At 43.2% G+C, this 123,277-nt stretch overlaps 2 protein-coding genes and 1 pseudogene across 4 annotated transcripts; 2 read left to right on the top strand and 1 right to left on the bottom strand.

Moving 5' to 3' along the window:
- The first annotated feature begins 8,995 nt into the window (after positions 1 to 8,995).
- LOC116754460 lies at positions 8,996 to 10,365 on the top strand (annotated as a pseudogene).
- Positions 10,366 to 63,587: 53,222 nt separating this feature from the next.
- Positions 63,588 to 107,590, top strand: TSPAN2 (tetraspanin 2). Of its 3 annotated transcripts, none has more exons than XM_032628355.1 (8): positions 63,588 to 66,277; positions 82,299 to 82,401; positions 90,756 to 90,853; positions 92,363 to 92,437; positions 93,734 to 93,832; positions 95,313 to 95,384; positions 97,662 to 97,745; positions 106,058 to 106,802. In XM_032628355.1, the coding sequence occupies exons 2-8, from the start codon at positions 82,353 to 82,355 to the stop codon at positions 106,121 to 106,123; spliced, it is 543 nt and encodes a 180-aa protein (XP_032484246.1). In that variant the 5' UTR covers positions 63,588 to 66,277; positions 82,299 to 82,352; the 3' UTR covers positions 106,124 to 106,802. The 3 variants fall into 3 exon arrangements, with proteins under 3 accessions (XP_032484246.1, XP_032484226.1, XP_032484236.1); XM_032628335.1 differs by lacking the exon at positions 63,588 to 66,277 and adding an exon at positions 66,457 to 66,598 and having other exon boundaries at positions 106,058 to 107,590; XM_032628345.1 differs by lacking the exons at positions 63,588 to 66,277; positions 92,363 to 92,437 and adding an exon at positions 66,457 to 66,598 and having other exon boundaries at positions 106,058 to 107,590.
- Positions 107,591 to 117,268: 9,678 nt separating this feature from the next.
- Positions 117,269 to 122,416, bottom strand: TSHB (thyroid stimulating hormone subunit beta). The gene is made up of 3 exons (XM_032649813.1): positions 122,372 to 122,416; positions 118,052 to 118,214; positions 117,269 to 117,602 (listed from the first exon to the last, which is right to left on the bottom strand). The coding sequence occupies exons 2-3, from the start codon at positions 118,211 to 118,213 to the stop codon at positions 117,348 to 117,350; spliced, it is 417 nt and encodes a 138-aa protein (XP_032505704.1). The 5' UTR covers position 118,214; positions 122,372 to 122,416; the 3' UTR covers positions 117,269 to 117,347.
- Positions 122,417 to 123,277: the final 861 nt, after the last annotated feature.

Genomic DNA, 123,277 nt, shown 5'->3' with positions numbered 1-123,277 from the left:
TTTTAACATCTTACACTTGTATGGCACATTTGTCACAATTAATGAACCAATATTGGTTAATTATTATTAACAAAAGTCTGTACTTTACTGAGATTTCCTTAGTTTTTAACCTAATGTCTTCTCTGTTCCAGGATCCCATCTAGGATACCACAATGCGTTTAGTCATCATGTCTCCTTAGGTTCCTTGTGACTGTGATAGGTGATAGCATTCATTTTTGGGTTTTTTTTGCGGTACGCGGGCCTCTCACTGTTGTGGGCTCTCCCGTTGCAGAGCACAGGCTCCAGATGCGCATGCTCAGCGGCCATGGCTCACAGGCCCAGCCGCTCCGCAGCATGTGGGATCCTCCCGGACCGGGGCACGAACCCATGTCCCCTGCATCAGCAGGCGGACTCTGAACCACTGCACCACCAGGGAAGCTCATAGCATTCATTTTTAAGGCAACTTTATTTTTTTTTCTTAGACTGTCTCTCCCAACAGGCTTAGTGGAATGGTCATTTCTCTGCCCCTAGATGAAATCTTGAGCTGGTCCCAAAACTTCTTCAGTCTCTCTCAGATAATATGTCCTATTCAAATACAAAATTATTATGTCCAGTATAGTGTAATAATTGGTCAAAGTTGGGGGGTGCAGGAGTCAGTAGAGGAATAAACAGAGAAGTGAACAGAAGAGCTTGAGGACCCAGGAAAGTAGAGTATCATGGAAGCCAAGAAGGAGAGAATCCTAAGAAAGAAGGGATTCTAAGAGAATCCTAAGAAAGAGAGGCCCTGGGAGAGGAGAAGAAGAGGACTTGGCAATCAGTTCACTTGCAACCCTCAAGAAGACAGTTGTATAGAGTGGCAAGCGTGGAAGCCACAGTGGCACAGGTTAAAGAGTGATACCAATTTAGACTCCTCTCTTGAGAAGCTGAGTGGTAAATATAAGGAGGAAAAAAGGTTGACACCTTAAATGGGTAGCAGCAAGTTTGAGAAAAAGCTTTGGGGTTGGGATATACGGTAGTCAGCTTCTAAAATGTTGTCAATGTCCACCCTCCTGACATCCACACCCTTGTTTAATCCCCTCGCCTTGTGTATGAGCTGGACTGGTGATTTACTTCTGACAGACAGAAGACTGGAAAAGTGATGGGATGTCATATCTGAGATCAGGTAATGAGAGACTGTGATTTTGTCTTACTTGCACTCCTTTTTTCTCTGGCTCTTCTCAGTTTGCTCACTCTGATGAAGCAAGCTTCTATGTTATGAGCTGCCCTACAGAGAGGCCCACATGGCAAAGAACTGAGGGCAGCATCCAGCCAACAGCCAGCAAGGAACTAAGGCCCTAAAACCAACAGCCCCTGAGGAACTGAGTGCTCTGAACAATTACACGAATGCACCTGGAAGCAGGTCCTCCTTTGACTGAGCCTTGATGTGGGCAGGAGCTCCCGGCGACACTTTGCAACCTTTGTGAGACCCTGAAGCAGAGGACTCAGCTAAGCCATGTCCTGGCGCCTGACCTACAGAACACAGTGAAATAAGAAATGTTGTTTTAAGCCACCAAATTTTGGGATAATTTGTTACACGACAATAGGTAGCTAACACAGGATGCTTATTTTTTAATAAGGGAGGCCTACACATGATTCTAGTTTCAAATTTTATTACCTGAAGACAAGATGAAGATTCTAGGCACCAGACCCAAAGGTATTTATTTAGGTACTGGGGATACAGCACTAACTGGACAGCACTCTTTGGAAAAGATGGGGAAGGAAAGGTTGCATTCAGTGAAAAGGAAATACCGAGAGATGCGATTCAGAGATATGGGTCTTGATGTCCCAGAGCAGGCTGATGGGCCAGAATCCATGAACCAGGGGGAAGTGGGCCTTGAAGTTCTGACTCCTTTCTCCAAAATAGTCAGGAGGAACAAAAATATGGGGAAAGATACAAAGAAATTTTGAGATAAAAAGAAGAAAAAGCCTAAATCATCTCTGAAGGAACGATATGGAGCCATCTATGAAGGCTGAGGAAGTGGAACTATTGTTCAAGGTTTAAAGAGAAGAAGGGATCTGGAAGAAACTGACTCCTTGAGGAAGCTCTGGTGAGTCAGTAAGAATTTTTAAAATAAGAGTAAAAAGACTGAGAGGGCCAGAGAATGACTAGCGAACACAATTTGGAGGAAAATGAAGGCATACACACTCCTCAGCCTCCCCGCACCGTGAGCCAACGGGAATGGGAAAACAGAAGCCCCTGTGAGAGCAAGTTGCAGGGGCAGTATCCAGGGGAAAGGCAAGCTTCTGTTGTGATAAGGAAGCAGGAAGAAGGCTTTAGGGAAAGGTGGAGGAGGAGTTTATTCCGATAGAACAAGGGATCTACTGGGCTCAGTGGAAGACTCCCATAGAGGGGGAGCAGAGCGGTCCTGGGTGGGAGGGGCTGACCTGGGTAGGAAGAGAGGAGGGCAGGCCTGCCACTGGGGGAAGGAGGCAGTGCCCGAGGAGGCCAAAGGTTGAGGATGGGCCAGAAATTCCTGAAAGTAATGGGAGGACAAGCAGATACCAGTTAAGTGGATTGGCCAGCCCCCCAAATCTAGGTTAAATATTGATCCATCATCAACATCAACATCTACTGCTCCTCTAAGAGCAGGTCCAAGATGAGGACCAACAGCACGAGCCTCCTAGAGTGATGCCTCTGAAAGCCGGCCTACAGTGAGGTTCGGGCCTCAGGAAAACGGGGGACATGGCCATATTAAAAATGATTACAGTCCTATGTTTAAACTTAAAAACTGTTCCATCCATTTCATACAGGAATTTGTCTGTGTCTAACTTGGTATAGAGGGAAGATCCCTGGGCTGAGAGCTAGGAGACTTGGGTCCTTGTCCCAGATCCACCCCAACAAGCTATGTGACCTTAAAAAACCATTAACCTTCCTGACACCATTTATAAAGTGAGGGGGCTGAGCCAGATGTTCCCTCAAGTCCCTTCCAGCTCCAACATTCTAAGAGCCTGAAAGCATGCAACCCTAAACCAGGTCTAGGGATCATGTGGTTTAGCTCTTGGAAATTTAGCTTCAAAAAAAGAAAGAAAGAATTCCAGCCCTTATCTGTAACCTCCTGCAGACTTCTTATCCATTGATAGAATTCCCTGTGGGAAATGTTTTGAAATAGTAGACATTCCATGAAATGAAATTCTGGGGATTAATCTGAAATAAAGGCTGAAAATTTTCAGAGTGATTTTTTCCCAAATGTATGAGAAATCTTTATTCAATTGGATGTGGGGCAGATTCTTTTCTGAAGCATCCTGATTGCATTCTCAAGGCAGGGTTTGGTAGAAAAAAGCAGTTAGGCCAGATATCTTGCCACTTACTCATAAAGTTAAGGAAGATACACTGACAGCAATGGGTGAATCATGTATAGGTCATCTCATGTCTAAGATTTTCAGCTATCTCCAAGTATTGCCACATGCACAGCCACATATACCTCACTACCAGAACCATGAGACAGATTGTGAAAGAAATTCAGTCCCATCAGTGAAGTGAAAGTAGGACTTTCTCCTGACCTCCAGTGTCCCTGAGGAATAGTCTCTCTCACCACCACTTCTCTCGTGGGAACTCCTAAGGTCATTTAGTCCCATCTTACGTTTTGGAAACTCAGGATAACCTAATGGAAATGTCCCAACTCATATCCCCAAACTTCACATGAAAGAGAGGGGATGAAAAATATGCCTGGGAACTTCTTTTGATTTCCAAATGCAGGAATTTTGATTACCGTGTCCAGGCACTTAGAGACTCTGTTTACTCTTTCACAATATATTACCAGTAAAAACAAAAACACCTTTTACAATGTGCATTGTATATTTTAAATACTTTATACTTTTTTTGCCAATCACTCAAAAAATATATATTGAGCATTGTGCTAAGTGCTAGGAGGAAACTCAACATCTAAGTTGTGAATTAACTACAATGAAACAAAATAAATTCTATAATAATAGTGGTACTTTAAAAGGAGGATATAATTGATTCTGCCTCAGGGTAGGGAAGTTGAGGAAGGTAAATGATGAGTAAGAGCTAGCCAGGTGATGCATGAGATTTGAAAGATATTTGAGACAAAAGGAATAGGGGGAAAAAAAGAAATGTGAGACTACATGTGGAGTATCTGGAGACCTACTACTAGCCTAATTGGCTAAGTATAGGATTCAAAGCTAGAGAACAGAAGGATGGAGAGGTGATGAAGTAGTTTTGGACCAGCTTTTGAAAGCCTGTGAAGGAACAGCATTCTGAGGACTTTGGCCTTCATTCTTTAGGCAACAAGGAGACAAAGATGATCATAATCATGGCCATGATCAAATCTGTACTTTAGAAAGATAATGCTGATAGCAGTGAAAAGAATGGATCAGGAGGGAGAGAGAAGTCAAGATCTTTTGTAATAGCTAGGAGAGGAATGATGAAAGTAAAACATATCACATGTTACTGTCATTCTTTGTTTATGTCCCCTTCCCACCCCAGACACACAGAGACGTTCCTTGTGGACAAGCACTATGTCTTGTTCACTTTTGTATCCCAGCACAGAGAAGACTGGCTGACACAGTGCAAGCATGCAAAAAAATGCCCTTCATAGGTGAATGAATGAATGCGGACTTAAAGTAGGGCAGCATCAGTGGGGATGTAGAGAAAAGGGCATATTCAAAAAATTGATCTGGGCTAGAGTCTAAAGAATTTTGTCTGAAGAAAATGGAAAAATCCAAAGTTCCCATATTGAGTGACTAATAAGGTCTCTAAGGTCTTTAAAAATATAAGAGGCCGGGCAGGTTGAGAGAGAAGGGTAATAAGTTGAGTTAGGAATATGCTGAGTTGGAGGTAACCCAAAGTCCAGTAGACAACTGGACATATGCATCAGGACCTCAGAAGAGTTAATTGGCTGACTTTTACTCATAGTCTTTCATAGAGGCAGGTGAACCAAACTATTCAAAATCTACTTTTTTGAACTGTAAACTTCATTTCCAAAAAAAAAGTAACCAAGAAAGTGAAAACTGTCTTCAAAGATCCCTGACTCATCACTCCTGAAACAAAAGCAAAGATAAGACAATTGTATTGGTCAATTATGTCTCAATAATGCTGGGGGAAAAAAACATTAAGTAATTAATTTTTTTTTTTTTTTTTTTTTCGGTACGCGGGCCTCTCACTGCCACGGCCTCTCCCGTTGTGGAGCACAGGCTCCGGATGCGCAGGCTCAGCGGCCATGGCTCACGGGCCCAGCCGCTCCGCGGCACGCGGTATCTTCCCGGACTGGGGCATGAACCCATATCCCCTGCATCGGCAGGCGGACTCTCAACCACTGGGCCACCAGGAAAGCCCTAAGTAATTAATTTTTTTAAAAATCAAAGACAAGAGGAGCCAGGGATAATCCTTCACTCTTGGATCTCTGAAGATATCACTGTCAAGTTCTCATATCTTCAGAATCACAATGGAAAGGTTCCCATGAGCAGCATTAGCTGTCCAAGAGTTAGTTTGATGACTTATTACAAAGCGTTAAAACAATTAATATGTTGACAGAAAACCCTAACATTCTTCCCCTTGCTTTCTTACATGCTGCCACTGAGAATTCTCAGGTAGGAGCTGCTTTCTTAGAGCCATGGAACATGATGGGGATCTGAGGCCATATGGTACCTGGAAAGTTCACTGGATAAAGAGTTAGAAGAACTGGTTTTAGTCCCTTCTGTGCCACCAATTGGCCATGTGACCTTGGGCAAGTCCCTTAACCCTTCTGAATCATAGCTTCCTCATCTGTAAAATGAGGTCAGTTTAGGTTTTCTCCGTGTGTGTTTATTTTCTTAAACACTTAGCACTGACCTAGACCTAGATCCCTTCATATGTTAATCATTAGCTCCTTTCTCAATGGACTTTAAGGAGAGCACTAATTAAAGCCTAAATCACCTAGGACAGACTGTTAGAATCGGACTTTGAGGAGGTTGCTGGCGAGGTATCAAAGGAAAATCTTGTTGGAAACTTGAAGAAAGGCGATCCTTGCATTGTTGTGGTAGAAAGTTTATCAACACTCTCTCCCGCAGTATTGTAAAAGGTAGAAAAGGTACCTAATGTACTGGGTAACTTAGCTAAGAAGTTTTCCAGCCAGAGTGTTGAAGGTGCTACCTGGTTTCCTGTTACTGTTTATATTAAAATGTTAGAGGAGAGAGATAAGCTAAAGGAAGTACTGTTAAATCAAAAGAAGACAACATTTGCTGGTTTTGAAGATTCTGAGGCTCCCTAGATGGCAAACAATACTAAAAATAAGAAATTGCTCCCAAGAAAAGACCATATCCAGGACACTCTCAGGAAACAATGTTATAAAGGTAAAGCCAATGGGGTAACTGTAAAATCCTTTGTTAAGACCTCAGAAAGTTAAACAGTAGTTCCTAATTAATGCTCAGAGTACATTCAGTCAGACAAAAAGCCCTCCAAAGGGTTTATTTTTAGTTTTGAAAGTGACTTTTCTTTTTTTTTTTAAGTTTTGCCTCACAGAACATATAAATAAAATAATCGAGGTCCTAAGAAGCTTAAGGGCATTGTCCCTCAGCCATTTCAGCAGAAGCCCATGTAGACAGGATTTATCTCAGACTTTTAGGTGTGGGTTTGTCTAATGGAGCAAACCCCAGTGAGATTCACAGAAGGACCACAGAGGTTTTGAGAGACCAGAAATACTGCCAGCTTGACCTGAGAGTGACAGGGACAGTATAAAATGAAAAGAGGCCTCTGAACCCACAAACTTCTACAAGCAGGAAATTGTCTGAGAAAGCAACTCAGCTGCAAACACGATACCTTTCATGAATGAGAAAGGATGACTTGAAAGATGGACTAAGAACCTAGAGAACAGAGCCAAGAACTATGGAAAGTCGCTTCCGGCAAGAGTAGGACTGAGCCCTAATCAAGGAACTTACAACATTTATCTGGCTGGATTTCAGAATTGCTATGAACCAGTGACTCCTTTGTGCTTCAGTTTCCCCCTGAAGCACAAAGGGGGAAATGTCTATATTGGTTATCCTCTGGTGTGCCACCATTGCATGTTGGATGGGTAGGAGACAGACAACCTGTTTCCTTAGTTCACAGGTCTACAGACTGAGAGGAACTATATTCATGGAGCTATATCTAAGGGACTACACTTAAGAACCTGGATCTGCTTTAGAAGATGATACTGTGAAATTGGGTCTGATGCTGTAATGGCATGAAACTCTCATGGACCTAGGAAGGGGAGGAGTGTATTTTGTATGTGTAGGGCCTATGAATTATTGAGGGTAAGAAGTAAGACTGTGGTAGCCAGACTCCAAGATGGTCCTGAATGATTTGCACTTCCTGGTGTTCACATCCTGTGGCTTCCACGCTGGACAAAAGTTTGTGTAATCAACAGCATATGGCAGAAGGGACAGTAAATGACCTCTGAGATTAGGTTATACTGCACCTTCTGTATTGGGTACTCTCTCTCTTACTCTCTCTCAGATTATTCACTCTGGGGAAATCCAGCTACCGTGTCATGAAAAACCTTATAGAGAGGCCTTTGTGGTGAGGAACAAAAGCCTCCTGCGAACAGTCACATGAGTGGCCTTGGAAGAAGATCATCCAGCCTCATTTGAACCTCTGGATGACTGCAGCCTTGACCAGTGGTTGACCACAACTCAAAAGAGACTCTGAGCCAGCATTACCCAGCTAAGTCATTCCTGGATTCTTGACCTCAGAAACACTAAGATTATAAAATGCTTGTTCTTTTAAGCTGCTAAGTTTTGGGGTAGTTTGTTACACAATAATAGATAACTTAATAAATAAGATCAATATATAAAAATATGTTGTATAGGGCTTCCCTGGTGGCACAGTGGTTAAGAATCCGCCTGCCAATCCAGGGGACACGGGTTCAATCCCTGGTCCTGGAAGATCCCACATGCCACAGAGCAACTAAGCCCCTGCGCCACAACTACTGAGCCTGCGCTCTAGAGCCTGCAAGCCACAACTACTGAAGCCCACGCACCTAGAGCCCATGTACCTAGAGCCCATGTGCTCTGCAACACAAGAACCTACCGCAATGAGAAGCAAGCGCACTGCAACTAAGAGTAACCCCTGCTTGATGCAACTAGAGAAAAGCCCATGCACAGCAACAAAGATCCAACACAGCCAAAAATAAAATAAATAAACTTATTTTTTTAATGTTGTATATATAATATATTATAGGAAAAATGGAAAATTAAATTTTAAAATATGATTTACAATGGCATTAAAAACCATAATATACTCCAGGATAAATTTGAAGACATATGTGGAAGAGTTCCACATGAAATATGATTATACACTGCTGAAAGAAAGTAACAAAGATCTAAATAAGTGCAGAGATATACCATGTTCATGGTTGGGAAGACTCAGTATTTTTAAGTTGTCAATTTTTCTCAAGTTGATCTATATATCCAACACAATCTCAATCAAAACACTTGAAGACTTTTTTGTAGAAACTGATAAGCTGATTCTAAAATTTATATGGAAACATAAATACTGTAGCCAAAACATTCTTTAAAAAGAACAAACTTGAAGAACTTACTCTAATTCATTTCAAGATTTATTATAAAGCTACTGTAATCAAAACAATGTGGTAGTGACATAAAGACAGACAACCAGATCAATGGAATAGAGTCCAAAAATAGGCCCATACAATATGATCAATTAATATTTTACCAAGGTGCCAAAGCAAATGAATGGGAAAAGGAAAAAAAAATTTTTTAAGTGATGCTGGAAAAACTGCCTATCCATGTCTCAACCCATACATAAAAATTATTTATAGAGGGATCATATGCCTAAGTGTAAAGCTAAAAGTATGAAGCTTTTGGAGGACAACATAGGAGAAGAATCTTTGGGTAGATAACAGCTTCTTAGTGCCCCGAAAGCAGTAACCATAAAAGACAAAAATTGGTAAATGAATTTCAGCAAAATTTAAAACTTTTGCTTATCAAAAGACCTTATTAAGAAAATGAGAGATGCGTTCGGTAGATTACTCCTTTCTGCTCGTGGACGCCGCCGAGTAAGCATCGTTGACGTCTGCCCCCCACTCTCCACTGCCGTTATGTCTAAGTCAGAGTCACTCAAAGAGCCCGAACAGCTGCAGAAGCTCTTCATCGGAGGTTTGAGCTTTGAAACAACCGATGAGAGTCTGAGGAGCCATTTTGAGCAGTGGGGAACGCTCACAGATTGTGTGGTAATGAGGGATCCAAACACCAAACGCTCCAGAGGCTTCGGGTTTGTCACATATGCCACTGTGGAGGAGGTGGATGCGGCCATGAATGCAAGGCCACACAAGGTGGATGGAAGAGTTGTGGAACCAAAGAGGGCGGTCTCAAGAGAAGATTCTCAAAGACCTGGTGCCCACTTAACTGTGAAAAAGATTTTTGTTGGTGGCATTAAAGAAGACACTGAAGAACATCATCTAAGAGATTACTTTGAACAGTATGGGAAAATTGAAGTGATTGAAATCATGACTGACCGAGGCAGTGGCAAAAAGAGAGGCTTTGCTTTTGTAACCTTTGATGACCGTGACTCTGTAGACAAGATTGTCATTCAGAAATACCACACTGTGAATGGCCACAACTGTGAAGTAAGGAAAGCCCTATCTAAGCAAGAGATGGCTAGTGCTTCATCCAGCCAAAGAGGTCGAAGTGGTTCTGGAAACTTTGGTGGTGGTCGTGGAGGTGGTTTTGGTGGGAATGACAACTTTGGTCGTGGAGGAAACTTCAGCAGTCGAGGTGGCTTTGGTGGCAGCCGTGGTGGTGGTGGATATGGTGGCAGTGGGGATGGCTATAATGGATTTGGTAATGATGGAAGCAGTTTTGGAGGTGGTGGAAGCTACAATGATTTTGGCAGTTACAACAATCAGTCTTCAAATTTTGGACCCATGAAAGGAGGAAACTTTGGAGGCAGAAGTTCTGGCCCCTATGGTGGTGGAGGCCAATACTTTGCCAAACCCCGAAACCAAGGTGGCTATGGTGGTTCCAGCAGCAGCAGTAGCTATGGCAGTGGCAGAAGGTTTTGATTACTGCCAGGAAACAAAGCTTAGCAGGAGAGGAGAGCCAGAGAAGTGACAGGGAAGCTACAGGTTACAACAGATTTGTGAACTCAGCCAAGCACAGTGGTGGCAGGGCCTAGCTGCTACAAAGAAGACATGTTTTAGACAATACTCATGTGTATGGGCAAAAAAACTCGAGGACTGTATTTGTGACTAATTGTATAACAGGTTATTTTAGTTTCTGTTCTGTGGAAAGTGTAAAGCATTCCAACAAAGGGTTTTAATGTAGATTTTTTTTTTTTTTTGCACCCATGCTGTTGATTGCTAAATGTAATAGTCTGATCGTGACGCTGAATAAATGTGTCTTTTTTTTAAATGTGCTGTGTAAAGTTAGTCTACTCTGAAGCCATTTTGGTAAACCACCCCAACAGTGTGAAGTTAGTATTCCTTCAAGGTGATGCCAGGTTCCATTCAAAATTTATTTACAACCTGCTTTGGTGGAGAAGCTACTGTCTTCTGAAACCTTGGTGTAGTTGAACTGACAGTTACTGCGTTGTGACCTTGGAGTTCACCGTGAAAAAGGGTCACCCAAGCCAAGTCATGGAGTTTTTTGATTATTAATATATGATTGTTGGCACATCCTATGCAATATATCTAAATTGGATTATGGTACCAGATATAGACGGGAATGAAGCTTGTGTATCATCCATTATCATGTGTAATAAATAAACAATTTAATACCCTCTTAAAAAAAAAAAGAAAATGAAAAGTAAGACACAGCCTGCAAGAAAATTTCATACTTACATTTGACAAAGGACTTATACCAAGAATATATAAGAATGTATTTTAAACACACTTGCAATTCAAAAATAAAAATGAAATCCACTTTTCTTTAAATTGGCAAGAAATTTGAACAGATACTTGACAAATGGTGTTATATATAAATGGACAACAGATACATGAAAGGATGCTCAACATCACTAATCAAGAGAGAAATAAAATTCAAACCATAATAAGATACCAATACACCCACTGGAATGACTAAAATTTAAAAGAATGTCAATACCAAATATTGGTGAGGATATATAGCAAGTAGAACTTCAGACATTACTGATGGGACATTCATTTTGGACCTAAGTCTGGTAGTTTCTCATAAAGGTAAACATGCACCTCCCCTATGACTCAGCCATTCAACTTCTAGGTACTTCCCCAAGAGAAATGAAAACATACATTCACACAAAGCCTTATATAAGAATGTTTAGAGTGGGATTTCCCTGGTGGTCCAGTTGGTAAAACTCCATACTCCCAATGCAGGGGGCCCAGGTTTGATCCCTGCAGGGAACCAGATCCCACATGCATGCCGCAACTAAGAGTGCGCATGTCACAACTAAGGAGTCCACATGCTGCAACTAAAAAAAGATCCTGCGTGCCGCAACTAAGACCCAGCGCAGCCTAAATAATTAATTAATTTAAAAAAATGTTCAGAGCAGCTTTATTCATATTAACCAAAAACTAGAACTAGCCCAAATTTTCATCAACAGGAAAATGGAAAATCAAATTGTGGTATGTTCATTCAACTGAATATCATTTAGCAATATAAAAGAGAGCTATTGGTACACACAATATATGTGAATCTCAAGATATGCTGAGTTAGAGAATCCAGACACAACAGAGTACATATTGTGTTATTTCATTTATATGACATTTTGAACAGGGAAAAGTAATCCATGGTGAAAGAAATCAGCACAATAGAGCAGTGGTTACCTCCAGTCAGGGAGGGGGTAGGAGTTGACTCAGAGAAAAGGGATCCTTCATGGGTAATAGAAATATTCTATACCTTGGTTGTATGGGTGTATACAATTGTCAGAATCCATCTAACTGTACACTTTAAATCTATGCATTTTAGGGTTTATAAATTAAACCTCAGTCAAAAATCTACAAACAATAAATGCTGGAGAGGGTGTGGAGAAAAGGGAACCCTCTTGCACTCTTGGCGGGAATGTAAATTGATACAGCCACTATGGAGAACAGTATGGAGTTTCCTTAAAAAACTAAAAATAGAACTACCGTATGAACCAGCAATCCCACTACTGGGCATATACCCTGAGAAAACCATAATTCAAAAGTACACATGCACCCCCGTGTTCACTGCAGCACTATTTACAATAGCCAGGACATGGAAACAACCTAAATGGCCAGTGACACATGAATGGATAAAGAAGATGTGGTACATATAAACAATGGAATATTACTCAGCCATAAAAAGGAACGAAATTGGGTCGTCTGTAGAGATGGGGATGGACCTAGAGTCTGTCATACAGAGTGAAGTAAGCCAGAAAGAGAAAAACAAATATCGTATATTAACGCATATATGTGGAATCTAGAAAAATGGTACAGATGAACCTATCTGTAGGGCAGGAATAGAGACGTAGACGTAGAGAACAGACATGTGGACACAGTGGGGAAGGGGAGGGTGGGACAAACAGGGAGATTAGGCCTGACATAAATACACTACCATGTGTAAGATAGCTAGCTAGTGGGAAGGGAGCTCAGCTCGGTGCTCTGTGATGACCTAGATGGGTGTGGGGGGGGGGGGGGGAGAAGGGGGGAAGGAGATCCAAGAAGGGGGGGATATAGGTATACATATAGCTGATTCACTTCATTGTACAGCAGAAAGTAACACAACACTGTAAAGCAATTTAACTCCAATAAAAAAATTAAAAGAAAAAAAAGGGGCTTCCCTGGTGGTGCAGTGGTTGAGAGTCCGCCCGCCGATGCAGGGGACACGGGTTCGTGCCCTGGTCCGGGAAGATCTCACGTGCAGTGGAGCGGCTGGGCCCGTGAGCCATGGCCGCTGAGCCTGCGCGTTCGGAGCCTGTGCTCCGCAACGGGAGAGGCCACAGCAGTGAGAGGCCCACATACAGCAAAAAAAAAAAGAAAAAAGAAAAAAAAGAAAATTAATTAATTAATTAAACCTCAATTTAAAAGGGGGATATCATTTATAAAACCATTAAAAATATCAGATACCTAGAAATTATTCTAATAAAAAATGTGTAAATCTTTCACAGAGGAAAAAAATACGAATTATCAAGATAAATTGAAGAAAACTTGGCTTGGTTCATGGCTTGGAAGACCCAATATTGTAAAGTTATCAATTCTCTGTAACTTAATCTGTAAATTCAACACAGTTCCAATAAAAATTCCAGTAGAGTTGTTCTGGGGTTTTTTTTTGGTGGAACTTCACAAGCTAATTCTAAAATATGTAGGAAAACACAAAGGCCAAGGATAGCCAAGACACTCTTGACAAAGACAAAGAGGGAGAAGCTTTTCCAGATATCAAACTTATTCTAAAACCACAAAAATTAAGAGAGTGGTTTTTGTGCGAGGATAGACATACCATTGAACAAAAGAGCAATTTCAGAAATCCATATATGTCACTTGATATGTGATATTTGTGACAAAAGTGGCACTACAGAGAAGTGGAAAAAGTATGATATTTTTAATAAAAGGTATTAAGTTCACTGGATAGCCATATGGAAAAAAAGTCTTATCTGAACTCTTTATCTCACACCATACACAAAAATCAGTTGCAAGAAGAATGCAGCTTTAAATGTTAAAAGGCAAAATAAAGATTCTAGACATATATGAATATTTTCATGACTGTGAAGAGGGTATATTTCTTAATTAGGAGGTAAATATGCATCAAAACATAAAGAAAAAGATTGATAAAATGGAATACATTAAGAACTTCTGTTCACCAAAAGACACAATTAAGAGAACAATGTCTACATAGGTAAGTCACAAAATAGAGTAAGGTATTGGCAATTTATGCAACTGACAAAGGGTTTGCATTTAGAAAATATAAAGGATTCCCATAAATCAAAAAGAAAAAAAATACAACCCAATAGATGTATGTTAAACGGATTCGAACAGGCCCTTTACAAAGGATAATATCCAAATGGCCAGTAAGTAGAAGTTGTTTAATCTCATTAGTCATTAAAAAAAAAAAAAGAAAGAAAGAAAGAAAGCAAACTAAAACCATAGTGAGATGAGTAGCTCTACATTTCTACAGCCTGGCCAAAATTTTTAAAACTGAAAATAATTACCACTGGTAAGGATTTAGAGCAATGGAATTTCTCATCCACTAGTGGCGATTGCATCAATTGGCACAGTCGCTCTGAAAAATAGCTTGATGTTAAGTATTAAAGAGAGTCATGTCCTGGGAATTCCCTGGCTGTCCAGTGGTTAGAACTCCGTGCTTTCACTGCCAAGGGCCTGGGTTCAATACCTGATCCGGGAACTAAGATCCCGCAAGCTGCGGAGTGCAGCCATAAACAGCAATAACAAAAAAGATACGCATATCCTGTAACCCAGGCATACACATACCCAACAGAAATGCATGCACATGGGCACCAAGAGACATGGTCATGAATGTCCATAGTAACTTTCTTTTTAAGAATCAAAACTGAGGACAACTCAAAATGTCCATCGACTGTAAAAATGTATAACTAAATTATGGTGTATGTATACAATGTAATACTATACAGCAATGAAATTTATAAACTCCAGGTACACTTAACAATATGAATGAGCCACAGAAACCAGACACAAAAGAAAAATTACTGTGTAGTTCTAGTTAGATAACCTCTAAAAACAACCAAAACTAAACTATAGCATTAGAAGTCAAATAATGATGATTAGCTTTGAGGGAGCGTCTAGTGTGGAGACAGAGGAATGGGCATGAAGGAGGTGCTGACAGTGTTCTCTTTCTTGATCTGGGTGGGTGTTACACAGTTATGTGCTTTGTTATAATTTATTAAGCACATTTATTTTATATATATATATATATTTCTGTATGTGGGTTTTATTTCTTAACCAAAAACAGATAAAAATAAACAAAATAATTAAAGTGCCTGTCATGTAAGTAAGCACTTAGAAAATAGTCTTCACTATTAAATAGTATTCACTAAGCACCCTTCTCACCCCTGAGCACATAAAACAGACTTTCTTCTCCCAAAAGGCTCTCCAAGGAAAATTACAAGCTGTCACAGGCAACTATTGACCTTCCGCTCCCTCTCCCTTTGGGACCAAGGTTATAGATAATAGGAAGGGACCCAGAAGCAGAGTCCTTCATTGCTCCACCAGACCGAGACTAAGAGAGGACTCACAATTATCCTCACATGGCCCTACTTTCTGCTCCACAACTTTGTAAACTGCTGCAACCAATTTGGAGGATAACTTAGCACTGCTAGTAGAGTGGGAGGTGCACATTCCCTGTGACCCACCAATTCCACTTGTAGATATATATCTCAGAGGCACTCCTGCACAGTACACAGGTACAAAGATGTTTAATGCAGCACTATTTGTGATAGCACAAAGAGAAAGAAGGGAAAAACCTGGAACAACCTCAGAATCCATCAACATAGGCATGGTAAACACATTATGAAGCAGTCACACGACAAGCAGTTATTACAATGAATGAACTAGATCCAACTTATTAATATGGATAAATCTCAAAAATATGCAGCTGAGTAAAAAAAAGCAGTTGTAGAAGATATGTACAGTAGGATGCCATTTACGTACACACAAGACCAGGCATGTTGTTTCCAGATGTGTGACAAAATTATGGAGAAGTGACACACTTCAGGAAAGTGGTTACTTATGAGAAGGGAAGGTGATGGGACTTGGGGGAGATGGCTATAGCCAAATCTCTAATATTTTATTTTTTTAAATAAGCATCTGAAACAAATATGATAAAATAGTAACAATTACTTAAATCTGGTAGTGGGTATATCGAGTATCTATTACATGATTGTGCTTTCTTGTATTTGAAATATTATCCAACTGAAAAAAAAAAAGAATGTGAACTACTTCTCTTAAAACATTCTCCAGAGCCTCCCTGGTGGTGCAGTGGTTAAGAATATCCGCCTGCCAATGCAGGGGACACGGGTTTGAGCCCTGGTCCAGAAAGATCCCACATGCTGCGGAGCGACTAAACCCATGAGCCACAACTACTGAAGCCCACGCGCCTAGAGCCCGTGCTCCGCAACAAGAGAAGCCCGCGCACCACAGCCAAGAGTAGCCCCTGCTTGCCGCAACCAGGGAAAGCCCGCACGCAGCAACGAAGACCCAATGCAGGCAAAAATAGATTAATTAATTAATTTTAAAATAATAATAAAATTTTTTTTAATTAAAAAAAATTTTTTTTAATTCTCCAGGCTCCTGCCTCCCTCACAAAGGATAATTTGTCTAATTCTGCCAGATTTTCCTCCTTCTTCAAGACGCAAATGGAAATTTATGCTAAACAAAGGTTGGCAGTAGGGTCACCCATTCTTCTCCAGGCCGTTCCTGACCTTTGTAGACATCCACCCTCCACCCTGCCCCATGCCCCGAGAAGCTCACCTGTAAGGACAACAGGTCCTTACTGCTTCCAGATTCTGGCTTCTGATTGGGTTTGGCAAATGGGAGGCAGAAGCAGAGATGGCCCAACAGGAAGAAAGAAAGGACCAGGTATTTAAATAAATGGCTTCCTCCCTGTTGGCCTACAGGTTGGAAGTGGATGCATTTCTCTGCTGAAGGCCACATCTCCAAGTGTGGGCCTCTACCAGCTTCCCCTGTGGCTCCTTCTGGGCGCTGCAGCAATCCCTCCTTCCCCTGCTTCTTAAGGCCTGGGGTGGGTAATGGCTCCTTGCTGTCACCAGCCCCAGGTGCTTCAATGTCCAGTCTGGTTTTCCTTCATTCTGCCCGTAACTTTATAAATGAATGGTACCCTCATTAGGCTCTCCTTGATTTCCCCACCTGAACATGCCATCTATTTCTCACTGGTACCCTGACCTCATGGAGCAGAGGGAAAGTACTGGGAGAGCCTAAGTGATCCGTGAAAGCTGCAGAGATAAAGCTCATACCTGACAAAGCCTTGAAAGAGGAGCAAAGGCTTGTCAGTTAGTAACAGGGTTATGATCAGGTGAGGGGGAGACGAGAGGGCCAAGACTGAGGGGACAGCTTCTACAAATGCTTTTGCATTAGGCTGACCATATGCAATTGCCAATATTAGACCATTTCTTTGACATACAAAAAAATAAAAGGCAATTTCCTGTGGTTCAACCTAATAATAGGATTCAGACTATGATGACCTTAAATGGGAAGGAGGACTACAGGAGCAGGAAGAATCAAAAATAAGCCTGTCCCTACAGTGTGGATGTCAGGAAGGGAGGAGATAACATTAATCTGGAGAGGAGGAAAATCAGCTTTGCAGAGAGGGATAAAATGTGTTTTTCATGTTTTATTTCTATTCAAACAGAACCACAGATCTCTCTCTGTTCTCCTTATACCTGGATCTGCAATCTAGTTCTTACAAAAAAGGTAAATGCAGACAGGTTATCTTGAGCCATAGCTCTTAGAGCTAGACAGATGCTTAACATTTTATTGATTCATTTCAAAGATTAAAAAAATAATGAGGCACAGGGGTTAGAGTCTTGCCCGCTGCCACACAACTCTGTGATCCTCCAGTTGGATGTCTTGATAATGGAAGACTTCTAGAAGGAATGCATTTCGGAGGCCTCCAGTGATACAATTCTACAGAGAGAAGGTGAAGGTCATTACAGGTAAGAGTCACAGGCTGATAGAGGTGAAGGAATAAAAAGCTGCATGGACAGAGAGGATGCTGAGAGCAAATGAGCTTGGCTGGCAAAGCAAAGAATGCATTTGGTGAATGACTTCCTTTTATTAACCTTATCCTCGGACCCAAATTCATCTTTTCCTAGACTTGTTAAGCTGACCAAAGTTATGACAATAAGCCTTGATGACAATAAGCCTTCCCAGATTTGGGAAGAATTAAAATATATATGATATATTTTTCCTGAGATCATTCCCAGGCCCACAGTGCTGCTCGTCAAAACTAATATTTTGGCATTTATTTTTATTTTTTTAAATTGGAGTAAAATTGCTTTACAATGCTGTGTTACTTTCTGCTGTACAATGAAGTGAATCAGCTGTATGTATGCCTATATCCCCTCCCTCTTGGACCTCCCTCCCCCACTTCTCCCCCCAACCCCATCTAGGTCATCACAGAGCACTGAGCTGAGCTCCCTGTACTTCACAGCAGGTTCCCACTAGCTATCCATTTTACACATGGTCATGTATTTATGTCAAACCTAATCTCCCTATTTGTCCCACCCTCCCCTTCCCCCGCTGTGTCCACATGTCCATTCTCTACATCTACATCTCTATTCCTGCCCTTCAGATAGGTTCATCTGTACCATTTTTCTAGATTCTATGTATATGCGTTAATATACAATATTTGTTTTTCTCTTTCTGGCTTACTTCACTCTGTATGACAGACTCTAGGTCCATCCACATCTCTACAAATGACCCAATTTCATTCCTTTTTATGGCTGAGTAATATTCCATTGATTAGGCCATGTGCTCCACATTAGCCAAGTGAAAAAAACAGAACAAAACTAAGTAATATTTAAAGTTGGAGTTGTTTTGATCTCATAATTTCTCTCCTGACATTTTAACATTTGAGTTAATATATACTCTGGAACCAGATTTTCAGAAGCCTGTGTTCAGTGACATCAACCTCCCTGCATCCCATACAGTTTAATGACCTTAAGTATCTGAGGTGCCAGGATTTACCTGTGGTCCAGCATGTGGTAGTGCCTGGGTCTTTTGAAACACAGCTCAGATCATTATAAACAAGGACTATAGTGGGACTCTGAGCTAAGAAAATAAAGAGTAAGGTGAACTCTCACAGGAGCAGGGGGTGGTGACTAAGTCCTGCAGCAGGTGGAGAACTTGCAGCCACACCCACCCTGGTGGACAGCCACACCCAATCATCTGCATCATCCCCCACCACGAAGAAGGGTGACGCGGATGAAAGTCCTCCAGGAGCACATCACTCACATGCCTCTGTCTGTTGGCTCAACGTAAATTGGCAGGCCTGTTGTGGTGTTTACAGGACCCATGCTAACAAATAGGTTACTGAGTTACTTATTTCAGAACTAAATCATCAGTCATCACCCCAAACCTAAGCCCTTGGGCAGAACTGGAAAATGACCAGAAGTCAACAAAAAAATCAAAGAATTGTCCCCTAAAAGGGAACTTGATGATGACAGTTTTTAATTATCACCCTGAAAATGAGAAAACACAGGTCCAGAGTTAGTCAATGCCCACGGCCTTGTAACTAGTAAGTACAGGTTTGCACTTGATTGCAAGTCTATCATGGACCAGCAATGGCTCCTGGATCTTCCTTCAGTACATAGTCTACTATCTCATGCTGCCTGGAAAGTTCTCCTCCATCCCCTTCTTCTATACAAATCTCTCCTCTCCTTTGTTCAATTGTTTCTGATTAACGACTTTGTATTCTTCTTCTTTAAAGAGATTACATGCATCTTAAAAGTATTTCAGATTGGTATAATTCAGGACATATTTATCGAGGTCTGTAAGTGACAGGCCTTGTGCACTTATTAAGCACTCGGTCAATATTTATCAAGCTGGACTATATATGGGAGGCACCTCTAGCATCAGCACATTAGGGAAGAGAGAATATGGGTGCATGGTGATGGGAAATATGGCCATGCTGGTACACTAGTCATGAAGTAATTTGGTCTGAAAAGAGGAGTGTGGTGGTGATAGGAATGAAAATCATAGGAAAAAATGTGGAATGCATTTCAGAGTAAAATTGGATGTCAGGAAGAGAAAAAAGAGAGGAATAATAAGAAAATTATATTTTATACTCTTCAAATGTGAGGTACCAATTGGACACATTTGGAGAAGTCCAACAAGCAGGGTGAAATGTGAAGCTGGGACTCAGGCAGGAGCCGAGGTTAGAGTCTATAGAGAGGGGATGGTTTAAGCTGTGGAGCCAGAGCTTGCCTTGCTGGAAGTCAGCACAGCTCTCTGTTAAAATTCTACCACTGCTTTGGAATATTTAACCTAGACCAAGGACTGGCAAAGATATTAAAAATAGAAAAAGTGACTAGGACAAGACCAGCAGTCCACACTGGCTACCCCCAAGGGCAAGGCCAGCCCTTGCCCTATTTGCTCAGACAGCATTCTTCCCATGCATCATTCCAAATGCCCAACCTCCTTCAGGAAGCCCTCCTGTTTTGATAAGATGAGAAACACTAGCTTACCTGTCTCGGTTCCTAGATTTGGGCATATCGGTCATCCCCAGGTTTCTCCTAGTGGCATACGTCGGCACTTAATAATTATCTTCTGATGATACTGATGCTTGCTCCATCACCCATCTGAACATCTCCCCTCCATTAGTTGCCCATTTTCCCACTGTCACCTCCCTCCTCAGACCCAACTCCCAACACCCTTCCTTCCTCCCCAGCTCCTTGAAGCTCTCTCATCTACCCATACCCCTGACAAATTCCAGCAAAAACTGAGTTTTATAAAACAAAACTTAAAAAACTGATTTATGCTTCAAAGGAGAAATTTTCTTAAAATAGACTTTGGCTTTTTAAATATTCCCCATGTTAGTACTACTCCCTAAGTGTGGTGAAGATCTCTATTTGATACACCTCTAACTCAGTCTCATTTTAAATATTTGTAAAATTTCCACTAGAACATGCAACAGTGACTAGGGGCAACGATGATTAAAATAGCAGCAAGGAAACTGGATAAAAACAGCAGACCACTAAGGCCACCCAAGTGGGGAAGCCAAACCACAGAGGATCAGGAAACTCCGGGGACAGAGCCCTCTGGGAAAACCTTTGGTTTCCTCTTTTCCAGAACGAAAATATAGTCATATGGTTGTTTATCTTATCATGAAAGGGGTGCCCAGCCCCAATAGTAGAAGGGCAGGGGCTTTGTATGCCCTACCCCAGCGGCACTGCAGTGTACCACAAACAGCTACTGGTATGTTGGGACGCATCATCCATGGTCTTCTAGGTTATCCAAACCTGCGATAACTTCACCAATAACATGCCATTACTGGTACCAGAATAGTGAGGTCCTTAAGAGGATGAACTTGAAATCTGAAATTCTCACGGCCTATGACTTCAGCAGGTCTCCTCGTGTGTGCTTAGCATTTCCTGTTTGATCCATCATACCTTCTGTATAACAGACTGAAATGAGCAATTCAAGCGAGATCAACCATTCCTCGGCTTGGAACTCACAGGAAGATAAGGAGAATTCCCTGCAGAACATATCCCACTATCACAGCTAACCACAGCATCTGGTCTCCTAAGGCAGCCCCTCCAGTAAGAGCCCAGGCCAGACCCCACCACGCCCCATAATGGGATCGTTGCTGACAAATGTTTCTCACCTGAACCCAATCAGTTTACAGGGCATTACACACAGCTACGAATGTATTCCATATGTGCTCCATCTCTGACATTCTGAGGCCCCAGCCCCAAATCAAAATCTTATTACTACTATTACTACTATTGTTGTTGTTATTTAACATCTGTTCTTTTTTACAGTGCAAAGTACACTGTTATCATTTCATTAGTATCTTATCATCTGGAGCCCAGTCCCTGTTCACTGCAGAGACTAGAAATAGAGGTGAGTTGGAGAAATATTTTGCCATTCTTGTAGCTTGATATTATTCCCCCACCCAACCCATCCACCCATCCTTGCCATCCGAATGGAGGGATTGGCCAAAGATCCATGTGAGATTCTGTCAAAAGAGCTGAGCTCGTGCATGACAACAATAGTTACTTAGTGCAGCAAAAGCAGAGAGAGCTCTGATCCTTCTAAAGAGTGTGGGAATCTGTGATACTCACACCTTCAGGCCCCAGTGAGGAATGATTATGAGAAGACGCACAGAAAGCTCTCGTTCTCTCTTGTGGAGAATGTCTGCAAGTTGGGGAAAATGATGGTCCGTGAGTCTGCGCCTGCTGGAAGGACAAGGATAATCACCTAGCTGATTTCTGAAGGGCAGTGGCCCATTTACAGCATTATCCCTGTTTCTAAAATTCTAAGCAAATACACCTCCCCCACTCCCACCTCTGCTCTAGCACACTCAGGTCAAGTTCACAGGCCCACCAGTGACCTGAGCATTTCCAATCATTTTGATGGTGACCTAAGCAAAAAGGACGTGGAAGGTGAGTTGTCTGCCTGTAAAATGGTAGGCAACGTCTTTCAGGGCTCAAAGGAGCAGATCCATACTTGGCGGTGAGCCCTCCCCTGCACACACCCATGTCCACCACACATCTTCAGTATGGCTCAGAATCAATACTTCTGTGAAGGCTGGTGCTCTGGAAGCATGCCTGGGGGGTGCACTGCTTAAATCAAATATTAGCAGCTTTCCTAAAGCACTAAAAAAATGTGAACATATAGCCTTTTCTCAATTTGTAGGCATTTCTTCCATAAATTTCTGTTCCGCCCTTAGTGCCTGTTACCACTTGCCTTTTAGCCAGAGAGAGCAAAAGACACAATAAATGAATGAGTAGAAACCATTAATGAGAAAACGCAGAAGCAAACACTCACACATCCTTCAACAGTTTGCTTTCTCCTGGCCTGGGCTGCTTATGTTTGTGGTTTAATATGATCATTTGTTTGCTGGGGAAATTGTTCCTTTCTCATTTGAGGGAATTCAACAGATCATATTTTATGGCATTCCGAGAAAAGCCTCATGACTCTTAGGCCCCAGCCCCCAACCCCGGTAGGCTCCATGACAAGGCACTGCGGAAGGGGATTTTGAGTCAGCTCTGGTTCCCACCCCTGGGCAATTTCTTTAACTCACCTGACTTCTCCAAGCTTCAGTTTCCACATGAGTAAAAGAGAAATAACAGTAAGCACTTCATGGGGGAACATGCTGAGGACTAAACGTGATCGTGTATGTATCCTGCCTGGCGTGAGGGAGGCACTCGGTTCACTTAGTGATTGTTATTCCCAGGACTAATCGAGCAAACATTTTAAATATACCTAGCTCAATTCCTCACACTTGCAAGATGATCCACAAATGCCCTTCCTTTCACTTTCCTTCCAATCACTCTCCAAATATCCCAGAGGGCTGTTACTCCATAACAGACCTCTGAGCTGCAGGAAGACACATGTGCCCTTGCTTCACACCACTTGGCCTCAAGGCTGTGTGTAAGCTCCTGCCCAGAGCCACCAGCTGACAATAGCCACCAACAGCCCCCAGAAAGCCCCAGGGATCTGAGGCTCAGGCGAAAATAAAGCCAGAGAGAGAGAGAAGGTATCTGTATACCTACAACCAAAGGGGGTCTCTCCTGTCCAGGCCAAGCCCTGCGGTTCCCCTAAAGTAAAGAGGCCAGAGCTCTCTAGATACAGTCCACCCTGGCCCCAGGGTCACCCTCTCACAGCTTTGCCTGCACCAGGCCCAGGAGTTTTAATCAAATGCAAAAAAAATGTAAATAGTTCTCCTTAAACAAAGAACAAGTCTTCTCCATACGGAAAGAACTAATCCCTTGTAGATACACAGCCTGTGCTTCATCACAAGGTGTTAATCAGTTGGCAGAAGAATGCTGATGGGAAAGGCTCTTCTTGAAAAGAGAAGGAAAGCTGGCCAAGCCCCAGCCCCCTCCCCAAAGTGCCTCCATTTTTGGCTCCCTTAAGGTGAATCTAATTGTTTAAACAAGATTAAACAAGCATGGAATTTGAGAGGGAGAAGGAAGAAAAAAATTTTTTTAGAAGGGCAAGAGAATTTTTCTTCCCAAAAGACACAAAACAAGTCTAAACCATAAGAACAGCTTTAGCTCTTAGCAGCTAAAAAATAAACAAATAAATCTTCCAGGCTGAAAGTGTCCAGGGGAAATTAATTGCCTGGGTTCAATGTAATGCAGAGGAATTACAAAGGAAAAATGAACCCAGAGTCACCACCTTCACTTTGCTTTAGGAAAAAGAAACACATAGAAAACTTTCCAGCCCTAATGCATTTCTGCTTAGAACACTAGCACCAGCCACTATAACATAAGAAAACCATGTGCTCTGTTAGACCCCTGAGAGTCTCACAATAGATCCACATAGAAGGATTCAGGGTCAGACTCCTGATTCATACATTCATCAATTTAGTCATCCAACAAATATTCTGTGGACATCTCATTGCCAGGTACCATGCTAGGCACTGAAGCTACAACCAGGAGCCAGACAGAAATGGTGCCTTCCTTCAAGAAGCTTGAAGACTCGCGGGGCAGGAGGCTTGTAAACCTGCCATATTAGGTGCTGTGCAAACAGAGAGGAAACATGATTGGTTCTGCCCAAAGGCGTTGAGGTAACAGACTCTGTCAGATGAAAGGTGACATTTGCCGGGACCTAAAGAAGGAGTAGGAGTTCTTTAGGAAGAAGAGAATCAGGATTTTTTTTTTTTTTTAAAACATCTTTATTGGAGTATAATTGCTTCACAATGGTGTGTTAGTTTCTGCTTTATAACAAAGTGAATCAGCTATACATATACATACGTTCCCATATCTCCTCCCTCTTGCATCTCCCTCCCACCCTCCCTATCCCCCCCCCCCCCCCCCCGCCAGGTGGTCACAAAGCTTGAGGACACTGGGAGGGGGAAGGGTAAGCTGGGACAAAGTGAGAGAGTGGCATGGACATATATACACTACCAAATGTAAAATAGATAGCTAGTGGGAAGCAGAAGCTTTTTTTTAATTTTTAATTTATTTATTTGGCCGCTTTGGGTCTTCATTGCTGCATGCAGGCTTTCTCTAGCTGTGGCGAGTGGGGGCTACCCTTCATTGCGGTGCATGGGCTTCTCATTGCGGTGGCTTCTCTTGTTGCAGAGCATGGGCTCTAGGCATGCGGGCTTCAGTAGTTGTGGCTCACAGGCTCAGTAGTTGTGGCTCGTGGGCTCTAGAGCGGAGGCTCAGTAGTTGTGGTGCATGGGCTTAGTTGCTCCTGCGGCATGTGGGATCCTCCCAGACCGGGGATCGAACCCGTGTCCCCTGCATTGGCAGGTGATTCTTAACCACTGCACCACCAGGGAAGTCCCCGAAGCAGGAGCTTTTCAAGTGAGGCAGAGAGGTGTCCCTGGGCATTCTATGTGCTGGGGACCTAGCTGGGAAGGAAAGACAGCTGTGTCTTGACTGCCAAAGCTTTATTTACCATCCTCCAGAGCTCCAGGTCTGCCCTGTGGGTATTGGAGCTTCTCAGAAGGCAGAATGACATCATGAAGAGAACACTGGATTAAGAGTCAAGAAACCAAGGAATCTGCCATTTCCTAGCTCTGTGATCTTGGGCAAGGGACTGCCCTGCTCAGGGTCTCACTTTCGTCCTCTGTCAAATGAGAGAACCGAGCTGAATGACTTTTTTATTCCATGAGAGGCAAGTGAAACAATTTGAGGACAGAAGTGTGGTTTCAAAGCAGACTATGAGGATGTCTGCTGGGGGAGGCCCCACATCCTTGGGCTTTTTGATTAACTGCATCTGGCCATGTACATCGTATACACGTATTCACATGCGTGCACACTCTATCACACCCCTCCGAGCCATCCTCCACTTGCTACCAAAAGGTGACAGGACTGAAATGCTTCTGGGATCCACAGTCCCTGTAGGATAAAGCTAAAAGTCCTCAGCATGGAAGAGAAAGACCTTCATAACTCTGCAGTCTCATATCACAAACTTTATAACTAGGTGTTCAGGCCCTGGCCATGCCGCTGTCTCCCTGGCCCCAACTCCCCTACTACATCGTGTAACCTCACATGTCTGCTCCTTGGCCCGTGGGGCTTTGTCTGCCTGGAATGCCCTTTCCCTCCCCTTGCTCACTTGGCGAACCCCTATTCACCCTTTAAAACTTGCTCTAGAATGACCTTCTTTAGCGAAGCTTGTCCTCATCTCCCATCGCCCCTTCTCGTGCATACTTCTCTCCATGCCTGGGATACCAGATGTAGCCACTGACTTATGCGACTCTCCCCCACAGAAGGTAAATTTCTCGAGAACAAGGACTGTGTCTCAGTGACTCTCGTACCCCAGATCCTAGGACTGTACATGGACACAGACTATCTGCAGCACATGTTTGTGAAGCTGACCACTTGCATTTTATTAAGTCTTCTGATTGTGACCCCTCAATAGTGTTTTGGGAACCAGGGTCTCGTAGAGCTAAATTAGCTGCCAGAAAAGAACTGTCCAGCATAGACTGGAGGACTGTCATCTCCTTGTAAACTCCCAACTTTCCATGAACTCCACACCAGACTGTGGGAGGACAGGTACAAAGATGGGCTTCTCAAACTTGCCCAGCAATGTCATTTTCATTAAGTTGTAGACTCAGAATTGAAAGGAATCCTAGAAGCCACTGCAAACTTCAACCAGGGCAGAGCATCTCAACACGGCAACCCAGACCATTGCTCATCCAAATTCAGTGGGACTCATCACAGCATGAGGGAGCCTATCCTATTCTTGACTGGTTGTTAGAAAATGCTTCCTCATTTTACCCAGATAATCCCAGCGTTCCCTGTGCTCTTGTCTCTATAATGTCTCATTCTAATTCAACAGTCTAACAACCAAGAATAGGTGAAGATGCAATTCAAAAGTGTCCTGGAATTTCTCAAATATTATTAAAAGTCAATCAAATAATAAACTACAGACAACTTCTCACAATCCTCTTTCTCCATATTTCTCTTTTGACCTTCTACTCAGTTGCAGAGATCCCCAAAACTTTCCCTCTTTTAACCATTTCCAACCAAGCCTGCAAGCAGACAGCAGTCTCTTTCCACAGGGCTCCACCACCACTTGCTCTCTGATTGTACAACTACTGTGGATAATCTCAGCCTTTCTAGCTTCTTAAATTTTCTGTTATTTTCTCCCTTACCTCACTCCCCAGATTCTGCACTACAAAAGAAGGCCCAGGAGCTTCCTTGGTATTGAAAAACGAGTTTTTATTCTTTTATTATACCTTGGTGGAAACAGAAGCACCCACATGACACGAAGCCATCACACTTCCCCTACCTCTTTTCTTCTCCAGTCTACACAGTCCCCATTTCTTCATCTGACCCTCAAATGGCCCAGTTCCCAGAGCTTCACCATTTTTATATTATTCTTGGATAATTCCCATTCTCTTTAAAAAGATGTGTGCATAACTGAACACAATAATTCAAGCGTGGTTTCACAACACAAAGCACTGTAAAACTTTCTATGAGGAAGAAACTTTACTAATGAAGCTGAAGAATGCATTACTTTTACAACATTTTCTACAAAATGCAAGTACAGCCCAGTTCAAAACCGGACACACTTCCAGAGGTGGCCACTACACTCCGTAGGTGAGGTGTGATGTAAGTGGCATGTGGATGGATGTGTGCCTTCGCACGTCAAGCCGGGGCTGAGCACTCACGGGCAAGCCCCTGAACGGTGTGATTTGAGGGGCTCTGAGGGCATCCCCACCCCTCCCACCAAATATGTCCCACCACCAGCACACGTTACTCAAAGGCATTAAAAGGAGTTGTTAAGACGCAGCTGTGTCACCAGGAAGATGATACCCTCAGAACTTGTTATTTATCAGTGTCTTAGCTTGAGTTTAGATTTTACTGGCTACCGCTAAAGGAAGTACGGAAAGGCGTGGATTTGCCCCAGTGTAAGGTGGTGTACGTCCAGGGGGAGCACGAGGTGAGGCAGGCGTAATGAGAAGAAATAAAGGACACGTGTAAAGGGAATGACAGGAGCCTCGTAAGGGGACAGCACAGCCCACAGGGAGCACTCAGTGGCTAGGCTTGTAGCTCGCAATGAGAAGTCGCCCGAGGAGGAGCCCTACTTGGCTCGGCCTCCAGCGAAGCACACGGCGAGGGTGCCCTCTAGCGGCAGGAACAAGCGCTCACCGCCCCTCACGTCTGCGTAGAACCGCACGGATTTCAATGTTCCGTTAGGCTCCACACTAGTTCATTAAACAAATATTGGTTGGATTCCCATTATGTGCCGAACACCACGACAGACACTAGGGAGACGTGTGGCTAAGACATGATCGCTCTCTCAAGAGGGTTTCAGCCTGGTTGAGGAAGTCCCACCAGTCGTGGTAGATGTGTGCGTCAAGGATAGTGGGCGTGCAGAGGCAGGAGTGGTGGGTCAGAAAGGTCTTCCCAAGAGAGGTGACCCTCCAGCCGAGATGTTTGCCGGACAGATAAGTGGGAGACAGGCCTTCCAGACAGAATAGCACAGACTTGAAGTGTTCTTGCCCCAGCTGGGAGAGAGGGGGAAGATGGGGTCATGGCCAGAGAGCTAGCTGGGGGGGAGTAAATTGGGTCAGATCATGGAGAGTTAGGCCTCCATCCTGAAGGTGAAAGAAGCCACAGAGGCACAAATCTGTTTTACAGATTTAAAAGGATTTCTCTGGCAAAGGGAACAGGAGTTGAACTGCATACAAAAATCCTGAGGGTCTAAATTGAGGATCCAGATGGCAAGGAGGAAGAGATGTGAAGGCAACAGGGTCTCCAGGCCCGGGTTACAGATTGGGTGTGGAGGCTAAAGGAAACAGAGGAATCTAGACTAATTCCTAGCCTCAGGCTTGGGAGGCTAACTTGATAGTGATGTCATTCATCAAACCAGAAATTAAGAGAAGGAGCTGATGAGGAAGAAAGATAGTGAGCTCAATTCTGAGCACGTAGGATTGGATGTGCCTGAGGGACAACTAAGAGGAAATTTCTGGGAGGTGACTGTTAGCTGACTATTTAGTCTGGAGCTCTGGGAGCTAATGTGGGGTTATGAGCAATGTCTGGCATTAGAAGAGAAAATGTCTTTTAAGGTGAGTACTCAGTATGAAGAGAGAAAAAAGCTGAGGGCAGGCCCTTAGGGAAAGCTGATTTTTAAGGGGCAGGCAGAAGAACAGCTGCCCCCTCACAGAGACTAAGAGGAAAGACTGAGGTGGAAGGAGAACCAGAAACGAACTGAAGCCATGGAAGAGAGCTTCAAGAAGGGTGTGGTCAACCTCCTCCAATGAGTACCAAGACTACAAGCCTTGCAGTAAGTTGAAGAGTATGTGGAGCTGAGAAAAGGAGTATGGGTCTTACAGACACTCGGCTTCATGGCCTCTTCGATGTGGATTCTGAAAATACCAGTCTTTCCTTTCTTTCTACCACTCAGCATCCAGGACTACCCAGGTAAAAAATTTCTTGGGGAATGCAAACCCTTGGTTTGATAACATCCATCACAGGACTGTGATATGAATTCAATAAAATCATTTATGGAGAGCACCTAGAAATTGCCCAGCACACAGTAGACACTCAAAGCTAGCTCCCTCCTGTACTGTGATAACATAACTAGGAAAGTAAATCCAACAGGATACAGACCTACGTTAGGTCAGCTGGTGTCTAGGCTGACTGCATCATGGCTCCCACCACTGAACGGGGTAACCGAGAGTGGGCTCAGGTCAAGTGGACATAATCTCCACCAAGTGGGCATTGTAGTGCCTCATGTGTTCAGCAAGGGGGTCAGAAATTGGATCCTGAGATTTAGATCCATTCTGACCTCAATGACCCATCACAACAGTGGTATGAGGTAGCTATTACCATTATTCCCTGTTGACAGATGAGGACACTGGGCTTATAAAGAGTATGTAATTCTCCCAGTGCCACACATGCTTTCTTAGGAAACAGTGTCTGTTTTTAAACCAAGTCATCTCCTATGTCCCATCTGAAGACTTAGGAGGACCAGAGAGGAACAGGTACACCCACACCCATTAACTGCACTGGACAACCTGAGCCAAAGCCCAATTTTTTCTCAGCTCTGCAGCTAGTTCGTTATCTCGTGTTTACGAAGCTCGTCTCACTGCTCAAGGCCTCAGTTTCTGCATTTGGAAATGGGATGAAATAGTCCTGCGCCTCCCCCCTCCCTCTAAGGAGTGGCCGTGCTGAGATCATGTCTGACTGTTGGCTTGGGCAGAGGGAAGCCCAGTCCTTCTCCTCACTTCAAGGGGACGTGCACATTCAAAAGTCCAGACCAACGGCGTAGCGCCTGCCTGATCACATCACTCATGCCTGAGGCCTAGGACAAATGGGAACTTGGGGGTTTCGACAACGGTTCTCCAAAATGAGCAGCAAGTAAATAAAAGCTCAATTCCAATGATAAACCTTCAAAAGGAAAGGTGCCAGATCAACTGGCCAAGGCTCAACTAAACTCCAGTGAGGTCTGCGCGTCACTGTGTGAATTTCAGGACCTGAGTTCTTTACTCTGCCGTCATCCCTAACCTTATCCTTTCCTCTGATTTTAATCTGGTCCCAAGTCCAAGTTCTGAACCCAAACAAAGAAGGTGGGGCATCTTTATTGGATATAGTGTAAAGAAATCTCTTTATGGGGTTCCTCTAACATCTCACACCGATGGCTTATCAATTTCATATATTCTTCAACTCTCCCACCAAGTCCTCCTTTCCTTTCACCCACTCTCACTGTCCCTTGCCCTCCTCCTACCCTAGCATCTACACACACACACACACAAACACACATATGCACACACACACATATATGTGCACATACATGCATACACACCTCTAGACATTCCAGGCTGTGGAAAGGAGTGAGCCATTCGCAGGCCACCTCAGCACCTCAGCCTGCAGAAGTGACACTCACGTGCCTGGAATGCTCCCTGGCCACCTCTTCACTGAGCCCATCCCTTCCTCTAGTCTACCTGCTCCTGAGAACCCACTTCCTCCCGAAGGTTTTCTTACATTAATCACGTAAGAGCGGTTCCCCTGCTCCACCCTGCCTCAATCTGTATCTTAAAGCTGTTCCCACAAGCTACTTTCTTACCTCAATTATTCACTCACTGCTTTTTCTAACCTCCAAAGTACTCTTAACCTTTATGTGTAATTGACGTTTATTCTCTACTGGCAAGTTATGTAACTTCCTGATGCCTTCCCATGGTCATGTGTGTGTCCGTGCTTATCTGTCAACATCGCAGGGAGGGTGAGTTCTCTGTGCAGCACCAGATAGGCATAATAAGGAATTTGTGAAGATGAAAACAGTGATGATCACATTCGACAATTATTCATTGAGCTCCTCCTATTTGCTCATCAGTGTGCTAATTTTCTTGGGATTGGGGTTGGGGTATGAGAAAACCATGAAAAACTATAAAGCACAGGCCTTACAAGAAGAAAATAATATCAGTTCCTCACTTAGCACCATAATTCAGAGTTTAAAAGCTTTCTCAAACATTGGCATTTGATCCCTGTCCCTTTAACATAGCCTGCTGTGATATCATTGTTCCCACTTTACAGTTCAGAGATGTTCATGCCTTGCCAAAGGTCACACAGCACAGAGTGCCAGAACAGGGAATCCTGACCCTGGATCCAGGGTTCAGGGAAGCAGAGGAAACAATAAACCCCCAAACACAAACCTCTAAGGGCAATAGACAAAACTGTAGGTGATGAGTACCAAAAGGATATGTATAGATGACACACATTGAAGGTATCTGAAGAATTAACATGAGGGAAAGTTGGCCACAGTGGAGGGTCTGGGGGCGGACAAGATAAGCACCGCCTAGAAGTGGCCTCTAGGGACAGCACTGAGTTGCTTCCCATCAGGCCACATGTCCTCCGCTCTGGAACAGAATCACGCTGCCCACGTCGGACGCAGAGAACAGCATTAGCATTCTCCAATAAATCATTTTCTGGGCACAAGTATTAGGAAATAGTTTGACTTTAAATGACATCTACATCCTGAAGGAAACTAAAATTGGCAGCTTCTATTGCCATGACCCATTAGTTCTTCCAACTGGACTCCCCAGGACGGGACGCTTGGCTTCCCTTGCTGATCCAGCCCACGTCCCACCGCTTGGCACTCCCCACAGCCCGGCCGCTCCACACTCACAGAACTTCCATATCGAAACTGAGCCTGCAAGTCCATTTAAATTAAGATACACGTGTGTGCACACATGAGTATGTGTGTATGTGCACCCATGGCCATTCCACCGATCCTCATTCTCCAGGGGTCTAAGATGTTATTTAGGCTAATGTATCTTTCGTTTGCATGAGCCTAAGACTAACCAATGTTTCCTCTGGTCGTGGGGATCTCTGGACAGAGCCATGGACACAGGGACCCAGGGAAGCCAGGCAGCCTGGCATCGGGGGTGGGCGCAGCACCTGGAGGTTGGTTCTGGACCTGCAGCAGCCCTGGGGCGCTCAACAGCAGAGTCTGTACATCTCCCATCTAACTTTCCACCATTAACATGGCTTCACTTCCTTCTGTGCCTTCCTCTCGCCTCTCGCTGAGCAGCTCTCTGATTCCCGAAGCTGAGCTTTTCCCCACCTCACGGCTCCTGCTGTCAGAGCACCTGCTTCTCTCGAATGCAGGCTCGCATTCGGCCGGCCTGGCCGCCCTCCCCTCGCATGTCGTGGATCTGCAGCTTCAGCTCCCGTGGCTATTTCATTCTCTCAGTGTTTTCTGGTTCAGAACAGTTAGAGGGGCATCTCACTTGGTCTGGCTCACCATTTCAAACAACCAAGTCACTGGCAGGCCCATGGGTTAGTCGCACTTAGGGTAGATGCCCTGTCCGATCAGGAGCCAGGCTGGCGCACAACGGAAAGCTGTGAGTCGCCCACACTCACCTCGCCTTTCCCCCAAACAGGTGACCGGAAGCCAGGCCCTTTGTATCTCACACCCCGGACTCCCAGCCTCTCAGCCAAATCCCTGCTTCCCACACTGAGCCAGGATTTAAACCCTGGTTTTGCCAACAATGTTTTTCTTTATAAATCTTTATTCTCTGGTGCTTCTGTTTGTCTATTTCCATTGTTTAGTTGACTCATCAACGGACTGCAAAATCCTCAAGGCCAGGGAGGACCTCACCTTTCCTGTGAATGACGAAACACTGAGTATAACATGCCACTCGTGCCAGAGGTGTGAATGAACCATCACATTAATTAATTTAGGGAGAAAAAAAGACTGACCTGCTGAGCACCACTGTCTAAAGCAGTTAGCCTGCAGACCCCTGGACAAAGCGCCATGTTCCTCTGCGCAGTTCTGGCTTCAAGGCCCACAGCTCTGCTTCCCCAGGGCCTTCAGGCTGCAGGCAACTAACCCTCAGCTACCCCAGACACCCAGGCCCAGAGGGTCTGAGGAAAAGTCTTCCCTGTCTTTTAGATTATGCTGCTTAGAGCCCACATGGAAAATGAGCCATTTATTTGATTACTGGAACTCAAGCCAAGCCCAGAAAAAAGGGGGTCAGGAGCACATTAAAAAAAAGAATGTCTCGGAAGGGGTTGGAGGGTGGCAAAGAGAAGGCAATCCTAAGAAGTTCTTCAGTTCAATCCACAGCGGGGCCTGTGTTCTAGGCCTGGTCCTGTTGCTACCCTAGCTGTGTGTCCCTAGGCAGTCTAATTGACTGTGACCTTCACCTCGTTAGTCCTTCCTTCCTCCCAGGGTTACTGTGAAAGTCAAATGTAATCATAAATATAAGACAGGTGTCATTATATCATCACCATCACAAGGCACATAATTGTACCCAGTATGGCTCGGAGTCCCTCGGGGTTCTGCCATCCAGGACAGACACACTCACCCAGACATACATGCCGGAAACACAGACAGTGGGGAGAAATCAAAACAAGATGCAAACACTCACGTGTGTATATAATCACGTATCAAATGAAGCTAAGTGGTTGTTTATTTTTAAATGCAGGATTGTTTACAGTGTGGAGCCCATGCCCTAAGCACACGATTGACTTGAAATGAAGAGAAGAGAATAATAGTGAACTGCCATCCCAGTTCCACGTTGTTTCATTTCTTCCTCACAGCAGGCTTGATATTACTACCTCCTTTTCTGCAGAGAAGGAAACCAAGTATGTATGCGAACTGGGACTTGAACTCCAAAGCTGATACTCGTTCACTCCAAATGGCTTCCCCCTTGAACCTCGGGTTAGGAAGCTTAGAGATGACCCAGGCCAATCACCCTTCAGAGCAGTCATGAAAACCACAGCTGGTTTCTCTGATGGTGGGCAGCTCGCTGGGTCCCGGACCTGGGACCATCAGAAAGGTGGCTGACCACTAGTGCTGCGGAGGGCCAATATTCGCTTCTAGAGAATCTTCCTTGACAGCTTCACAGAAAGGGACATACATCAGTGCCCAGAGACACCTTAACAAGCTAACTGATTTTCACAATTGTCATTCAAATGCCAGGCAACATGCTCTGTTTTATGAATGTAAAGAAGAGAGCATCAGTGACTTCAATGCTTCAACAAAAGGTACACGGCAAAGGACTAGTGAGCCAGCACTGCAGGACCCAATAGTCTCGTGAAAAGCCAAAGGAAGGCTGTTGACTTGGGAATCAGTTTCCATGTCAGGGCCTTGGCAGGATGGAACCACCCACACTCATGGACTGGACTTCTGGACCTTCAAAGATCCTAGAGCCCAAGCCCTTGCTCTTCTCCCCATGAAATCAGGGGTCCTGGGGTCAGAATGGGCGCTTCGTGGCGAGGAAGGCATAAAGTGCGAGTCCAAGAGGATGGTGGAAAAGCCAGACAGAGAAGTTGGTAAGGCGCAGCGGGTAGCACTTCATGCCAGGCCGAAGGACTCTCAATCCAGATGTGGCCCTGTGTCTGTATGTTCCTGCTGCTTATAATCAGCAAATCCATTCTTATGGAGTTGGCTTATTTTTGCTTGGTGGACCAGCACCTCATGCTTTTCAAACATGTGGAAAATAGGGAGGAGATATGGGGATATATGTATATGTATATGGGGATATATGTATATATATAGCTGTACACATCACTTTGTTATAAAGCAGAAACTAACACACCATTGTAAAGCAATTTTACTCCAATAAAGATGTTAAAAAAAAAACAAACATGTGGAAAATAATGAAAACGGCTTTACTAACTGCGGTGACTTTGCATCACAGCTTCCCCTGAGAAGACAGGAAACAAGTGGGGGCCCATTCAGGACCAAGCTGCAGGACAGTCATCCCCTCCAAGAACCTGGCAGGCCCGCTCAGGCCCCCAGCCTGCTCCTCTCCAGTGACCCAGGGAGAGGAACTTTCCATCAAAGCAAGGCCTGACTCAACCTCTCCCAAGCAAACCAGACACCAGCCACCGAACTGCCAGCATACTGAGAGGCTTCCAGGAAAGGCGCATAAAACCTTTACTGTAAATTCAATAAACTGGATTTCCAACATGGCGGCTGGGCTTAGGAAGCCTGGAGCCACACTGCCACCTTCCACCCCCTCTGCCATCTCCACACACACAGAAGTAAGCGTTCCAGCCCAGACAGAAATGCAGCCCCACCCTCAGCCCCATGCCGGTCCTCCCATTCCCAGGGAGCTTCGACATGCTCTCCCCACACCACCAGCACCACTGGACCAGCTCAGGCCAGGATGCAGAGGAGCCTTGTCCACAGAACCTCCAGACGAACGATGCTTAGCCAACCACAGGGTGTGAAAAACAAGCCCTCCAAGGCCCTTGAGCACCCCAGGGGCTTCAGGGACTCAGCTCCTTGACACTTGTCGGAGCCCATCACCTGCCTTTCTGTGCCCCATACCATTAGTCCCACCAAGGACACCCAGCTACTAAGACCACAAAAAGGAAATATACACACACCACAACATTCAATCTAGATCCAGAAGACATTTGACTCAGGGTGATGGAGTCACAGCATTTCTCCCTTTCTTGGTCAAAAACCTCAGCCCCTCACCCTGATCCTTGGCTGAATGCCTCACACTCCGCCCCCAGCACTGAGACACATGAATTTCTCCCACACCTTTCACTTTCTTACCCAAGCCCCAGCCTCATTCTGTAGTCCCAGGGCTGAGTCATTCAGGGCATCAAACACGCATCTGTGTGCAAACTGGCCTGTGCTCTGTGCCAAGATACAGAGGCAAAAGCAGGCCTTGAGCTTTCAGTCTGCACTTGGCCCACTGCTCCAGGGCAAGGTGGGTATCAGGGAAGGTCACGGCAGAGTCTGTGCTAGGAAACGTGGCTGAGTGGACCAGGATGAAGACCTTTGGCAGGGCCTAGGAAGTTTGTGTTTCATCAGAAAGTACAGCAAGCACCTCAAAACCCTGGAATGGGAAAGGACTTAGAGGTTACCCAACTCCACACTTGCATTGTGCAGGTGAGGAAACTGAGGCACAAGGAGGTGAAGTGCCTTGCCCAAGTTCACACATTCATTCTTTCACACAATCAGTAAGCCAACTACGGATCAGGTGCAATGCCACAGAAGGCCAGCCTCCTGACTACAGAGCACTCACTTCCCAGCACTTCCTGCTTCTGAAATAACAACGGCAGGGGCCCACAGAGCATCTAGGGCACGAGGTTGTAAGGCACGTCATGGTCTAGCGTGAGGACACTGGATTCACAGAAGACTGAGGTCTATGTGGCCCTAGGAAGATGGCCTCCCTTAACTTTATCTCTTCTTTGATGCAATACGTCCAGTAATATCCGTATCTATTCCCCACTTCCTCATCTGCTGCAGTGTCAAATGAGATCATATGTAAAGCTGTGAATCCCTATAAAAGGGAGGAAGTGAGGAAGAGATAACAAGAGTTAGGTTAGCACTGGGAGGCTTGGGCAACCCCAGCGTCCATGAGGAAACTGATGCGAGTTCCAGGTCCCCACTGAGCACCTGGGTGATTCTCCACAGACAGGTATCCTGCCTGGCCCACCCGCTGAACCACTGCTGTCTGAGGCAGTTTCTCAGGAAGCCGAGACTTGCCAGCATGATCCACAACCGACTCCTTCCTAGAGCGGGCAGAAAGTGAAAGGCATACTGTGCATTTCTCCTCCGGGTGATACGGTTTCACATTCCTTCCTGCCTCTTCGCATGAGGACCTCGGAATCTTCTCTGCAAGGCTGTCTAGAACACTTCCCGCCCCGGCTCAGACACACGGGCTATGGATATTTTCCACATTTTTTTTAAACTGTTTTTTTGGGAAACTATTTTCCTCCAGCCCTGGACCAAGGACAAACCAATCAGAGCTTGCAGTTGTGAGTCCAGAGTGCAGCCAGACATTTGCGGGGCACCAGCACTGCCTGTACTTTTCCATGAATGGAGGGAGGGGGCCGCAGCAGGGTCGGCTTCCCTGGGAACGCTGCCTGGTGGCCTGGCATCCTGGAGATTTTCCCAGTTGGCTTTGGGGAAGTTACTCCAACCTGATCCAGTCCAGCTGTGGCTGACGCCCTGATGGGTGTGAGCATTCATACTTTCATCCCTGATTTTTTGTTTGTTTATTTATTTATTTCTGGCTGCATTGGGTCTCTGTTGCTGCGTGCGGGCTTTCTCTAGCTGCGGCAAGCGGGGACTACTCTTCGTTACGGTGCACGGGCTTCTTATTGCAGTGGCTTCTCTTTGTTGCGGAGCATGGGCTCTAGGCACGCAGGCTTCAGTAGTTGTGGCATGAGGGCTCAGTAGTTGTGGCTCGCGCAGCCCTGATTTTTAAACAGGAGGCGGCCCTGATTCCCCCAAACCAGCTTCCTCTCCCTGCTGGATCTTCATGGTAGTTCTTCAGCCTGGGTTATTATCTGCACATCTTAAATACCCCAGGCTTTAGGGCTGGCTGGCCCCACCAGTAACCTGTGCTCATACCTCAGGCCAGCCCCAACCTAGCATGAGATGGAGAGTGAACTTCTGCCGCCAACAAGACAGACTGATGATAGAGGGTTTGGAGGGGACATAGGCTGTATGAAGAAGTGGTTAAACACATGGAATTCGGGGTCTGACATACCCAAGTTCAACTGGCTCTGCCACTTTCTAGATGTTGTTACTCCTTTGGGTTTCAGTTTCCTCACCAGTGAAAGAGCTAATACGACTTGCCTCAGAGAACAGGAGGAGATAGGATCAATAAATTTAAGCAATATATATAAAAAGTACTTATCACTGGGCCTGATACAGAATTGGTGATATACTGCAACTGTGAACAAGAGGGGCAGGCTGAAGCATACGACATACCCACCCTCTCACTCCAGAATTATGATCTAGTGAAAGCAGAGGGGAAGATGAGGATGAGGGAGGCACACAGAACAGCACAGAAGGACAATCTCTCCACTTTAGGAGCTGCACAGGAGAGCTGGGGTTTTGTGGCCAAGGCCTGGGGAAGAAGAGGTGTAGTCTCTAGTCTGGCTCTTAGAGAACTCAAAGAAACTGGAGTTTTCAGTGAGCTCACATGTGGTTCAAAAGCAGCCTTCCAATTTGACAACCTAAACCCATGCCCCAGACACGATCCATCTTGCTGCTGGGCTAATCCCCCTGGAACACAATGGGCTTCTTTCTTTCCATCCCCTTACCCCACTCCTCAGGTTCTCCTACCACTCCCGCCAATGCCCATTTCTTCCTGCAAAACCTTGGAACAAAACTATCACTTGACACACTATTTTTCTTAAGTGCTGGCTGGCAGAACAATATGTGTAGGGAAATCATTCCAGTTATGCTAAAATATAAATATTTATCAATGATTAGAAAACTATATGCCAAGGTTACTATATTCCAAGGTTAAGTGTGATTACCTATTGTCTACAAGGGGTGGAATTAGAGGTGATTTTTATTTTCGACTTCATGCTTTTCTGTATTTTCCAAATGAACAATTTTAGGTTTTATAATCATAAAATATGGGACTTTCCTGGTGGCGCAGTGGTTAAGAATCTGTCTGCCAATGCAGGGGACACGGGTTGGAGCCCTGGGCTAGGAAGATCCCACATGCTGTGTAGCAACTAAGCCCGTCGCCAGAACTACTGAGCCTGCACTCTACAGTCCGTGAGCCACAACTACTGAGCCTGCGTGCTGCAACTACTGAAGCCCATGTGCCTAGAGCCTGTGCTCCACAACAAGAGAAGCCACTACAATGAGAAGCCAGCACACCACAACGAAGAGTAGCCCCCACTCACTGCAACTAGAGAAAGCCCACGCAGCAACGAAGACCCAATGCAGCCAAAACTAAAAATAATAAATTTATTTTTTAAAACTCATAAAATATAATTTTTTAAGAAAACAAAGTTCATCACTTGCTTTTTTACATGTACATTAAATCATGCACTCTCCTGCTTAAATCTTTTTGATAGTTTCTCATGCACACAGAATAAAATTCAAACTCCTTTCCCATAGGCTACAAGGCTAGACATGACCCAGACCCTCCACATGCCTCCAGCCCCATCTCCTACCTGTTCTTATCCTCACCCACCAGCTCCAGCCTCGATGGCCTCCTCCTCGGTGAGAATCGCAGCTTCACCACTTACTAGCTGTGTAATCTTAGGCAGCTTACTTAACCTCTCTAATGCCCTAGTTTCCAATTCTGAAAGAAAAAAAATAAAGACAATAATAGTATCGGTATCTATCGGTATCTAATAGTATCTGTACTTTATTTTGTGTTATTGTCAAATAATGTTCCATTGTATGCATATATCTCATTTTATTTATCCATTCATCAGTTCATGGACATTTGGGCTGTTCCCATTTGGGGAACATTTATATTTAATGTAGCTACTAATAAGGTAGAATTTACACTTACCATTTTGCTATTTGTTTTCTATATGTCTTATGGGTTTTGTTCCTCTATTACTGCATCACTGCCTTCTTTTACGTCAAACAGATATCTTCTAGTGTACCATTTTAATTCCCTTGTTGTTTCCTTTCATTTTTTTAGTTATTTTCTTAGTGGTTGCCTTAGTGGTGGAATATTATAATTAACATCTTAACTAAAACATTCTCATTTAGATTAATACCAACTTAATTTCAATAGTATAAAACTTTGCTCTAATATGGTTTTATTCACTCCCTGCCTCCTTTGTGCTATTACTGTCATATAAATTGTATCTTTATACATTGTAAACCCATGAACACAATTTTATAATTATTGATTTATGCATTTTCTTTTAAATCAGATAAGAACAGAGTTACAAACAAAAATATATTTATACTGCCTTTTATATTTACTTATGTAGTTACCTTTACGATGTTATTTCTTTATGTGGATTCAAGTTACTGTTGAGTGTCCTTTCATTTCAGCCTGAAGGACTCCCTTTAGTATTTTTTGTAGGGAAGTTCTAGTAATTTCTTTTATTAATTTTTTGTTTCTCTTGGAATGCCATAATTTCTCCCTTTTTGAAGGAGGGTCTTGCTCAATATAAAATTCTTGGTTAACACTATGACTCTTTCAGTACTTTGATATGTTGTTTCACTGCCTTCTGGCCTCCAGTTTCTGACATGATGCCAGCTGTTAATCTTATTGAGGAATACTTGTATATGATAAGTTGTTTCCCTCTTATTTTAATATTCTCTCTTTGTCTTTGACTTTCAACAGTTTGACTATGACGTGTGTAGATATCTTTGAATTTATCCTACTTGGAGCTTGTTGAGTTTCTTGGATGGAGCCCTCTATGTACATCTCATTCCTCAGATATTTCTTTCAAGGTTTGGGTCAGTCTCTTGCCCTAAGTGGTATCACTGCCTCAAGTAGCATGTTAAACAACTGCAGCTGATTGCTTTTAACAAATACTCAAAGGACAGAGCTTTCCTCACTAAGTCTACTCTGAGTCAGGCAAATCAAGGTAAGTGCTATGAATGGGACTTTTCCAGGAAGCTGCCAGACTGGTCAAGGGATGACAATTCTCTATTCATTCTTGGAGATGGGGCTTCTTGGGGCACTACAAACCCATTCTGCCCCCTTCAGTGATTGCTAGGCTACTGGTTTTCACAGGTTCCATAGTTCCAAGGTTGTTGGATTTCAAGTCTACCACAGAGCTGAGGAGAGTGGATGGGAAAAGAGCAAGTTAAAATATCACAAAGCTTGCTGTTTTTGCTAAGATGGCTTCTTAAAATAAACAATCATCTAATTGTTACAAGTCTTTTTTTAATTTCCAGAATTCTGAAAAACTGATTCTGGCATTTCTTTTCCAGTGTTCTAGCTGCTTTTACAGAGAAACTGATTTTCAGAGGTCCTTATTCCACCATTCCAAAATGCCTCCTCCCTTATAATGATTTGAAGGGCATGTCTTGCAGATTCTCTGTTAAGAAACAGAGCTTCGTAATATCTCAAAGGCATTGTTTCAAAGCAGCCTCCTTGGGAGCCCAACGTAGAGAAGACCTTATCTCAAACATCACTGTGGACATGGCTTTTGATTAATGGAGTGGATTATAAACTGATACATAAAAGGTCACAAAGTTTTCAAAGGATTATACCAGTTTCAATTGAGAAAGACAGACAATACAAAATGAAGAGGGCTTTGAACCCCCAAACTTCTATAAGCAGGAGGTAGGCTCAGAAAATCACTCAGCTGTAAACATGAGCTGTTTTACATGTAAAAAGAAGAATGACCCAGAAGGTAAGGTCAAAATCCCAAGATCCCAGAGCGGAGAGCCAAGAGTTACGTACAATAATTCCCAGAGAGCAGAATTGAGCCCTAATTATGAAACGAACTTGCAATATGCACTCAAATAGATTTCAGAATTACTAGGGACCAGTGACTGCTATATGCCTCCTATTTTCCTCTTTATGAACCAAAGAGTCTAGAACATATGCCTAACCTACCATTCTATGTTGCCTATGTGGGGAGTGGAAAACATCTCTTTGGTCCACAGTTCTTCAGATTGAGAAGAATATACTCAAGTTGATCCTTAAGGACCTCATCAGAGTAGCCTCATTCACATTTGAACCTGATTTAAATGATAAGATCATGGACTTCAAGCTGATGCTATAATGGGATAAGCCTTGGAAGTCTCAGGGGAGGGGATGAGTGTATTTTGTGTATGAGAGCGATTTGAATTGTTGTGGCCAGAGGGTAGACTGTGGCAAGTTGTATTTTTCAAAGATAATCACAACAGTGTCTCCCATCCCACATGCTTTTCTTACAATGCTGTCCTGATATTCTTCCCATTGAGTGGTGGTGTCACGTCCCTTCCCCTTGAGCCTAGGTGGACCTTTGTGTCTGCCTCTATCAATACAGTGAGACAGAAGTAACACTGTCATTTTAAAGGTTAAATCATAAAAAGTTCATGCACTGCTGCCTTGCTCTTTAGGGGCACACACTCTAGGAACCCAGCCACCAGGCTATGAGAAAGTCCAAACTATCCCACACGGAAAGGCCATGTGTAGGTTTTCTGTCCAACAGCCCAGTTCAGATCCTAGCCAACAGCCAGTATCAACCACAAACTACGTGACTCCTGACATCTCCAGATAATTCTAGATCCCAGCTGTTGAATCACCGCAATCTTCAAGTCTTTCCATCTGAGTCCCCAGATGTTGTGGAGGAGAGACAAGCCATTCCTTCTATGACCTATCCAAATTTCTGACCAACAGAAACCATGAAAGATAACAAAATGATTCTCATTGTTTTAAGCCACTAAACAATGATTTGTTTTACAGCAGTATGTAACTGGAACTTATACCTTGACAGTATGGTTTAAAACCCCATGTGTGGACATTTGAATTATTTCATTTTTTTTGCAATTGTAAGCATTGCTGCTATGAACATTTTTTGTACATTCCCCCAGCACACATCTAAAAGAGTGTCTTTTGGGTATATACTTAGGAGTAGAATTGCTGTTCAAATTTACAAGATAATGCCAAACCATTTTTTCAAAGAGGTTGTACTAAGTTACATTCCACTGACAAGGTATAAGAAATCCTGTTATCTCTCACCTCAGGGCTCTTACACTGGCTAACCCCTCTGCCAGAAATGCTCTTCCCCCAGGCACTGCACAATTCACTCCCTCACTCCCTTCAAATCTTTCTCAAATGCCACTTTCTCAATGAGGTATACCCTGACTTACTCCATTTAAATTTAAATTAACCTCACCAGCCCCACCATCATGCTCAATTATCCTCACCTCTTTCTACATCTCCCTTTCTAGCACACTATATAACTAGCTAATTATTATATTTATTGCTTATTGCCCATCTCCTCCCAGAAGAATGTAAGCCACCACAAGAACTGGCATTTTTGTCTTTTTGTTCACTGCTATGTCCTGAGCACCTAAAAGAGTAACTAGTTAGTGCAAAGTAGGGTTGGATTAATTTTTATTGAATAAATGAATGAATGTCTACATCTTTTCCAATGCCCTGTATTAACAGACTTTGTAATTTTTGCCAATCAGTCAGATAAATGTTAACTCATTGTTGTCTTAATTTTTCCTTGATAACTAATGAGACTCAATACCTCTCCACATGTTTCTTAGCCATATAAATTTCCTTTTCTGTAAAACCCCTGTTCATGTCATCTATCCCTCTCCTATTGAGTTGTTCATTCTCCTTTTATTGAATTGCAAGAATTCTGCATGTATAATCTCTTCTCCCAGTGTACAACTTGTCTTTAACATGTTTCATGTTTCATAAACATAAATTCTTTATTTTAATATAATCAACGTTACGGTAAATTCTTTTTATGTCTTGTTTAAGAATAAACTATTCTCATGCCAGAACATCAATGCTGGGGGGAGGGGGAGCAGTCCTTTCTAAAACTTGCTTTTTAAATAAAAACTTACGTTATTGACCACAGAGAGCCCTTGCATGAAATTTAAGGTATTAAAAAGGACCTCCAGGGACTTCCCTGGTGGCACAGTGGTTAAGACTCTGCCTGCCAATGCAGGGGACACGGGTTCGAGCCCTGGTCCGGGAAGATCCCACAGCCGCGGAGCAACTGGGCCCGTGCGCCACAACTGCTGAGCCTGTGCCACAGCTGCTGAAGCCTGTGTGCCTAGAGCCCGTGCTCCACAACAAGACAAGCCACCGCAATGAGAAGCTCGTGCACCGCAATGAAGAGTGGCCCCCACTCGCCGCAATTAGAGAAAAGCCCGCACGCAGCAATGAAGACCCAATGCAGCCAAAAATTAATTAATTAATTAATTTTTTTAAAAAAAAGGACCTCCAGGCCCCTTCAGGGAAACAAGCCCACCTACCCCTAGACCCAGGCCCCTCTCTTTCACTCAGCCTCTTCACCTTCTCCCCTCTGGCAACATAATGGGAGACAACACCATCAGTCACCCCTAAGAGCTGCCAGGTGGGCAAGAGGTTGTGGGGAAGTGGAAAAGAGCCCAAGGGAAGGGATTGCCGTTTAGAAATACCAACTGGCAGGAGTAGCCCTCTACCGCCAGAGGACTGGGCAAGTCCCAACAGAGGACTCTAAGGGGCACTTAGAGATGCGAAATGTAGCAAAAGACGATGATAATGATGGGAGGTGGGGGTAATGAACTAAGGAGAGCTCCAGCTAAAGCAGAAACAGCTGCACTTTTTAAAAAAAGAGACACCCTTTCAGATGGGCCCCACTGAGGCAGGGGACAGTAGGGGTAACCTCTGTGCCTCTAAGAGAACCTGCGTTGGGTGATCTGCACATCAGCACAGGTTACTGGAAATGAGTGGACATCAAAGGGCAGAGAGGAAGAAAGGAGAAGGGAAGGGGGTTGCTTGAGCCCAAGGCTCTCTGTCACTAGTGTTCACACCTTGACTTTGTCATTCACTGATGATAGGCTTCCAGAGGCCTCCTCAGCTTCACAACACAAAGATAAAACTTATTTTTCCTGAATGGAGGAGAAAAGGGGAAATTTCAAAATATAAACACCAGAAGATGCCCCTGTCCACCTTCCTAAGATTAGCTCAGCTATCAGTGTATATAACCCGCAGGGATTCTCAGTGTCCCAAGCCCACATGAGTTACTAAATCTTACTTCAAGTGTTCAGACTTTGCCTCCAGTGAATATGTGGCTTTGACACTTTCTGTCATCTCTGCTGAGAAGAGAAGCAACAACCAGTCGCCGCTGCCAGTTTGGGGCATGGGCAAATCTCCTGCCCCAAGCCATCCTCTTCTGCACCCTCCTTCGCCAACTCCCCAGAGAGACAGCCAGTGCTAAGCACTGGACTGACAGCCAAAAGAGCCAAATTCTGCTCAAATGGTTTCTCCTCATGCACATAACAAAGGAGTTGTTCCCCTCGTTCTGAGATGAAGCACAAGCCAGGAAACTGAAAGGCCATTGGGTAGAGGAGGGAGTCCAGGTCTGCCCTTTATCCTAAACCACATACCACAGAAAAGTATCAAATGAACCTCTGTGTCTTGCAAAATGGCACAAGGCACCCGGAGGAAGCCCACTGGGCGGAAGCTCAGCTCACATCCCCCAGCCCGGCAGACATCACCAGACCTGTGACCGTGGGAATTCCCCCTCCAGGTTTCCCTGCTGCTCACAAGCCAGTCCCTCTTTCAGGAAATGTAGTCCCCGTGCAGGTAGGCAGCACCAGGACACGGGTGGTTTTAGCCCTGACCGGTAACTCTTCAGGAAAGGGAGCCCCTCGCCCAAATTGTTCACAATGGGCCCAGCCTTCGGGCCGTAGCTCGAGACCCTGCACGCAGACAGGTTTGCCCAGAGCATCTGAAGCGGTAGTGGGAGGAGGAGAGCGCCAGTCCTGCCTCCAAGGAGCTCCCAGCCTAAGGAAGAAATCATCGTGATGATGCTCCTAATCTGAAGAGTGGTGCAGTCCCTGCTGTCAGGTAAAGAGCCTCCTCCAGAAAGTTCCTTAGCGCAGGGAGGCCCCTGACGAGGAAGACCAGAATAGAGTTACTGCATTTACTTAATAAAAACATAAGCTATCTAGTAAAACTTCAATTTCTGATAAACTTTTTTTTTTTTTTTTTTTTGCGGTATGCGGGCCTCTCACTGTTGCGGCCTCTCCCGTTGCGGAGCACAGGCTCCGGACGCGCAGGCTCAGCGGCCATGGCTCACGGGCCCAGCCGCTCCACAGCATGTGGGATCTTCCCGGACCGGGGCACGAACCCGTGTCCCCTGCATTGGCAGGCGGACTCTCAACCACTGCGCCACCAGGGAAGCCCAAGTAAACTTTTGTTAGTGTATTTCCTGTGCAATATGTGGGACATACTTAAACTTTAAAAAAAAGGATTCCTTCTCTATCTGAAATTTAAAATTAACTAGATATTTTGTATCTGGCAGCTCTAGAACTCAACAAAATCACAAGGCCCAAACCTAAGTCCATATATGCGGCAATGTGTGAGCAGGTAGAAATTTAAAAGTCATAGCGTCAAAATGCTGAGAAGGCAGAAAATAAAGAGCGGCTCAGAGTCAGCAGGGGGCTGCCCGGCAGTGCCCAGGTTATCTGGAATACCTCAGATTCTGACCGTCCCTGCAGGCTGCTGCTGGCTGCGTCCCTGTCCCTGGGTCGTGGGCCCGGAGATATCCAGAAACACAAGTCCCGCGACTTCGCAGCCAGCTGCGTCCACTCTTCCGCTCGACCAGAGCTGACGCAAAGCACCCTGGGAGGGGGCGGGTCAGGGGCGGGGCCTCGGGGGAGGTGGTGCCAAGATCTAGGGAACGGAGATGGGTGCCGAAGGGACGGTGTGCGCTTTCAAAATGAAGAGTGATGCGAAGTCTTCTTTGTTGCCAGGAAAGAAATCTCCGTGAGACCCACGCTGTGAGGGGTACTGGTACACGGGAACTTGAGAGCGGAGAAACTGAAAAACAGGAAACGGCGTGAACCAGAGCTGAACCAGACTCTGAAGGCCTGATCTCCCTGCGAAGTCAACTCAGACGTAAGGGAAGTCGGAGGTTTCATCTTCTAAGAGGGGACCAAGGTGCAACCTTCAGAAAGGCAGTTTTTTTTTTTTCTTTAACATCTTTATTGGAGTATAATTGCTTTACAATGGTGTGTTCGTTTCTGCTTTACAACAAAATGAATCAGTTATATATATACATATGTTCCCATATCTCTTCCCTCTTGCGTCTCCCTCGAGAAAGGCAGTTTTTCAGAGACAGTTTTAGCAACCTCATCTCCCACAGGCCTGAGGCTTGAGAATTGCCAAGGCTACCCAGCTAACAGACTGGAGGCTGAAGTCAGGGGAACTGCCTGGCACTCACCTTGCCGCAGCTCAGGCCTTTCTCTTCCTGGTTTTGGGCACCAGCCTCCAGGTCCTTGGTGTCCTACTGCGAGGAGGGCTGAGAACATCTTAACGTCCCGGAACATCCAGAGTCACAGCAGCTCTCACCACCACTGAGAGTGACAGCTGGGGCTGTGTGCTTTGAGGAGCTTTGAGAAGAACCTAAGGCAGCCTTAGCAAACACCACTGCTATTATTACTGTTTACCAGGCACTAATTGTATACCAGGCAACGTTAAGAACTTTATCCAGTGCCTTCCTTAATACACAACCAACCTGGGAAGTGGTCACCGTTGACTCTGTTTTACAGACGAGGAAGTGACAGCCATGGGCAACTACCAATCTAGACAGTCAGCACTCAAGGGAGACCAGTGAGACAAAATCTCAGACTTTGGAAATGATCATCGAGGTTAAACCCCTGATTCTTGGGAGAATGGTTATCAGGACAGAAGATGCTAAGGGCAGGCTCCAAGTCCTTGCAGAGCTGCTCTCTGACAGCAGGGGGCGCCAATGTCTCCGAAAAACTACCTGTCGCAGAAAATCTAGACAGGATTGGTGCAGAGGAATACAGATGCCAAAAGGAAGAAGTGCAAAGGATCCTTTGGGCCCCACGGGCCCCAGAAAAGAAACTCAAAACAAAACTGGCATATGATGCAGGCAAATCAGTCCCAGATTTAGCTCCCGGCTTATTGAGCCCTCTTATCAGCTTCTCCAGAGCTCAGCCAACGTCCCATGGGGAAAACCAGCCTGGCCTTTGTGGTTTCTCATCTGTCATACCAGCCCCTCAAGATGGCCACAACCTCTGTGGTTTTTCTTTCCCTCTGTGGAGTCTGCTCTGCTCAGGTCAAGTCCACACCCATGCTCAGAATAGGCAAATGCCCCCAGGGAAGAAAATTAGTAGGGATCAGCTGGCCTAGGAAAGGCTCCTTCTTCTCTAGTTTTGTTCGCCTCCTGCTCATTGCTTCCACTGGTCTCCATTGTTTCAGTACATGACTCTGACAACTTACCCAGTTTTCTTCTTGTTACTGTGTTATTGCAGTGGCAGTGGTGGTGATCTGTTGCAACTCTCTCTGTCCTACCCAGGAGCAGAAGTCCAGGTTCGCTCTCTAAGCTTCTGCTTCCTCACCTGTGAAATGATGATGATAGTGTAAACATTAAGGGAAAGGAAGGATGTCTATCAGCCAACACAGTGCCCAGAGCATGGGGGCACTTAGCAAAGTGGGGCCTGTTTTTGGCCACCTGAGGGATTTGCAGGGGAGGCCCTGTGGGTCCTGGTGAAGAGCACTGGCCTTGGAGTCAGCAGGCTCAGATTTGAACCCCAGTTCCCCAACTTGTAAGTTGTGTGACCTTGAATAAATGGCTTAACCTCTCTCAGCCTGAGTTTTCTCCCCAGCCAAATGATGAAACCTAATGTCTGCCTCATAGCCTTGTGAGGATGAAAGGGGGTCCTACATATGAAGCCTTTTACTCCATGCCTGGCTATTGGTAGGCACTCAGTGGTAACTAGTAGCACATCTTATTTCACTTACTAGATGAAATAAGGGCAGAGAGATTAAGGCATTGTAGTATTTGGAGTGTGCCAAATGGAGGTGATAATGTTTCTTACACTTTATATCCATTGAGCAGTTTTCCCAAGTACTTTGACATTCATCATCTCTTCACATCCTCACCACCACCAGGTAGTCAGCCCTTCCTATCTGTGGGTTCAACCAAACACAAATCAGAAACATTCAGGGGAAAAAATTCTAGAAAGTTCCAAAAGGCAAAATTTGAATTTGCCCCATGGGCAACTATTTACATTGTATTAGTATCATAAGTAGAGATGATATAAAATATAAGGGAGGATGTGGGAGGTTGTATCCAAATACTATGCCATTCTACATAAGGGACTTGAGCATCTTGTATTTTGGTAGATGTGGGAAGTGGGGAGGGGATGGAACCATTCTCCCGTGGACACCAAGAGATGACTGACTGTATGATATAGTAGAACAGGTATTATCCCCATTTTAAAGATGAGGAAACTAAGGTTCAGTGTGATTAAATGAATTAGCTAATGTCCACCCAACTACTTGGGCAGAACCAGAAAAAGAATTAGTCTTTACACCCCTAGTTCCTGCCTTCATGGGTATAATAATCCTCCCATGAAATGAGCCTCCAAAGGAGAATACAGTCCGGTGGTGTAAGGTGGACATTAGGCAGGGGTATGAGAGAATGTTGGAGAAAGGTGAGCTGTGGGAAAGCTTGTTAGCAGAAACAACGTTTATGTGTTTGATTGACCCACTGCGTCCACCACTGCCCAGTGCAGATCGGAGCCCTAAAGAGGACAGATGAAACTCAGAAACCCCGATGAGAGGAAGGCTGGGAGCACAGTTCACATCTCAGGTTGTCTGACAAGGTCAGGTTGTACGTTTTCTTATGTATTCATTCCACAAAAATGTTTTGGACTCTTACCATATAGCAGGTGCTGTGTTAGACATCAGCATACAGTCAGGAACAAAAACATAGTTCCTGTCCTCATGGAGCTTGTCACCTGGTGAAGGAGACAAATAATGATCACATAAAACACAAGTAGATATATGTGTATACGTGTACAAACTGAGATAAGTGTTATGATGGGGAAGTACCAGATGTGTTGAGAGAGCACCTAAGCAGTAAACCTGGCCGTGAGTTGGGAAGGGCATGGGAAGGCCAACTCCAGGAGCCGGGCAGGCAGAGAATAGCGTGTGTGAATTCCCCACATGATGGTGCATGGAACACTTAAGATAAGGGAAGACAGTGAACCAGGCAGCAGAGAGAGTGATGGAGAAGGTGGGCAGGGAGGCCACCAAGAGTGGAACAGGCTGGGTCTGCAGGCTGTGGGATCTGGGTCTTGGTCTAACAAAAGTGTGCAGCCACGACAGCGCTTTAAGCAGAGGGGGAGCTAGAAGAGCACTGAGAAAAGGGAGCAGGGAATGGCCTTTTCAGGGTTCTTTGATCTTAAACAACAGTAACAGTCTGATTTACTTCAGAAAAAACTAATTTATTGGAAGCAGATATTGTAACATCAAAGGAAAGGCTGAACAACCGAGCCTTGAAAAGGACAGGAACAAAGGAAGTGCTACAGATGCAGGCAGTGGGACTAAGGGATGGTCACCACCATCAGAACCAATCTGCCCAATTCTCATGGGCTCAGCTTGGCCACAAGACAATACACCTAGACTGGCAGTCTCTCGATAAAACAGCTTCCAAGGAGGGACGAGTGTTCCCCAAAGGAAAATCACCAAAAAATGTGGTGACATTCCCAAAGAAGTGGGAAAGGATTCTGGAAAAGCAAATCAGAGACCTACTACAGATTCTGAAAGAAAGGCAGGAGGATCATTAAGGACAAACTGGATTCCTATGGTTTTGCCCAGGAAACAAACTCAGACAGCATCGTGTCAAGGGTGTGGACCATATAGGAGGCTTGGGAGATGGGAAGTAGAGAAAGGAACTACCAGATGGCAACTCATATCAGGTTACACGTCACATAGCCCTCCCCCAGGCCTCATTCTCTGAGTTATCTGTAGCATTCAGAGAGATTAGGTAACCACTAAACAAATAAGCCACCGAGCGTAGTGAGAGGTGGCAGAGGAAACTGAGAAGGAATATATTCATTCTACCAATACTTATGTATAAGCATGTTCCTCTGTCTCTGACAGGCTCCTCTGCTTTGGAGGGTGAAGGAAGAGACAAGCATTACCTATCGATGAGACCCCTGTGTGCAGGACAAAAGGAAAATACGTCCTGGCACCTGCTGACAGACCTGCAGGCAGGAAGCACCCAATATGGGCAGAGCCACTTCCCCTGCTACTACAGATCTGTCTGTTAGAATAACATTGCGGTTTCCTTCCCGGACAAGCAAGCTTGGCTCAAAATGTGTAAATTCAACGCATAATTTCTCACAGGAAGAACATTTCAAATGTGGGTTGCAGTATCTTAGGAAGACATTGCAAAAGGCCTAAAGATAAAAATTGCACAAGAGTTGGACACCGGGGCAGGACGGGAAGCCTTGGTTTGCCTTCGTGCTCTTTTGCTTCCTTGGAATAGAGCTCGAGGTTCTTGTGCAGTTTTGAGGCATCGGCCTGACAGTTTCTGCAAGACTTGTTTTTTCCCTCTTTCACAGACTTCTTCCATCGCATTAGATGAACTTTTTGGTGCAAAAAGGGTGGCAATAATTCCAAGGAAAGGAGTTCAGAGATGAAACTGTGATGTGTAATCTGTCAAATCTTCAAAACGCCACTGCCAAAACCAAGAGATGCCTCTCTTGCAGAAAGGCGGTAGGAGAGACCGTGGCCACTCCTGACAGCACGTGCGGCTTTCATGTGCCGCAATCCGATGAATTTACAATAAGAACTTGAGCAGCACAGGCTCCTGAAAGAGGAAACTCTTATTACTGATGCGCTCTGGTCGTTTCCTTACTGAGATCTCCAGCTCAGATCTCTTTTTCCAATTTAATCCACTTCACACCAGCTCTCAGATTGATCTTTCTATTGAATCACCACTCTGGTGCACCTACCCTCCTAAATCATTCTAAACTCCTGAGCCCAGTTTTCCCAAATCTTTGTTTCCTTGATGATTCTGTCATATCAACGTACCATCTATATTATTACTTCCTGAATGTTGACTAAATTGCCTCGTTTCCTTTGCGTCACTGTGAGCAATATTATAATTACTGTTTACATATTTTCAATGTACATGAATATAAACACCTAACTTTAAAATGTCCATCATGTACCACCAGAAATCATCTTGTGAATCCCCTGGTGGCACCACACTTTAGGAAACATGATTCAAGGCCTGCCCGTGGCTCCCGCCAGGCGCCCTTCACGTCATACCTTGCACTCCGGCCAAAATGGACGATTCACCTTTCCCTGCACACACTGTCCACACCCATGTTTGTCCCACCACCCGTCTCTGCCTTTCAAATCACATTAATCACTTAAAGCCCAGCCCTCCGATGCCCCCCACTGCTGAGGCCTTCCCCGACTCTCCCGGCCTGAAGGCGTCTCGCCTCTCTGAACCCTCACTGCACTTAGAGCACTGGGTACTTCTCACTTAGGACTCAGTGTTGGTCTTGAAATAGGAGGTTTGGGTAGACGCCTTCTCCTCTTTCAGAACATCTGCAGGCTTTCTGAGACCGTAGCTGGTCATTTTACAGAGAGTCTGGCTCAGTTAACACTTATTGAATGAATGTATCCCCCCTCACTATTCAGTCTTCTCTTTGGTAAAACACAAATCTGATGTCATTCTCCTGCTTCTCACAAAATAAAGTTCCAATAACTTAGCAGACATAAAGAGAAAATGTCCTTCACAATTTGGCCCCAAATGTCATTTTATCCACTCTGCTATCTCCCTGCTCTCCTCCCAGCCACACAGTCTGTCTCTAGCCACACCCAACTCCTTGCTGTCTCTTTGTCTAGTCTCCCTACCAGCAGCCCATGAAACGTACTTCCTCTCTACCAAACTCCAACTCAGTCCTCAAGTGTTAGCTAAAATGGCCTCTCTTCCTTGAAGCCTTTCCTAGCTCTCCTCTGTGTTCCCAAATCATTCTATACATTTTTTAAAACATCTTTATTGGAGTATAATTGCTTTACAATGGTGTGTTAGTTTCTGCTTTATAACGAAATGAATCAGTTATACATACACATATGTTCCCATATCTCTTCCCTCTTGCGTCTCCCTCCCTCCCACCCTCCCTATCCCATCCCTCTAGGTGGTCACAAAGCACTGAGCTGATCTCCCTGTGCTATGTGGCTGCTTCCCACTAGCTATCTATTTTACATTTGGTAGTGTATGTATGTCCATGCCACACTCTCAATTCATCCCAGCTTACCCTTCCCTCTCCCCTTTTATTGAAGCACTTGTCAATGATATTAGAATTTCTCCTTTAAAAGACTGTTGCTCAGTAATCAAGACAGTATGGTACTGGCACAAAAACAGAAAGATAGATCAGTGGAACAGGATAGAAAGCCCAGAGATAAACCCACGCACATATGGACACCTTATCTTTGATAAAGAAGGCAGGAATGTACAGTGGAGAAAGGACAGCCTCTTCAATAAATGGTGCTGGGAAAACTGGACAGGTACATGTAAAAGTATGAGATTAGATCACTCCCTAACACCATACACAAAAATAAACTCAAAATGGATTAAAGACCTAAATGTAAGGCCAGAAACTATCAAACTCTTAGAGGAAAACATAGGAAGAACACTCTATGACATAAATCACAGCAAGATCCTTTCTGACCCACCTCCTAGAGTAATGGAAATAAAAACAAAAATAAACAAATGGGACCTAATGAAACTTCAAAGCTTTTGCACAGCAAAGGAAACCATAACCAAGACCAAAAGACAACCCTCAGAATGGGAGAAAACATTTGCAAATGAAGCAACTGACAAAGGATTAATCTCCAAAATTTACAAGCAGCTCATGCAACTCAATAACAAAAAAACAAACAACCCCATCCAAAAATGGGCAGAAGACCTAAATAGACATTTCTCCAAAGAAGATATACAGAATGCCAACAAACACATGAAAGAATGCTCAACATCATTAATCATTAGAGAAATGCAAATCAAAACTACAATGAGATATCATCTCACACCAGTCAGAATGGCCATCATCAAAAAATCTAGAAACAATAAATGCTGGAGAGGGTGTGGAGAAAAGGGGACACTCTTGCACTGCTGGTGGGAATGTGAAATGGTTCAGCCACTATGGAGAACAGTATGGAGGTTCCTTAAAAAACTACAAATAGAATTACCATATGACCCAGCAATCCCACTACTGGGCATATACCCTGAGAAAACCAAAATTCAAAAAGAGTCATGTACCAAAATGTTCATTGCAGCTCTATTTACAATAGCCCGGAGGTGGAAACAACCTAAGCGCCCATCATCGGATGAATGGATAAAGAAGATGTGGCACATATACACAATGGAATATTACTCAGCCTTAAAAAGAAATGAAATTGAGCTATTTGTAATGAGATGGATAGACCTAGAGTCTGTCATACAGAGTGAAGTAAGTCAGAAAGAAAAAGACAAATACCGTATGCTAACACATATATATGGAATTTAAGGGAAAAAAATGTCATGAAGAACCTAGGGGTAAGACAGGAATAAAGACGCAGACCTGCTGGAGAACGGACTTGAGGATATGGGGAGGGGGAAGGGTGAGTTTTGACAGGGCGAGAGAGAGTCATGGACATATACACACTAACAAACGTAGTAAGGTAGATAGCTGGGGGGAAGCAGCCGCAAGGCACAGGGATATTAGCTTGGTGCTTTGTGACAGCCTGGAAGGGTGGGATGGGGAGAGTGGGAGGGAGGGAGACGCAAGAGGGAAGACATATGGGAACATATGTATATGTATAGCTGATTCACTTTGTTATAAAGTAGAAACTAACACACCATTGTAAAGCAATTATACCCCAATAAAGATGTTTAAAAAATTAAAAATAAATAAATAAATAAAGTTAGGTTCTATAGCATAGGTAATAATCAAGCCTGGCATCTATATAGTAAGAGTAGTAAAATAACTTTATTTTCTTAAAACACTATTTTCCTTTATGCACTAGGTCCAAAAACTTATGTAAATAGTTTCTGGAAGAAAAAAAATACATACACACAAATACAATGAATAGAGCAGTTGTAAGCAACAAGTAATTACACACTTTTACATAATTAACTCAATAAAGTTATTTGGGAACATTAAAAAAAAAAAAAAAAAGACTGTTGCTTCCTTTGGCCCATTAGCTCCCATAAGCAGGTATCTTATTCAATATCCCCAGTGCCTAGCGCAGTGCCTGGCACATAGTAGGTACTCAACATTGGTGAATGACCAATGCAAGGGTAAGAATGTAAGCTCTCTAGCCAGACCTCTGGGATTTGAAACCAAACATTGTCACTGTTTATCTTGGGAATGTTACTTACCTCCTCTGTACCTCAGTTTCCTCATTTTTAAAATGGTAATAACTCATACAGTTGTCTTAAGGATTAACTGAGTTAATAACTGTAATGAGCTTAGAATAGAGCTCTACACATTACATGCTCAGTAAAGTCTGTTATTTACATTATTCCCATCAAAAACTCTGTGACTGGCTGGGTCTCATGTAGTTCTTGCGTAGCTAGCTTGAACATGGACTGCCCCATGAATTTTCCATGTTTGTAAATTTTTGCTTCTAAATTCCTAAAAAGTCTTTAGAAGTTGGGTGAAGAAGAAGAACCATGCCCAAATGGGATTCATTATGGATAATGTGAGTGCACGAAGATGGAAGTATTTCAATATACACACCTAAGACAATGGGCATTTATGAGTTGAAAGCACCTTGTTGAGAAATCTGGGCACCTGGGATCTGGCCCTGCCTTAACCACCAACAAACCACATGACCTCCCTGGACCTCAGTTTCCCCAGCTGTACAATGAGGAGATTAGAATGATTGATCTTTAGGGTCCCTTCCAACTCTTATGTTCTCCTTAAAAGAATCTTAAAAGGCTTTCTAGTTAGTTCCCTCATGTCTTCACCATTTAACATCACTAAACTACCAGATACCGTAAGAGCAAACCAAGCGTCATTTGCCTCAAGAGTTCCCCTGTCAACCCTCCTTTAATATTATTTTTAAACTGATTAAGCTTGCATTCCACGTTTAGTGGGAAAACTGTGGTTGCCTATTTATTCAGATATACAGTAAGTCCCCTACATACGAATGAGCTCCGTTCCAAGAGCACGTTTGTTCATGCGTTTTTGTTTGTTCACACAAGTCCAATTTGTTCATAAGTAAAACAAAGTGAGTCTAGGTATCCAACTAACACAATCGGCTATATGGTATTGTACTGTAATAGGTTTATAATACTTTTTAACACAAATAATACATTAAAAAACACAAAAGATAAATAAAACATTTTTACTCTTACAGTACAGTACCTTGAAAAGTACAGTAGTACAGAACAACAGCTGGCATAGAGGGGCACGTTTGCACCTTTGAAAGTTCGCAACTTGAAGGTTCATATGTAAGGGACTTACTGTACCCATATATTTTCTGTTTTCTTTGCTCTTCATTTCTCCTAGCATCTCTGACTGTCCAGCTGGGACCATTTTCCTTCTGCCTGAAATACATTTTTATTTATTTAATTAGTTATTTAGTTAGTTAGTTAGTTATTGGCTGCATTGGGTCTTCATTGCCACGTGACAGCTTTCTCTAGTTGCGGCGAGTGGGGGCTACTCTTCATTACGGTGCATGGGCTTCTTATTGCAGTGGCTTCTCTTGTTGTGGAGCACAGCCTCTAGGTGCGCAGGCTTCAGTAGTTGTGGCACGTGGGCTCAGTGGTTGTGGCTCACGGGCTCAGTAGTTGTGGCTTGCGGGCTCTAGAGCACAGGCTCAGTAGTTATGGCGCATGGGCTTAGTTGCTCCACAGCATGTGGAATCTTCCCGGACCAGGGCTCGAACACGTGTCCCCTGCCTTCAGGGCTGGCGGATTCTTAACCACTGTACCATCAGGGACGCCCCTGAAATGCATTTTGTAGTATTTTCTTTAATGCAGGTCTTTTGGTGGCAAAGACTATTTCTATTGGCCTGAAAATATTTTTTTTTTTTGTAGTCTTGAAGGTTATTTTTGCTGGCTACAAATTCCTAGAATGGCAGTTATTTTTTTCAAGACACTGAAGGTATCATTCCACACCCAGAAGGGTGCAAACAAGCAACTTTGTCCTTTCTCACCACGTACCCAGGAAATCTGCTCTGCAGCACTCACCTTCACCACCCCTGCAGGAAATCTCAGGCAGTTCCCAAAGCTTTCCTGGTCCCTTCCAGTTAATAAGAGTCCCAGTCCAGAATAATTCAAATCTCCAGCTCCTCATTCCATCTAAGACTTCCCCCAGCCCTAGCCTGGGCCTATCTGAGACTAAGAAGCCTGAAGGGAAGAGACTGTGGTAACTCCCATTTCTTTACCCCATTCTCCCCCATCCCCCACTCTCCAGGGTCAAGTACCCAAAGCAAGCAAAAGAAAGAAGGTCTTACTTGACCCCTAGAGGTAGCACATGTCCCCATTAGTTGCTTTCTCCCAAGGGCCACTTTGCAAGGTCTCTGAAGCCCCCTCCCCATCTTTAGCTCTCTTGATTTGGGTAAGGCCCCTTCCAGCCATGCAATCATGAATATCCCTTAAGCCCCTGGCTTCTAACTGTCCCCACCTCTGCTGGGAACTCCTCTTGCACAAGGTCTCTTTTAGGACATCCCAAGTCCAGGTCTCTCCAAAGGGCCCATGTCTGGTCCACAGGAAACACTTGTGTCATTAGGTCCTGTCATTCTCATTGTAGCCCTATCGTTAGTCAAGGACCAGTTCTTCTGTTCCCCAAACTCCAGGGGACATACATCAAGCCCTCCAGGGTTTTCTTGAAGCCTCTTACAGCTGACTTGAAGTTGGGGAAGGAAAGCATCCCCTCCCTCACTGCTCTCCTTGGTGGAGTGCAACTGACCCTCTCTTTTCAATCTGTCAATGTACTCTTAGCCTTCTCTTAGCCAAGATGATAAGGGATGCCCTTGGGTGGCAGAACCAGGTTTCATTCCATCTTTTTGAAAGTCCTACATAGTGTGGTGATTATTATTTTGGATGTGTCTGTGAGGATGTGTCTATGTTCAGATTAACATTTGATTGGTAGACTGAGTAGAGCAGGTTGCCTCCCTAATGTGGGCAGGCCTCATATAATCAGTTGAAGACCAAAATAGAACAAAAATTTTGAGTAAGAGGGAACTCCCCCTGCCTGACTTCCTTGAGCTGTGTGGTCTTTTCCTGCCTTCAGACGCCAACTGAAACAATCAGATCTTCTTGGATCTTGGGCCTACCAGCTTTTGGACTGGACCTACACCATTGGCTCTCCGGGGTCTCCAGCCTGAGCACTGCAGATCTTGGGACTTCTCAGCCTCCAAATGACATGCACCAACTCCTTATAATATATATACACATACATCCTGTTGGTTCTCTTTCTCTAGAGAACCCTGCCTATGCAGATAATCTTTCGTTTTGCTTTAGAATGTAAGGGTCCTTAAGTACCTATGACTTTGCCCTCAGTATTTTGGGACTTCTGCTGAAACTTAGAAACAAAAAGAAAAGTCAGATTAAAATAATACCAGATGATTATTTGGTAAATTTTAATTAATTAATTTCCTAATTCAGATGATTCAAATGAGAATCATCTAGAAGATACAATAAACATTCAGACTTAGAACTTATACCTGAATTGGTTATGTTCCTCTCCTTCCTCCATCCCCCTATAAAAGTGAAAATTAAAATGAGTATGTTATTCCCTACTCCTAAGGTTGTCCTGTGGAAACAATCAATTATCCTTTGAGTTTGCCCCCTTCTCCTGTTTCACAGTCCTCTCTTGCTTCACACATGCCTGCACAAGCACGTATACACTCCTTCCTCTCACCAGCAAACACCAGAAGCTGAAAAATAATGAGAGGAAGCCATAGCTGCCTGAATGCTGCTGGGAAAACATTGTGAGAGGAGAGCTCAGTAACCTGTGACCATGGAGATAGTTTGTAACTAGCAAACCAAGGCCCTCACCTTCCTTCCTTCTCTAGGTATCCAGACATGGTTGGTTTAGAAACCCTGAGCCCACAGACTATTTTCCAGTAACAGCTGCATAGCAACAGGATTAATATGCTGTAAACCCAGCAGTCAAAACACTGCTCATGTCCTGCTTATCAAAACCAAAATCAACAGTGGGCACATTGGGCTTCTTTGTCCAGCACTAGGGCAGACTTGATATCCTGAACTACCTTCTCCATTGAAACTAAGCACTGGAGAAAATATTTAAGCATCTTTTAAAAAACACATTGCTTAGCTAGCACAAAAGGAAGGAAATCTACAATGGCCAAAATGAAGTGAAAGCAAGAACCCGAGGAAGTGAGCAGCTACCAAGACCAGCTTTGGCCCCGAGTTTCTGTTTCAACAGTTGCAAAGGCTTGGGGTTCATGAAGTAAAGCCTGAGATCCCACTAAGGTAAGGAGTCTATTAGGAGACCCCACCCAAACCTCGTGCCCCCTCCCAAGGGCTACACCTTCAAGGTACGAGTAGATAGGAAAAAACCCCATCATGCAAAAGGCTACGTACTTATTTTGATCATCGTGAGTAGGGGGAAATCTCCCCAGGGAACTTGTAAAGCCAGCCTGTAAATACACTTGTTATCTGAATTAATACTCTGTGGTAGTGCCTTAAGATGATTTGCAGAAGTCAAAGTATACCCTCTCTGGAGGAACAAAACCTCAACTGAGGACTCAAAGAATCTCGACAATTTTCCAAGGAAAATGAGCAGCTTACAGTAAGAAAAGAAAGAAGAAATCACACAATACACAAGGAGGCGAGACACAAAATTCCAAGCAGCATATTCCACAGCCAGCAAAATCAGATGACAGTTCAAATATTGGGATTAGGAGATACAGAAAACAAAATCTTTCTACAACTCCACGCTTACCTATTTTCTCCTGTCTCCAGATGTAAATCCCCACCAGCGCTCTGGCTCTCAGCCACTTTCTATTTCTTCCAAGACTCTGCCCTTGCTTTACTTCTTGTTCAACCTTTCTTTCTCCATAGACACCTTCCTCAAGGACTAAGAACATGTCCAGATCTTTCCCATCAAGGAAGGAAGGAAAGAAAAAAGGAAAACTTGCTTCCCCTTCATCTTGCTCCATCCCTTTAGCTAAGCTTCCTGAAAGAGCAATCATAGTGAGCTCCCCACTCTGCTTTCAGTCCTAAACTGCAGTCTGGCTCCAGCACAGCCGCCTCCGCTCTTCTGAAATAGCTCTTACACCAGTTGTCAAGGCCCTAAATTACCATAATACCAATTCCAGTGAACTATAATCCACCTATTATTGCTGAGGTATTTGTACGGTGGCCATTCCCTCCTCAGAAGCTCTTTTCTCCCTCAGCCTCTGTGACATCACTTTCCTCTGAGTTTTCTCTTACCTCTCTGGTCATTTCTTCCCAGTCTACTTTGAGTCTACATCTCTGCCCACTTCCTAAATTGCTGTTGTTCTTAAGTTTCTGTTCTCAACACTTTTCACATTCTCCCTGGCCATATCATCCATCCTCGTGGCCTAAAACAGCCTTCTATCTCTGGGGCATGCATATAATGGCAATGTAAGAAGTCTTTCCAGAGGGTACTCCCACGTGAATAGTTCTAAAAGAATCAATTTTCCAGATCCTCAATTTCCACGTGTATTCCTTCCTAGAATCAATCTGCCTGAGAATATGCCTGTGATCAAGGTGTCTTCCCTCACAAGCTACCTCTCACTCATCTGAAATCCTATTACAGTACATTTCTCCTGAGTTTATATAAAAATCTTTTGGCCAGCAACTTGAAAAATTCCTTAGGTACTGAGACCACTAACAATGACATTAATACAGTGAATGACTATAACACGGGTAGCAAATGCTCTTGTAAGTTAGAAGGGTTCCAACTATGCTTTAAATAAAATTGAAGAAACACTAAAGTTGTCAGCTGATTGATCATTAGAAATAGTTTTTGATTTAAATTTATTTATTTATTTATTTTTTGGCTGTGTTGGGTCTTCGTTTCTGTGCGAGGGCTTTCTCTAATTGTGGCAAGCGAGGGTCACTCTTCATCGCGGTGCGCGGGCCTCTCGCTATCACGGCCTCTCTTGTTGTGGAGCACAGGCTCCAGACGCGCAGGCTCAGTAATTGTGGCTCACGGGCCCAGTTGCTCTGCAGAATATGGGATCTTCCCAGACCAGGGCTCGAACCCGTGCCCCCGGCATTGGCAGGCAGATTTTCAACCACTGCGCCTCCAGGGAAGCCCCTAGAAATAGTTTCTGATGATAGATCAGTATGTGAATTGGGGCATACAATTCAGAAGGGGTTTAAAGAATTGATTGGCATTGCTATAACAACTCCTTCCATCCTCATCTACTTATTTGTCTAAACAAAGTTTCTTAGCATTAATATCAAAGCAATAAAAAATATTAAGGGAATTTATGCTGAGCCCTGTGTTGTTCCAGCAATAAGGGATATTCATTCATGGATACATGAACTAGTACAAAAAAATCCCAACCCCACCAATCTCACTAACAGATACATTTCCAGTAATATTTTATGTTTAATGATTGATTATTTATATTGTATTTGTTATTTTAATTAATTGTATACTAAGAATAATTTTAATGATAACTCAGCCTAGGAGAAATTAATTAACACTCAGAGCCTTATGGTCTCAGAAGGAAACATTAATTTCTTTTATTAAACATATAATAATATTTGTTTGAACAAGTATAAAAGAACATTCAAGAAAAATCTTTCACACATAAAAATGCATTGCTTTGGGACTACACTTCATGGAAAAAGAGAAATAAAATACAAGTTTAAGGAGAAGAAAGAAAGACATAAAGCTTTCACCATATTAAAGAGGAGCTTTTTCTTGTACTTTTTAAAATAGATGATGCGTATATACAAATGTTAAATCATTATGCTGTACACCCAAAATTAATATAATGTTGCATGTCAATTATACCTCAATTTAAAAAATTATTTTGGGGCTTCCCTGGTGGCGCAGTGGTTGAGAGTCCACCTGACGATGCAGGGGACACGGGTTCGTGCCCCGGTCCGGGAGGATCCCACATGCCATGGAGCGGCTGGGCCCGTGAGCCATGGCTGCTGAGCATGCGTGTCCGGAGCCTGTGCTCCGCAACAGGAGAGGCCAAAACAGTGAGAGGCCCGCATACCGCAAAAAAAAAAAAAAAAAAATTATTTTGAATTAAGTTTCTCATCAATGAGGAATGTTTAAAAATTGAAGATACCATCATCTACAAGTCTTGATCAAAAATTTCATGTTGTCATTTCAAATATCAAATCTAATTAAAAAAAAATGGATGATGGTTGGTAGCCAATCACACTGGTATTTAGTTTCTACTGAATGCATTAAATGAGGGATGTGACAATTTTTTTTTAAATGTCAAAATTTGAAATACATCAGAAATGACATCTTTTGCATATACTCAAACTTATAATAAATAATTTTATATGTCAACCATGTGTGAGGGTAAATACTGTAAAATTCCATTTAATATTGTGTAACAGGAAAAACTAATCTATAGTAAAAAAAAAAAATCAAAACAGTAGTTTTCTTTAGGAGAGGTGGGGTCATGGATTGACTGGGAAAAGGTACAAGGGAACTTTTCAGTGGTGATAGTAATGTCCCATACCTTAATAGTGTTTGGAGTTAGAAAGGCAAAAGTATTTGTCAAAAATCATCAAAGGGTATGCTTAAAATGTGAACATTTCATTCAGATAAATTTTATCTAAAAGAAGAAAGACTATAAGCAAATATTTGAACTCTAGTTACTGTTATTCATTCTGAAGAGTTTAGGGGTAAAATGTATTGTCTAAAATTCATCTGGAAATGCATAAAAAATAAGGTAGGCTGACAAATGGACAGATGAAGAGGTAAGTAATGTAACTAAAGTAAAAAAAAATTTTTTAAGTTCAAACGTTTTTATTAATTCAAACTATTTGTTGTAGTTCCAAAAAACTATGATTTTCACAATAAGGGCTACTTGAAGAAGGCTTTCTATATTCTTTGACGTAAACAGACATTTGCTAAACGGAGATGACAGTTGGTGTGAATTTTAAAATTTTAAATGCAGCTTATTTCTTAAATTAGAATAATATCTGCAATAATACAAACTGAAGATTGAATCTGATAAAGTATAATATTAAATCTGAATTGTTATGAGTAAAAATGCTGGTATATTACATTTTTGGGTGTACTATGCTACTAAAATGCCTTAAGGGTAATTTGAGGATGCAGATAGAATTATATGACTTTTAATAAACTGGAAATAAGTTACATATGGGTGTGCTTGACTGACATATGCCTTACCGACAGTATGTCACAAAAATAGAAATATACAAAAATGTTATACATCACTAGATATTGATTCTTGTAAATCATGATAAAATTTCTGATTGGAATATTTTTTATAACATCTTTATTGGAGTATAATTGCTTTACAATGGTGTGTTAGTTTCTGCTTTATAACAAAGTGAATCAGCTATAGTAGAATCTAGGTGGTGAGCATATGGTGTTCACTGCTCAATTCTTTCAACTTTTTTGTATGCCTGAAAATATTCATAATAAAATATTGGGGGAAATGTGCAAGGGAGAATATATTTTTTCATAATTCTTTTAGGGAACATGTGAGCAAAAGTTTGGAGACCACTGGTTTCTATTATCAACATTTGCTTATGAATCTTAAACTTACAGTCCAAACCTCTCTCCAGAATCTCAACCATATTTCCATTTGTCTCCTGGACACATTATCTGGATTTCCCATCACATTTAAAACTCAACAGATATAAACATGCATTTATTGTCTTCACATGTCAGTTAAAATATCATCAGCTAAAAGTAACAGAATATAAGTGTCAAACAAAATGAGGGTTATTTTTCCTACATAACAAGAAACCTGGAGATAGGTGCCTGCTGGTGTTGGTTCAGCAGTTCAATGATATCCTGGCTGGCAGGTCTGCAATTCTCTTGGCCTTTCCTCATAGTCACAAAATGTTCTACAGCTCTAGGCATCATGCCTGAGTTCAAGACAGGAAAAAAGGGAAGGAAGCAATGCCAGTGACAATTGAATCTTTTTTTTTAAATAAATAAATTTATTTATTTATTATTTTTGGCTGCGTTGGGTCTTCATTGATGCACACAGGCTTTCTCTAGTCGCGGCGAGCAGGGTCCACCCTTCATTGCAGTGCATGGGCTTCTCATTGCGGTGGTTTTTCTTGTTGTGGAGCACGGGCTCTAGGCTCATGGACTTCAGTGGCTGTGGCGCGTGAGCTCAGTAGTTGTAGCTCGCGGGTTCTAGAGTGCAGGCTCAGTAGTTGTGGCACACAGCCTTAGTTGCTCTGCAGCATGTGGGATCTTCCTGGACGATTGCTCAAACCTGTGTCCCCTGCATTGGCAGGCAGATTCTTAACCACTGCACCACCAGGGAAGTCCCACAACTGAACCATTTACCAAGACAGTTTCACGTTTTCCAGAAACCTCCCAACAGACTTCCACATAAATCCCATTAATCAGAACTGTGTCCTACTACCACCCCTACCTGCAAAGGATACCAGGAAGCAAGTACTTAACCTTCCTATCCTCTAAATTGGACATAGGATTGGGTGACAGGTGAGCCCACCTACAGTATCTGTAACATTCTCCCCAAAACCTGCTCCATCGTCTATAAGCTCTATCTGTGTTAATGGTTCCATGATCTGCCTAGTTACTCACCCAAGTAAGAAACCCAGGAGTCATCCTTTCCTCTCTTTCCCCTCCTATCCCTATATCCAATCTGTCTTGATCTTTCATCAAGCTTTTGAATACCTCTGAAATCTGAGCCTCCTTCCTAAACCCATTGCCACTGTCTTGGTTCACGTTCTCATTTCTTACCTGAACTGCAATAGTAGTCTCTTAATTAGTCTCAAGCCTTAACTTCAAAGCATCCTCCATGCAGGCCCAATTTGACTAAAAATAGAAATCTAACCATCTTACGACGCCCTGCTTTAGCTCCTGTCTCTGGCTTTGCATAATGTCTAGTTTAAAGGCTAACTTCCTTATTTAATTTAATGTAGTCTCCTACTTTCATATAATGATGTACTCTTGAACACGTGTTATCAGTTAGGATGTTCTAGTCCCGTCAAGGGTCAGCTCCTCTAAGGCACAGCTTTGTTGGAGGGTGGGTGGCTGGGGAAGTCTACACTCAAAATCTATATCTGTTACGTTAGGCAGGCAACCCTCTGTCTCTAATGCATGTGTGCTAAAATTGTAGTGTGAAAGAATAATAGATATATAATAGGGGTTCTGTTCCTAGAGGGTCGAGAATGTATTTTGTCTTAGAGACATAAAGTTCAACAATATATTTAAAGTATCATAGCATTGTCGTTCATTTAGTTCAGAGATTTACTGAACGCCTACCATGTACGAGACACTATTCTTTAGTTCTTTTCTTTTTTGATAGATCAGAGAGGACAATAAGTGTTTGACTGAAACTAAAGATGTGCCTCTTTCTGCATTCCTAATGACTTCCATCTCTGCCTCTATTTCACTATTTGGGGCTTATACTTATTACCAGAATCCACACATTCATTTTTCTGTCTTCTCTTCATTTTCATAAGTTAAAATTCATGAGATATTCAAACAAGTGTCCAAAGACACAGATGGTAAAGACGGCAACATGGTAGAAACTGACTGGTAGAGTACAACACAGTAATAGCTAACCCTTATATTGTACTTACTTACTCTGTGCCAGACACTGTTCTAGGTACTTTACAAATATTAACTCATTAACCTGCACAACTCCACGAGGTATATACTAGTATCTCCATGTTGCAGATGAGGAAACTGAGGCCCCAGGACAGCTTGGCACTTTTGTGAGCTGACTGAAAGCTGTTCCCTAGCACCTTCTCCACTCACCTCCCTCTGCTCCACTTGGGCTGCTCCCCTTCTCACAGGCCCCCCAGGAGCCCCTGGCTTCTCCAGCCCTGTGCTTTGGCACCTGTGGCCCCGTCTGCTCTTCCCTTCTGCTCAGACTCGTTCAGGACTCGCTCAGGCCCACTGTCCTCAGCAAAGCCTTCCCTGCCCAGTGCCAAGAGGGCAGGCGGTGCTTACCAGAACCTTGCCCCACATCCTCACCTTGCTATAATTTGCTCATAGATCTGTCTCTACCACCAGAGCCAGTTGCAGCAGGCCTGGCTGTCTCCTCGTTGTCGAGTCCCTGGGGCTTGCTACTATTCCTGGCCTATAACGGGCACTTAAAGTTTTACTGAATTAATGCATAGGCTCCCTGGATTTTACACTTTCTTGTCGCCCCCGTACTGCCTGGCACCACATGTTGCAGACACTTAGTCATTCGGAGTGGGAGCCTGGTTTCCCCACCAGACCCCTAACTTAATAAAATAAAGCGAAACAAAACCTTCCCCCCTTTGCTCCCATTTCCACATCACAATAATCCCCGAGGATCTGGATTCCTTTCCAAGCTCTCGCATCAGTCGAATACAGCAGGACCCGGAGTGTCTGACTCCCCTCCAATGGCCAGGCCGAGCAGGATGGGTCGCAGTCTTCTGGGCGCAGGGAAGCCGCATCCCACGCCTTCTTCTCCCAGTTCTTGCCTATTAAGGTAAGAGTTGGAGTCGCGCGGAAGGGGCCGAGGGAGGGTCCCCTAGAAGCTGCTTCCGTGGCCTGTGCGCTCGCAAGGGGCTGAGGAATCACAACCTGGGACCGGGTGCCGCGGGCCGGGTGTCCCGCGATGGGTACTGCCAGCTTCTGGGCGGCTTTGGGTCCTACTTATCTCTTCTACCCGAGGCCATCTTCCTAGTTTCCATAGCCACCAGGGCCGTGTCCTTATTCTCAACCATCACCGCAGGCCTCAAATGAGTCTCTGCACAGAGCTCTGATTAAATGAGTCTCGGGTCCCCAGTGGACGCTCCTTCTTCGCAGATGCTCCGATAACCACCGCGAGAAGGGTGCCTGCGGGGCGCGTCGCCCGGCCTGGGGAGGGAAGGAGGCGGCCTCTCGTTCCGGAGGTGAGCGGGGTACCTGCTCCTTCTGGCCGCTCGACCCCCACCCAGCGGCGCTCCCACCCATCGCCAGCCTCTTGGCTCGGGGTCCTCCCCGGCCCTCTCTCACCCTGTGCCGGCTCCAGCCCCGCCCCCCGCCCCCCCCGCAGGCCCCGCCCAAGGCCCCTCGCGCTCCGCCCCCTCCCCGCCGGCCCCCGGCACTGCCGGAGCTCCGAGCCCGGGCCTGGGGACTCGGGATCCCGCCGCCGGGGCCGCAGCATGGGGCGCTTCGGCGGGGCCCTGCGGTGCATCAAGTACCTGCTGCTCGGCTTCAACCTGCTCTTCTGGGTGAGACCCGGAGCGGAGAGGGCCGGGCAGGGGAGGGGGCTGGGCGGGGACACTGGGCAGGGGTCCCCGGGGAGCTGACCGCTGCGGCGTCCGAGCCGGGCTCCTGAAGGCAGGGTGTTCAAAAAGACGGAGGTAAGAAAAAGGCAGACAAAGCGGGCGGGGTGGGGAGGGGGGAGGGAGGGAAAGATGGAGGGGGAGAGAACCGACAGAGAGAGAGATTGAGCAATGAGAAATGGTGAAAAGGGGGGAGACCCCGTGCGGCTCTTCCCTTTGAGGAACCTCTCTGCCTCGGTTTTCATCTGGAGTCTGGTAACACCAGGTGCGGGGCCACCAGCTTCTCTGCGCACACACCCCCTTCTCGCTCTGTCTTTCCGCTGGAGCAGGGGCCCGCCAGGGCGCCGGGACTGCCAGAGGTGGTGCCCCATCCGGAGTGTGCAGAGACATCACCTGGCTGTGGCGGGCTTGTGTAGGAAATTGGGGGTAGCAGTGGAAGTGGTATTGGTGGGGGTTCAGCCTTTTTCTGGGCATTAGGGGAGGGTACCGCTGGATGGAAGGAGGCGGTGGTGCTCTTCTGTGAGGGAATGGGCGGAAGGGAGGGGCTTCCAAGGGACAGCAGCACCTCCCCACAAACCCCAGCTCAAAGCCTTTGCTAAATCCTACTGCTCCCAGAGATGATCTCATTCAACTTTGCATTGAATGAACAACATTCCCAGGATTAGTGGTTCACCGGCTGATAGGGCCATGACCCTTGTCTCCTGTATTACTGGGACAAGATTAGGGCTAGACCATCCCTAGATTCCTGGATATTCTGCCTCAGGCCCTGAAGGACTGGGAGACAAGGTCTGAAAATTGTCTTGTCTGCACATTTCCTCTTGGGCTTCCTCAAGGGAATGTCAGTCACTATAACTGCTCAGACAGACCCTGAAGGAAAACACAGATCTTGCATTGGGTGAAGAAGTATCTTAGAGCTGGGAGGGAGCAGCAAGGGGGCTGGGTGCTTTAAAATAACTAGGATAAAGGAGGTTGCTGTTTGTCTTATCTGCTCTGGGGAGTTTGTTTTCCCGTGACTCCAACTAATTAATTATTGAAGGATGGTCTCTGCTTGTGTCTGCCAACCCATTAGCCCAGATGCCTGGGTGACTCCAGCAATTCCAAGCTCTCAGAGGTCAAGTTGCCATCCTCAGCATCCTGCAACAGGGGAAGGTGTGAAGGAGGTACCCCACAGACAGCCCTGAATTTTAAAAATACACATGGCTTTTGTACACTTGGGCATTTACATCCAGCATACTATCGGGAAGGGCATTTCTAAAGGCCCTTTATGTTGTGCTTTTTAATAGTCTGGCTTAATTTCAAAAGCTGTTAATTATAAATGTCATGCTTTAGTGACACTCTTCACTCTCACTGCTTACAAATTCAAAAGAGGTTTTATCGAAGTCTGAGAAGGAATTCTTAGGCCGGGTGCAGTGCTTGTTTAGTGCCTGATGCTGTGCCAGCCTGTGCAGAGATAATAGGCAACATTTATTGAGCATTTTCAGTGTGTAAGGGACAGTGCTATGCACACTGCATTCATTATTAACTTAACCCTCACAACAATCCTGAGGTGCATACTATTATTCTCCCCATTCCTACAAATAAGGAAAAACTGAGGCTCAAATAGGTCCACTTGCCCAAGGTCACACAGCTAATGAGTGGCAGAGGTGGGACTCAGACTCAGCCTTCATGCTCCTAAGCACTGTGGTACATGTAGTTAACCACTGGTTCTCAAAGTGTGAGTCCTGGGCCAGTAGCATCAGCACCTCCTGGGAACTTGTCAGAGACGCACATTCTCAGCCCCATCACAGGCCTGCTGAATCAGAAATTCTGGAGGAGGGACCCAGCAATCTATTTAAACAAGTCCAGGAAATGCTTATGCTTGCTCAAGTTTGAGAACCACTCTGTTAAAGAATCAATGCACAAGAACAGGAAAAATAGCTTATATATGTAAATATAAATAAATATACATAATTTATATTGACAAAAGTATATATATATATAATTTATAAATTAAAAACGACAGCATATAATCAAGTGACAAATTTCACACCTCTGACTCTAAACACAGGAAGGAAGGGAAGTAGAAACAAAGCAATGTTAGAGTACCTATCATGTATTAGCCACTGGGGTTAGGCGTGACCTTTTATATATCCGACCTAATTAAGGAGTTCCCAGCAATAGTGAGGAGTTGGGACAGTTGTCCCGGGGACCTTTAAGCTGAAGCTTGAAGGACTGGTAGGATGGAGGTGGACAAGGGTGAGGGGGGTGACATACCACCCACGGGCAGAGGAACAGAGCAAGGGTGAGTGTGACCACCAGCTGACAAAAGGATCAGGCTCAAGTGCAGAGATCGCAAGCAGAGTGTGCTTGAGCAAGTCGTCTTTACTTCTAGCCCTGTTTTCTCAGCTGAACAATTGAGGTAAAAGAGTTGTTGAGAGGATTCAAAGGAAATATGTAAAGTATCTGACTTCACCTTCCTGTGAGCCCAATATGTAGTAAGTGCTCAAATTTTTTAAATTATTACTTTTATTATTAAGTGCCTGGCACATAGAAAGCATTTAATAAAAGTTAGCGCTCTTTCCCCAGAGTCCCTTAATATCGGGGAATAGTGTATATCTTTGCCAAGTAACTTACAGCTTGTCTTTGCTTTAGGATAACTACACACTGGCTTCTCAGTTTGTACTTGTGGATTTTCCCCACTAGGACTTAGAATACTCTGAGAGCAGGAATCTTTTTCCGTCTTGTTCAGGGATATATCTCCAGCGCCTAATAGTACCCAGCTTATAGAAGGCATTCCATAAACATCTGTAGAAAGAATGGATGAATCTATTCCATTAGGAATAGATTAGGAACTGGATACAAATGGCCTTCCCGATTTGCAAAGGTAATCAATTGTCAACTTTATCTGCAGGACTGAGCCTGTCTCTTCCTGCTCATTCCCTGTCGGTTTGTTCTTTGTACAGATTGGGCCCAGGAGGAGAATATGGGGCCTTCCTCACTCTCACTTCTGTGGGGAATGGGGACCAGGGACCAGCAGCAGTCACAGACAGCTCTCCCATGTCTATAACTGTACAACCAAAGGGAAAGGGGCGACCTGAAACAGGCTCCTAATGATTCAGAGGAAAGCGATTGTTTGGGATAAATTGTCTAGATGTGTACCTTCACTGTAACTGAGGGAACCTGATTCCAGGAAAGCCCCACCCTAGTTTTGGAAGTTGTTTTTTTTCCTGGTTAGAGGGTTTGTGGGAAGTTTGGGGAAGGGGGAGAGGGCAGGGGACAGTTTTCCTGGAAGGACAGGCGTTCGCCATGACTTCAGGCATTCTATTTACACACTCTTAGATGCTTGCGTGCCTGTCCTTCTGAGGTCTGGGGTCCCCCTGGGTGACAGCACTTCCTTTCCTGTCAGGAACTCACCAGAAGGCAGACGCAGAGGCTGGGTGGGGTATGTTTTGTGATCTGCAAATCGATTCACAACCTCCTTCTGGCAGCTGGGTGAAGTTTCCCTAGGCTGTGCTCCTGGTTTTATAAACATTCAGCTAGAGCCTGCCAGAGCCAGCAGAGCACTCCCCGGCCCAGGGCTGCTGACTGTGCTCACCATTGAATTTTAACAAAACAAAAGTAAAGCCTGGCCCCAAGCACCACTAAATTAATTTCTCTTATCATGGCTGATGTCTAACATGAAACCCCTCCCAATATCTGTCATGTCTAAATTCAGACATTACAGTCAGATAGCATGGCATGGTCCCATGCCTTTCACTGCGATCACCTTTTTTTTTTTTCCTCCTCCGTTGCATAGTGATATAAATAAAACACCACAATCTACCAAGCCACGTGTGTTGGTTTAAAGAAAAAAGAAAAAAACCTGGGCTCTGTTTATTCCTTGGTTTGTTGTTGTGTACTCGGCGTTTTCCCATCGTTGTGCTGTGTGAGCTGCTCAGGGTCGCTGACCAACAGGAAGCAGGACCGTTCGTCGTTGAGAGTCAGATGCCAAATATGGCTTGTTTGAAGTTGCTCTCCTTTCCTTCTCACTGTTATTAATGCAGCTCTGGAGTTTCACTTGGTGATGCCTAACAGGTGCTTTTAGGAAAGACCGTGTCTCGTGGGCTTACGAGATGTCTGACTTGTCTACTCCTCTTTCCCAAATTCATTTCAAACTGTAGCTCCAGAGCTACCACCTGTCAGAAAGACTTGTTTAAAAAAATACCTGAAGAAAGTATTCTATGGGGTCCACCCAAAAGCTAGACCACCCCAGAAGGCAGATAGGAATTTCCTTGGCCCTGTCGTTGGATAGTCTCCATTTCTGATTTCTGTCAAGGTGGGGAGAGAGTGGCAGCCTCCCCTATTTTGGATAAGAGGGGCCCAGTGGTGCTGGGAGGGGCAGGACTCTATGATAGGAGCCGGCCTGCAGAAGCCAGAGCTATGGTTCCAGGAGTCTGGTAGACCTCGGCCAGGTCTAGGCAGCGTGGCAATTCATATCCACGAATTCAAAGCCTGGAAGGTGGATACTGGCATCTCACTTCCTGGGTTTATTCCTGGCCATAGTATTTACTAACCAGGGGTGCTTGGTTAGTAAGCTGTTTAACCTCTTTGAGCCTCCATTTTCTCATCTATATAATGGACATAATCAGGTATCAACATCAGTGTATGACCTTGGTGCAGATAAAAGAGTAAATATATGTAGAGTATTAAGTATGGTACATGAGATAGTAAATATTCAGTAACACAGATATATATTACTGGTAGTCATATTTAAACACTAGAAAACAAGTGGGAAAGTGGAATCTAGAATCCAAGAGATTCATAAAGGTAAGGAGAAGTAGGAAACAGGTGTCCTAAGTCCAACCAACCAAGCAAAGTGGCAAGAGTCTTGTAGCTTATCAAAGGCCTGAAGTCAAAAGGAGAGGTTCTTTCCTCTGCAGTTAGTCACTCAGCAGGTATGTGCTTACCACCAACTCTGTGCCCAGCACCCTACCAAATGCTGGGCATTCAGAAATGGTTAAGACACAGTCCTTGATCTTGAGGCACTCAAAAGACCTTTATTTGGTGCTCCTTTGTGCCTTTGAGTATAGTTTACTGTCTCTTTAATGTCTTTGCTCCTCGGGGCAGGGAGTGTGCTGTGCTGGTATCCTTCTTCTTCCATCTCTCAGCACCTAGAATAGCTTCGGCAGTCACTGGCACAGCTCTGGCTAAGAGACCCTAGCGCTGGAGCTGTTTGTTTGTTCCCCGCCCTGCTTCTGTGCTACCAAGGGGAGGCCAGGGGGTAGAAATAGGAAAACCTTTGGTGATCAGTACCTCTCAAACTTGAACATGAATACACATCACCTGGGAATCTTGTTCAAATATCTCTTCTGATTTGGTAGGTCTGCATTTCTAAGAAGCCCCCAGATGCTGGTCATGCTGCTGGTCCAGGGAACACACTTTGAGAAGCATCGGTTTAGATGTGGCCTTAAGAGGTCAAAGATCCACTGGTGGCTCTCATTTCTGAATGGGGCAGGGAGTGCCCTTCCTTTAGGCCTGCTCACCTGGCTTCCTTGTGGCGGTTCTCTTAATCCCATTTACCACTTTACCGTTATTCTTCTAAGAATTTTCTTTTACACTGAGACTTGTTGGTTTCTACAGTTACCAGGAGGCCACCTGTCCATTGCCCATTATGCTTCACTGTGTTATTCCAGAATATGTAGTATCTTTGGGTCTCCAATCATGTGTGACAAAAGAGAACATAACTTCCATTCCCCACCTTAACACTGACAGTTAATATCACAACAGGGCTGTTCTTCTAAAGTAAGTGACACTATACTAACCGTCATGTCATGCTTGCGAAGGAATTAAGGAGAAGGAATTGAGAAAGAAGCCCATAAGATGGGACGACCAGATGGGCTAAGAGCACATGATACGGACGAATAGGGGTTACCTTGGCTTGCTTTTTTCATCCTCTTTGGATTTAATTAGGGACAAAACTAACATTCCTATGATGCTTTGGGTTAAAAATGCTCTTACATACATTATCCCATTTGATCATGAATCAACAACAACCCCATGAAGTAATGTAATCCCCGTTCTACTGATGTGAAAGCCGAGAGGCAAGCACAGTATGTCTGGGGTCCAAGAGTTAGGGAGGAGCAAAGCCAAGATTCACACCCTGGTCTTCGGACTTTAAACCCTGTGTTCTTTTCACTGTACACATTTATGAGGGCACATGGAATATAAGGTATAATAAATGCTACTGGCTTAGAAAACATGAAGTTTATGGCCGGGGAGATTATATCCAGTGTTGGATTGTCTTGATGCATTCCAGAAATGCGGGTGCAAAGAGGTGCATAACGCTCTGGCATGTGGGAGAAAGAAGAGAAAGGCTGAGAACACCCCTGATTGGTTTAAGGCGGATGAAAAGCAAGATGGGAATTGAGAAAGGGTATGTATCAAGAGACAGTGTTTAAAATTAATTTCAGTAGCAAAAACTTGAAGAAGAATATTAAGCATTATATAAATGGAAGGTACGTGCTGGCTGCTTTCCCATGCACATTTTGTATATTAACTTCCTTAATCCTCACAATGACCTTCTGAAATAGCAGCTATTGTCACCCCTAGTTTGTATATAAGGAAACAGAGGTACAGAGAGTTTAAGAGCCTTGTCCGAGGCCTCAGAGCTGGCCAGTGGCAGAGCTGGGTTTCTGTGCGTGGCCCCAGAAACTGTCCTCTTAACCACTCCAAGTCTACAGACTGACAAGAAGAGAAGATTGAAGCTCTGATGAGCATGTGAATTCCAGACCTGCACTCTCCAATATGGCGGCTGTGCTACTAGCCACATGTGGCTTTTCACATTTAAATTAATCTGTATTAAAAGGAATTGAATATTCAGCTTCTAAGTTGCACTAGCCACATCTCAAGTGCTCAGTGACCATGGGTGGCTAGTGGCTGCAGTATTGGACAGCACAGACAGAGAACATTTATATTTACATCACTGGAGAAAGTTCTTTTGGATAGCTCTAGCCTAAATATAGTTATTCTTTCTCTCATAAGTCATCTTTTCCTGTTTTTCTCTTATTGGGTCTTATAAAAACTAAAACTAAAGAGAGAGGGGGAACATACTTTCTGGAAAGCAGGACCGACATACCTAGTATAGAGGTTTAGAAACTCAAGGGAATCCCAGCTGTCATGGAAAGAGTGTAGTGCTAAAATAAAAATTAGTAGAGGAAGGCAGCCGAGGACTAAATCATTAGAATCATGGCCATGGTGTTTCCTATCTTGAGTAGGATTAAGTTTTCAGTTTGAATATAACATTAGTGAGTCTACCACCATAATAACAATAAGTGCTGGGCAATCACAGTTCTGAGTGGTTCTAAGAGTGTAAGGTGAACTCATTTAATCTCTTAGGGAGGCACTATTATTACCCCCACGTTGCAGCTGAGGAAGCTGAAGGTTAGTGAGGTTAAGGGACTTGCCCGAGATCACAGGACTACAAAGTGGCAGAGCCTGATTCAAACCCAGGATGCCTAGAACCCCCTGTTTTTATCTGCTATAACTCCTCGACAACACAGCGTATACATATGGATTGTTTTTGTTACTATCCTGTCCAAGAGCATCATTATTAATACTCAGAAGAGGTAAAATTTTCTACAAGAGCAGTTGGGGAATGTTCCAAGGTGTGTGCCAAGCCCTGTCCTCCCCATTGTAATGGTGACTGGGAAAGAGCCAGCTTATAAACTGGGGCAAAGGAATTAGGCAGGGACAACAGAGCCCCCCAGTGGGGCAGGTGTGGGGCCTGGAAGCTGCTGCCACTCATCCAGGAAGCCCATGTGGTCTCCCTGTGCTCCCTGTACCCATCTAGTCCCCTGTAAGTGGCCCAGTGCTGCCTGCCTCTCTGACCCCAAATGATTTCTGGTCAAATTGCTGTTAAGAAAAATTCTCTCTAGAATACAAGACTTTCAGGATTCCATTCAAGCTAACTTTTGAATAAACAAAGTGTTTTGGCTTGTTCCAATCTAACCTGAGTTTTACCTGAAACATTCTTTTCTCCCATTGTCTGTCTGTAGCAACTAAAACCGGGTGAAGGTCATTATTATTGATTGATATTCAAAAATCCTGTTTATCTGCTCAAGAGTAGTTCTCTCAAACTACCTTGAAAAATATTAAGCTGTAAAATAAATATTGTTTAATATTCCATCTTTGCTTATGTAAAAGCTCAATATAGCTGAGATGTCCATAGAATTCAGGGTAGCCCTCAAAGTCGTGTTTACTCAGAGGGCAAGCCTGGGATAAGAGCCAGCTGGATGCTGCCAGGAGGAAGTTCAGAGACATAGAAAAGACCATTATTGTCCTCCTGGAGCTCGTCCCCCCCGGTCAGGTAAGACAGACACTGGCTTTAAGTCACTTTGATAACTTGGTGGATTGGATTTTACTTTAGTTGTATTTGATCTTCATTTGATACAGCCGTCTGCACAGTGGAATCATTAGCCAGTAGCCTGTGGCATTTGTTTTTACTGTATGAAGAAAACTATACAGCCATCATCTTTCTCCTTATTCTTACTGATCTCTCCTTTTCCCTGTATCTCTTTAGAAAAAGGCATTGTGTACAACCACTGAATAAATACATACACATTCCACATCTATATTTATCTGCTTTATCATTGAGAGCAAGCGTTTCATCCTGGCTCAGTTTCCTTCCCCTGACCTTAGTATCCCCCCAGCACTTTTGTACTATCCCCCACCCCCACCCCCCAGCAATGTCAATTGATCCACACGAGTTAACTATAACAACCTAAACAAACAACAGAAGGTATAATTAGGACAAATATGTAGCTCAATTATCTTTCTGGAGATGCATAGAACACTCCTGCTCTATTGTGGTTTGAATTGCAGAACCCATCCATTAGTGCAGAGAATTAAGCATTGATTTTTAAAATATATCCTTACCTGAAGGAAGTCTTTCAGGAATTTCTTAGCATAAGCTTGTTCTTATGAAATTGTTGTGAGGAAAATAATAGGGGAAATCAGAAACACTGGCAACTAACCAGTGCGTTTCCAGACTGACAGCCATGCATTTCCAACCTAGCAGCCGTCTCATCATATGCTACCATAGTCCTGCCTCCCAATTCCACCTCACCTGGTCCTGATGTTGAGGCAAGGGCAGCAAGCTTCCTCAGAGGTGGTTTCACCTGGATGTCATATGGCATTTGGCTCTTGTGTTTCTTCTGACAAAATCCTTGATTTTGAGAAAGTGCCATCTCAATCCTTGCCTTGCTTTCACTGCATAATTGGATGAAAATCTTGGGAGCTGGCTTACCTCTTTGAGAAAATTAGTATCATCTTCTAGAGCAAATGTGCTTCCGACTTTTGCCTGCTAAAAGGATGAAGCTCCCATTACCCTTATGGTATCATAATGTGATTTGCAATCAGATCAAGAATTGTGAGTGTTCATTACATGATTCCATCTGGGGTGAGAATTGCCACCAAGAGCAAGTATTAGCTTAAAAGCTTTTAATGACATTTCTAGGATTGAAGTGTCATTTTCCTCTTTGTGTGACGTCATCCCAAAGAATAGAATTGCAAAAGAGTTGGGTATGTATGTACATGGTGTTCACCCTGGAGGAGCAGAAATACGGAATTCATTTTGTCTATTTTTTCATTCAAGTGCATTTTGTGTGTGTGTGTGTGTGTGTGTGTGTGTGTGTGTGTGTTGCCATGATTACATTAAGTATTCATATGTCCTGCCTATAAAAGGCATGTATAGATTTATTCTTTGTGTCCGTGCCTGATGCATGGCACACATCCCTGCAGGCTTGGAAAACACAGAACTGATACTACCTTCTCTAGTTTTGTTTTGTTTTTCTGTGGGAAAGTGTTTTGCTGAGTGTATTCAACAGTGTATTCACACAGTGCCATCTGAGGTGTCTACACAGTGTTTCCCAGGTGCAGATGAATTTGAAATCAGTACTTTGGGAAGTATTCCCTTGGAGGGTTGTGAAGGAGTTTGTTCACAATTGCTTCTATCAGCCTGTCTTAGGTCAAGTCGCCATAAAAAAAAAAAAACAACTATAGATTGGGTGGCTTAAACAACAGGAATTTATTTCTCACAGTCCTGAAGCCTGGAAAATCAAGATCAAGGTATCAGCTAATTCAGTTCCTGGTGAAAGCTTTCTTCCTGGCTTGCAGACAGCTGCCTTCTCCCCGTGTCCTACGTGGCAGAAAGCACTCTCTGGTGTCTCTTATGAGGGAATCCCATCTTGGGAGCCCCACCCTCATGACCTCATCTAATCCTAATCACCTCCCAAAGGCCCCACCTTGAAATACCATCACATTGAGGGTTAGGGCTTCAACGCATGCATGAATTGTGGCGGGGAGCACAATTCAGTCAACAGCACAGCCTAAATTGTACCTTTGTGAAGGCCCTCCATGCATTCATTTAACAGATGTCTGTTGGGAGGTGGCTGTGCAAGGCAGAGGGGTAGGTGCTTGGGACACAGCAATATAAACCCTGCCCCTTCCCTCACATAGCTCAGGACTTAATTTTTCTTTTTTAATTACAGAAATATTTAAACAGAAGTGGTTATATGAGACATGGAGGAAGACACACACCTAGGCTAGGCTAGGCTTCGCAGAGGAAGTGACATGAGAGCTGACAGCTGTGAGTGGGTGTGAGTCAGGTGGAGGGGAGCAGAGGAGAACTTTGTAAGCTAAGGAAATAGCAAGAGCAGGGTCCCCAAGTGGGAGAAGGAACTGAAACTGTGTGGCTAGAGCTTCTGAGGATAATTAACTGGGTCTCCTATCTAGGGAAAAGCACATGAGCTGCCTGAGAACATCCCTAAGTGATGCTTTTTACCCAGAAAGGGAGCTTTCTGGTGGGTTTAGCCATCAGATAGCAGAGTAGCATGTATTCGCTCTTTGTGATCAGGGTGGGCTACCTTCTGCTGGAGGCAAGGGGTGGAGGTGGGGGGAGCTGAGAAGAATGAAGGACCCAGGCCTGGGGAGTGATCTTCACATTTTTGTATCTCAGCACTACCCTCCCTCCAATCTGGTGCCTTCCTAAGAACCACATTTGTGATTCATGAAAAAAAAATTTTTTTAAGTAAAAGAATATGTCCTCAAGATAGAACATTTCAGCAGCAATCCCAGGAAAGTGGAAATAAATACAGCACAATAAAATTGAAATCCAATAACAAGCTTTGCTTCATGTTAAATGACTTGTTTTCTGGCAGATAGGCATTACTTAAAGGAAACTTTTTGTTCATCCACTTTGCTTTAAAAGTTTTCCAGTTGGGTCTGTAGTCCTCTTTTCTGCTGCTTTAGTTTTAGAACACATACAGTCTTCTCCATGGACATATGCTTACAATTTGCAACTTTGTCCTGCAGACTCTTTGGAATATGGTTAGCTACTGAAATGACTTGTCCATGAAAATGCATAATGTAATCGTACCAGGTAATCCCCGATCTAATGTCATCGTCTATTCCTTTCATTTCTATCTTCCTTTTCTATTTTACTTCTCTCTTCCTTTTACATAGTGTACACACTTTTGCCCTCAAAATCCTGTTGCATCACATTCTCTGAGTGCTTAATGCACAATTGGTGCACAGAAGAGAAACGGTGATGCAAAGAATGATGACATTTGGAGTCTTCTCAGGGGCTGGTTCTCTGACCTGCATTGTTAGAGTCCCTCTTGGGCCACAGAGGTGGGATCAGTTTCTCCACTAGCCCCTGAGATCCTTTGGAGAAGGAACTGGATCTTCCTTATCTATGAATCCTTGCCTCCTGGCTCACGACAGATGCTCAGCAAATGTTTATTAAATGATTAGCATCAAAGCCCTACTCATGCTGTTGTATGAAAAAGTCCACCCCTGGAAAAACAGTATTTCTAATGGTAATTGTTCCAAAGGCATAGGGATTGGTACTAGTCACGGATGCAGAGTAGCCCTCGGCAAAGTTCTTTAGTTGGTAGAGTGGATCCATCATGGTCCTCGCCGATCACCGCGTCCAGCCCCTAACATCCCCCCTCTGGCCTTCAACCACTCAGGTTGTTACCTTTGGCTTCTCATCGTGTCTGGCATCCGGCAGCACTCGTGCTGCTCATTGCCCCCATCAGAATGAGGGCTCCCACCTCCCCTCTCCTCAAGGCCCTGCCATGGACCTTCCACAACGGTAGCAAGCTTAGTACAAGCTGTGAGCCGTGTGCCCTAACTCCTGTTTCAAGCCCCAGACTCTGACCTCCCCCAGATTCCTCTCTCTCCCCAGCACAGGGTTCCGTGAAAGGCAGCGCAGCCCTTACCCACACTGTTCCCTCTGCCTGGCATTCACTCCTCCCTCCAGTCCCTCCCTGCTCCGACACTTCTAACTCATTCTTCAAGCTGTAAGTCAAAATGGAACACCTTCTGCTGCACGCTGGTCATCACGCTTTGCTCTAATCCCTGGGCAGTGAAGCAGTTCCGTGGAGCGCACTTCCTGCGTCCTGTGGCATTTATTAGTTTACAGGATTATCTTCCATGTCAGACTTTTCATGTCTTTTTCATCGTTGCTTCCCTAATGCTTAACACGGTACCCAGTCAGGACCATAGTTACCTCCTCCGTGAAAAACAGGGAGGAAGGAGAGCAGATGAGGACGGGCAGGGGCACGAGAAGGAAAGCAACATGAAGGGGCAGGCTCTCCATCCTTATTTGTTCTCATGTTGGCTGCAGTGTTGAGGTGCAACCAGAGGTACAGTGTTGTATCTGAATGCGAAGGAGGGGCTGAGAATGGGGGCATGGGGTGGGGCTGGGGGGTTGGTCTAGTAGGGTTAAAATTTAGCACTAGAGGCTGCTCAGTGAGACTTCTCTTCCCGGGTATGGGACGCACAGAGCAATGGGCCTTACTGACACCAGAGTTGCTCACTTTGCCCCTGACTAGACTGGACTTGGTGTGAATTTTTTTTTTTTTTTTTTTTTTTTTTTGCGGTATGCGGGCCTCTCACTGTTGTGGCCTCTCCCGTTGCGGAGCACAGGCTCCGGACGCGCAGGCTCAGTGGCCATGGCTCACGGGCCCAGCCGCTCCGCGGCACGTGGGATCTTCCCGGACCGGGGTACGAACCCGTGTCCCCTGCATCGGCGGGCGGACTCTCAACCACTGCACCACCAGGGAAGCCCGGTGTGAATTTTTTTCAAGCAATTTCAGGTGTGTGATAGAGCAACCAAAGTCCAGTGAACACAGAGTATTTCAAGAGTCTTGAAAGAACAGTGAGTTGCAAAGGACCAAAGGGCTTCATTGTCCCTGTTGATGCCACTTTCCAAATCGGTGATGGCTGTCATCAGGCGCAGCCTCGGGCTTGACCTGGCCCGCGCCCACAGTTTTCCTGATCCGGCGGCATGCTGGGAGGATTCCCTCCGCAGTGATGACATTCAGCCGCACCGCAGTTTCCTTGACCCAGGAGGAAAGCCTGGGTTTGGGGTTGGGGGGTGTGGACGAGCAGGCGCAGAGTTTTTCTCATTTTGCCCCTTGGCTTTAAATTGCAGCCTCTCTTTTAATTTTCCATTATGAATCAAACACATCGGTGCCAAAAATGGACAAATGTATTCCGTCTGGGAGGATGATCCCAGACAGCTATAAATTAGAGCTTGTGTACAGAGGTGCCAAAAATGTGGCCTCGTGATAGGGTGTCCCTGGGACCAGTCACCTCCTCCACAGTCTGCTCGGTGATTACAGGCCTTGGCCTGACGCCTCCATCAACAGATTTTTGCTTTGTACTTGGAAACTCTTTCCACCGAGTTGCTGCAGAGGCGGCGTAGGCAGGGCTGCCTGTGAGGCTTTGCTGGGCACATCTGTCCCAGGGAGCCCCTAGCACTCCGAGGATGGGGCTTTCCCAAGGGCATCAGAAAACAGCAATGACCTCACAATGACCTCTTCCCTGCACCAGAAACAGCAATGACCTCAAAGCCGATTTCCTCCCAAACTAAAGCACAGCCCAAGAAAACTCTCCCCATTTTTTTCTGGACTGATCAGTTAAACTACCATATCACACTTTTAAACTTACAAGAGTAATACATGCTTCACGCACAAACCTTAGAAAGTACCGTGAAAAGAGAAAAGTCACCTGTAATTTTACCTGTCAAAGAAAAGTATTGTTAATGTTTTAACATGACTTCTCGGAATATTTCTCCACGCCTTGCTACCCTTTTAAAAAATGCAAAACCTTTGAAAGCTGGTTGAACCCAGTTCCTTTAGCTGTTCCTCACATTATCTAATTAGTGCTTTCCTCTAAGTACTGGAAACTTTTCGTTGTTCCACATTAGAGAGTCCAGCTGGTAGACCTCTGCCCCTCCAATTCCTCCTGCGGCAGTCATGCTGGTCTGCTTAAGAAGCCGGCCACGGAGGGAATGGGCCTTGGGAAGATGGAGGGTAAAGAAAGATAAAGTCCTCATATATATTCAGACAGATAGCCCCGGCTCTTTACAAATAGCCCACAGACAGAAGGATCTTGTATAAACAGGGCTCTGGTCTGACCCTGACTTTGACATCATTTTTCCTTATTAAACCTCTACTTCTCTGACTTGTGTGCTTGTCCCCCTTTTGCCAGCATCTGTGTCTACTCTTCCCTGCTGGGGCGGGGGCAGCCTCTAAACTGTTGGTCTGGGGAGGGGTTAGGGGAGCCCAACACTAACTGGATGGGTTGGCAGAACCACGGGACTCTTTCTACATCTCTGCTCACTTGTGGTGCCTTGAGTCCAGAAGGTGCCAGTGGCCATCTGTTGATTGACACAATGAAATTCGAGATGGGTGTTTGTGGAGAGAGAGGAGACCCTGGCTGGAGCCTGCTGGCGGGCCTTTGTGACAGTCCTGGGAAGGAAAGGCTTCCAGCTCAGGTGCGGAGCCTCACAAAAGCCCTCCGAGTGGCGGAGAGGAAGCGGGCCATGACTCTACCAGCCGCCAGCCTGCCCAGCCGCTGCCTGCACTGGCCACTCAGCCTCTCCCTGAGCCACACAGCACACAGACCAGGCTTTTTCAGAAAATTACTTTTTCCTTTCTTGCTTTCCATGGAAACCCAAAATAGCAACCAAAAAAAAAAAAAAAGAAACAAAACAACCCCGGCCAGTTTCCCTCACTGCCTGCAAAACCATCCCCAGGCAGTGGGGCACAGTGAGAGTGGCAGCCTGGGGGTTAGGACAGCTTCTAGATGCCTCTAAAACGGCTTTCTAACTGGACACTGGACACTCAGGAGGTGTGGGCAGGTTCTGAGGTTGGCGTGTTTTCTTCCCATTTAAAAAAGTGGGTTTCCCCCAGTCTCGGAGTTCATCTTGCTCTCGGTGACCTCTCACTGTGGTGTTGGTGAGGAAATCCCAAGTGCCCAGCAGGGGACAATAGGGCAGGAACCAAATACCTTCCCGGGGGACTGTTGTGGGAATACCCTTTCTGAGACACCTCCTGGGCTGTGCTGTGTATGCCCCATAACCGCGGGGGAGCCTGGCAGAATGGGAGAAACTCTGGGCTTGCAATCAGGAAACCCCAGTTTTAATATCACATCAGGGACCTGGGGTGGGCTGGGGGCTTTGAGCACATCATTCCACTCCTATTATAAGAAACGTGAAGAGGAGATGGGCTGGTTTCTTAGGGGACCCCCTCCAACCCTCAGATTCTGGGGCCTCAGGCCTCCCAGGTCCTGCGCACACTTTCCCCTCCCTTGTAAATGCAGGCTGTTTACCTTTCAGCTGGCAGGGTCGGCAGTCATTGCTTTTGGACTGTGGTTTCGGTTTGGAGGCACCATGAAGGATTTCTCTTCGGAGGACAGTTCCCCAGAGTACTTCTACATAGGTGAGTGACTTCAGCTCTCCTCCACCTTAGCTGGGGCTGCCCCGGCTTCGAGGGGAGCCTGCACCTGGACTTCTGGGACGGGGGATGGAGGGAGAGAAAGGAGGCACACCTGAGCCCCAGATGCCCACCTGGCCCTGGGGTAGGGATGTGTGGTCCAAGTGGAGAGGAGAGGGCCCTACCACCCCTACCCTGCCCACCCCACACGTGGTTCATCCCTCTGCTTCTAAAACCAAGGAAGACCAGGTGGAACTGAACTGTTGTGTTTCTTTCAGCCACTTCAAGAAAAGAAGCCCAGCGTGTAACCACAATTCATTTCCAAAGAATTGGAAAAGCCCCTTTGCCCCCCGAGTGGAGTGGGCACACCACAAAGTCAGTTATTCACTCATCCATCTGGGGTGACGGGGGACCCTTGCCCAGTCAGGGTCTGGTTTTGTGTATTTGTGATCTTGTATTTTAAATTGTCTAGGAGAGACACATAATTCAAAATGAAGAGAGACATCTCAAGATGTGGAAGGGTCAATCTCATCCCTCCGTGACTAGGGACTGCAGAGGGGAGAGAGAAGGGGGAGTGGAGGCGGGTGGAGAGAGGAGGGAGGGGCGGAGGGAGGGCTGCCATGGAGAGAGGCCTCAGTGTGGGAGGGGTAGTTGCTGTCTCCCTCCAACTGTGGGAAAGGGGTGAGGAGCTGGAGGCTGACGTAGCCTCCAATTCTGAGACCATGTGATAAGTAGGGGATGAGAAACTGGTGTGTAACCAAGTGCTGACTTAGTGGTATTTGCAGTTGGTGCATCAGGGGTCATTCTAAACTGGTGAGGCAAGAAGGATTTGAGTTAGGTTTGAAAGACCAACCATAATCGATAGAGAAAAGGAAGAATAGGGACTGCAGAGGTTTGGGGCACACAGTGTGTCTATAGGATAGTGATTAGCAAGCCGAGGCTGGGCAGAGGACTCTTACCAGAACGTAAAGGATATGGGCATGGTAGGAATTAAGATTAGGAAAGTCGGGGAGGGACAGAGGACAAGTATAGAGGGCCTTGAATGTCAGGGCCAGTTAATTTAATAAACAATAGAAGGATAATTTAGGGTTTGGGGGAGGGAACGACCTACACTGCATTTTAAAGAGATTATTGTGGAATGAGAGAGGAGGACAGAAAAAGACGGTGCTAGATTATTGATATAGTCAGGCCTGAAGAAATAAGGGCATAACCCATGGTGGTTGCAGTAGGAATTGTGAAGAAAGGGACAGAAAGACAAGAAACTTTATTAAGCATTATTAAATATTATTATTAAACATCGTTAAACTCAGGGACAAAAGGAATCAAAACAAAAAAGATATCAATGATAGACAGAGTCAAGCCTAGAAGTCACAACTCATAGTTTTCAGATGGAAACCTGAGGTAAGGGACCCTGCTCGGTTAGAGAGAGGGGCGGGTATGCGGAAGGAAAGATGGAAGCCAGTCTGGGGGGCAGCCTCTGTCTGTGTTGCTCCAGAAACAAAGCACTGATAGCAATTTCACAGGTGTAGATTTGGGGCCAACGTAAGAAAAGCTTTCTAATGACTTGATAAATCAAAGAAGCTGAGCAGACTTCTACAGTGATCCCTCTGATACCTTGGTATTTAACCCAAAATCAGAATGGAGCCTTTATCAATACAGGAGATTCCTGCATTAAATAGGAGAACAAACTAGTTCTATACAGACGTTCCTGATCCTATTTCCTAATGTAAACTAAAGCAACATGAACAGCCCAAGATGCAAGAAATGTCATATATTTATAGACATATCGGTCAGGACTCTTTTAATTGCAAATCACAGAAACTTGACTCAAACTGTCTAGAGCAAAACAGAAATTTCTTAACTCACATAACTGAAAAGTCAGGATTAGTTCTCATCACAGGGACACAAGTGATGTGATTGGAATGCGGTCTGTAGCTACCTCTTAGCTCCGCTTTCCTGTGGCTCCAGTTTGGGGCAGGTTCCCCCTAGACGTGATAAAACGTCCACCCACAGCTCCAGGCGCCATCTCCCAGGTAACCTCAGCAACAGTACACTCTTCTTTCATTCCAACTGATCCAACCAAAGTCCTGGGTCGCACTGTCACTGGCAATCTTGGGTCCAGTGCCCGTTCCCACACCAGTCATCGCGGCCAGCTGCTTGGGACGGGCTTGTTGGCTGAAGCCTGGGCTTCACACCTGCCTTGGAACTGAGGCGAGTCAGCCCTCTCAGACCACAAGGACTGAGAGTGGAGGAGGTTCTTTGTCTAATAGAAAAGAAAAGGAAGTGAACTCTGGGTGGGGAAAACAACAGCCCTCACAGCAGGGCCTGAATCCTTCCTGCTTGTTCTTGGCAGCCTGGGGCGTGGCGTGGGTCTGCCCACCCTTGGTTCTCCCTCCCCTCTCTGAGTCACCCTTGAGTGGCTGGTGGTGAGAATGCTCACGGTCAGTGCTTGAAGTCCAGAGAAGTGGATTATCATAGAGTCTTAGCACTAGACGGAATAAGGAAACTGAGGACCAGGGGTGAAGCAGAGGAGGAGGGGTGCTGACAGTCAGCCGTGGTTTTCCAGCCCTTCAGGGTGGGGCTCAGCCCGCACCCCAGGTCTGCCAATGCCCAGGCCTGTGCTTATTCTGTTTCCCTGTGCTGTCTCTCTGGAGAGTGCCAACAAGAAAAAGTCCTTGTGAGGTCAGGAACCTTTTTTCCACTTTAAATACTTCTTATAATATAAATAGAGCAATATACATGTTTACAGAAATTGATGTTTCTTTCCTCAATAAATAATTTTCCAAATAGGAAAGACACCAGTTCCCTAGCAATAAAACGAGAAGAAAAGTACACCAGGATTCCATTTTATGGACTTGCATAGCAAACAGTGTGAGGTAACAGGACTTCAAAGAAGAAGCAGGCCCAGTTTTTGGAAAATCTCACTTCATGTCACAGGGTACTGTGCACTGCTCTGTGTATTTTCCTTTTCAGAATAGTTTCCAGAGCAATCAGCCCATTACACTCTTATCACCCCATTGTTAAAGAGCCCTGGAGAGTAGGCTTGGCCCATTGAAGCACTCTTAAAGAAATACCACCTCTCCCTGAGAGGGACCTCAGGCAGGCACGTGGTCTAGCTCCCTGCTTCTGGGCAGATGACTGCCGCCTCTAGGGGAATGCTTTCCTCTCTGGGACCCTTGGGTCTTTCTCCTTGGTGATGGAGAAAAGGTCCCTTCTTATAATAAAGATCTGGAGGTGACTTCACAGCCAGAGGCCAGCGTGGAGAGGATCCAGCTGTGAGGGGAGCTGGAAATGAGGCCAGGGAGCCAGGTAGTCAGACACTGCACCTGCTGCCTCTTCTCAAGGACCTCAGAGCTCAGGTCGAGACCTGGAGGCCAACCCAGGCTGTCATGTCCACTGGTTGCTATCATGGAGAAAGGAGAGCCTGGCAAGCGTGGAGCTGGCAGCAAGAAAGGCTGGGTGACTTGGTGTTTCCCAGACCCTTTCCACATTAGTCTCCTTCAGTGAGCTCTTGGGAGAAGGCCCCAGTGTCTTCCAAGTTCCACCAATGTGCCCCTCTGCTTTCCTGTTACAACTTGTCCCTGGGGCTGCCCCTTAGGGGTATAGGCAGCACAGGGGTCTTCTTTCCAGGAGGCAGAGTGAGGAGCGATCCCCTCGGCCCTCAGAAAGCTGGAGCACATGAAGTCATGTCTGTGAGCAGAGGACCGAGGGCGTCATCGGGTTTCTCCATGAAGGGGAAGGGGCTGCCCACACAGACTGCAGCCACTCGCTCTCCGGGATCGCAGGCTTTCTGTGGCTGTCCCTCCCTGTGAATCCAGAGCCGCAGAGCCTGGCTTTGATGGCGGCTGGATGTTATGTGTAAGGAAAGCATTCCAGCGCTGAGTGCTGAGGGGCTGGCTTGAGTTTTTAAAAACTCTGACTCACTCTGCTAATATTGTTTTACTTCTCAATTTTTAGTTGTACCTGAGATTCCTAGTAATTGCAGAACAGACACGTGCCATAGCTTACATTGTTGAGACAATTTCTCCAAAGCATTTTTACAAGAACTTAATAGATAATTATTGCCATATTACACATAACAAAACTGAGGAATAAGAGGACTTACCTAAAGGCGCGTTCGGCAGGCCTGGATTTCTAGCTCCCACCAATGTGCTTTGAAGGGAAAACCCAGAAATCATCAATGATAGATCCCTCGGGCACTTTTCTCAAGGAAGAAGGAAAAGAACCCTCCTGCCATTTGTAAATTGCAAAATTCACAGATTTCTAGCTAAGAAAATCATGCTTCTTCTGAGTTCCTTCTGAAAGTGCAGCATAGGAGTGAGGGTGTGCACTTTGGAATAGAACCCCGGGTTCAGTTCCAGTTTCCCCCCTCACTAGTCATGCAATCTTCCATAAATTAGTTCTCCGTGTCTCAGATTCCTAATCTGTGAAATATGAATACCATTTCTACATACCTCATAGCGTTGATGTATGAGATGATTTAACCTATGAACGTGGCTTGAGCGCAGTACCTGTTGTGTCATGAGCCCTCAATAAATGTCAGCTGTCATTACAGCAGTGAGGGCAGGCTGAGGAAGGACTCAGCCTGCGGGAGGCACAATGATGTGGGAGAGTAAAAGAGGGGAAGATAAAAGGGTGGTTTAGATGCCATGTAGTCAGGGCGAGACACCAACTGGTAGCACTGAGGCTTCCAGGTGGCAGGTTCCTGACATAATGCCTGCCTAGGGCAAAGGACAGATGCTGCATAGAGCAGCTGAGGCACTGGGAATGGTGGTGGTTACTCAGTGTTGAATGACTCCATGACTAATGTATGTTCAGCTCTTAGGACAGCACTCAATAACTAACAGCTGCACAGTACCTAGTCCTTACCTTCCCCATAAACTAAGTCCCATCCAATATTCTAAATACATATATAATTATGTGTGTCCAGGGCAAGCTGGGAGAGAGGGAAAGTTGCACAGAGGCAGAGAAAAATATTTTCAGAGGAAAAATGGTCATTAGGCGGGTATGTAAAATCATCTACAGCCAAAAAGCCACCGAAATTGATGAGCGTGTCACTACCCAGTCCTTAAAGGGGAGCCATTTAAAAATGAGTTGATGCAGACAAGGCTTTTAGGATGCCACTGTCTCCTTTCTGTGTTAACTGAAATGATGCTTCTAGCTTCAAAAGAAGGATCGGAAACCAGAGACAAGTGATGAAATTGTCAGGAAATTGGTGGTAGCATGTCACCTGGAGATCACTGGCATTGCAAGGCCCAGCTACTAATGCTAAAAATGCAATATCAAAGTGTTTTCTCTTTTTCAACTCAAGGGAAATAGGACTCAGAAAGCATAGGGGATTGAGAAATAGGTCATACACTTGTCACAAAGCTGCCGCGGGAGCGAGAGGGCTCTACAGAAACCATCTTGGAAGTAAAATGTGACTGCCGATTAATGCATTCATTCAACAACTATGTTTTGAGGGCCAGATCAAAAAAAAAAAAAAAAACGATAAGGTATGCTTGGAAGCTACAAGTGGCCTTGTGGTGTGCAGAGTATTACAACCAGATTTGGAACTGAAATCAGCAGGCCCAAGAAATTTGCCACGTGTAGAATTTCTTCTGATTTTCCCATCAGCTCCAACCAGCAGTGCTCATTTGACATTGAACTGAGTCCTGTGGCCACACATGCACATGGAGGTTTGCTGGGGAGAGGCCTCAGGAATCAGAGCCCCTGGAGCAGTTTCAGGGTGTTTGCTGTGAGCTCTGGAATTCTGATAGCCTAAGAATGAAATATTGTACAAATAAGTGAATTTTCTTGGGGAGCTCTTATTTCAGAAGGACAAGGGGCTGAGTTAGCTTGTTCTCAGTTGGGAGCAGGTCTGTCCTCCTCAGAGCCTGGTGCCTCTGTCCTCTGTACCCCAGCCTCCGCAGGAGCACCCCTCTCTCCTAGATTCCACAGTCTCAGAAGGCTTTCCCCACGGTGTGCAGCCATGCCCTCATCTACCTGACTTGGGAGAGCCCAGCCCTCTGGTGGCTTCTTGGATGCTTGTTGGGATGTATCCCCGGCATGTATCTCTAAGCAAAGATGGGCAACAGTAGACAGCCAGTCCAGAACTTCAGATTTAGCGTGATCTCTCTTTATCCTCTTATCCAACAAACACTAACCGAGAATTCTGTCTTGTTCCTAGCATATTCTATGTAGGGTGAATAAGGTTTGTTTAAGGACCTAACATCTATAGAGAGAGACATAGATGAGAACCCACAGAGGTACAACATGGAAAAGAGTAGGCTGGGTCACATCATAGTGAATTCCTATGTGGCTGGAGTGTAGGATGGATAATGTTCCCAGTGGCTCCAGTCTCTAATGACTCCACGCAGAATCTGTAGACTGTATCATGTAGCAGTGAAGAGGCAATGAACATTGTAAGTAAGAAATCAGTACAGTAAGGTGGCCCACCCAGGAGACATTCTGTGAGGGAACTGCTCCATTCGGGTGGGAATCGGGGCTCAAGGCTTTGCGTATCCAGCCTGGAGCCCTCTTGCCGCTGTTACCCCCATTAGTAAAATAGAAATGTGTATAATACTTGCCTTGCTTAGTGGTGCTGTTTTGAGGAGCCAAAGAGATGATGGAAATAAAAGAGCTTTGAAAAATTTTAAAACAATAAGGTATTTCGGCAGTGGGACCAACAATAGTATTATTTTTAATACAGTATCATTTCTCTCATTACCACATCCATTCCCCATGAAATTATTTTTTTTAGAGAAAAGGAAAAGGGAGGAAGTGGCTGAGCCCGCCTATTGGGAAATAAATAAATACCCGTCTCAGGACCTCGGAAGAGCAGGGCTTCCCGGACCCTGAAAAGGGCCCTGAGAACAGCCTGGGTGGTGCAGGGAGCAGAGCAGCCCAGCCTGCCGCCTAGTCTGTCAGGGAACAGAGGGGGCTGCCCACAAACCACTGTCAGCACCCAGAGGGGCCCCTGGAGACACCCTGCAGGCCAACCTCAGGGTTCCCCCACAGAGGTGGGGCGCCAGCTGCCCGCCCTCTCGCGGATGGGAGTGGTTCCCAGGAACAAAATGCAGAAAATACAGTTGAGGTGATTGGTATTATTCTAAGCAAGTCGAGTGCCAGGCCCCATATTGTGTTCCAACTTATCTCGGGATCAGGAAAGGAAGTAAAAAACTGGCTCGCTTTTATTTCTCTCAGAACAAGACATTTCTGCCCTTCTCTTTCTCCGTGGAACAGCTGTTCCTGTGGCTTGACTTCAGAACTAAGTGAAACGACCACCCGAGTTAAGGCCGCTGTTATTGTCGGAGAGGCAGGATGGGATAATGGTGATGAGCTAGCTTTAGAGGCAGATGGGTGTTTTTATCCCAGCTCTATGATCTCGGGCAAGTCACTTAACCTTTGGGGGCCCAGTTCCTCTGTCTAAAAAAATGGAGATAATAATGGTACCTGCTTCATGAAGATTAAATTAATAAATCTGTGCTAGGTCCTTAGAGTAGTGCCTGGAGAAAATAAGCCCTTAAAATAAATGTAGCTAATATTATATTAATAATAACATTATTTGGCGCATATTACCTTATCACCTCCCCTCACTGGATATTTTCTTGTAACACTTACCACCTTGCGTGCATCCAGTGTATATGGTACTGCCATCTAGAGTTTATCATTCACACAAAACCATATTGTCTCATCGCTGTGCCCTCCGCCCCTCTCCTTGACTAAAAGCTCCCCTCTTCCGTTCCACCCACTCCCTGCTTCTCCGTCTGAGCCTGGGCAGATCAACGGCCTCCCTCCCGTCCCAGACACTTTGTCCTCAGGGCCTCTCATGAGATGGGGACAGCCACTAATTCCAGAGTGCCACGAGGGCCGTGGGCTCCTAGGACGGCAGAGGTTCACGTCCCAGCTCTGGCACTGGCTCCTCACCGCCCCTGGACCCACTGTCGCCAATCTCTGTGCATGGTATTAACGCCCACTTTACAGGGGTGGCGGAGATCTGGCAGGTGAAGTGCGTGGCACGTAGGAGGCACTTGCAGATGACTAAGCGTAAGCTGTGGGACAAAGGCGACTTCCCATCCTCGCTGGTTGTGTGAGCCTGGGCGGCTCCCTTCACCTCTGTAAGCATGGGCTTTCTTTGTTCCCTGGGGATTACAGCAGCCCCTACCTCTCAGGATCCTTGTGCAGGATATATGAAGTCAGGTGTATGAAGCTCTCAGCAAGAAGCCTTCCACAAGGGTTACCTTTATCATATTAACAACTGAAGGCCCTGCGGGGCCAGATGCCTGGGGCAGTGGTGGCAGAGGCTGGGCTGGCAGCATTGGTGCCGGGGAGGGAGCCGATCTTGCGTAGTCAGCATCTTCTCTGGCCTCTTCCCCCAGGGCTCTATGTGCTGGTTGGAGCGGGGGCCCTGATGATGGCCGTGGGCTTCCTCGGCTGCTGTGGAGCCACGCGGGAGTCCCAGTGTGTTCTCGGATCTGTAAGTGGGGCGAGGTGGGGAGGGACTTGGCCTGAAGGGAGCTGGACGTTCTCTTTGTCCCTACCTCTGTGGAAAATGTGAAAAAAAACAAAAATTAGGTCATTAGTGTGAAGATGTTTTGGGAGAAAAAGTGCCTAATAAAATTTCACAATGAGTGAGGCAGCTACAAGATTCCCAGAGTCAGGGAAGTACTGTTATCTATAAGAAAAGTACTGCTGTTTGAGATCAGTAATTTAAACAAACATACCTCTTGTGGTTTATTTTAAGGCTATTTAGTTTAGTAGCCTCTGGTTTTTAAAAAAAAATGAAATAATTTCCGTTAACTGCTATACATCCAGTGCCAGTGTGACCTAAGAAAGAAGAGGAGCAGGAAGAAAGTTTTTGTGTTTCTCCATGAGGAGAAATGGCAGTTTTATTAGGCGGCCTCTCCTTACTCATTGCAACCTTTGGTGTTTGAACTGTGGCTGCTTCTCCTGATCTCTCTCTTTTTTTTTAAATAAATTTATTCATTGATTGATTGATTTCGGGGGTGTGTCGGGTCTTCGTTTCTGCGCACGGGCTTTCTCTAGCTGCGGCGAGCGGGGACCACTCTTCATCACGGTGCGCGGACCTCTCACTATCGCGGCCTCTTTTGTTGTGGAGCAAGGCTCCAGGTGCGCAGGCTCAGTAGTTGTGGTGCATGGGCCCAGTTGCTCAGCGGCATGTGGGATCTTCCCAGACCAGGGCTCGAACCCGTGTCCCCTGCATTGGCAGGCAGATTCTCAACCGCTGCACCACCAGGGAAGCCCTTCTCCTGATCTCTTGCCATGTAAGATTCCTAACTCATTCCCTCAGTTCTCTATTCTTTCTCTTTCCCCTGTTGCTGAGCATCTCAGGTCTTGTTTATCACTGAACTTAGTTTAATCAGAGCAGACCCTGAGATTGGAACAGAAATCTGTCCAGAAGGACACCCTTCACCTCCACTTCCACCTCCTCAGGGAAGCCATCCAGACCACACAGTCTCAAGTCACCCCCTCCCCAAACCCAGTCCCACCAGCCACTCTCTATCTTCTGGTCTTATTTTACATCTTTATAGAATCTCTTTTGTTCTTCAAGTAGTCACTGAACATATGGGTGCCGGGCGCTGTTCTAGGTTGTGGGATTTCTATATCACTCTCTGAAATTAACTTACTCTTTTATTGCTTACTCATTTATCATATCCTCCTCTCTCTACTATAAGGTCCCTGAGAGCAGAGGCACTGAGATCTTATCTTATTCACCGCTATACACCCAGTATCAAGGACAGTACCTGGCACAGAGCAAATGCTCAATAAACAATTGCTGAATGAATTAATGAGTGAATGAATGTGTGAACAAACTATGAATAACTAAGGGGCCAAGTGCTTCCTGCTAGATCTCTTCAAACTAATAACCTTGCCTAGTGTTTTTCAAAAGGAACTAGAGTCAAAGAGGTTAAGTAAACTGAAAAGGTACTGAATTAATGAAGTTAGTATTTTCTCTCCTCTACAGTTTTTTACCTGCCTATTGGTGATATTTGCTGCTGAAATAACCACTGGAGTATTTGCTTTTATAGGCAAGGATGTAGTAAGTAAATATTACTTATAATTGTTTTTTAACGATGGTTAAAGTGTTCTCTTTACGGCAAAGGTCATGAGAATATTGGTACCCACAGTGATAGTCCAAAGCCAAATAACCCCCACAATAATCGTTTATGCAGAACTTTTTAACCTAGGAGTGTGGTGTGGACTTTAGCATATGTGTGTATGTGTGTGCGTGCATATAGGTGCACCCATATTTCTGGGGAGATAGTTCCTAGCTTTCATTAGATATATAGAGAGGCCTATGTTTTTTGTAACAAAAGGATTTCTAATTTAAGATGAGCCTGTTTGGAATGTGGGAGGAGATAGATTGCAGGTATGAGAAAGAAGGATGGGGAAGAACACGCATTCTCATCCCTTGTTAGCCTGTCCTTTGTCCTTAGGGTTTGGCCTGGGCAGAGGCCAGGTCGTCCTCAAAGACTATAGGCAGCCTCCTGCGTGCCAGTGAAGCCAGTTTGTTAAGATTTTTGCTCAAACTATAGGTGGGCAGAATAGGTTATCAGGAGAATCCACAGAGGAAGGGGTCTTTTTAGGTGTAAACATGCAGTGGGGAAGAGAGGAGTGAAATGGAAAAGGAGGAAGAATGGAATCTTAAGTTTACTGTATTTTACATAAATTCATGTGCCATCAATATTGTGTTTATGAACTTATTTTAGATTTTAAAAACGGTAAACATGTAGAATAAGTAAATGTCAACTCCTCTGGAATTTTTCTAAAGTAGCTGGTTACATTTGTAGGTTAGAGGAATTGGATCTTATGACTTCTTGAGAGCCTATGGATTTGGGGATCACATGCAATTATACTAGAAAAAGCATTCTCTACATTTTCTATGATATTTGAATGCTGAAACAGTTTTCCTTGGTCGTGAACACCTTTTAAACCATGTCGTGAAAAGACTTGAGTACTTGTAACTAATGGAGTCCCAAGAATGCATAGGTTTCTACCCTGGCTGTGTACCAGAATCACCTGGCTGGGGCCCAGGAATCTGGGGTTCAGCTGTTGCTGAGGTCCATTCCAGGTTGAGAACCTCCACTCTAAGAAATCTTTCTAGTCTATGAAAATTATTCTTGGTTAATCTATCCTTCCATCTTCAGAAGCATATTAGAAACTCCAGAATCTATAACCTGTTCCATATAGGCAGAATTACCCTTACTTAAATCCAGATAAACATATGGAAATGCCATATTTTTGAAGGGTAGGGAAGAGGGGCTTTATTCTTGATGAAAGGGGAACGTTTGAAACTTCTCACTCACGTCCTCTTGTTTTCCTGGTAATTTTTCAGGCTATACGACATGTTCAGACCATGTATGAAGAAGCTTATAACGATTACCTTAGAGACAGGGAAAAGGGAAATGGGACTCTCATCACCTTCCACTCAACAGTAAGTGACTCTACTTCTTCCTTAAAATGGAATCTTCTAAAGATTATACATGAGCCAGGTTCTCTCTAATCACCTAGATTAAAAATAAATTGAGTGAAGCCAGGCAACTGCACTATATGTCTGCCTTCGTGGGAGCCATGGTTTGCATTATGTGTAGAACCTAGAAGAGAAAGAGGCCTAACACAGAGTCGACAGAAGGAAGTCAGGACATGCACCCAAAGAGACAGAAGAGCACACACAAATAAGAACATCGAGACAGCTGCCCAAGTAAATATCAGGTTCTCTCAAGAGTGGCCTTGTGGGGCTTCCCTGGTGGCGCAGTGGTTGAGAGTCTGCCTGCCGATGCAGGGGACACGGGTTCGTGCCCCGGTCCGGGAAGATCCCACATGCCGCAGAGCGGCTGGGCCCGTGAGCCGTGGCCACTGAGCCTGCGTGTCCGGAGCCTGTGCTCCGCAACGGGAGAGGCCACAACAGTGAGAGGCCCGCGTACTGCAAGAAACAAAAACAAAAACAAAAACAAAAAAAAACAAAAACAAGAGTGGCCTTGTGATGTAACAGAAACAGCTGTGACCTTCAAGACAGAAAAGCTTATCTCTAGCTGCAGCTGTGCCATGGAACAGCTTTGTGACCTGGAGCAAGTTCCTTGCCTTCCTGATCCTCACTCAGAACCCTCAGTTGTAAAATGAAGGGGCACATGAGACAGGCACGCTGCTTTTCTCCCGGGACATCCTGTGAGAACGTGCTGTCAGTGCAGTGTTCTAAGCTACAGACAGTTCATCAAGGAAGGCTCCCCGGGGGAGATGGGCCAGGCCAGTGTCGTCCTGATTTCTCAACCCCTGTCATATGGAGAAGTAGCTATGAACTCCTGGCCAGGTGTTTTAAGGTAGCCCAGTTCTTGTCTGTCACAGGTATGTCCTGGAAGGTGCCAACCATTTATCCTGTTCAGCTGCAGCTGCCCCAGGGACATCAGACAGCACACAGGTTCCTTTGTCTTTGAAGGGCAGCCGTAAGGCAGGTCACCTGTTGGCTGGCCGGTATTCAAGCCCCAGTCTTTTAGCCCCTGGGGTTTACTGTGGCCACTTCTCCTGTCCGTCCTAGGCTCTCCTCAGTTAATGAGCCTTTCCTGAAGCTCATAAAACTTTAGCTATTCAGCAAGGCTGAAAGGAAGAATCTAAAGACCTAACTCCTGTCTAAAGAACAGCAGTTTACACAGGCACTGTCAGCTAGCTTCTTGCCTTGTTTGCATTGCCTTCAGTCACCTCCTGTCATAAAACTTGGACAGATTTGGTGAAGTCGTTTCTTGCTTTGCTAGCACGACTATGTGACTCTTCATACTGTCTCCAGAATGGCCACTAGGTTGTAGTGTCAGGCCTCAGAGCTGTTTTACGGCCTCAGCACACCCAGTCCTTAGCAGTGATACCCGGATTTGTAGCTTCAGCTTCTCCCTCCTTGTGCTAAAAGCTCTTTTCGGACTCTCTAGTTTCAGTGCTGTGGAAAAGAAAGCTCTGAACAGGTCCAACCGACCTGCCCAAAGGAGCTCCTAGGACACAAGGTAAGCTTCTCTACCAGGTTCCTGTCCTGCCTGTGGTGTTAAGATGGTTCTTGCCCTTGGGGTGGAGGGGTGATTCTGGGAGGCCCTCTGCCAGTGGCTTCTAGCCTCAGCTTTATTCTATGCAGAATAAGTGAAGCAATGATGAGTCCCAGGCTCCTGGTAACCTGGGGAATAATGGTGTGCTGACTTGCCAGTAATGATGCAAATGCAGTGGCATTAATTAAGCTCACCAGGGCCAGAGGTATGCACCCTAAGGACGTTGCCCCGTACCCTTCCAGAGGTGTCATCGCACTGATAAATGCTTCCTTTATTAAGTGCTACGTGGCAGGCACGATGCCAGGTTCTGGAAACTCTAAGGTGAAAAACACATGGTCCCTGCCTCAGTGGCCTCACAGACTAGTCAAGGGAGCTGATGCTTGGCAGAGCACAATACCTGTACAGAATACAGTGGAGTCAGGAAAGCTTGCAGAGGATGGATCCTTGAGCCAAGTTTTGACAAAGGAAGGTCATGCCAGGCCCAGAAAGCAGCAAGAACAGAAGCATGCAATTCCAGGACGGGAGGAGAATAGGGAGTCCAGAGGGAATTGTGAGGGACATTTTTGAAAAGGCAGGCAATGGCATCGTTTTATACCTGGAAGTTTGGAGAAGCCATTGCTTTTAGCAGAGGATTAACATAATCCGTTTTGCATTGCTGAAAGAGCACTCAGGCTGCTGGGTATGACTGGTAGAACAGAAGGCTGGAGACCAATGGAGGGAGGCCGCTTAGGTGACACTTATGTTTTTCCTGGTGAGAGAGGATGAGGAACTAGAGCAAGTCACATACCTTGGGGAGGGAGAGGAGGCGACAGATACAGAGACGTCCAGGGGTAGAGTCAACAGGCACAGGTGACTGACTGGGTGTGAGTGGGGAGTGAAAGGGAGGAAGCTAAGACTTCAGATGCCTGCTTGGCTACAGAGAAGGAGAGGCTGAGCGTGTAGGAAGGAAAGGAGATAAGTGACAGCACAGGCTTCCTGAGGAGATGAGAGAATAAGATCCAGAGCCAGTAAAGGGGTTGACTTTCAGCAGAGCAGGGCACTTCTTTGGCTTTAATGAGAAGGAAGAAAGAAGCAGTGTGCCTTTCTCATCTGCATGCTCACTGCCTACAGCAGTACCTGCCACCGGATGAATGGAGTGTGTAAGTTTATAGGTGCAGGTGAGGAAGGTTGGAAGAATTTCTACAGCTTGACTCTAATAAGTAAGGGAGCCACTATCTAGAGCAGTGGTTCTCAACTTTTACCAGAATGTATTGTAATTATTTTTGTGAGTCTGTGTCCTTCTCTAAAACTATGAGCTCCCTGAGGGCAAAAGTAACCATGTCTTAATTTCTCCATATCCACCATGCCATTCTGGTGACTAATGCAAGGCAGATGCTCAAGAAATATTTGTTGAATGAATGAATGATGAATGAATGAAGTAAGACAGGAGGTGTGAGGATGGCATTAAGAGTTTCATAGAGCTTAGGTGGGTATCAGAGAGAGCTGACCATTGACAAGTAAAAGGACCTGGACAGCCTAAGGACAAAATTGGGTTGAGAGAATACCTCTGTATTTAAGAGGACCAAATAGAAGTTGGAGAAACTAATTGCAATTACAAGTGATCTGTTCTGCCCCCTGTCCAATATTCCTCCATCCATGAAGGTTCTTTGGACCTACACTGCACAGGTCTCTATGGGACACAGATGAAAGAATAGGGCCACCCAGCCCGGCCGCCATAGAAGAGAACAGTCCTCCAGCCCCCAACACTTGGCTTTCCTTTGTTAAATTTGAACCTATACAGACTTTATAGCTTCTTACTAGGTGATGCCTACCTTGCATAGTAAATTGGACTAAGTATGTAGAAAGTCTTTTAAACTATAAATGACAATCCAAAAGCAAGGGGCTATTATTTTGGGGATATTTTACTTTTTTTTAATTTGCTGAAAGTAAGAAGAGGCCCCAAATTTTTAATGCCTCAGGTCCCAGAATAGCTTCATCCAGCCAGGTTTCAGGGCTTTGAAGGAGCCATTGGCCTAAATAGGAAAATTCCACCAAAAGGAGAGTATTGTCATTTTTCCCCCAACAACACTTTTGCTTTAAAGTTATCAGAGTGATATCTGGGAAGAATGGTTTAAATATGAACAGAAGGTGACATGGGTTAACTCTCACAGGATGCTCTGTAGAGAAGGAAAGGATTGGATCAGGGTGATGATTCACACATACCACCAGCTGTTATTCCTGACTTTTTCTTTTCCAAAACAGAATTGCATTGATGAAATTGAGAGCATAATCAGTGTTAAGCTCCAGCTCATCGGAATTGTCGGTATTGGAATCGCAGCCCTCACGGTAAGAAAGTTCCAGAACATACCTTCTTTGACCCCTAAGAAGCCTTGAACCTTCGTATCTTATTTCTCTTCAAGTGTGATATGGCAGTATCTTAGGAGAGATTTTTTCATAAAAGACAAAGATGTTTTTGACAGAATATCTAAGAACAAAGCTAATTAGATACATCAATACTTAGTTCTCTCAAACATGGTACAAATTCAGTTTTAAGCTAATTATGACTTTGAGTTTTTCATTGCAATAACTTCCCATTTTAAGGTCACCAGGCTTAAACTAGATGAGTGATTTTTAATTCTGGGTCTCTTCCTTTGTTAGATATTTAAGACAACATAGATTAAACTCTCTCACCTATGATTTGCAGAGGTAGCACAGTGTAGTGATTAACAGTGCAAACTCTGGCATCACACTTTCTGGATTCAACTACTAGCTCCACTACTTACAAACCCTGGGGTCACTGGAAAGTTTCTTAATTTCTCTATGTCTCAATTCCCTCATCTGCAAAATGGGGATTTTAATATATCAACCTCAGAAAATTGTTTTGACAATTAAGTGGAATAATACATATAAAGTATTATTAGGAATTAATTCATATAAAGGGTCTGGAACATAGCACTCAATAAATGCTAGCTCTACATAGAATCTGAGTGTTCCCAAACCCTGAATCCAGGCGAACTATATATAGAAGTGTGAAGCATAGTGCATCCTTGCACCTGTAGGTAGCTCAGTACTTCTAAAGTACAAAAGAAGAGTGTGCAAGAGTTCATAGGGGCAGAGGGCTATGGTAAGTGTAGCAAGAGATGACACTGGAGAGGGTTATGAGGGTCCACATAATTGTGTTATTTGTGTGACTTTTTGATAGGTTGGGCTTTATCCTTAAGGTAGAGGGGAGCCACCCAGGTTTGGAAGGACCTGTAGTGCAGTGTGGAGGTAAAGTTGGAGGGAAGTAAGATTGGAGTCAGGTAAGCCCATAAAGAGGTGATTCCCATTGTCCAGGGGCTGAGTGATAATAGCTAATGCTAAGATAGTACTTACCCTCTTGCCCTCCTATGTAGATTAATTCATGGCCTAAGCTGAGGCAGGGGCAATGGAATTGTGAGGAAATCAATGAATTGGCAGTTCTCAGGGGACATACAATCCTCTTCCCTCCTTTCTGTATTTAGAGCACAGAGGGCTGGGGCAGTGGGTGAAAATACTATGCTGAGGACCTCCCAATCCAGGGACTTCTCTCAGGGTCTCCCCACCCACCCTGGGGCTAGCCTGATGGCCAGTCTGCGGCTTCCCAAGGACAATCCTGAGGCAGAAGATTTGAAAATGTTCTGCATTAACGGAGGTATCAAATAAATGCTCCCAACAATTCTACAGTCTCACGGAATGAACATTCTAGAAGTTGTCACCCCTGACTCATGACAGTGGCAGGATGAGTTTCTTTCTGAGGGGATCCCTTTAGGTACAACGAGGTCTAAGCAGGGGTTGCATCCAACCTTACAACCACGGAAAAGGGGAAGGACCTGTGTTGGCCATCTTGCCTCAGAAGAAACGCCCAGAGTTTCTTCTTTAATTCCTTTCTTCATAAGGTAAGAGTTTCACAATGTAATCAGTTAACAAAATGTCCATTAGGTGTCTCCCCTGCCACACACTGGTACTGAGTTCTGTCAGCCAGAAGCTTGGAGCCCTGATCCCAGCTATTCCCTTAAGTCTGCCCCTTCCTCTCCAATAACTGATAACACATGCCTTTTTAAATTCAGCATTTACAGGTCCTAGTCTAATGTAGGATGGGATTGAGGAGAGAATCAGAGAGCTATGGTACTGATTTCTTTGAACAAACATTGAGAGTAGTCTATGAACAACGCACCTACAGATAGCATATCATAGGCTCTGCAAAATTAATAGGAGAAGTGATTGAGGACAAGAAGGATTTTGGGGCGTCCTTCTCTTCAAACCATTTAAGTAGCTATTAATTTTGCTAAATATTTGTCTTTTCAAAGAAGCATCCAAGTGGTAGAAGATGTCAGTAGTACCATAGTACAAACACCTCAATTTATGCTTTGGTAAAACTATTGAGTTAAATAATAAAGCATCATGTACACTTAAAAATGAACTGGGAATGAAGAGATGCTCCGCTTTTTAATATGTGGTCACTGTTGCAAAAATTCAAAGCTTTGCCAGTAATAGGAAACTATTTAGACTGCAAGTGTATTTAAACAACAAGTGGTTACAAACACATTTTCCAAAATAAAAATATAAATGAGAGAGATTGGTTCAAGATGGTGGAGGAGAAGGATGTGCACTCACTCCCTCTTGCAAGAAAACTGGAATCACAACTAACTGCTGAACAGTCATCAACAGGGAGACACTGGAACTCACCAAAAAAGATACCCCACATCCAAAGACAAAGGAGAAGCCACAGTGAGACAGTAGGAGGGGTGCAATCACAGTAAAATCAAATCCCATAACTGCTGGGTGGGTGACTCACAAACTGGAGAACACTTATACCACAGAAGTCCACCCACTGGAGTGAAGGTCCTGAGCCCCACATCAGGCTTCCCAACTTGGCGGTCCGGCAACGGGAGAAGGATTTCCTAGAGAATCAGACTTTGAATCCTAGCAGGATTTCATTGAAGGACTTTGATAGGACTGGGGTAAACAGAGACTCCACTCTTGGAGGGCACACACAAAGTAGTGTGCACATCAGGACCCAGGGGAAGGAGCAGTGACCCCATAGGAGACTGAACCAGACCTACCTGCTAGTGTTGGAGGGTCTCCTGCAGAGGCAGGGGGTGGCTGTGGCTCACTGTGAGGACAAGGACACTGGCAGCAGAAGTTCTGGGAAGTACTCCTTGGCATGAGGCCTCCCAGAATCTGCCATTAGCCCCACCAAAGAGCCAGGTAGGCTCCAGTATTGGGTCACCTCAGGCCAAACAACCAACAGGGAGGGAACCCAGCCCCACCCATCAGCAGACAAGCAGATTAAAGTTTTACTGAGCTCTGCCCACCAGAGCAACACCCAGCTCTACCCACCACCAGTCCCTCCCATCAGGAAGCTTGCACAAGCCTCTTAGACAGCCTCATGCACCAGAGGGCACACAGCAGAAGCAAGAAGAACTACAATCCTGCAGCCTGTGGAACAAAAACCACATTCACAAAAAGATACACAAGATGAAAAGGCAGAGGGCTATGTACCAGATGAAGGAACAAGATAAAACCCCAGAAAAACAACTAAATGAAGTGGAGATAGGCAATCTTCCAGAAAAAGAATTCAGAATAATGATAGTGAAGATGATGCAGGACCTCAGAAAAAGAATGGAGGCAAAGATTGAGAAGATGCAAGAAAAGTTTAACAAAGACCTAGAAGAACTAAAGAACAAACACCTAGAAAGATTAAAGAACAAATAAACACATGAACAATACAATAACTGAAATGAAGACTGCACTTGAAGGAATCAAGAGCAGAATAACTGAGGCAGAAGAACGGATAAGGGACCTGGAAGATGGAATGGTGGAACTCACTGCTGCAGAACAGAATAAAGAAAAAAGAATGCAAAGAAATGAAGACAGTCTAAGAGACCTCTGGGACCACATTAAACGCAACAACATTCGCATTATAGGGGTCCCAGGAGGAGAAGAGAGAGAGAAACGACCCGAGAAAATATTTGAAGAGATTATAGTCAAAAAATTCCCTAACATGGGAAAGGAAATAGCCATGCAAGGCCAGGAAGTACAGAGAGTCCCAGGCAGGATAAACCCGAGGAGAAACATGCCAAGACACATAGTAATCAAATTGACAAAAATTAAAGACAAAGAAAAATTATTGAAAGCAACAAGGGAAAAATGACAAATAACATACAAGGGAACTCCCGTAAGGTTAACAGCTGATTTCTTAGCAGAAACTCTACAAGCCAGAAGGGAGTGGCATGACATATTTAAAGTAATGAAGAGGAAGAACCTACAACCAAGATTACTCTATCTGGGAAGAATCTCATTCAGATTCGACAGAGAAATCAAAAGCTTTACAGACAAGCAAAAGCTGAGAGAATTCAGCACCACCAAACCAGCTCTACAACAAATGCTAAAGGAACTTCTCTAAGTGGGAAACACAAGAGAAGAAAAGGACCTAAAAAAACAAACCCATAACAATTAAGAAAATGGTAATAGGAACATACATATAGATAATTACCTTAAATGTAAATGGATTAAATGCTCCAACCAAAAGACACAGGCTCACTGAATGGATACAAAAACAAGACCCATATATATGCTGTCTACAAGAGACCCACTTCAGACCTAGGGATACATACAGACTGAAAGTGAGAAGATGGAAAAAGATATTCCATGCAAATGGAAACCAAAAGAATGCTGGAGTAACAATACTCATATCAGATAAAATAGACTTTAAAATAAAGAATGTTACAAGAGACAAAGAAGGACACATAATGATCAAGGGATCAATCTGAGAAGAAGATATAGCAATTATAAATATGCACCCAACATAGGAGCACCTCAATACATAAGGCAACTGCTGACAGCTATAAAGGAGGAAATCAACAGTAACATGATAATAGTGGGGGACTTTAACACCTCACTTACACCAGGGGAGAGATCATCCAGACAGAAAATTAATAAGGAAACAGAAGCTTTAAATGACACAATAGACCAGATAGATTTAATTGATATTTATAGGACATTCCATCCAAAAACAGCAGCGCATGGAACATTCTCCAGGACTGATCACATCTTGGGTCACAAATCAAACCTTGGTAAATTTAAGAAAATTGAAATCATGTCAAGCATATTTTCTGACCACAACACTATGAGATTAGAAATCAATTACAGGGAAAAAAATGTAAAAAACACAAACACATGGAGGCTAAACATTACATTACTAAATAACCAAGAGATGACTGAAGAAATCAAAGAGGAAATAAAAAAATACGTAGAGACAAATGACAAGGAAAACACGACCATTCAAAACCTATGGGATGCAGCAAAAGCAGTTCTAAGAGGGAAGTTTATAGCAATACAAGCCTACCTCAAGACACAAGAAAAATCTCAAATAAACAATCTAACCTTACACCTAAAGGAACTAGAGAAAGAAGAACAAACAAAACCCAAAGTTAGTAGAAGGAAAGAAATCATAAAGATCAGATCAGAAATAATTGAAAAAGAAATGAAGAAAAAAATAGCAAAGATCAGTAAAACTCAAAGCTGGTTCTTTGAGAAGATAAACAAAATTGATAAACCATTAGCCAGACTCATCAAGAAAAAGAGGGAGAGGCTCAAATCAATGAAATTAAAAACGAAAAAGGAGAAGTTACAACAGACACCACCCAAGTACAAACCATCCTAAGAGACAACTACAAGCAACTCTATGCCAATAAAATGGACAACCTGGAAGAAATGGACAAATTCTTAGAAAGGTGTAATCTTCCAAGGCTGAACCAGGAAGAAACAGAAAATGTGAACAGACCAATCACAAGTAATGAAAGTGTGATTAAAAATCTTCCAACAAACAAAAGTCCAGGAAAAGATGGCTTCACAGGTGAATTCTATCAAATATTTTGAGAAGAGCTAATACCCATGCTTCTCAAATCCTTCCAAAAAATTGCAGAGGAAGGAACACTCCCAAACTCATTCTATGAGGCCACCATCACCTTGATACAAAAACCAGACAAAGATACTACAAAAAAAGAAAATTCCAGACCCATACCACTGATGAATATAGATGCAAAAATCCTCAATAAAATACTAGCAAACAGAATCCAACAACACATTAAAAGGATCATACACCATGATCAAGTGGGATTTATCCCAGGGATGCAAGGATTCTTCAATATATGCAAATCAATCAATGTGATACACCATCTATTAACAAACTGAAGAATAAAAACAATATGATCATCTCAACAGATGCAGAAAAAGCTTTTGACAAAATTCAACACCGATTTATGATAAAAACTCTCCAGAAAGTGGGCATAAAGGGATGTACCTCAACATAATAAAGGCCATATACGACAAACCTATAGCAAACATCATTCTCAATGGTTAAAAACTGAAAGCATGTCCTCTAAGATCAGGAACAAGACAAGGATGTCCACTCTCACCACTATTATTCAACATAGTTTTGGAAGTCCTAGCCATGGCAATCAGAGAAGAAAAAGAAATAAAAGGAATTCAAATTGGAAAAGAAGAAGTAAAACTGTCACTGTTTGCAGATGACACGATACTATACACAGAGAATCTTGAAGGTGCCACCAGAAAATTACTAGAGCTAATCAATGAATTTGGTAAAGTTACAGGACACAAAATTAATGCACAGATACCTCTTGCATTCCTAGACACTAATGATGAAAAATCAGAAAGAAATTAAGGAAACACTCCCATTTACCATTGCAACAAAAAGAATAAAATACCTAGGAATAAACCTACCTAGGGAGATAAAAGTCCTGTATGCAGAAGACTATAAGACACTGATGACAGAAATTAAAGATGATACCAACAGATGGAGAGATATACCATGGTCTTTGATTGGAAAAATCAATATTGTGAAAATGACTATACTACCCAAAGCAATCTACAGATTCAGTTCAATCTCTATCAAACAGAAATATAGATCAATGGAACAGGATGGAAAGCCCAGAGATAAACCCACGCACCTATGGACAACTAATCTATGACAAAGGAGGCAAGGATATACAATGGAGAAAAGACAGTCTCTTCAATAAGTGGTGCTGGGGAAACTGGACAGCTATATGTAAAAGAATGAAATTAGAACACTCCCTAACACCATACACAAAAATAAACTCAAAATGGATTAGAGACCTAAATGTAAGACTGGACACTATCAAACTCTTAGAGGACAACATAGGAAGAACACTGACATAAATCACAGCAAGATCTTTTTTGATCCACCTCTGAGAGTAATGGAAATAAAAACAAAAATAAACAAATGGGACCTAATGAAACTTAAAAGCTTTTGCACAGCAAAGGAAACTACAAACAAGATTAAAAGACAACCCTCAGAATGGGAGAAAATATTTGCAAATGAATCATCGGACAAAGGATTAATCTCCAAAATATATAAACAGCTCATGCAGCTCAATATTGAAAAAACAAACAACCCAATCCAAAAATGGGCAGAAGACCTAAATAGACGTTTCTCCAAAGAAGACATACAGATGGCCAAGAAGCACATGAAAAGCTACTCAACATCACTAATTATTAGAGAAATGCAAATCAAAACTACAATGAGGTATCACCTCACACCAGTTAGAATGGGCATCATCAGAAAATCTACACACAACAAATGCTGGAGAGGGTGCAGAGAGAAGGGAACCCTCTTGCACTGTTGGTGGGAATGTAAATTGATGCAGCCACTATGGAGAACAGTATGGAGTTTCCTTAAAAAACTAAAAATAAAATTAGCATATGACCCAGTGATCCCACTACTGGGCATATACCCAGAGAAAACTTAATTCAAAAAGACATGTGCACCCCAATGTTCGTTGCAGCACTATTTACAACAGCCAGAACATGGAAGCAACCTAAATGCCCATCGACAGATGAATGGATAAAGAAGATATGGTACATATATACAATGGAATATTACTCAGGCATAAAAAGGAATGAAATTGGGTCATTTGTAGAGACATGGATAGATCTAGAGACTGTCATACAGAGTGAAGTGAGTCAGAAAGAGAAAAACAAATACCATATACTAACGCATATATGTGGAACCTAGAAAAATGGTACAGATGAACCGGTTTGCAGGGCAGAAATTGAGACACAGATGTAGAGAACAAATGTATGCACACCAAAGGGGGAAAGTGGCGGGGGGTGCAGGTGGTGGTGTGATGAATTGGGAGATGGGGTTTGACATGTGTACACTGATGTGTATAAAATGGATGACTAATAAGAACCTGCTGTATAAAAAAAAATAAAATTCAGAATTTCAAAACTATATATATATAAATTAGATCTGGGTTTAACCTGAAATATAAAATTCTAAAACCAGTAGTGTATTAGTCTTTTATAATTATTAAGAACTGTCCTATAAGCTAGAAATAGAGTCATTTTTTTAAACCAGAGTCTTGCTACTTTTTAACAATAATAAAATAAGAATGTATTTTAAGCAGTTAACGGAAGTCTTTAACCAGTAGCCATAATTAAGTAGCACATATAAAAGTGTCACTTGTATTCAGTAATTATTGCTCATAATTATTTGTCAACATGAGTTAAACATGCAAGCAATTTGCTGGCCTTTTTTAAAAATCAATTTTCATCATTTGAAAGTCATTAATAAGTGGTTCCTTCTGTTTCAGATCTTTGGCATGATATTCAGCATGGTCCTTTGCTGTGCGATACGAAATTCACGAGATGTCATATGAAGCTACTTCTACGTGAAAGTTGTAATCTAGAGCATACAAATGTCACAGGAGCTGTCTCCTGGCTCATTTTTAATATTCAAAGGACATTAGGATCTAAAATAATTTGCTGTTAATTGTACATTTGCACATGTATGTATGTTTGGCTCATTACTGGTTTACCCCTTGAGTGAATGCCTATGTATGTTGACTGAAGCATATTCATGTGTGATCTGCATGTTTCTGGTATATGCATAATGAAATCTGTTTGCTGGGAATTCCTGATTCTTGTTATGTGAGAGAAACACATATTTAACTCTCAGAAAAAGATCAAAATCTTTGATAAACTTTAAAAACTTGGTTATTTAGGAAAAAAATATGATAGTGGGTCAGTTTCTCAGACTCTAGCCATAGGAAGTTAGATACAGAGAATTCAGGGATTTCTAGTTTGTGGAAGCAATAAGCTATAGGAATTGAGAGATCATGGTGCAGTGTTAAAAGTAACTGTGTTGGGCTTCCCTGGTGGCGCAGTGGTTGAGAGTCCGCCTGCCGATGCAGGGGACACGGGTTCGTGCCCCGCTCCGGGAAGATCCCACGTGCCGCGGAGCGGCTGGGCCCGTGAGCCATGGCCGCCGAGCCTGCGCGTCCGGAGCCTGTGCTCCGCAGCGGGAGAGGCCACAACAGTGAGAGGCCCGCGTACCGCAAAAAAAAAAAAAAAAAAAAAAAAAAAAAAAAAAGTAACTGTGTTTGGGTTAGGTGTAAGGGTTTCCTGGGATTTTTCTTATATACATACTCTCCCCAGAATTCAGGACTAAACACATCTGTAAAACTAAATATAGCTTGGAAAATCTAATTTGACTAAGTCATACTTTCCTAGTATTTAAAAAACAAAGAAAACCTTGCTCTGGAAAGAGGTGTCACACAGACAATCACATGCCCTATAAAACTGAGTGATTTTAGGACTAGAAAGAAAATCTTTTAACAACTTTTTAAGGAAATATTTTTGTTCTTATATAAAGACATTTAAATATTGCTTTATGACTTTCCTTTTCTGACTCTTCCCTGAACTACTGTAACCCCCACAAACACAAAAGGGCTTTTATCTCCAACTTTTCTGTATTTCTTCAGATGTAAGCATAGAAAGACTAAAGCAAGAGATCTGGCAGTTGCAAATTGTGGGAAAGAGAATTTTTACTGGCACTGTATCTTTGAAATACCTCATAACTTGAGTTTACATATTTTCCTAATTTTTTGGTATTTTTCTTATTTATTCACCTAGAGAATTCTTCTTTATAGATTAAGAACTACAGTTTTTGCCACTTAAAATATACTATATCATGAGCATCCTTAGCCAAACCAAAATAAAGAGAAACATCCTCTCCTAGTTTTGTGCACACAAGAGAGACAAGCTAAGGAAACAAAAATACACACACAACAGAAATATTTCCTTCTGTGCAGGTCTCCTATAAAAATAAAATGTTTGCGTTCTTTATGGTCTTGACGCTTCATTGTAATCCCAAATTTACAATCTAAATTGACATATACGTCCATTTTTAAATAGCAACTTGGTACATTTAGTAAATCATGGATTTTTTTAAATTACATTTTAAAAGGCCACACAAAAATGAAAGTATGGGGGACTTTTGGAAACCCCCAAGTAAGTTTGTACTCATGTGAGAACACAAGTCTTTGGGTCTACACTAAAGGAGAGTGTGCACTCCGAGAAAGTTCTACAAAACATTTTGCTGAGAACACGTAACCATTTGAAATAATCTCACTCCCATTGGGAACCACATTTCTCCTGCCATACTTGCTATTGCTACTAACTGTGGAGGAAGATTTCTAGAAAAAAAGTCAGACTGGAAGCAAGCCAAAAATTTAATTGTGCATGGCTACATTTCTGTGTCTGTAGCTAACAGAAAGATTATTTTAAGAAACTCAATAGATGTTTCTACCCTGGTAGTTGAGAAGTAGAGCTTTTTAAGTAAAGAACAAAAAGCCACCATCTCTCTTGGTGGCTTATTTCACCTGTCTGCCTGAAGACAGGAAACAGGCTTAAGGGCATACTTAGGTTTCTTCCAGCTCAGAATCTTCTGGGATTCAACAAAAGTGAGTTTCATTCTATATCTGAATTAACCTTAAAGAAGTCTAGCTAAAAGTGGAAGAGTAGAGATTTGTTCCATATGTGATTAAAGTGTGACTTTGGGAGTAATTTTTCTAAAATATGTGCCATGAGTAAAATTAGAGAATTTCATCTCTGAGTGAGGGAAGAATTATATACATATATATCTTGAATCTACATATGCATCTTGAATATATATCTCTTGAATATATATACATGTATAACTTGAACATATGTATACGTGTGTGTATATATGTATATATGCACACATACATGTATACATATATGTGTACAAATATATACACACATGTATAAAGTTTTGATTATATCTGTTTACCTGAACTAATTTGAGATCAGGCCCAAAGATTTTCTTAAATGTATGGTGCCAAGGCACAGAATTAAAACTTCTTGATGAAATATTTTAAGTTATTTCAAATTAAATTTTCTATGTACCAGAATTTCTTGTTTGATTTATCTTAAAATCCTGTTATATCTTTATACACACTCATTCAACTTATCTAAATGCCTATCAATCAACCCAAATAATATGGTGAAAAAGGAAAGAGTAGTAACCTTTCTATAGTGTTACTAATAGGAGCTGGGCTTAAAAACAACACGCTAACAAAGTTATTGCATATAGTTATATTTCAATTAATATTGTTTCACCCGAATTACACCTCTTTTCCCCAGAGTAGCTCCTTTGTCATCCATAGTACAACCTGTAAAATTACACACTGATACAGAGGCCAGTGTAACCACCTGTGCAGTCACCAATGACAGGTGCTCTCCTTTCCCCTGTGAGCAGTGCCAGTAGGTTTGGCGTGGTGAGAATGAGGCTCCTGGAAAGATGGCAGTGAAGGAGATAGCATATTTTCCCTTCTGAAGTAAGTTTATCAGAGATTAAAAAGAAGAGACCCCCTCTGTGTCATGGGTAAAATGTGGTTTCCATGGCCCCAAGGGCAGCCCTTGAGTATTTAGGAGGTGCACCCCAGCTTTCCCGGTTCACCGCTCCCATGTAACTACCAGCCCCTTGATTTCAGCAGCCCCATTTTCACCACCCCTAGGAGGGAGCACTAATGAACGCTTGAAGCTAGTCACTTAACTACATCATCTTAGTTTGGCCTCATCAAAATCAAATTTGTGTTAAGGTATACTTTAAGACAGACAAATGGTTTCTATTTTCTTTCAACATGACTTTTTTTTTTTCTATAAAATGTAAGGTACTGTATGTAGGTGTCTTTTGAAAGGTAAAAAGACTACAATGCAAAATGTTGTTATTAATCATTTTGTTGGTTTTCTCATTTTAAAAACAACCACTAAATACATTTCAGGAATCCACTATTCAGATGGCTATCTCCTGGGGACATGGAATACATGAAGAATAGAAGTAATATGTCCTGAATGTTGCAAAGCAAAATCTATGCTGATTTCACAAAGTTTTTAGCTAATATACCAGAAACACTCCAAAATTTGGGTGTTGTTTTTGTTTTTGTCCTGTATAATTTATGATGGTTTTACTTATATTAAATAGAAGAAATTTAAATTAAATTAAAAGAAATAACCAACAAAGTGCCTAGCATGCCTGGCACTGATGAATATTATTACCTATTGTTACAATTATTATGTTTATGAGTTTTTGTTAATTATAAGTCAAACATGTAATTGTGTATAACTAAAGATACTTCTGCATGATACCAAATACCTATTTGAACACATTCATTTGCTGAATTAATGAATAGTTTTTTATATATTTCCCAATTCTATTTTAATTTAAAGATTACATATCAAGAGCCATAGCTACAGTTCCTATATTTTTCCCTGGGCCTGCTCTGCCCTGTAAGATGCAACCCATTCTAATATTAGAATTGTTTTCTTACTTTGTTTTGGAACTACTATTTTGTACACTTGAAAAAACTCTTTATAAGAATGCTGATATGCTAAGATGAACAAGACAAGTCTCTGTCCCCAAGGAGGTTAGAGTGGAAAAAAGGCAAGTATAATTACCATGAGGTAAGTGCTATGATAATCATTAACCTGGAGTGGATCCACTCAGCCTTGGGAAGGATGGTCAGAGGAAAGAGGTTTCCTGAATTTTGAGGTCACCAAACTGAGTCCTGAAGAACCCATACAAATAAGTCAAGTAAAAAGAAATAGAGGTAGAAAAAAAAGGGGGATTACTGAGGAACAGTATGAAGATGGCCCTGAAACAGAGAAAGCATGGAAACATTCAAAGAGGGAAGGTCAAGAACTGAGTTGATAAAGGGCCCTGTTAAACTGTGCTAAGAAGTCTTAGGTTTGTACAGAGGTCCTTGGGAAATTTTTAAACAAAATCAAATTAATTTGATTAATTTATTTTAATCAAATTAATCTTTACAAAATCAAATTTCAGCCTTTTAAAGATCACTTAGCTTTAGTCTAAACAGTGATTGGAGGGCAAAGGCCAGAGTCAGGAGGATTTCTAACTAATGAAATGCAAATTCTACCAAGAAGTAGTAGACAGATGCAAGAGAAATTGAGGGAAAGAGGAACCTAGAGCCATGCCTAGGTTTCTTGGCAGCTGGAAGATAGTGGTGGACAGGAGGAAAAGCAGATTGTACTGATGATGCAAGTTGGAGATGACTACAGGACATCCAAGAGGGTATATAAACAGGCACTGGATACATGACTCTGAAGCTCAAGAAAGAAGTCTAGACTAGAACTGTAGTGGAGGAGTCTGCAACATAAAGGTAGTAATGCCCAGATTTGAACAATAGGAGCCACCTCTCATATTTAAGAGCTCAGTGATAAAGTTTAAAAAATTATAATCTCCTACTCTAGTAAGATAAGAGCCCCAAACAATTCTTTACTCCCCATGCATTTCTTAATCTCAGACTGGAGTGTCTCTTAGCTACCTGCATTCCTTCAACAGTTGCCATCTAAACTGTCTTTTAATGCAATGAGTGTAATTCCTTAGGACAATCAAGGCTGAATGAACACAAATTGAAGTTTCTCATATGCTCTACATTTAACAGTGTCCACAAGGTCAACAGGACACATAAGATTATCACAACACTAGCCCTTCCTTCACAAAGTTTATAACCTTCACCCCTACAGCACCAAGCAAAATTACATTCCCAGAAGGAAGTATAGTCCAGAACTATATTACTGTTGCCTGCTAAACACCATAGCATAGATTTTGAGTCATCTTAGAGAAAAAGGGTATAAAGGCATGACAGGAGAAAATATTGACTTCAGCCTCATTAGGACTGGTTATAAATGCCATGAATGTATTACATTGAGACTCCAGATATGTGACCTCCACTGGGCCCTCTAGGGAAGCAGAAAGGTCAGGGAAGATCAGGACTAAAAATTGTCCTGAATATTGGACTATTAGCAAGTCTTTGTTGACCTTATTGAAAACAGTTTCAAGGGAAGATAGGAGTGGAAGTCAAATTGTAATGGGTTAGGAAGAGAATGAGAAGTGAGGAAGTAAATATTTAGTGTAAGGGTCTTGCTCTGGTCTGATTGTTTTTCCCTAAAATTCATATGTTGAAATCCTAATGCCCATTGTGATAGTATTAGGAGGTGGGGCCTTTGGGAAGTGCCTAGGTCATGAGGGTGGAGCCCTCATGAATGGGATTAGTGTTCTTATAAAAAGAAACCCTACAGAGATCCCTTGCCCCTTCCACCAAGTGAGGACACAGTAAGAAGGAGCCAGCTCTGAAGCAGGAAGAGCTCTCACCAGAACATGACCATGCTGGCACCATGACCTTGAACTTCCCAGCCGGAAGAGCTGTGAGAAATAGATTTTTGTCATTTATAAGCTACCCAATCTGTGGTATTTTGCTATAGCAGCCCAAACAGACTAAGACAGGGCTATTTCACAAAGAACCTGGAATAAGAACTCAAGGAGAGGGGTAAATAAATATAAGGTTGCACAGGGTCGAGAGAGAGCTGTTTGCTTTTTTTTTTGGATGAGAAACCATTCAAGGATGCTTTATACTGAAGCGAAGGAGTCCATAAAGCAGAAGTAAGAGAAGATAGAAGAGGAAACAGCAAGGTCCTGGAGGAAATGGAGGATGGGATGAGGAGCATCTTTTGAAACTAGTGGAAAAAATGCTGAATGAATCAGTAATTTTCAGTTGAAACAGTATCAGAAACCCAACTCTAGCTTAAGCAGAACAGGAAAGTTATGACTTCTTTAAGGGTTGAAGCTGGCTTCAGATTAGACCTACTGATATCAGAAGGTCTCCCTTTCCTCACTCTCTTGTTCTTCTCTGGGTTGGCTTTATTCTCAGGCTGGCTGTTTCTAGGAGATGCCAAGGATGGCTAGCAGTGGCTCTAGGTTCACATTCTAGCAGCTTAGAAACCCCAACAGGCCAAGCACTCCTCTTTGTCCAACAGTTACAGTAAAAGCCCTGAGACTGACTCCTACTGGAAGAGATTAGGTCATATGTCCACCCCTTAATCCGTCAGGCTTGGTTGAGCTTAAGTAGCATGCCTACCTCCATCAGCTCCACTCAAACCATTTGACTTGGAAAAGGATGGGGGGAGAGCCTCCAAAGGAAAATCAAGGTGCAGCTACCAAAAGAAGGGACATGGATGTTAGCCAGGCAAAAATGGTAGGTGAAAGGAGGGTAATAGAAGTAGAGAAAGTGAGACAGAGTTGTGTTAAAAGATAAGTAAGAATTGGTCAAAAGAAATGAGAGGGTAAGGAAGAACCCAACACTGAACATTAGAACTAGAGTGGAAGATACCATGATATAAGAATTTTTATGGCACTTAAACTCAGACTTGCTGCTCAATAAAGGGGGGAGAGGTAATTTCTTATATAAAAAACAACTTTTTAAAAATTGAGGTATAATTGACATACATTATATTACTTTCAGGTGTACAAAATAATGATTCAATACTTGTAAATATTTCAAAATAATCACCACAATAAGTCCAGGTAACATCTGTCATCACACATAGTTACAGAATTTTTTTCTTCTGATGAGAACTTTTAAGATTTACTCTCTTAGCAACTTTCAACTATGCAACACGGTATTACTAACTACAGTCGCCATGCTGTACCTCGCCATGACTTATTTATTTTATATCTGGAAGTTTTTTCCTTTTGACTCCCTTCATCCATTTCACCTACCTCCCCACCCTTCACCTCCGGCAAGCACCTACCTGTTATCTTTTTCTATTGGCTTTTTGGGGGTTTTCTTTCCACATACAAGTGAAATCAAACGGCAATGATTGGCAGTCTTTCTCCATCTGACTTTTTCACTTATAATACACTCAGCGTCCATCCATGTTGCCGAAAATGGCAAGATTTCCTTTTTGTCTGCTGAGCAGTAGTCCATTATATATATCTACCACATCATTAACCATTCATCCATCAATGGACACCTAGGTTGTTTCCAAATCTTGGCTATTGTAAATAGTGCTGCAATGAACGTAGGGGTGCATATATCTTTTCCAGTTAATATTTTCATTTTCTTCAGATAAATATCCAGATGTGGAATTGCTGGATCATATGATAGCTCTATTTTCCATTTTTTTTAAGGAAACTCCATACAGTTTTCCATAATGGCTCCACCAATTTATAACCCCACCAACAGTGTACAAGGTTCCTTTTTCTCCTTGTTATTTGTTGTCTTTTTGATAATAGCTATTCTAACAGGTGTGAGATGATATCTCATTGTGGTTTTTATTTACATTTCCCTGATGATTAGTGTTATTGTACATCTTTTTGTGTACCTGTTGGCTGCCTGCATGTATTCTTTGGAAAAAATGTCTATTCAGGTCCTCTGCCCATTTTTTAAATCAGGCTGTTTCTTTTTTTTTTTTTTTTCGATGTCAAGTTACATGAGTCTTTGTATATTTGGGATATTAACCCCTTATGGGATATATTGTTTTCAAATACCTTCTCCCATTTAGTAGGTTGCTTTTTTATTTTGTTGATAGTTTCCTTTGCTGTGCAGCAGCTTTTTAGTTTGACATTTATTTATTTTTGTTTTTGTTTCCATTGTCTGAGGAAACAGATTGAAAAAAAATATTGCTAATACCAGTGTCAAAGAGCATACTGCCTACATTTTCTTCTAGGAGACTTATGGTTTCAGGTCTTACGTTTAAGTCTTTAATCCATTTTGAGGTGATTTTTGTATATGGTGTGAGAAAGCAGTCCAGTTTCATTCTTTTGCATGTAGACGTCCAGTTTTCTCAACACCATTTATTGAAGAGACTGTCCTTTCTCCATTGTATAGTCTTGGCTCTTTTGTTTTATAGTAATTGACCATATATGCATGGTTTTATTCTGAGCTCTCTATCCTGTTCAATTGATTTAGTGCCTTTTTTTTAATGCCAATACCATACTATTTTGATTACTATAGCTTTGTAATATAGTTTGAAATCAGGACGGATGATGCTCCAGATTTGTTCTTCTTTCTCAGGATTGCTTTGGCTATTTGAGGTCTTTTGTGGTTCTGTACAAATTTTAGAATTGTTTGTTCTAGTTCTGTAAAAAATGGCATTGGAATTTTGATAAAGATTGCTTTGAATCTGTAGATCACTTTGGGTAGTATGGATATTTATTTTAACAATATTAATTCTTCCAAGCCATGAGCACAGACTATCTTCCCACTTATTTGTGTCTTCTTCATGTTCTTTCATTAGTGTCTTATAATTTTCAGTGTACAGGTCTTTTACCTCCTATCTTTTTTTGATGTAATTGTAAATAGGATAGTTTTGTTAATGTCTCTGTTAGTTTTTTACTAGTATATATAAATGCAACTGATTTCTGTACATGATTTTGTATCCTGCAATTAGTTCTCACAGTTTTTTGATGGAGTCTTTAGGGTTTTCTATATATAGTATCATGCAGTAGTGACCATTTTACATTTTCATTTCCAATTTGGATGTCTTTTATCTTTTTCTTGTCTACTTGCTCTGGCTAAGACTTCCAATATATTGGTAAGAGTGGATATTCTTGTCTTGTTCCTCTTCTTAGAGAAAACGTTTTCATCAGTATGATGTTAGCTGTGGGCTTGCATATATGGCCTTTATTATTTTGAGGTACATTCCCTCTAAAAGAGAACTTCTATTACTAGCAGCATCCATTTAGTTATGAAAGAACTCTTTATATTTCAAAGTCAAGTGAGAAACAAGAGGAACTCTTTTTAAAGAACTGAATCTCAAACTTCCTCTGCCAAAAACTGACTTATTAAACTTCAGGTTGAATTAAAGACCAGTTCAGAAGATGTTCCAAAATTTCCATCTTTCTCTTCTCACACAAGCAATAATTCTTCACGCCTCCATCTCTAAGTTCTCTATTCATTCTCCCACTTCTAAACCCAAAGAATACTAATACATTCCAAAATAGCATTTCCATATACCCAAGTTTCTGGATCTAGCTGAGGTAAATTTTTGGTCATGCCAATTCCTAAGCTCTTTTCTAAGGATTCTTTGCCTTGGACAACTCCATTTTCAAAAGTAGTTTAAGATAATTTATATATGCATCTAATCCAAATGGACTGCCTTCAGTGGAAAGAAACAAGTTGTCTCTAATGCACCCACTCTAGGGCTCCATGCTGATACAAGGCCACCACACCCATGTCCAGGCCTAGCCTCCTCCCTGAATGTTGAGGAAGCCCATTTAATGAATGTCTTCTGAGCTGGACTGTTTATAAGGGGCCTCACTGAACCCCATAGGCTTTCCACAGCTCAAGTCCTTGGAAAATATTTTTCAGATTCTGTGCAAGTCATGTGTGATTAGTGCTAGTTAGGTTTGATTAATCAAAAATCTATATTTGATATACAGTTTTCAGAGGGAATGTTTTAATTCTACAGCTTTAAGTGTCCATATTGTCAAGTGATATGAGAACCCAAAACCCCAGATTAATATTTGGAGATCATGATAACATTGACTTCACATGTTAAGGTAAGAATAATGTGGATTCATGACTTTGCATATAAATGTACAACTATTCTGTCCCCATCGGCAGAGCATGGGTTTGGTACTAATCCATCTACACCACCTTTAGCATCCCCCCTTGGACACTGTCAGCCTGCAGGCATTTACAACATGCCCAGATGAACCAATGACTAGGATATAACAAAGACAACTGGCCCTGCTGACAAATGATTTTCACCCAATGGCAGCAATTTGGATGGAGAGAAATGGAAAAATATAGGATAAATCATCTTTTATGAGGTCAAGTCTGCAGGGCACTAGGTCTGTCTCACTTCACGCAGCTATTGAAACCAAACTCTCATGAAACAGTACCTAAGGAAGGAAGAGAAAAATAAACCACTCTCTAAGCACATTTACTGGAAAACAGTGTTTAACTATTGAAGGTTTAGGTTAGAATTTAGGATGATTCCTCTCTGTTAGATCCCTTAGCACTCTACCACTATTCCTAAAATCTTTCATAATCATACTAGTTTTTCATGACATTGAAAGCCAAAACAGCATAAGTTGCTGGAAAGTGTCTCAAATTACCTTAAAGACTACAAAGGATTTAATCTTCTACATGTAAAATGATCGTGGCCTCTTTTCTAGGCTTTTGGAGTATAACTTTCATAAGTCAGTAGGCCCACCAGAGTAATTAAATTAAATAGATTAAAATATACTGTTTACTGAGTTTTGGTAAAGTTTTATCTTGTGTATTTGAATGACAGGATAAAGTAGTATATTGCAAATTTCATATATTCCTTACTCTCTCTCTCTACTCCAGCCCCGTTTCAGCCTTTGGAAATAGGTGTGTCCAGTACGCTGACACGGTTTGTTCCTTCAGCCGTTGATCACATTACTCTGTAGCTTTCCCATATTCATTTTCTATGTCAAGACAAACCTCGTAGCCCTCTGTTAAGAGAGCCTGATTAACGCTGTCTTTCATTAGTATTTCATGTTCCTGTTCTCCATTTTACCTGCACTCTGCCCTTTCATGTGGAAAGCATCCTTCATATGAGCTGGAAATGCTCTTTCACTCACCTTTTCTTCTAAAGCCCTTAAGCTCACTAATGCATGAATGGGTATGGGTATGGATGAAATAGTACTCAAATATACACATGGTGGTGTGAAATATTTTGGTATTTTATTAGTTTTATTCCAGGTAAACACATTTAACCAAATTGCAAATTACATCGCAATTGAAGTTAGATAGAAAATCCCACCACATAGGACTTCTGAGGTTTGGTACAGTAGTTTGTTTTGATGGCTTCATGTATACAATCACTATAGTCAGTATTACACTTGCCACACTTACAGCTTATAGCTACAGGGTAGGAGAAATAAGGAGTAACATGGCGTGGGCATCCTGGTATTTCTACAGTCTTGTACATGAAGTCTCTATATGTACAAACATCCTGGGACAGAGCATATTTGGGAAGAAACAGCTTGCCATTGAAGTCCTGAGGAAAGAATTAAAAAAGGAGCATACTGTGATAGGACTTTAGAAAATATATAGATAATGGAAATAGATAAAAATCAATTCACTTATATTCCTTTGTCACAAACAGGACTGGAGGAGGATTCCTTGGTACCATTCCCCGGTACTAACTCAACATATCCACACTAAATCCCATAGAGACAAAAGTGACACCCCCTTTTACCTTATATCATGAGAACAAGATAAGTTTTAAATAAATTTTGGAAGTAAAACTGTTATAAAATTATCTGTATCCACTGTGCTGAGTAGATACTGTAACCTGTGTGCTCTACCTCTACAGAGCCAATAACTATTAGATTTTGGAAATGAGGTTGTGTTTTATCTCATTTTCTCTCTGGATAGAAATGAGACTCTGGACTGAGTCTAGGTTTATCTAATTTTCAGCTAAAAGAAGTGAAATGAACTACATACCCGTGTCATACAATATCCAGCACAGATGGTAGTGTTGATGGTTAGGCAGTAAGCACACTCTTTCCTTTCGACATGCATCATATACTCAGTTGGAATACAAAAAGCCATCGCTTGCCCACATGCAAGGCCAAAAAACATGGACATCAGGAAGATAGCAGTCATGCTAAATCAAAGATAAAATTAAAGAATCTATTACATGTATCCTTTAGGACATTCAGAAGGGACATTCAGAAAGAGCTATAATGTGTGTGTATGTGTGTGTGTGTATAAATATATGTATTTATTGAATGCCTACTTTGTCCTAGGCCCTATATTAGGTGTTTTTACATAGTTAATACTCTCAGTAACCTTTCTTTATATATTTAGATGTGGCTATGATCCACATACCCCATAGTGACAGAGCTCACATAGTGAAAGTCCTGCTTGCAGGTGCCACTTAGCTCCACTGGGCAGTGAAATGGCAAGCCTGAAACACTATAACAGAAAAGTGGCAGGGACACATTTGTCAACTAAGTACAAAATAATTCATTCAATGGAAACAATCAAAATACCTGCCTTTATCATTATAAGAAGTGAGTTAACAGGCTTCAGTAAGGGCTTTCCCAGAAATGTGCTTTTCTAAAAACGTTGATTCAATAGCTTAAAAGGCCAACAAACTGGTCATAATAAGAAAAGGCAAAGAAATCAAGGAAGTGCATAATCAAACTTCAGTACCAGCTCAATGCAAACAGTCTTGCATATGATTCTACCCAATGCCTGTCAAGAAAGACAAGGCTAAAGGTCAGCTAAAACTACCACTGGTGTTAAGGGGCTAACCTAGAAATCTAAAAACCCCTCTTCTCAACCCTTAGGATATCCTTTAAGGTTGAAAGAATTAGAGTTGGAAAAATAAAATTATTTTACACAGAAGTTGTATGGAATTATCTTAAAAAGATTGTGGAGGCAAAAAATACAGATTGACACAATGAGAGTAATACAATCAAGGATGACAGGTCCACTGTAAGTTAGCCAGGAAAGTAAAATAAGTTTTGGGTGAACGGATGACAACAGAGGATCCACTGTGCCTCAGGCAGAATACGTATCTCTATAGAGCCTGTCTGATGAAGAGTGTGTTCACTATCAACTGGACTTTGTAATGAGTTGGATAATGTTATGACTTATAATTATTTAAGTTTTGCTACTGAGAGAGGGTAATCAAGTTTCAGACTTTTGGAGGTAAGTTGATCACTTCAAAGATTGTACAGTTAGCTAGGCATATTTGGGTTTTTTTCCTTCTCAAGTATCATTGTCAGAAAAGAAAATACATATCTTAATGGAGTAGTATTACCTTTGAACACAAAATTGTTTTACTATTCTATTAAATAAATTATAATTCATTAAATGTTGTTATTCAATCATGAAAAATGTATCACGATTTTTCTCAATTTTTTTCTCAAATCTATCAATTATATCCCAAGAGCATCTTTAAGCTACATACACTGAAACTTCCATTAACTGAAATCTCATAGACTGCCTCAGTTAACAAGAATTTTTGTCTTTAATCAGCTCGTAAGAAAAAAATGAAACCACATTCAACAAGCTACCAGGTATTTATTTTAAATGTCAACTTCCAGAGATTAGTGGCCATTCCAACCAGTCTCCTGTTTGGAGAATGAGAATTGCTGATAAATTAGACAAACATATATTGAGCATTTAAAGTAGGCACTGACAGACACAAAATGGATAAGCTATGGTCTTTGACCTCAAGGGCTGACAGTCTAGTAAAGGAGTTAACTATGAACACTAATAATAAAAATATATATTGTTTAACTGAAAACACCAAGTGTTGGTGATGATTTTGAGCAACTAGAACTTTCATATGTTGCTGGTGGGATGGTAAAATGGTACATACAAATATTTTGAAAATCAGTTTGTTTCTTATAAAATTAAACATACACTTAACTGATCACCCAGCAATTCTACTCCTAGATAGTCACTCAAGATAAATAAGAACAAATGTTAACAAAAAGTAGGTAGTGTTTTAAGTGCTCTGAATGACTTGAAATTATGACTCTGACACCCACAATAATCAAAGATTTTTTTTTCCTATATAGACAAGGAAGTGAACTAACCCATTAAGAAGTGTTTTCTGGTGAATACTTTCAAATAAAATTTGCATATTTAAGCATTCCTTGGAGGTTTTTTGGTATTTCAATCATGGAGCAAAGTTATAAGAATTCCTTGCTCATGGAGTCTGGTTTTCTCAGTGCTTCACAAACGTGGGCTCCCTCTATGGTATAGAGCTGGTTCCATTATTTTAGAGCCATAGACTTAGAGGATCCTCTGCAGGATCTTAAAAATATCGACTGAGGGACTTCCCTGGTAGTCCAGGGGTTAAGACTTCACCTTCCAATGCAGTGGGTGCGGGTTCGATCCCTGGTCGGGGAGCTAAGATCCCACATGCCTTGTGGCCAAAAGATATAAAACAGAAGAAATATTGTAACAAATTCAATAAAGACTTTAAAAATTGTCCACATCAAAAAAAAATAGACTGAGTAAATGATATAAAATATTCACCTGTCATGATCATATGGTTCTTGCCCATCTAGCCAGCCAGCTACTGAATTTTTGCCATAGGAAATAATTAACTTCACATATTTTAACTTTTAGCTCTATGTTCTATATAAAATAGATATGTGCTGACCTAGTGGTGAGAATATTGGTCCTGGAGTTAAGGAACAGAATTCTATTTCAAGATCTCCCATGGATCTATGAGAAATCGACTAAAATATTGAATCTATCTGGGCCTAATTTCCCCATCTGCAAAACAGAAAAAGACAAGTACACCTGATCCTTTTTAAAACTGTAGAAGAAAAAACCGTTTTGGAACTTTTACCCATTGTTGTCATATTCATTATGGACACTTTACATTGTCTGAAGTTCCTCTTATAAATGTAAAACTCCAAATTAACAAAAAGAAAAATTAAAAGTGCTGAATCAGCAGCAGCAGTAGCTATATAACTTAGTAAAGAAAGTAAGAATTATTCTTTCTCTTTTATTGCAAATAGTAAAATTTCACCCAAAGAATCTTTCTGGGGCTCAATTTCTTCAGCTCTAAAAGAAAAGGCTTAGAACCACAAGATGATCAGGAAGGACTTTTCAGCACAAATAGACTATGATCCTATGTGATAAATTAGTGTCTGGTCCCTGGTCTAAGAGATAGTGACCTAGAATTACGCTTCCAGATTTTATTGCAATTGTGTGTAACTGAGAAATTAAGAAATCTGTACCTTCATTTTTCCATATACTCTTTCCTAAAATCATAATAAGTATAAAACAATACATGTGAAGCACTTGGAATGCTACAGAAAACTATGTAACTATATAATACTGAGTATATAAATCAGTGTTAGTTAATACCTCCCTAGATGATCTGCCACAGTTTCTCCTTTATTGTCACCTGGATTCTCATCCTCTGTAACTTAATTGCCTCTTTTAAAATCATTCATAAATGATTTATTGAGCACCTAAACAGAGGTGTGATTTTAGGCCCTAAATGATGAGAGATGCCCTTTTCAGTGCCATGACCACTATGTCTACACTTTCAACATTTGTACTTATTCCAAGATATCCTCTTTCCTTTGCCCCTTACCCAGCCTTTTCTCTCATCTTTTTGTTCTCACTACCTTCATTCTTAAGCACATTTCTCTCTAATCTGCTAATTGCCTTCACCAATCTTTTCTCCCCAAATCCCTTACTGTGCTATGAAAAGAATCAATTGTCCACCCTGTGAACTCCAGGAAGTTCACTAAAGCAATACAGTTTTCTAGAGAGCAAAATGTACTATAAGTCAGGTGTGTGCTTTGGAAACTATCCAAGGGGGGTTAGCTATAACTAAAACAATAAAGAGTAAATTACCTCTGCAGGTACCCAAAACTGAATTTATTCCCAACTTTTCTCAGAAGTACATTATCATCAAAGATAACCATTAGTAATTGACAGGATTTAATACACAGATTATTTAACTGATTAAAACATTTAAATCAAATGTAAATAGTAAGGGAAGGCCATGAATATCAATCAGCCTTCATTAGGAAATTGACCAATTTTTCCTCTTCTTTGAAGTCAGTAGAATATTTTCTTATCCTTACATATGTAGTTCATTCATCTTCACCTATCACTGAACAATTTTGGAGCAATAACTAGAATTTCTAGAGCCTATCAAAGCAAATTGTCACTCAGCATTTGCCATTTTGAAATAAATGCTAAAATGATGAAAATGAAAATAATTTAGAATAACAACATTTCATTTCATAATGCCTTCTCAGTGTAGACACCTACCTTACTTTGCATTGGGGAGCTGATGCTGTAATGACCCAGACTAGAAGCTCTTGGTTCATTTTATACCCTTCAGGATAATTCCTCTCTGATCTTCTTGTTTATATAATCACGTTTGAATTACCGCTTCCTTATCTAAAAACCATCTATTGAAAATTCATACTGAACCCCAAATAAAATGTGTTTAGACAAACAATTTCACAACATCTTCCTCTGGAAACTCTGACATTATTGCAGCACGAATTTCCTTTTCTCCTATTTCAAAATAAAATTACCCTTGTAAATATATCCTTTATTAATATTTATTAATAAAGGAGAAAAACACAGAAGGATAAAAAACAAATTCAAAACAAAAAACCCTTAAACATCATCTAAGTAAGTCTTAGGAATGAAAATTTTTGGTGGGCTTGAGTGCCCCAAATTTTACCTAAATGTTCATTTAGAGATATATATAATTATTGCTCATCTATAAAGCAAAGGTAACTTCATTATGGTAATCCAGGACAATTGGCATACATCTTGCTGATTAAACCCTCCCCAAAATTAGTTCAAAATATCGTATTTGTTTTTTCTTTGGATTTAAAAAATAATAAGTAAAATTTACATGTGGGAAACAATAGTCATCTAAGTAAATGGCCAAATATTTTGAGATGTCAAAATGATTGAGTGCAAATCCTGGCTCTGCCATTTACTAGTTATATGACTTTAGCATGCTTGAGCTCTCTTTACTTCAGTTTCTTTACCTATTTAAAGACAATATCAGTTTCTTAAGAACTGCTTTTGCTGCATCCCATAGGTTTTGGGTTGTTGTGCTTTCATTGTCTTTTGTTTCTAGGTATTTTTTGATTTCTTCAATGATCTCTTGGTTATTTAGTAGCATATTGTTTAGCCTCCATCTGTTTGTGTTTT

The sequence above is a fragment of the Phocoena sinus genome, chromosome 1, assembly GCF_008692025.1.
Source record: "Phocoena sinus isolate mPhoSin1 chromosome 1, mPhoSin1.pri, whole genome shotgun sequence".
Lineage (NCBI taxonomy): Eukaryota > Metazoa > Chordata > Mammalia > Artiodactyla > Phocoenidae > Phocoena > Phocoena sinus.
Note: the sequence above shows the minus strand (reverse complement) of the source record. Positions and strands in the feature narration are given on the sequence as shown.

Coding starts and splice junctions, on each gene's coding strand:
- TSHB (XM_032649813.1), bottom strand. CDS start 118,213: ATGACTGCTATCTTCCTGATGTCCATGTTTTTTGGCCTTGCATGTGGG. Junction 117,603..118,051: donor CTGGATATTGTATGACACGG/GTATGTAGTTCA, acceptor TTCTTTCCTCAG/GACTTCAATGGCAAGCTGTT.
- TSPAN2 (XM_032628335.1), top strand. CDS start 66,530: ATGGGGCGCTTCGGCGGGGCCCTGCGGTGCATCAAGTACCTGCTGCTC. Junction 92,438..93,733: donor CTTTTATAGGCAAGGATGTA/GTAAGTAAATAT, acceptor GTAATTTTTCAG/GCTATACGACATGTTCAGAC. Junction 93,833..95,312: donor TCATCACCTTCCACTCAACA/GTAAGTGACTCT, acceptor CGGACTCTCTAG/TTTCAGTGCTGTGGAAAAGA.